The sequence below is a fragment of the Carcharhinus amblyrhynchos genome, chromosome 11, assembly GCF_965287045.1.
Source record: "Carcharhinus amblyrhynchos chromosome 11, sCarAmb.v2.hapA, whole genome shotgun sequence".
Taxonomy (NCBI): Eukaryota; Metazoa; Chordata; class Chondrichthyes; order Carcharhiniformes; family Carcharhinidae; genus Carcharhinus; species Carcharhinus amblyrhynchos.
In genome coordinates this window covers 25,302,443-25,446,621 of record NC_137334.1, presented here as the reverse complement: position 1 = coordinate 25,446,621, position 144,179 = coordinate 25,302,443, and the positions used below count along the sequence as shown (strand labels likewise).

The 144,179-nt window shown below is 45.6% G+C and overlaps 1 protein-coding gene and 1 non-coding gene across 7 annotated transcripts; both read right to left on the bottom strand.

Annotated features, from left to right (window-relative positions):
* Nucleotides 1-24,198: 24,198 nt before the first annotated feature.
* On the bottom strand, nucleotides 24,199-24,387 carry LOC145350415 (U2 spliceosomal RNA). Its single transcript, XR_013888197.1, has one exon. It is a non-coding gene; the product is annotated as a U2 spliceosomal RNA (small nuclear RNA).
* Nucleotides 24,388-61,979: 37,592 nt separating this feature from the next.
* On the bottom strand, nucleotides 61,980-133,302 carry ftcdnl1 (formiminotransferase cyclodeaminase N-terminal like 1). Of its 6 annotated transcripts, none has more exons than XM_080198768.1 (6): nucleotides 133,231-133,302; nucleotides 100,951-101,085; nucleotides 100,769-100,864; nucleotides 88,104-88,259; nucleotides 66,581-66,772; nucleotides 61,980-62,912 (listed from the first exon to the last, which is right to left on the bottom strand). In XM_080198768.1, the coding sequence occupies exons 2-6, from the start codon at nucleotides 101,063-101,065 to the stop codon at nucleotides 62,473-62,475; spliced, it is 999 nt and encodes a 332-aa protein (XP_080054894.1). In that variant the 5' UTR covers nucleotides 101,066-101,085; nucleotides 133,231-133,302; the 3' UTR covers nucleotides 61,980-62,472. The 6 variants fall into 6 exon arrangements, with proteins under 6 accessions (XP_080054894.1, XP_080054895.1, XP_080054896.1 ...); XM_080198769.1 differs by lacking the exon at nucleotides 133,231-133,302 and adding an exon at nucleotides 132,937-133,009; XM_080198770.1 differs by lacking the exon at nucleotides 133,231-133,302 and adding an exon at nucleotides 117,114-117,134.
* Nucleotides 133,303-144,179: the final 10,877 nt, after the last annotated feature.

The following is a 144,179-nucleotide window of genomic DNA, read 5'->3' as shown; positions in this document are numbered from 1 at the left end:
AGGCAAGTTGTGTGGGTTACAGATAGTGTGGATACATTGGGGAGATCATGCATAGAACATCGAACATAGAACACTACAGCACAAACAGGCCCTTCGGCCCACAAGTTGCGCCGATCACATCTATACCTACTAAGCCATAGACCTATCTGTAACCCCCAATCCCATTAGATCCTATATACTCATCCAGAAGTCTTTTAAAAGACCCCAGCGAGTTCACCTCTACCACCACCGACGGCAGCCGATTCCATTCACTCACCACCCTTTGAGTGAAAAACTCACCCCTAACATCTCCTCTGTACTTGCTTCCCTGCACCTTAAATCTGTGTCCTCTCGTAGCGACCATTTCAGCCCAGGGAAATGGCCTCTGAGAATCCACCCTATCTATTCCTCTCAATATTTTATAAACCTCTATCAGGTCGCCTCTCAACTTTCGTCTCTCCAGGGAGAGGAGTCCCAGCCCCTTCAACCTATCTTCATAAGGCATGCCTCCCAATCCAGGCAACATCCTTGTAAATCTCCTCTGCACCCTTTCAATAGCTTCCACATCCTTCCTATAGTGAGGCGACCAGAACTGCGCACAGTACTCCAAGTGGGGTCTGACAAGGGACTTATAAAGTTGCAGCATTACCTCCCGACTCCTAAACTCAATCCCTCGATTAATGAAGGCCAGTACACCATACGCCTTCTTGACCACATCCTTCACCTGCGAGGCCGATTTAAGAGTCCTATGGACCCGGACGCCAAGATCCTTCTGCTCTTCAACCCAGCTAAGATTCCTACCCTTGATATTGTTTTTTTTTCACTGACACGCTTCAGACATTTTATTAAGAAAAAGTGAACATTTTATATATTCCATTGTAAACAAAAACATTCTACAGTTCTAAGAAAGCACTCAGCTATGCATTCATTAATGAACAGAAGCCGAACAAAAATCGCACAATATAAATAGGAAAAGTGCCATTTACAAGGTAAATGCAGACGCTATGACAACAGATGAATGAACACCGCTCAACAATCACCAGGTAAGACTGTTCTCTTCCTGTTGGGGGACACTTCAGCAGTCATGGGCATTCGACCTCTGGTCTTCAGGTAAGCGCTCTCCAAGGTGGCCTTCACAACACATGACAATGCACAGTCACTAAGCAGAGGCTGATAGCCAAGTTCCGCATACATGAAGATGGCCTCAACTGGGATCTTGGGTTCATGTTACACTATCTATAACCCCCATGACTTATCTGGACTTGCAAAATCTCACTAACTGTCCTGGTTGGAGACAATACACATCTCTTTAACCTGTGCTTAACCTTCTCTCCACTTGCATTGTCTGTACCTTTAACACTTGATTACCTGTAACAACTCACATTCCAATCATTATTTTGTAAATTGAGATTGTGTCTTTATATGCCCTGTTTGTGAACAGAACTCCCACTTACCAGATGAAGGTGCAGTACTCTGAAAGTTAGTGGCTTGTGCTACCAAATAAACTTGTTGGACTTTAACCATTGCTATAAAGCCAGAGGGCTACTCAATGGTGTGACCTCTGCCTCTGGGGAGAATTGGAATTCTGTAAGGCAGCTCTTTCAGAGTTCTTCAGTTTTCTCTAGAAATTCAGTCTGCTGGTAGGACTTACCCAGGGGGGCTGGCATACTGACTGTGGAGTGTGATGGAGGGAGTGGAGTGTGGTCTGGTGGAAATTGATTCACTGCCTTCCAAGAATTTGACTGCTGGATAACTCTAACCTTATCCATCTTAAAGTTATAGCTGATGTCAACAAATTTTCCCTAAATTACGCATCCCTCAATCTGGTTATAATTCCTTTACTGTAGAGTCCAATAGGCGTAGACAAAGGTCATAGGTAGAAGAGGGCACTCACAATGTTAAAATGACGGCGTGGGCTTGTTGGGCCGAAGGGCCTGTTTCCTATGCTGTGTTGTTCTTTGATTCTTTGATGTAGTTGGTAGCCCATTGCTACACATACCTGAGCCTTACATTTCATAGAATCACCGAATCTTGACAGTGTAGAAAGAGATCATTCAGCCCAATGAACATGAACTGACAATGATCCATGATCGGTTTGATTAGTAAGTTTGCAGACGACACAAAATTTGGTGGATTTGCGGATACCGATGAGGACCATCAGAGGATACAGTAGAATATAGATCAGTTGGAGACTTGGGCAGAGAGATGGCAGATGTGAGGTAATGCATTTTGAAAGGTTTAATACCGATAGGAAATATACAGTGAATGGCAAAACCCTATGAACGTTGATAGGCAAAGGAATCTGGATGTACAGGTAAAAAATCACTGAGCGTGGTAATGCAGGTGGGGAAGGTAGCCAAGAAGGCATACGGCATGCTTGCCTTCATTGGCAGGGCATTGAGTTTAAAAATTGGCAAGTCATGTTGCAGCTTTATAGAACCTTAGATAGGCTGTACTTGGAATATAGTGTTCAATTCTGGTCGCCACATTACCAAAAGGATGTTGAGGCTTTGGAGAGGGTACAGAAACAATTTACCAGGATGTTGCCTGGTATGGAGGGCATTAGCTATGAGGAGAGGTTGGAGAAACTTGGTTTGTTCTCACTGGAATGACAAAGGTTGAGGGGCTACTTGATAGAAGTCTACAAGATTATGAGAGGCATGGACAGAGCGGATAGTCAGAAGCTTTTTCCCAGAGTGGAAGAGTCAATTACTAAGGGTTACAGCTTTAAATGTGAGGGGAAAAGTTTAAAGGAGATGTATGAGGCAGATTTTTTACACAGAGGGTGGTGGGTGTCTAGAACTCGTTGCCGGCGAAGTAGTGGAAGTGGATATGGTGGTGACTTTTAAGCGGCGTCTTGACAAATACGGGAATAAAGGGATATGGTTTTAGTTAAGTCGGGCAGCCTGGTCAGTGCAGGCTTGGAGAGCTGAAGGGCCTGTTCCTGTGCTGTAATTTTCTTTGTTATTTATTCTTTGATCCCACCCAAGCCCTATCCCCAAAACCTCACATATTTACCCTGCTAATCCCTCTGATGCTAAGGGTCAATTTAGCACGACAATCAACCTAATCCAAATGTCTTTGGAGTGTGGACGGAAACCGGAGCACCTGAAGGAAACCCACACAGACATGAGGAGAACATGCAAAGTCCACACAGGCTCACCTGAGCTGGAATTAAACCTGAGTTCCAGACACTGTGAGGCAACAGTGCCATCATACTGCCAATTTGCTCCCATTCTTCACTTTGACCTGGGAATTTTACAGATCTACTGAAGCATAAGTGGTTGGGAGGGAGGTGCGAGGGGCAGTCTAGCCCAAATGACAGCACATAGCATAAATTTGAATATCATGCTGCTCTGGGTTTTCCAATCTGTGGATAGTGAACGAGAGGCCTCTTCAGAATAACTTTTGTTCCAATACGAGTGACATAAAGTAGAACAAATAGGGTAGTAGAAATACTATTACCTTATAACTTGCAAAATATGATTAGATTTCATATTGGAATACATTATGCCTGACTGAGTGAGGCTCCAATAACAAGGCTGCACTTTCAGGATCCACCAGTGAGCCAAATTGGAAAAAATGGAGCTCTCTATTGCATGATCAAGTCTAAACTTCAGACAGGTTAGCTTGGCTGTAAGTATTGTAAGTTCTTCCTAATTGCCATGTTAGCAAGTCAACTCACCATTTAACCATAATCAAATTAAATGGCAGATGGCTCAAATGGCCTACTCATATTCATATATTCCTGTTAAATGTAGGAGTGAATTATCATTATCATTCTGACCTTGGAGGTGCAAAAATTAGGGTACAGTGAGTGTTGGAATAATGATGCTGAGAACAAGAGTTCAATCCCACACTGGTGGCTTACAATTTTTTAATTCCAGTTTAATAACCTACAAATTAAATTTAAAAGATAGGAGCAGTAAATCTGACCATAAAACTATAAGAAAAAACAAAATTGTTCATTAATGCCCTGAAAATTAAAACCTGTTTTAATTTTACTAACTCTAGCCTATATATGTCTCTAGGCCTGCTGAATTGGCCTCAGAAACCATTCTGTATTATCGAACTTCTGCAAAGATGGGTTGTAGTTATTCAAGAAAAAATTCTCACCATCAATCACTTTCTCATACAAATGTACGAATTAGAAGCAGGAGTAGGCTACTTGGCCCCTCGAGCCTGCTCCGTCATTCAATAAGACCATGGCTGATCTGATTGTAACTTCAAATCCACATTCCTGCCTATCCCCAATATTCTTTCAACACCCCTCTTTGTTAACCAGCAATCTACCAAGCTCTGCCTTAAAATTATTAAAGACTCTGCTTCCACTGCCTCTTGAGAGAGTTCCAGAGACTCACAACTGCCTGAGAGAAAGAAAATCGTTATCTCTGTCTTAAATGAGCATAGGGAAGCAATTTCCCAATGGGAGCAGCTGATTGGTGAATACATCCTGGTGGATATTGTCAAACAATATTAAGTTTTAAGTCACTGTTTAAGAAAGGTTAGGGAATTATTTGATGTATTTCCTGTTAAAAATTCTTCTGAAGATCTTAAATTTCAAAGGGATTTGTCATGGCAGAAGAGCTCAAAGTCATGGTTTGCTCCTCTTGCTCTATTTGGGAGGCCGGGCACATTTCCAATGCCTGGTGTCGGCATGTGGGCAGGAAGTGTGTCCAGCTGCAGCTCCTGGAAGCCTGGAATTTGGAGCTGGAATGGCAGCTGGGGACACTGTGGAGCATCCATGAATGTGAGAACATGTTTAGAGAGGTGGTCACCTGGCAGCTGAAGGAACTTGAGGAAGAAAGGGAATGGGAGACCACCAGGCAGTCCAAGAAGAACACGCAGGTAATTCAGAAGTCAACAACAAAGAACAAAGAACAACACAGCACGGGAAACAGGCCCTTTGGCCCAACGAGCCCGCGCTGCCATTTTAACATTGTGAGTTCCATCTTCCACCCATGACCTTTGTTTACACTTATGGCACTCCACATTGGAAACCAGATTGAGGGGAGACTAATTTAGGAACAATTTGTTACACCAATCAGCCTAATAGCACATCTTTGGGGTGTGGGAGGAAACTGGAGCACCCGGAGAAAACCCACGCAAGCATGGGGAGAATGCGCAAACTCCCACAGATACTGGCCCAAATCCATGTATCTGCACAGCAATCAGTGATAGTCACTGAGCTGTCGTGTTGCCCAGCATCTGGTCCAGTTTAAGCGTACACTAACGACGTGAAGCACTAGGCTACTCTCGAAACATCCAAGAGCAGACCTCGCACAACCCACCGCATGTATGCCTCTTGTTGGACAACAAGGCAGACCGAAGCACCTGTGGCCCCCTGCAGTCTTGCTCCCTGGCTCCTCAAGGGAGTGCAGACACTGCCAAACTTCTGGCACCAAAGAGCCATAGAAGTTTAAAGCATGCAAACAGGCTCTTCGGCCCAACTTGTCCATGCTGCCAAGTTTTTACCATAAAGCTAGTCCCAATTGCCCGTGTTTAGCCTATATCCCTCAATACCAATCTTACCCATGTAACTGTTGAAATGCTTTTTAAAAGACAAAATTGTACCTGCCTCTACAACCACCCTAAAATTATTCAAAGATTCTGCTTCCATTGCCTCTTCAGGAAGAAAGTTCCAGAGACTCACAACCCTCTGAGAGTTGTAGAGGGGCAGCACAGTGGTACAGTGGGGCGGCACGGTGGCACAGTGATTAGCACTAACTGCCTCACAGCACCAGGACCAGGTTTGATTCCCAGCTTGGATCATTGTCTGTGTGGAGTTTGCACATTCTCATTGTGTCTGCATGGGTTTCCTCCCAAAGTCCAAAGATGTGCACATTAGGTGGATTGGACAAGGTAAATTGCCCCTTATTGTCAGGGTAACTAGCTAGGGTAAGTACAGGAGGTTACGGAGATAGGGTCTGGGTGGGATTGTGATTGTTGCAGACCCGATGGGCCAAATGGCCTCCTTTTGGATTTTATGATTTGTAATTTGTTCCAGATGGAACTTCAAGGTAACTTCACAGTAACTAATGTAAGCCTTACTTGTGACTACTCACCACCCTCTATGTGAAGAAATTGCCCCTCTGGGCCCTTTTGTATCTCCCCCCTGTCACCTTAAAGTTATGCCATCCAGTTTTAGCCTTTGGGAGAAGATGTTGACTATCTAGCTGATCTGTGCCTCTCATTATTTTCTAGACCTCCATAAAATCATCTCAAAGCCTCCTACACTCCAGGGAAAAAGGTCCTAGTCAATCCAGCCTCTCCTTATAACTCAAACCATCAAATCCCGGTAGCACCCTGGTGAATCTTTCTTGCACTCTTTCTAGTTTAATAATATTTTTTCTATAATAGGGTGATCAGAACTGTACACAGTATTCCAAGTGTGGCCTGACTAATGTGAACAACTTCAACAAGATGTCCCAATTCCCGTATTCAATGTTCTGGCCAATGAAACCAAGCCTTCTTGACCACTCTGTCCACCTGTGACTCCACTTTCAAGAAACTATGAGCCAATACGCCGAGATCTCTTTGTTCTATAATTCTCCCCAGTGCCCTACCATTAACTGGGTAGGTCCTGCCCTGATTCGATCTACCAAAATGCATCACCTCACATTTGTCTAAATTAAACTCCAGCTGCCATTCATCAGCCCACTGGCCCAATTGATCAAGATCCCATTGAATCCTAGATAACCCTCTTCAATGTCCGCTATGCCACCAATTTTGGTAACATCTGCAAACTTACTAACCATGCTTCCTAAATTCCCATCCAAATCATTAATATAAATGACAAATAATAGTGCACCCAGCACCAACTGCTGAGACACACCACTGGTCACAGACCTGTAGTTTAAAAAACAACCCTCAACAACCAGCCTCTGTCATCTGTTGTCAAGAGAATTTTGCATCCAATTGGCTACCTCACCCTGGATCCTATGAGATTTAATGTGCTGCTCTCATCTACCTTCTTGGCTACCCCTTAAAAAAACTCAATCAAATTCATGAGACTTGATTTTCCACTCACAAAGCCATATTGACTGTCCCTAATCACTCCTTGCCTCTGCAACTTACCCACTGTAGATGTTAGGCTCACGGGCCTGTAGTTTCCAGACTTTTCCATGCAGCCCTTCTTAAACAAAGGCAAAACATTTGCCACCCTCCAATCCTCAGGCATCTCACTTGTGGCTGTCAATGATTCAAGTATCTCTGCTTGGGGACCCGCAATTTCCTATCTAGCTTCCCACAACGTCCTGAAATAAACTTAATCAGGTCCCGGGGATTTATCTATCTTGATGCGTTTTAAGACTTTCAGCACCTCCTTCTCTGCAATATGTACTTACGAGACAATGCTATTTACTTCCCCAAGTTCCCCCATATCCATGCCTTTCTCAACAGTTATTCCTGATGAGAAATATTAATTTAGGATCTCACCCATGTTCTGTGGATCTGTACATCGATGACTCTTGTTGATCCTTAAGAGGCCCTACTCTCTCCCTAGTTACTCTTTTGTCCTTTAAGTATATGTAGAAGCTCTTTGGATTCTCCTTTGCCTTATCGCATGTCCTCTTTTTGTCATCCTGATTTCTCTTTTAACACTACTCTGACACTGTAGTGGGGAATTCTATTTTGGTGGCCAGATTGCTTTCGAAATTTCTAAAAAGCAACTTTGATAAGTAAACTCTTGCAAAAGTAAACAAAACTCAGTCTTCAAAGCGTAATAAAATTTTATTTTTTAAAAAACTAGTTTTATTAAAACATTGAAATATTAGAATCAAAAACATTACAAATTAAAAATAAAAAAAATGACAGCCATACAATTAAGATAAGACAAATTTATTTTGGCTGAACAGAAGATCTCTGATTTCACCTACACAGCAACTGAGCTGTGAGGCATTCTCAAAAGATCTCAGATTTCATGCCAAAGGGTAGAATGGTTATAGTTTTTGTTATCAGATTATATAGCCCAGCACTTAATTAAAAGCAATTTCATTCATTCACTGTTCGTCTATGTATATGGTAAACAGTTGAGGCCCCAGCACTGATCCCTGCGGCACTCCACTAGTCACCAGCTGCCAACCAGAAAACCACCCATTGATTCCAGCTCTCTGCTTCCTGTTAGACAACCAATCCTCAATCCACGCTAACACCGTGCACCCTAACCTTCTGCAGCAACCTTTTGTGAGGCACCTTATCAAACGCCTTATGGAAATCTAAAAACACCACATCCACAGGTTCTCCTTTGTCTACCGCATTCGTCACATCTTCATAGAAATCTAATAAATTCGTTAAACACGACTTTCCCTTCACGTATCTGTGCTGCGTCTGCTTGATCAAACCATTCTTTTCCAGGTGTCCTACTATTTCTTCTTTGATGATGGATTCTAGCATTTTTCCAACTACGTTAAGCTTACCGGCCTATAGTTCCCTGCCTTTTGTCTGCTACCTTTTTTAAACAGCGGCGTAACATTAGCTGTTTTGCAGTCCGCCGGCACTTCCCCAGACTCCAGTGAATTTCGGTAAATAATTACTAAGGCATCTGCCATTTTGCCATACCTTTCAGAACGCTGGGATGCATTCCATCCGGTCCCAGGGACTTGTCTACCTTCAGTCCCGTTAGTCTACCAAGCACTACCTCTCTAGTAACAGTAATTGTATTAAGGACCTCATCTCCTACCAACCCTCTATCTTTAATATTCGGTAAGCAATTTGTGTCCTCCTCCGTGAAGACCGACACAAAAAACTTATTTAAAGCCTCAGCCATTTCCTCGTTACCCATGGTTAAGTTCCCCCTCTCATCCTCCAAGGATCCAACATTCACTCTAGCCAGTCTCTTCTTTATATATTTATAAAACCTTTTACTATCATTTTTTATATTTAAAGCTAGTTTAGCTTCATACGCTATCTTTCCTTTCTTTATCGCTTTCTTAGTCATTCTTTGTTATTTTTTAAATCTTTCCCAATCTTCTAATTCCCCACTATTTTAGCCGCTCTGCACACATCAGTTTTTAATTTAATACTCTCCTTTATTTCCTTCAATATCCACGGCTGGTTATCCTTTTTCTTACAGTCCTTCTTTACCATCGGAATATATTTCTGCTGAGTACCAAAAAAGATCTTAAAAATCCTCCACTGTTCCTCAGCTGTCCTACCAACCAATCTGCATTAGCCAATTCTGCCCTCATCTTATCATACTCCCCTCTGTTCAAGCAGAGGACACTGATCTGAGACCCTACTTTCTTACCCTCCATCTGCATCAGAAATTCAGCCATACTATGATCACTCATCCCAAGAGGATCCCTCACAAGAACATAGAACATTACAGTGCAGTACAGGCCCTTCGGCCCTCGATGTTGCGCCGACCAGTGGAACCAATCTAATGACCCTCTAACCTAAACTATTCCAATGTTATCCATATCCACTGACCATTTGAACGCCCTTAAAGTTGGCAAGAAGATCCCTAATTCTACCTGCCTCATTACACAGTACCAGATTTAAGATAACTCGCTCCCTCGTAGGTTCTGTTACATACTGTTCAAGGAAACTTTCCCAACAACATTCCAAGAACTCTTCCTCAAGCCCACCGTGTCCAACTTGAGTCAACCAATCAATATGCAGGTTAAAATCCCTCATAATTATCACCATTCCATTTCTGCACGCATCAATTATTTGTTTGTTTATAGTCTGCCCCACCTCTAAATTATTATTGGGGGGCCTATAGACCACACCCACCAGTGACTTTCCCACTTTACTATTCCTTACCTCTACCCACAATGATTCCACATTTAGCTCTTTGGACCCTATATCTTCTCTTACTACCGCCCTGATATTATCCTTTATTAACAGAGCTACCCCATTTCCTTTTTCCTCCTGTTTATCCTTCCTAAATGTCTGATACCCTGGATATTCAGTTCCCAGTCCTGGTCACCCTGCAACCACATTTCCGTAATGGCCACTAGATCATACCCATTTGTGTTGATTTGTGCCATCAGCTTATTCACTTTGTTCCGAATGCTTCGTGCATTCAGGTAAAGTGTCTTTATGCCAGCCTCTATCTGGACCCTATTTGTAGAAATGCTACTAACCTCTCCCGTGCCCCCACTCCTTTAATTAGTGGAATATCCTCAACATTAACCTGCACTCGTACCCTCTCCTTTACTTTAGATTTTGTAACTCCCCCTATAAAATTATAAGAGGCATAGATAAGGTCGATAGTCAGAGGCTTTTTCCAAGAGTCGCAGCATCAATTACAAGGAGGCACAAGTTCAAGGTAAGAGGGGGAAAGTTTAAGGGAGATGTGCAGGGGAAGTTTTTCATGCAGGGAGTGGTGGGCACCTGGAACATGCTACAGAAAAGGTGGTGGAAATAGGCCCATAGGCAACATTTAAGAGGCATCTGGATGGGAACATGAATTTGGAGGGAATAGGGGACTATGGACTGCATAAGGGCAGAAAGTTTTCTCTTCAGTTCAGTTGGAATTCCATGATTGGCACAGGCTTGGAGACCAAAGGGCCAGTTCTTATGCTGTACTTTTCTTTGTTCTTTGTTCATTGAAATGCCTGCAAATTGACTTCTCATCCATTTTGGGCACGAAGCTGTTCATGACTGAAATATTAGCTGGGAAGATACCAAGGGATGGTGGGCGCAAATCAGTTATTTGGCAATTGCCCTATTTTTGAGCCTCGGCATGCTGATCGACCAGCGCAATGCCCGACATCTTGAAGGGAACATCGAATGAAGTTTCGTGGGTAGAGCTTGGGGAAAAAAAAATGGAAGCCACATCACTAAGTGTGGGAGTGTAAAATATTGATAGGGTGAGTATAGTGGGTGATTTCAACTTTCCCAACATTAACTGGACAGACATGATGTTCAGAGCTTGGATGGAGAGGATTTCTTGAAGTGTGTATGGGAGAACGTTTTAGGCCAATATGTCGAGGGTCGAGCAAGGGAATGAACTTTGCTGAACCTAATTCTGGGGAATGAAGCTGGATAGGTGGTTGAAGTGATGGTGAGGGAGCATTTTAATGATAGCGCTCACAACATGGTAAAATTTAATCTTATTGTAGTCAAAGAAATAGACAAGTTGCAAAAAAAATTTAGATTGGGAGAGGAATTTAGCTAAATAAGGCAAGACCTGGCCAAAGTAGATTAGGAACAGCTGCAAGTGGGAAAATCTACAGAACAGCAGTGTGGGAGGGGAGACATTCAAAAAGGAAATGGGAAGGGTACAAGCAACCTCTGGGGTAATAGGAAATAGCACAAACCCAGGGAACCATAGTTGACCAGAGATATTCAGGATATGATAAAAAAGGAAAAGATAAGTTTTTAGCAGGTATAAGAGGAGCAAATCAGCAGAGGCATTAGTGAAGTATAGAAAGTGCAGGGTGGAGTAATTAGGAAAGGAAAAGAAGATATGAGAAAGCTCTGGCTGGTAAAAATAGAGAAAGAATATCAATGGGAAGAAAATAATCAGGAAAAGAGTGGGGCCTATTAGGGACCAACGGGGCAATCTGTGGGTGGAGCTGGAGGACATTGGCAGAGTGTTGAATGAATACTTCATATAATCTTCAAGAGAGAGAATAAAGGGAGTTCAGGGAGAGAGACTGGGAGGTTCTTGAGCATTTTGATGGACAAGGTCTTGGAGGTGTTGGCAGGCTTAAATGTGGACAAATTGCCAGGCCCAGATAAATTGTGACCCAAGCTGCAAGGCCTTTGACAAGGTCCCCATGGGAGACTTATAAAGAAGACAAATGCATGTGGAATACAGGGTAAATTGGTAAAGTCAATTCAAATTAGTTCAGTTGTAGGAGAGAGAAGGTGATGATAGATGGCTGCTTTAGTGAGTGGAAGACAATGTCAAGTGGCAACTGTGCTGGATTCCCTATTATTCATCATTTATATAAATGACATAGATGATTATGTGGGAGGAAGGATTAGTAATTTTGTAGATGACACAAAGATTAGGTGAGTGGTTAACAGTGAGGCTGAATACCTTGGGCTACAAAAAGATACAAAGGATGGTAAAATGGGCAGAAAAGTGGCAGATAGAATTTAACCCAGAAAAATGTGAGGTGACTACTTTGGAAGGAATAATTTGACAAGGAAGTATTCAATGATCAGCATGGCATGAAGAAGTTCTATGGAACAAGGGCCTTTGACAAAGTACTGCATGGTAGGTTGTTGAATAAGGTTGGTGTGCCTCAGGGATCTGTTTTGGGGCCACTGCTGTTTGTAATTTTTATAAATGATCTGGATGAGGGTATAGTTGGGTGGATCAGTAAATTTGCTGATGACACCAAAGTCGGAGGTGTGGTAGATAGTGAGGAGGGGTGTCATAGTTTACAAGTTGCAGAGCTGGGCCGAGAGGTGGCGGATGGAGTTTAATGTGGAAAAGTGTGAGGTAATTCACTTTGGCAGGATTAACAGATGTGTTGAGTATAGGGCTAACGGTAGGACTCTGAATAGTGTGGAGGAGCAGAGGGATCTAGGTGTATGTGTACATAGATCCCTGAAAGTTGAGAATCAAGTAGATAAGGTTGTTAGGAAGGCATACGGTGTCTTGGCGTTTATTGGTAGGGGGATTGAATTTAGGAGCCACAGCGTCATGTTGCAACTGTACAAAACTCTGGTGAGGCCGCACTTGGAGTATTGTGTGCAGTTCTGGTCCCCACATTATAGGAAGGATGTGGAGGCATTGGAGAGGGTGCAGAGGAGGTTTACCAGGATGTTGCCTGGTATGGAGGGGAGGTCCTATGAGGAGAGACTGAGGGATTTGAGGTTGTTTTCGTTAGAAAGAAGGCAGCTAAGAGGGGACCTTATTGAAACATATAAGATGATTAGGGGTTTAGATAGGGTGGACAGTGATAGCCTTTTTCCTCGGATGGAGAAAGCTAGCACGAGGGGGCATGGCTCTAAATTAAGGGGTGGTAGTTATAGGACGGATGTCAGAGGTAGGTTCTTTACCCAGAGGGTGGTGAGGGATTGGAATGCCCTGCCTGCTGCAGTTGTAAATGCGCCTAGTTTGGGGGCATTTAAGAGATCAGTGGATAGGTTTATGGATGGAAAGGGATTGGTTTAGGTTAGAGGGTCATTGCTTTTTAATTGGTCGGTGCAACATCGTGGGCCGAAGGGCCTGTTCTGCGCTGTAATGTTCTATGTTCTATGTTCTAAGGTTAAAACTCACGGATTCCAAGATGAGGTAGTTTAATGAATATAAAATTGGCCTGATGACAGAAGCCAGAGTGTGGTTGTCGAGGGTTGTTTTTCAAACTGGAGGCCTGTGACCATCAGTGTGCCTCAGGGATCGGTGCTGGGCCCACTGTTATTTGTCATTCATATTAATGACTTGGATAAGAATATAGGAGGTATGGTTAGTAAGCTTGCAGATGACACCAAGATTTGTGGCATGGTGGACAGTGAAGAAAGTTATCTCGGATTGCAATGGGAACTTGATCAATTGGGCCAGTGGGCTGACGAATGGCAGATGGAGTTTAATTTAGATGAATGGGAGGTGATGCATTTTGTTAGATTGAACCAGGACTTAGTCAGTTAATGGTAGGGCACTGGGGAGAGTTACAGAACAAAGAGATCTCAGGGTACAAGTTCATAGCTCTTTGAAAGTGGAGTCACAGGTGGACAGAGTGCCGAAGAAGGCATTCGATATGCTTGGTTTCATTGGTCAGAACATTGAATACAGGAGTTGGGACGTCTAGTTGAAGTTGTACAGGACATTGGTAAGGCCACACTTGAAATACTGTGTACAGTTCTGGTCACCCTATTACAGAAAGGATATTATTAAACTAGAAAGAATGCAGAAAAGACTTACTAGGATGCTAACAGGACTTGATGGTTTGAGTTATAAGGAGAGGCTGGATAGGCTGGTATTTTCTTCTCTGGAGTGTAGGAGGCTAAGGAGTGATCTTATTTTGGTCTATAAAATAATGAGGGGCACAGATCAGCTAGATAGTCAATTTCTTTTCCCAAAAGTAGGGGAGTCTAAAACTAGAGGGCATAGGTTTAAGGTGAGAGGGGAAAGATACGAAAGGGTCCAGAGGAGCAATTTTTTCACATAGAGGGTGGCAAGTGTCTGGAACAAGCTGCCAGAGATAGTGGTAGAGACGGGTACAATTTTGTCTTTTATAAAACAATTAGACAACTACTTGGGTAAGGTGGGTATAAAGGGATATGGGCTAAATGTGGGTAATTGAGGTTATCTTCGGGGTTTAAGAAAAGGGCGGTACAGACAAGTTGGGCCAAAGGGCCTGTTACGATGCTGTAAACCTCTATGACTCTATGACTCTAGAACAAAGGAATCTTGACGTGTTTGTCCATAGACCTCTCAAGGAGGAAAGGCATGTTACTCGCATGGTAATAAAGGCATATGGTACACTTGCCTTTATCAATCAAGGCATTGATTACAAAAGCAGAGAAGTCGTGCTGGAGTTATATAGAATGCTGGTAGGGCCACAGCTAGAGTACCCTAACCCTGACACTAACCCTAACCCTAACCTAGAGTACTGTGTGCTGTTCTGGTCACCAATTATAGGAAGGATGTGATTGCACTGGATGGGATGCTGAGGTGATTCACCAGGATGCTGACTGGGATGGAATATTTATGTTATGAAGAGAGGTTGGATCAGCTTGGTTTGTTTTGTTGGAACAGAAAAGACTGAGGGGTGACCTGATTGAGGTGTACAAGTAGTAGAGACATGTTGCCTTACATCCTTTAAAAAGTACCTGGATGAGAATTTTACATTTCATAACATTCAAGGCTATGGGCTAAGTACTGGTAAATGGGACTAGGTGGGAGGTCAGGCCAGAGTTCTCCCATCCTGCCTGCCACCGGAGTTTTAGTGGGTGGGTTGCAGAGAATGTGAAACATCACTGACGGTTGGGTGGGAATTTCCAGTTTTTAGACCAGAGTGGCTTGAGATTTTCACTCCTGGTGTTTCTCCCATGTTGGTGCAGATTTGTTGACCCAAAAGGCCTTTTCTGCATTGTATCATTCCAAGATTCAATGACCTGGATGTCAGGTGAGTAATCTGCTAATTGAGCAACAGTGGACAGGTTGAGTAAGGTGGTGATAAGGCAGAGCTAGGTGTTGTCAATGTACAGAGGTGATTCTCCCAACTTGCCGCACTAATTTTCTAGCGCAGCTGAATGGGAGTATGCGATTCACACATGCGTTCCTACCGCAAGCACATCCCACAGCGTCAGGTTTCAGGAGCTGTCAAACCTGCGCTGGAAACCAGCAGGAAGACAGGTAAGTTATTTAAATGTAATTTAATTGTAATTAGCAGGCCCAGGACTGAATTCTCCAGGCCTCTCCCACTCCATCAGAGTATTTCACTCTAGAGGGGCTTACAGCAGCTTGAATTACTCCAGTTTTCCTGCGAATTCGACACTTAGAAATTTTTGGGAGGCTCCATCCTACATGTGAAAACTGAGGCTGTGTTTTTGGATGATGTTGCCAAGGATACAGTGTGTAGATGAGAAATAGGAGGAAAGATCCTTAGTGGCCACCAGATGTAACCATGTGGGAATAGGAAGAAGCAGTTGTAGTTGATACTGTGGTTATGTTTAGGTAGATAAGAGTAGAACCAAATGCATCCAGTCCCACTTTGTTGGACAATGTTGGAGAGACTGGATAAAAGCGAATTACTGCTGAGGCTGGAATCTGAAGTCCAAGAGAGAAAACGCTGGAAAATCTCAGCAGGCCTGGCAGCATCTGTAGGGGGAGAAAAGAGCTTTCGTTTCAAGTCCAGATGAACCTTTGTCAAAGCTAAAAAGCATAGAAAGTGGAAGATATTCATCCTGCAGGGTAAGGGAATGAAAGATGGATCATAGCCATAGAAAGCAGGGGAAAAGACTGCTAATAGCTGTCTACAGAGGGTGTGAATGGCCAAACAGCAGAGAAGCTGTAAGCTGTGACAGATGAAGATGTTGGGGGAGGATGGGGCAGAGGTAGAATATAGAAAAAGGGAAGCCAGGGAAGGGAGACGAAGTTCGGGGGAAAGAGTGGGTGGGGTGGGGGGAAGAAAAATTTTAAAAACTAAATAAAATAGAATGAAAACAAAGGGGACCAAGGTGGGTAAGCATAAAAGAGGTGAAGGTTACACTTTCTGCGATTGCATGGGAAGGTGCCATGAGTGACAGGAGATGTGCTGGGTATAGTGGAGGAGTGGACTGGGTTATCCCAGAGGGAACGGTTTCTGCAGAATGCTGACAGAGGGAGTGAGGGGAGAATGTGTTGGTGGTGGCATCACACTGAAGTTGGCAAAAATGTCAGAGGAGTATGCTTTGCATGCACCAATATCTGTTACAAGCCCACTGACTTTCACAGCTATCTGGGCTACTGCTCTTCACACCCCACATCCCACAAGGACTCCATCCCTTTCTCTCAGCTCCTTCGTCTCCGTTATATTTGTTCCGATGATGCAACTTTCCAAAGTAGTGCTTCTAATATGTGCTTTCCATCATTCACGGCACCTTCCCATGCAATCGCAGAAGGTGTAACACTTGTCCCTTTACCTCTTTTACGCTTACCATCCTAGGTCCAAAACATTCATTCCAGGTTAAGCAGCATTTCACTTGCACCTCTTTCAACTTGGTGTATTGCATTAGTTGCTCCCAATGTGGTCTCATCATTTCGGAGAGACCAAGCATAGACTGGGTGATCACTTTGCTGAGTACTTCCAGTCTGTGCGCAAAATTGGAGCCTGACCGTCTGGTTGCTTGCTATTTTAACACACAATCCTGCTCCCGTACCCACATGTCTGTCCTTGGCCTGCTGCAATGTCCCAGTGAAGCTCAACGCAAACTAGAGAAACAGCATCTCATCTTCCAGCTAGACACTTTACAGCCTTCTGCTCTCAACATCGAATTCAACAACTTCTGATGATTTGCTCTACCCCATCTCGGCCCTCTTTGTTTTCATTCTATTTTGTTTAGTTTTTTTACTGTTCTCTTCCTTTTATTTCTTTATTGTCTTTCTTCAATTTTCTCTCCCCCATTCTTTCCTCCGACTTCATCCCCCACCCTTAGCTTTTTTCCCCCTGCCCCTTTTCTACATTCTACCTCTGTCCCACCTTATCCATCCGCTGCCAACATCTTCATCTGTCACAGCTTATAGCTCCTCTACTGTTTGGCCATTCACACCCTTTATTCTCTCTCTGGACAACCAGTAGCAGTCCTTTCCCCTGATTTCAATGCTATGATTCATCTTTCATTCCCTCACCCTGCAATATAAATATCTCCCAATTTCTATGCCTTTTAGCTTTGACAAAGAGTCATCTAGACTTGAAACATTAACTCCTCTCTCCCCCCTGCTTGCACCGACAGATGCAGCCAGACCTGCTCAGATTTTTCAGTGTTTTCTCTTTGGGCATTGAAAGACAATGGGCAGAATTTTACTAGCTCACTCCATCAATGAGTGGAGTGAGCTGGTAAAATCGTGCAAGAGCTGAGTTATCAGGATCACACCCAATTGCTCGCCCACCTGAATGTACGAGAGCCGGGTTTCCGGCAGGGTCAGCCTCCAGCCAGAAATGGATGAGAGGCTGAGTATTTTAATCAAATGTATTTAAATGAGGATTAACATGTGTTTAGTGAGCCCAGTGCTCAATTGTCTGGACTCTCTTGTGTTTACGGCCTCACCAGAACATGTTCTCTCCGGCAAAAAAACACCTGCTCCCCATGAACAGGGAACAGTCTTATTGGATTTGCCAGTTGAACCAAAAGCCATTGAGGTTCCCGGGGAGACCAAGGGCAAGGGGGTGCCCCTTGGGCAGTGACAGTTTGGCAGTACCACCTTAGCACTGCAAGCCTGGCATCTGGGAAATGCCCAGTGAACATCTTGGCGCTGTCCACCAGTGGGGACCAGGGCAGGGTCTACTGGGGAGGATGCGGGTCCTATGGGGGTGGGCCATGAAGGGGCAGCCTGATTTGGGGGGGAGATGTTGGAGGGGGACCCGCTGCACACTCTCAGTGGGATCAGACCGAGGGGATGGTGGGTGCTTCTGCTTCTCTGCAGTTGCAATCGGATCGGGGAAGCGGGCTCGATCGGTTTGGGCAGTAGGGTAAAGATGCCCATGTGTTGTAGGGCTAGTGATTGACCAGAGGTCCCTGCAATTGAAGGGAGAAGGGTGCTGGTTGAGGCTGCCTACAGTAGCAAGGGCCTGACAACTCTTTCTCTATCAGACCCCTGCAGTTGCTATTGAGCATGTGCAGAATCAAAAGTGTGGGATCATGCGTAGAAACTCCCTCTACAGACTGGCTCGTGAATTGAGCTCAGCCCACTGCCCGCAGCAGCTTGAAATGGTCCAGACATTTTTTCAGTGACTAAGTGCGTAAGATTGGGCATGAAAACTTGTATAAAAAACAGATCAGGAACTCTCCCATTTTCACACTAGCTGGACACTTAGAATCAATCTCATAAAATTCCACCCAATGTGTTTAACTGTGTGAAAAACTGCAAATAGATTCTAATGGATGAGGAGAGATAATTTTCTTTTGCCAATGATATAGGATGTCATTTTTGTCTTTGATTAGACTTGGTTTGGTTCTGTGAAAGGGATCTTGATTGGAAGGATTCCAAGCTGGAGTTTGCGAAAAAATGGACATGGATTTGGGAGCACTGAACATTTCATACCTCAAACAAAATCATGTTCGGCTGTCTCATAGCAACCGTTCTGAAAATGTCAATGATTATTGATAATGTCGACAATCTGTTGAGAATTCTTTACAAATACCATCTTTCTTTTTGGTAAATCAGATGAACTAATTCAAACAAACTCAGAGACAAAGCAAGAAGGGCAACCCCCAAAAAGAAGATAACCACCTGAAACAGAAAGAAAAGTGGAAAGGAAACTTAAAACATTAAATCAAAATGTGACTAAAGGGGTTGATAATACACCCCAGTCCCTGTGGTGCCAAATGGGCATAGAAGGTCTTGATTGTGCCCTCAGACACCACATGATCCCTCTCCAGGGACACCCAGCTGCAAATTTAGGGGCAGACAGTCAGGTCGGATGACCCCCTCGGTCACCTGCTGCCTGGACCTGTTCATGGAGAGTTTGGCTAAGCTTAGCAGCAAGTTCATGAGGAGGTCCTCTGCCTTCTGCGCCCCTCTCTGCACTGGGTGCCTGTAAATGAGGAGTGTGGGACTGAAGTGCAAACAGAACATCAATAAAAGCATTTTTAGATAAATGAAAAGGGAGTTCAGCCTAAAACAATGAACATAGACCTGGTTCACAAACTCAACAAATGGCAAAAGGGGTAGGTTTCTTGGGACTCCTTTATGAATACCATCCATGCTGATTGCTTTAGCATTAATTAGTTACATAAATCAGTGTGGAGTTCAGCGATTCAGAGCCTGTCTCAAGAGATAAATGGATAAGATGCCTGCAATGTCTGATAGCAGCTGCTTTGCTCAGCTGGATTCAGAAGCCAGTACCCAGTCCACATGTTCAATTCATGCTAAACCCTCAGGTGTTAAATGGCTGTGTGTGTGAAGACATTCCTTTGTTTCAGATTTTGCATGTGGAGAAATATTCAATCTGGTGAAGAAAATTCAAAGTGGAAATATAACAGAAGGCAAGAGTCAGATCATGTTATCCTTTCCTTTGAGAGATTCCGGGTGCAATTTTTCTTTTCCCGCCTAGATTATAATTGACCAGACAACTAGACAGAAAGAGCTTTCAGCAGCAGAATCCTATATTCATTCAAATATGACCATTGCTTCTATCTGCAAACTGCCTTATTACAGTACTACTTGAAGTATCATCCTTTCATAGAATTAACAGCCCACTTCTTCCAAACTTTCTTGATTTATAAGACATTTGTTTTTTACATTAAAATATGAAATTATTTGTTGTGATTATCTCAAGAGCTGAGTGAACGCACCTGAGTCCGTGCTGAGTATGAAAAGACGCCCATTGCCAAGATTTCTCCATTTTCCATCCACTTTTTCTTACTTGTTGACTCACTCTGTCACTTAAGTTTTACAGTTTATTTCATTTTAAAGGATAGGATCATTTTCACTTTGAAATAGTTTTGAATTAATTATGATGATAACATTGGGAGAAGCAAAATAAGGAATGGAAATAGATCTTTATTCAGCTGAATAAGATAATAATTAATACTATCTCAGCCTGAGATGACAGAGAGGACCTTGGTTTAATGTTTCAATGACTGAGCACTCAGTTTTGCAGTTAAGCATCAGCCTAAATTATAGTCTCAAACTCGGAACAATTAAAATTGCATTAGAGAGGGTGCAGACAGATTAATCAGGATCTTGCCTGGGCTGGAGCATTGTAGCTAAAAGAGGTTGTGTCACCTGAGTTGTTTTCCTTAGTAAGAAATCTCACAACACCAGGTTAAAGTCCAACAGGTTTATTTGGTAGCAAATGCCACCAGTTTTCGGAGCTCTACTCCTTCGTCAGGTGAATAGGAGTTCTTTTCACAAACAGGGCATAGAAAGACACCAACTCAATTTACAGAATAATGATTGAAATGCAAGTCTTTACAGCTAATCAAGTCTTAAAGGTACAGACAATGTGAGTGGAGAGAGCATTAAGCACAAGTTTAAGAGATGTGTATTGTCTCCAAACAGGACAGTTAATGAGATTTGCAAGTTCAGGCAAGTCTTTGGGGTTACAGATAGTGTGACGTGAACCCAGGATCTTGATTGAAGCCGTCCTCATGTGTGCGTAACTTGGCTATCAGTTTCTGCTCAGCGACTCAGTGCTGTCGTGTGTCGTGAAGGCCGCCTTGGAGAACGCTTACCCAAAGATCAGAGGCCGAATGCCCGTGACCGCTGAAGTGTTCGCCAGTATGAAGAGAACAGTCTTGCCTGGTGATTGTTGGGCGGTGTTCATTCATCCATTGTCATAGCGTCTGCATGGTCTCCCCAATGTACCAAGCCTTGGGACATCCTTTCCTGCAGCGTATCAGGTAAACAACATCGGCTGAGTTGCAAGAGTATGTGCCGTGTACCTGGTGGATGATTGATTTCCTTAGAGCAGAGAAGGTTGAGGGGGAACCTGATCAAGTTGTACAACATTATGAGGGACACAGGGCTGATAGGAAAGAAATTTTCCCCTCAGTAGTGGGGCCAATAGCCACAGGGCATAGATAGTTAGGGACAGGAGATTTAAAGGGGATTTGAAGAGAAACCTTTTCACCCAGAGGGGGCGGGAATCTGGAACTCATTGCCTGAAAGGATGTTGTGGGAACTTTCACAACAATTACGAGCACTTTAAACATCACTGCATACAAGGCTGTGCAATAAGGGGATAGAATAGATAGGTGCTTGGTGACAAGGACAGACATGATTGGCTGAAAGGCCTCTTTCTGTGCTGTAAATCTCTGAGAATCACAGAAATAAAGAGATACAAACAACTTTCCTAAATTCTTCGTGTTTATGGAGTTTTAGCTAAATGAGTATTTTTGATTTTAATTCAACAATGTGAAAACTGACTGCAATTAGGGTATCAACTCTGCACAATTTGCAACTTTTCATGAAATATTTTCAACTGTTGCCTTTTCACATCATGAAATGTTGAGTAGAACAGAAAGTACATGCTTAATCGCAGCATGATCGTGGCTCTTTCACACTTGTCTTTTTTTTGCATAAATATACTTTATTTATTAAATATCTGAAAGAATTTACAAACATTTCAAAGTGGCTACCACAAAGTACAATAATATTCAGGTTCTCTACATATCATGTTGCACTCTGAGTCAAAGAAACGTTGCAGACATTTCAAAATGGTCATTACAAATGGTGCAAAGGCAGTTATCTACATAAATCATGTTGCAGTCTGAGGTGCTTCAACACAATCGTGATACAGGTAGTATTCATTGTGTGCATTCAATGTGAGTCATACAGCCTGAGAGGATTCTGTACAATTCCACTCCCTTCAATTCATTATGGCTTAGTGATGTCTTAGTGACATTTTCCATTGCATCTCTGCAGCAGCTACCCCAAGCTTTAGTGCATCCTTCAAGCACATAGATCTGGACTTTGGAATGTGCCTGTCTGCAACACTCAGTCGGGGGCAACTTTTTTACTGGATCACTAACAAGTTTCGGGCAGACCAAAGAGCGTATTTCACCAAGTTGATGATCCTCCTGTCTATGGGTTTCCTGGCAACATGGGGTGGCTTCAGTAGGAAACCCCATTGACAGCAACATGACCAGAGAATCCCACCACAGTCGCCTCCCACTGTTGACAAACACACGACTGGGAGGCTGGAGAATCCCATCCTAGGTGTTTGTATACTGAAGATCTACACATTGCTTGGTGCAACCACACACAAAGGTCGACATCAGGATATGGGTGATGTTGGGCATGTTGTCCCCCTCCACCCCCCTTGGAGGTTTGTACATTGCGTGCCTATGAACACAGCCCATTTTTAACACCCGGATGAAGTGGAAAATGGCTCAGGTGATTGCACAATGCAGGAGTGAGAAATGTGCCAGACCTGCACCATATACAGCAACACTAGGGGTACCTCACATCTCATAGTCAGGTTCTTACCTTCAGTGGAGAGGGAGCTTTGCTCCCACACACCCAGTTTTGGTTCATTATACCTACCTATAGAAGTTCATAAAATTATGAGAGGTATAGATAAGGTGAACAGCTGTAAGCTTTTTCTCAGGGCAGAAATGACAATTACAAGCAGACACAAGTTCAAGATAAGGGGGAAAGGTTCAATGGAGATGTGTGGGGGAAGTATTTTTACATAGAGGGTGGTGAGGGCCTAGAATGCACTGCCAAGTGAGGTAGTTGAGGCAGTTACACTAGCCACATTTAAGACTTATCTTAATAGACATATGAACAAACGGGGAATAGAAGAATGTAAGCGGTTGGTCTAGGTAGGTAAATGTGATCAGAACATGCTGTTCCTGTGCTGTACTGTTCTTTGTTCTTACTCGCTCCCTGTAGTTTCTAACACATGCCTTGGTCCTTCCAAACCATATCCCCAGCTTCTTTCGGCCATCTGACCTGACAGTGAATGAGACAAGGGATCAAAAAGCCTCATTCACAAAGAGCATGACCTCACTGTTGTCGCAATTTACCTTGGCATCTGAAGCCAATTCGAACTGGTCACAGATGTTGAACAGTCTGTGCACCAACAGTGGATCTGAGCAGAAGATGGTGACATTTTCCATGCACAGGAAAAGAGCCACCACTGCTTGGGATCATCATTCCTCTTATGCCCAAATACTTCTTGATAGATGCAGCATAGGAGTCTATACATGCATACAGAAGAGGGAGGGCAGCCTTTCCTGGCCATAGATTTAATTTGAAAGCTAACTGATTCCCACCAATTGATTGAAACTGCGCTATTGACGTTTGTACAGAGCAGTTGGATCCAATTACGGATTCCCTCCTTGAACCCCATTTTGGACAGCACATCCATCATGTTGGTGTGCAATACTGTGTCAGAGGCCTTCTCCTGGTCCAGGATGATGAGGCAAGTACCCCTCATCTCTGTCCTGGACATAGGCAATCGTATCCCTGAGTAGTGGGAGGCTATCAGAGATCTTCCTGCCGGGTACAGAGCTGGTCTGGTCGGGATGGATCACTAACTTCAGAGCAGACCTGACCTGCTTGGTGATGACCTTGAACAGAACTTAATAGCCCACATTCAACAGTGAAATGGTTGCTCTGTTCATTCACAGATGCTGACAAACCAATTATGTGTTTGCATTCTCTGTTTTATTTAAGTTGGCATCAATTGCTTCTGTGTTTCTCTTTGACATTAGCAATTCTTATTGACATACAATATGAGTATATGCAGGGCTAATTATTTCTACGTGAACAGAGTCATTATTCTATTGTGGGATCCTCTGTATAGTTTGCCCAGTTAAAAGATTTCATTTTAAGGTATTTCTGCCTAACATAAGTAATTGAGCTACACTTTAAGCTAACTTAAACTAATTTGGCCACATCAGCTTGGAGTTCTGGGTTCAGCCTAGAATCTTAGCTGCATTTCCTGAAAGTAAGCTTGCTCAAAAGGTAAATAGTGCCACAGAAGCCAGTTGTTGATGCAGCTGTAGACTGCTTTGCCCAACATTGTAATAATATAAATATTCAGTTATATTGTAGACACAGATCAATGTTCAGCTTTTTTTTAATCCAGTTCAATCAAATCAAGTCCAATTCAGAGTCTCAATAAGCGAGACATTCCCGATCCAAGCTGACAAGACTTGATCTTCATGATCCAAGCTGATTGGAGTCGGCATAGCTCCTCCAAGGCTTGATCTCATTTGCATCTTAGCCAAAAGGCCGAGATGCCGCTTTTAAAAATTGCTTCAAATGAAGCTAACCTAATGACTTCAACCAAGTACAGCACGTTGATACTACACTTGATCTTAGCCAAAAGGCCAAGAAGCAATTGATGTTCAGTTAGTTCAATCCAGTCTATGTTCTGAGTCGTTCGATCTCAGTGCTGGCTTTGGCTGCTCTCTCTCTCTCCTTCTCGCTTAAATAATCCTTCCTTTGTTTTCTGTAAAATGCCTATAAAAGATGCTTAAATAAAGGAGTATTTACTTCGGACCAGTTGTGTTCAAGTTTATTCTGAGGAAATAAACAAACCCTTCAGTTCTGGCACCCAAACAGGAACAGCTAAAAGCCTTTGACTGAATCCAGGAAATTGACCCTACATCGCAACCCAGAGGTAAGGACTCCTCTTGTTTAAACGTCCTCGGTCAATTGTCTATGGTGTCCTCCCCTTTACGCTGTTAAATTCGGCACACTAGTTACCCTTGGCTCGACGCCCCAAATAGACATCTCGTTTCAGCAGTGTCTGTGATAAGTGACTCCAACCCGGCTAGGAAGTCTACAGCTTGAGACCTGTTAACCCTTTATAGCCATGACAGAAACCATAGAAACCATAGAAATCCTACAGTGCAGGAAGAGGCTATTCAACCCATCAAGTACTGTGTGCAGTTTTGGGCGCCGCACCTGCGCAAGGATATTTTGGCCTTGGAGGGAGTGCAGAGGAGGTTTACTAGGCTGATACCGGAGTTGAGGGGGTTGAGCTATGAGGAGAGGCTGAATAAACTAGGCTTGTACTCATTAGAGTTTAGAAGAATGAGGGGAGATCTCATTGAGACGTATAAGATGATGAATGGGATGGATAGGATAGAGGTGGAAAGACTCTTCCCGCTCAAAAAAGACAGTAGGACTAGGGGGCACAGCCTCAAGATAAAGGGGGGGCGGTTCAGAACGGAGTTGAGGAGGAACTTCTTCACTCAAAGGGTGGTGAATCTCTGGAATTCTCTGCCCGTTGAAGTGGTGGAGGCTGCCTCGCTAAATATTTTTAAGAAGCGGGTTGATGGGTTTTTGATAAGAGAGGGGATTAAGGGTTATGGGGAGAGGGCGGGAAAGTGGAACTGAGCCACGACAGATCAGCCATGATCTTATTGAATGGCGGGGCAGGCTCGAAGGGCCAGATGGCCTACTCCTGCTCCTATTTCTTATGTTCTTATGTTCTTATGTAAGTCTGCACTGACAACAATCCCACTCAGGCCCTATCCCCGTATCCCAATATATAGGGGGCAATTTAGCCAATTTGGCCAATCAATCTAACCCACACATCTTTGGACTGTGAAAGGAAACTGAGCACCCAGAGGAAACCCAAGCAGACATGTGGTGAATGTGCAAACTCCACACAGACAGTGACCCAAGCCAGGAATTGAACACAGGTCCCTGGAGTGTGAAGCAGCAGTGCTAACCACTATGCTATTGTGCCACGAAAAGTCAGACTGAAACTCCACAGAATCAGTTACAGACCACAGTTAAAAGAGTACCCACCTATTCTGTCAGAGGCTGAGATTCTGCAGCAATTAAGAGAGTATATAGAACATCAATTTGATTTGCCAAAAATCTGTACTGAGATTGAACAGAAGTATGGCACTTCCAAAGAACAATGGTCCTTGGATGAGATAATGAAGGTCTGGGGGAAACGACTCGCATGCAAGATGAGGAATGTCTACAATGGGATGAAATGGTGAAGAATTCCCAACACGGCTGGGACCTGACTAATGTAAAGAACCAATTAAAAGTGATTTACGAACAGTTGGAAAATAAAAAGCAGGAGTTAGAGAAGTTACAAACAGAATTTAAGGGATTTAAGACTGAAAACAAAACGCTTAAAGCTAAGAACAAAGATTTAAATAACCCTTTTTCAAAGAACTAGCCCTGTCTAAAGGAGTACATATCAGGTGAAGACCAGGTTACCCTAGCATGCAGCAGATAGGAAAGAAATGGTGAGATGTGCAGGAGCTCAAGGCTGCTTCAGAAGCAGACTTAGGGTCCTCTAGTGACTCTAGCAAAGACAGCGACACTGCAGAAGGGACCTTTAATGTAAGACTCGCACCCTTAAGGAGAGCCCGAGTCAAGATTAAGTCTGAGACAACCATGGCAGATGAGAAAACCATTACAGAGGGCCAGTACATTTACCACCAGTTACACAAATCAGCAGATCCGGAGAAAATTGATGAGTGGTCTAAAGAATTCCCACACCCTAAGAAAGGGGGCCTGAAGACCTGAGATCAATTAAACTGTCTCAAAGCCATCTACCAACTCCACCCATGGGATGGAGTTCAGATTATATCTGTAATGGTGCCCAGTTGAGCAGCAAAGCCACTACAACAAGAGGTGAAAACAGTGGTGAAAATGGATTGGGGAAAAATAGCGACTGGTGAACAGAAAGGTACTGGGAATATGACGAACGGTTTAGAGCTATGTGGACGGAATACTCGGGAATAGACAATGGTGGACCCGAAGAAATGGAACGCCAGTACTTTTGCTCCTATGAAAGCATTTGTCGCCAGCCTAAAGCCAGAGTTGGCGAAGATGGTAAAGTTACACAACCATGGGACAAAATCGGAACAACACCCGGAGTGTTGGTGGAGCAGTGTAACCAATAGATCTTGTCATGGGAGCTAAAGTCCGTAACCTGCAAGCAGGAAAGAGACCCAAGAATCCAGAAGGTCCCCGTAAAGGGAGGTTTCTGAGAAATGCCACTACTGCAAAAAGGTCACTGACGCAAGCTGATGGACATCAGGGACATCATCTGTCTCAGGATCGGTCTGAAGAGAAGTTTAGGCAGCACACTGCAGAGCAACAGGGTGTGTTGCTAGCCACAGCAAAAAACTAGAAGAGTCCTCACAGACCCCCTTCTTGTGCTGGTGGAACTGTGGGGAAAGGGATATATGCAACAATGAGGGTGGGCGATAGCGATCAAGATACAGACTGTCCCTTGGACACCAAAGCAGAATTAACCTGTTTAACCACTGAAATACAGAAGACATTTCTCCATGCGCGCAGATGATTAACAGCAACTGGGGCAAGTGGAGGTAAAGTGAAACTCCAGTGGACTAAACCCACTAGAATCCACCTCGATCCTCATGATGTGATTACTCAAACTTGGGTGGGACCGGTACAACAGGCCTTACTTGGAATGGTCATTCTGATTCAGCTAACCTCCTCTTTGGATTTTAAAGAGAGTAAAGTGATGTGGCCTATCAATCCTTTGAAAAACCTGAATTTTAAATGTCAGAATAAGAAATGAGAATTCCCATTCCAATGAGAAATATTCTGTTTTACAAGCAGATTATAAAAGATTGTGGCCTGTGCAGACTCGCACCTAATATTGAAAGGGAAGTTGGACAAGTTTCTAACGGCAGCTGAGATAACCAGATATTGGCCCGATATAAAAATGATTGCGGTCTGCTCCAGATGGAGCCAGCCTCATTTACCAGAAAACTACCACCCTGTACCAGACAGTACCTATCAGCCCGACATCTATCACCGGCATCCTACCAGTTACAGAACAACTGGAGATTCAAGGCATGTTAATCAAGACACATAGCATGTCTAACAGCCCTGTGTGGCCAGTAAAGAAATCAAATGGAACTTGGCATTTGACCGGTCAACTACAGAAAGGCTATTCACTATATTGATCAAAAAGCTCCTCTAGTCGCAGATCCCTCCTCCATCTTTAATAGCTTAACCCCAGAACATAAGTACTTTTCAGTCATCGACATGGCTAATGGATTTTGGTCAGTGCCATTTGCACCTGCTGTCCAAATATGGTTTGCCTTTACAATCCAGCAGCAACAGCATACTGATGTCAGGGGTAGGTTCTTTACCCAGAGGGTGGTGAGGGACTGGAATTCCCTGCCAGCTGCAGTTGTAAATGCGCCTAGTTTGGGGGCGTTTAAGAGATCTGTGGATAGGTTTATGGACGAAATGGGATTGGTTTAGATTAGTGAGTTAGTGTTTTTTTTTAAAAGCTGGTCGGCGCAACATCGTGGGCCGAAGGGCCTGTTCTGCGCTGTAATGTTCTATGTTCTATGTTCATACCTGGACCCGGCTAGCATAGGGGTTTCACAATAGCCCTATGTTATTTCGTATGGCCTTACAAAGTCATTTATGAGAACTACCTACATTGGCCTCCAAGGTTATTCAATATGTAGATGATATTCTGTGGCTTTAAATTAAGGGGGGGTAGTTATAGGACAGATGTCAGGGGTAGGTTCTTTACCCAGAGGGTGGTGAGGGATTGGAATGCCCTGCCTGCTGCAGTTGTAAATGCACCTAGTTTGGGGGCGTTTAAGAGATCCGTGGATAGGTTTATGGACGAAAAGGGATTGGTTTAGGTTAGTGGGTCATTGTTTTTTTTAACTGGTCGGCGCAACATCGTGGGCCGAAGGGCCTGGCCTGCGCTGTAGTGTTCTATGTTCTATGTTCTAACCTCTGACATGGAAGAACAACACACACAGGACTTATGCATCCTGCTGGATCACCTTCACCTGAAAAGACACAAGGCTAGCAATCACAAAGCACAGATAGTCCAAAGAAGATGGGACAGAACGTGGGGCAGAAGATTTCAGAGACAAAAAGAGAACTTACCCCCAGACAGGGCCATAGCCATTTGGACCACCAAAGCTCACTATGGTCCAAGAATTGAGATCCTTTTTGAGTCTATGCAACTTTAACGGAAGTTGGGTGGCCTCTTACACAAAGCTTACCCAACTGCTGACTGACCTTTTAAAAGGCAAACGGGACTCAAAGAAAACTATTACCCTCACAGAAGAGCAGAGGGAGGCTATCAGGAGCCTCAAAGATGCTTTGTGCACTGCACCAGCATTAAGGATCCCCAGAATGGAAAACCTTTCACCTTGTTGGTCCATGAAAAGGATGGATTTATGCCAGCTCTACTGAAACAGGAACATAGGGACCTGCAAAGACCTATTGGCTACTATTCAGCAAAATTGGATACAGTAGCCCTCGGATGGGGAAGTTGCCAAAGGGCCATGGATGCCACCTGTCGAGCCGTAATGGCCACTGCACCTGTTGTTCTGGATCAGAAGCTAGCTGTCAAGTACCCTCATACAGTCCATGCTTTGTTGTCAATGAACAGAGAGTATCGCAGGTCACAACAGCCCAGTGCACTCAGTAGACAGCGTTTCTGGAGGCCACAAGCTCCATTTTGTCTGGGCTGGTCCTGTTAACCCTACTTGTATGAGTATAAAGAAGGCCATGATTGTGTGAAACTTCTAAAGGAAACAGATGAAGCTGCTCTAGCAACGGAGGACCCTCTGTCCAACCCAGATCTCATTCTTTTTATGATGGCTCTTCCTATGTTGACAATGGTGTCAGAAAAGCCGGATGGGCAGTTGCTACTATACATGATGTTGTGGCAAAAGACTGTCTACACTCAGGAAAGTCAGCTTAGCAAGCTGAACTGCGAGCCTTGGCAGAAACCTGCCAGCTAGCGGAGGGACAACGGCCAATAATTATACAGACTCATGGTACACCTTTGGAGACGCCACAACTTTCGACAGTTATGGTGGAAATGGGGTTTCATCACTGCAGTAGGTACACTGCTGGGAGGGAAGTCTGAGACTTGCTGGAGGCCATACAGTTGCCCGGGAGGTATCCATTTTGAAATGCAAAGCCCATATGAGGGAAAACAAGTCAGCTATATATCTCTCCCTCCATATCAAAGATAGAAAAACGTTTTGGTCATTATGGATCCCAGTGAGGCAGTCCACTGCCAAACACACAGCCAAGGTTTTGCGTAAGAACTACATTTCCAGATGGGGAATCATGAACAATATTGACTCCGATCAGGAAACCCACTCCACAGGTGCTGTCTGTAAGGAGGTCTGTAGACTGTTAAACATCACCTGGAATTTACATTGTCCTTACCATCCACAATCAACTGGACAAGTGGAGTGAATGAACGGAGCTCTGAAAGATCGACTTGTTAAATACCACTAAGAAGGGACACCATGGCCCCAGGCACTACCAATAATCTTATGTAGTATTAAAGCAACCGTAAATAGGACCACAGGCCTGAGTCCATTTGAAGTAATATCCGGAAGACCAATGTCATTGGTCTTTTGCGAAAAGGCGATTGCCATTTGGCGACTGACACTTTGTTGGACTATTGTAAAAATCTGACAAATGTTATCAATTCTGTTTCCCAACAGATGGCCGCAGAATGGAGAGTTCACTAGTTTACTATCAAATAAATCGGTTGGACTAAAACCTGGTATCGTCAGACTTTTTACTGTGTTTACCCCAGTCCAACGCCGGCACATCCACATCATGACAAATGACATAGGCAGAAAGAGCAGGGAGGTCCTGCAAGAACAATTTAGGGAGTTAGGTAGTAGGCTAAAAAACCTCTAGGGTAGCAATCTCTGGATTGCTCCCCATGCCATGTGCTAGTGAGGCTAGGAACAGGGAGATAGTGCAGCTGAACATGTGGCTAAAGAACTAGTGCAGGAAGATTTCAGGTTCATGGATAACTTAGAAAGGACGGAATCTGTATAAGGAGGTCGGGTTACACCTCAACTGGAGGGGCATCAATATTCTGGCTGGGACATTTGCTAGCATGGTTCAGGTGGGTTTAAACTAATGTGGCAGGGGAGTGGAATCAGAACAGGTCAACAAGTGTAGAGACTGGGGATGAGCATGGGGCTACAGCAGGACAACCTAAGAGGAAGAGCAATCTCAGGGAGGATGAACTCAGTGGGCCCGGAGGTCTGGAGTGCATCTGCTTAAATGCAAGGAGCGTAACAGGCAAGACAGATGAACTTAGAACCTTAATACATGCACAGAACTTGGGTGTGGTTGCAGTGATAGAAACTTGGTTAAAAAAAGGACAGGTCTGGCAGCTGAATATTCCAGGGTATAAGTGTTTTTGGCAAGACAGAGGTGGGGGAATAGCAATACTGGTTAGTGAGCCTATTGCGGCGGTACAGAGGGTGGACAATTTGGAAGGATCATGTAACGAGACACTCTGGGTAGAGCTCAGAAACAGGAAGGGCGCAGGCCTCCTTTTGAAGAAGTTGAAGAACAGATATGTAAGGAGATTCTGGATAGGTGTAGAAAAAATAGGGTTGTTGTAATGGGAGACTTTAATTTCCCTCATATAGACTGGAAATCCCTTAGGGCTGGGGGTCTGGATGGAGAGGAATTTGTAAAATGTGTCCAGGAAGGTTCTTTGGAACAATATGTTGACATTCCTACTAGAGAGGGAGCTGTACTGGATCTAGTACTGGAAAATGAACCCAGTCAGTTCATCAAAGTTTCAGTGGGGGAACATGTGGTGAACAGTGACCACAATTCTGTAAACTTTCGGATAGTCATGGAAAAGGATGAGTGTTGTCCTATGGGTAAGGTGCTGAATTGGGAAAAGGCTAACTACAGTTGGATTAGACAGGATTTGGTGGCTGTTGACTGGGAGAGGCTGCTCGAGGGTAAATCCACATCTGGCATGTGGGAGTCTTTTAAGAAGCAGTTGATAGGAGTGCAAGACAGTCATGTGCCTGTAAGAAGGAAGGACAGGAAAGGTAGGGCTCGAGAGCCTTGGATAACCAGAGAAATTGTGAGTCTAATCAAAAAGAGGAGAGAGGCATACATATGGTCCAGGCAGCTAAAAACAGAGGAAGCACTGAAGGACTACAGAGAAAGTAGAAAAGAACTCAACAGGGAGTTAGAAAGGCAAAAAGTAGTTACAAAATGTCCTTGGCAGACAGGATTAAGGACAATCCCAAGGCATTTTATAATAGGTTAGGAACAAGAGGGTTGTCAGAGAAAGAGTCGGGCCTCTCAAGAACAAAGGAAGGGAATTATGCTTAGAACCCAAGAAGTAGGTGAGATCCTAAATGAATAATTTCTATCAGTATTCACAAAGGAGGGGAACACATTGGTAGTGTCTCATAGGGATGTGTAGACCTGTTAGAATAAATCACAATTACAAGGAAAGATGTGTTAGGTGTTTTAGAAAGCATTAAGACAGACAAATCCCCAGGGCCAGATGGCATCTGCCCTAGATTACTGAGAGAGACAAGAGATGAAATTGCTGGGTCTCTAAAAGAAATCTTTGTTTCTTCATTGGACACAGATGAGGTCCAAGAGGATTGAAGGAGAGCAAATGTGGTCCCGTTACTTAAGAAAGGTAGCAAGGATAACCTGGATAATTATTTATTGGCCAGTGAACTTGATGTCTGTGGTAGGGAAATTGTTGAAGATTCTTAGAGATAGGATCTATGCACATTTAGAACAGAATAGTCTCATTAGCGATAAACAACATGGTTTTGTACAAGGGAGGCCGTGCCTCACAAATTTGGTTGAGTTTTTTGAGGAGGTGACAAAAACAATTGACAAGGGAAGGGCCGTGGATGTCCTCTACATGGATCTTGGTAAAGCATTTGACAAGGTCCCTCATGGCAGGCTGGTGCAAAAGGTTAAATCACATGGGATCAAGTGTGAATTAGCTAGATGGGTGGAGAACTGGCTTGGCCATAGAAGACAGAAGACAGTAGTGGAGGGGTCTTTTTCTGATTGGAGGTCTGTGACTAGTGGTGTTCCGCAGGTACTAGCACCTCTGCTGTTTGTGATATATATAAATGGTTTGGAAGAAGATGTAGCTGGTTAGTAAGTTTGTGGACAACACAAAGATTGTGGATAGTGATGAACATTGTCAGAGAATACAGCAGGATATAAATAGACTGAAAAATTGGGCAGAGAAATGGCAGATGGAGTTTAATCCAGATAAATGCGAAGTGATGCATTTTCGTAGATCTAATGCAGGGGGGAGCCAAACAATAAGACAGAACCATCAGGAGTATAGACACACAGAGGGATCTGGGTGCGCAAGTCCATAGATCCTTAAAGATGGCAACTTAAGTGGAAAAGGCGGTGAGGAAGGTATATGGCATGCTTGCCTTCATTGGACACAACATAGAATATAAAAGTTGGCATATGATGTTGCAGTTATATAGAACGTTGGTTAGGCCACATTTGGAATACTGCGTCCAGTTCTGGTTGCCACACTACCAGCAGGATGTGGAGGCTTTGGAGAGAGTGCAGAAAAGGTTTACCAGGATGTTGCCTGTTATGGAGGGCCTTAGGTATGAGGTGAGATTGAGTAAACTAGGGTTGTTTTCCCTGGAAAGACAGAGGTTGAGGGGCAACCTAATAGAAGTTTATAAAATTATGCAGGGTATAGATAGGGTGAACAGCCGGAAGCTTTTTCCCAGATCGGAAATGACAAACACAAAGGGTCACAAGTTCAAGGTAAGGGGGGCAAGGTTCAACATAGATATGCGGGGGGACATATTTTACACAGAGGGTGGCAGCGGCCTGGAATGTATTACCAAGCAAGGTGGTTGAGAGGCAAACACGCTTGGATCATTTACCTAGATAGCCACATGAGCAGACTGGGAATAGAGGGATACAAACGGATGGTCTAGTTAGGAATACATGATTGGTGCAGGCTTGGAGGGCTGAAGAGCCTGTTCCTGTGCTGTATTGTTCTTTGTTATTTGCCACCTGCACATATTAAATATAATTAACAGTCGCATTCTCCAATGGAGCCATTTTCCAAGTATTAGGGGCAATCTTATGACATCATTGCGCACATTTTTTGGAGACATGAGGCCATAAAATCAGGAGTGAGTGGACGAATGGGAATGGCACCCATTTTTGCAGATATTCCCATCGTACCCAAAAAAAGACACACTGTGGAAGTTGCCCAAGTGAGCGAGACATCAATTTGTATGTTTTTGTATACATCTCTATATAATTAATGCAGTTCACTCACAATCGTCCCTTGTCACCTTCCTTAACAACCTCATTCTGGGCAACTGAAACTGGAGAATAAAACAGCTACCCTATAAAAGTCTACTGAAGGTGCAGCACTGAGGGTGTGCGAGGAGGTAGCTTTCTCGGTCCACAGGGCCCCATGCTGTGGGGAGATATTCGGGGGTGTCTAGGGGGAGGGAAGCAGCAGCATAGTGGCAGTGCTGAACCTCTTGGGGTCTGTGAGGCAACGCTGGCTGGGGCCAGTACTGCTGAGGTTCTAGGGGTATTGGAAGGAGTGCGGGGGATTGGAGCAGGAATGGGGGGTAGCTGGTTAGAGACCCTAATAATCTATTCTCTGTATGTCTTCCCCAACCAAACCCAATCCCCATCTCCAGATTATAGAATAAGGTTTGCAATGGAATCAATAGATGTTGCGGTTCTTTTTGTGGCTGGTGCTGCTACTGCTGAGAAGGAGGAATTACAGGCATTGCAAAGGCAACCAGATTACAGCCTGCAGCAGGAGAATGGGAGATGGCCACCAATCAGCCCAAGGGGTGGGGGCCAAGTGAGTGAGAATACAAATACGCCGGTAGTTATGGACGTGAGTATCCTTGAACAATTGTTGGATAATGTGTGCTGCCACAGGCTTCAGCTCCTTGAGGAGACAATGCGGCACCTGTGCCACGTCCTGCAGGACTTGGCATCTCGGGGTTCAGGAGGACACCTATTCCTGGTGGTAGTGAAGGTCACGGCACCTGGTTCTTCCAGGGCACCAGCGAGGACCTCTGTGGGATCTCTCAATCCTCCATCCACAAGTATGCACAAGTAGTGAAGGAGGCCACGTTTGCCCAGGCTGGGCAGTACATGTCAACCTGGGCAAGGCCCAGCAGGAAGCCACGGCTGCAGGATTTGTCACCATTGCAGGAATGCCCAATGTGCATGTCTGCACACACATCACCTTAAGTCCCCTGACCAGGACTCAGAATGGATTAACAGGCATGGGTTCCACTCGCTGATAATGTAGCTAGTGTGCAACCACCAGGTGCAGATCATGTACTTGGTGAAGTACATGAAAGCTTCATACCGAGGAGCTCAGACATCCCCAAAGGATTAGAGGAACAATCCAGGCTTCAGGGATGGCTCATGGGGCGCGTGGGATACCCATTCAGGATTTGGTTGATGATGCCAGTGTGGAGGCCAATGACTGAGGTGGGGACCCACATTGAGGCCCACATTGCCACCCAGTCAATCATTGAGAGGTATGTTATAGGAGAGGAGAGGTCACCCTGTTGGGAGTCTTTTATAGACCTCCTAAAAGTTCTAGAGAGGTTGAGGAAAGGATTGCGGAGACGATCCTGGTTAGGAGTGAAAGTAATAGGGTAATTGTTATGGGGGATTTTAACTTTACTAATATTGATTGGAATTGTTATAGCTCTAGCTCGTTAGAGGGGTCAGTTTTTGTACAAAGCGTGCAGGAGGGTTTTTTGAGTCAGTATGTAGATAGGCCAACTAGAGGTGAGGCTATATTGGATTTGGTGCTGGGAAATGAGCCAGACCAGGTGCTAGACTTGGAAGTTGGTGTGCATTTTGGTGATAGTGACCACAATTCGGTTACGTTCACCTTAGTGATGGAAAGGGATAGGAATGAACCTCGGGCTAGTGGTTTTAGCTGGGGGAAGGGTAATTATGAGGCTATTAGGAGAGAATTAGGAAGCATAGGTTGGACTAGGAGATTACAGGGACTGGGAACGTCTGAAATGTGGAGTTTTTTCAAGGAGCAGCTACTGCGAGTCCGTGATAGGTATGTCCCTGTCAGGCAAGGAGGAATTGGTAGGGCTAGGGAACCGTGGTGCACCAAAAAAGTTTTTTCGTTGGTTAAGAGGAAAAAGGAGGCTTATGTTCGGATGAGACGTGAGGGCTCGGGTAGTGCACTAGAAAACTTTAGATTGGCTAGGAGGGAGTTGAAGAGTGAGCTAAGAAGGGCTAAAAGAGGACATGAGAAGACTTTGGCTGATAGGGTTAATGAGAATCCTAAGGCGTTCTATAGGTATGTTAAGAACAGAAGGTTGGTTAGGGCAAGATTAGGGCCAGTTATAGACAGCAGAGGGAAGTTATGTGTGGAACCGGAGAAGATTGGAGAGGCATTGAACCAATATTTCTCTTCGGTGTTCACGCAAGGGGACATGGATATAGCTGAGGAGGACACTGGATTGCAGGGGAGTAGAATAGACAGTGTTGCAGTTGATAAGGAGGATGTGCTAGATATTCTGGAGGGTCTGAAAATAGATAAGTCCCCTGGTCCAGATGGGATTTACCCCAGGATTCTCTGGGAGGCAAGAGAAGCGATTGCAGAGCCTTTGGCTCTGATCTTCAGGTCGTCGTTGGCCTCTGGTATAGTACCGGAAGATTGGAGGTTAGCGAATGTTGTCCCATTGTTTAAGAAGGGGAACAGAGACTTCCCCGGGAATTATAGACCGGTGAGTCTCACTTCTGTTGTGGGCAAGGTTTTAGAAAAAATTATTCGGGATAGGATTTATAGTTATTTGGAGAGTAAAGAATTGATTGGAGATAGTCAGCATGGTTTTGTGGCGGGTAGGTCATGCCTTACTAACCTTATTGAGTTTTTTGAGAAAGTGACCAAAGAGGTGGATGGGGGTAAGGCAGTGGATGTGGTGTATATGGATTTTAGTAAGGCGTTTGATAAGGTTCACCATGGTAGGCTTCTGCAGAAAATGCAGATGTATGGGATTGGGGGTGATCTAGGGAATTGGATCAGGAATTGGCTAGCGGATAGGAGACAGAGGGTGGTGGTTGATGGTAAATATTCATCATGGAGTTCGGTTTCGAGTGGTGTGCCTCAGGGATCTGTTTTGGGGCCACTGCTGTTTGTAATTTTTATTAATGATCTGGATGAGGGTATAGTTGGGTGGATTAGTAAGTTTGCTGATGACACCAAAGTCGGAGGTGTGGTAGATAGTGATGAAGGGTGTCATAGTTTGCAGGAAGACTTAGACAGGTTGCAGAGCTGGGCCGAGAGGTGGCGGATGGAGTTTAATGCGGAGAAGTGTGAGGTAATTCACTTTGGTAGGAATAACAGATGTGTTGAGTATAGGGCTAACGGGAGAACTTTGAATAGTGTGGATGAGCAGAGGGATCTAGGTGTATGTGTACATAGATCCCTGAAAGTTGGGAGTCAAGTAGATAAGGTTGTTAAGAAGGCATACGGTGTCTTGGCGTTTATTGGTAGGGGGATTGAATTTAGGAGTCGCAGCGTCATGTTGCAACTGTACACAACTCTGGTGCGGCCGCAGTTGGAGTACTGTGTGCAGTTCTGGTCCCCACGTTATAGGAAGGATGTGGAGGCTTTGGAGAGGGTGCAGAGGAGGTTTACCAGGATGTTGCCTGGTATGGAGGGGAGGTCCTATGAGGACAGGCTGAGGGATTTGGGGTTGTTTTCGCTGGAAAGAAGGCGGCTAAGAGGGGATCTTATTGAAACATATAAGATGATTAGAGGTTTAGATAGGGTGGATAGTAATAGCCTTTTTCCTCTGATAGAGAAATCTAGCACGAGGGGGCATGGCTTTAAATTAAGGGGTGGTAGTTATAGGACGGATGTCAGGGGTAGGTTCTTTACCCAGAGGGTGGTGAGGGATTGGAATGCCCTGCCTGCTGCAGTTGTAAATGAGCCTAGTTTGGGGGCGTTTAAGAGATCCGTGGATAGGTTTATGGATGAAAAGGGATTGGTTTAGGTTAGAGGGTCATTGTTTTGTAACTGGTCGGCGCAACATCGTGGGCCGAAGGGCCTGTTCTGCGCTGTAATGTTCTATGTTCTATGTTCTATGTTCTATGTTAGGCTCCTCAAGATGCGCATTTGGTGTCTGGACCACTTTGGCAGGGCCCTCCAGTACAGCCCTGTTAAAGTGTTCCACATGATGGTGTCTGCTGTGTGCTCCACAACTTGGCACAGCAGCAGGGGGACTTTCTGGAAGTGGAGGGGGAGGGTGACCTACTGGGCATCGCTGCGGAGGAGACAGCCCAGGAGGATGTGGAGGAGGACGATAACAATGACAGCAATGACCAACCATGCAATGGAGGACAGGGGACGGGCGGCAAGGGTTCAGTATGCCAGGACAGCGAGGGAGGCCCTCATTGCTTCCAAGTTCGCCAACAAGGGAACGTGTGGTACAACAGCTGGAAACCAATCCCCCCCAATAACACTAGCCATTCTCTCACACCATGGTAACACCAGGGTGATGGGCCTGGGTAGGCCATGTTGCAGGCAGGAGTGTGATGACGGACTCACTATGCAGAGCACTGAGATGGTGCCCTGTTGCAAACAAGTCTGAAATCTGCATGCATACTGGCACCTGGGCCCACATCTGGTCAGCAGGGGGAGGTTGGGGAACACGCGCTACCACTGTAGGGCTTTGGGATGGGTGGGGGGAGGTAGTATCTAGTGTCTGTTTGGTTGTGGGGATGCCATGGCAGCTTCAGTGACTCAGTGGCCCTGCATGGCACTGGGAACTGGCATTGATGGTTTCGAGCCCCTGTATTGTAAATGCAGTGATGGATAAGCAACATGTGCCTGAAGTTGGGGATCGCAGTAGCGGGGCGCTGAGCGCCCACCCCCATGTACATCGACGTTTAGATCCCCTCTGGCTAAGGTCAGGGTACGGTCATCCCTGATGGAGGATAACCAGAGACAGATTAGTCACAGCTGTGGGGTGCAATTACATTTATTTTTGTCATTAATTACAATAACTCCAAGTGCTCATACTTAACAACTGCTCGTGAAACCTAACTGTGCCTAATTCCCTTAACCCAGATGTACACACCTTCGCCTGTGCTCTCTTAGTGACCCGACAACTTCTTAACCTTCGTGGCCTACCACTACGTCTATGTCCCCATTAGAGATGAAAGCGGTCAGTTGTGATGCTCATGGCCTGTGATGCTCATGGTGGGCATCCCCTGGAGGGCCCAGACAAGGAGAGTCACGGTCGGCTTTCTGGTCAGGAACATATCCATGCCACTCTCTTCACCCTGCAGTCCTTGAGATGCACGAGAGTCGGGGGTGAGGTTGTGGTGGGAAAGAGAAGGCATAGGGACAGCCACAGTCTCTCGGGTGGAAGACTCTGGCATGGGCTGCAGCCCTTCCTCCTTCTTTGGGGTGCTAATGGGTCCCTGGGTCAATCCATGGGATGGTAGAGCTTCTGGACTGAGTTCCAAAAGCTCCAGCATCACCTGGTCCTGCCAGTCCTGGAAGTCCAACTGCCTTTGCCCCATGGTGTGTGAGTCCTCGCTGTTGGCTCTCTAAGTCTGGGGCACCTGTCAATGGTAGCAGCAAGTATCCTCTGAGGCTGGGCCACGCTCCGCAGCTGCTCAGTCATGACCTGCTGTGAATGGGCCATGCTCTCAAGAGCTGCAGCCATAGCCCACTGTGTCTTCACACTGTCTCCCTGGGTTTCCTGCAAGCTCTCAGCCATGGACTGCAGAATCTCAATAAGACTGTGTGCTTGTACTGTGGCCCACTGTGACTCAGCCGTGGCCCTCAGGGAGTCCGCCATAGCCTGCTGTGACTTGGCAATGGCCTGCTCTGACTCAACAATGGCTTGAACCCTACCTCTCAGTGATAATTTCCTGCTCCAGGCTTTCCACTATGGACGCCACCTTTGCAGTGTTGGCCTGGGAACCTCGCAGGACATTCGGACTTCTCCCAACAATCTCACAGTTGCTGCTGCATGATTGGCATCCCCTCCTGCATTCCTTCGCTCTGTTGTTGCATCTCCAGCAGCTAAGGAAGAAGTAATTGCAGTAGCCCAACATCTGGCATGGGGACAGCTGAGTCCTTGCCTCCGGCAGGCTTTGCATGCCAGAGTTCCCTCCTCCACCCAATGTACATCAACAGATGTGTTGTGCACATCACAGAATGACCCAGAAGCCTCACAACTAATTTAGTTCATCAAGGTGATAGTCTCTGGGGTGGTGAACTGTGATGTTGAAGCCTGTCTCGAGAAGTAAGAGGCAGAAGCACATATTAACAAACACACCTAAATCATACCTTAATGGTAGAGCATTGGGGAAAGTTATAGAACAAAGAGATCTTGAGGTACAGGTTCATAGTTCCTTGAAAGTGAAGTCACACATGGAAGAGTGGTGAAGAAGGCATTCAACATGCTTGGTTTCATTGGTTAGAACATTGAATACAGAAGTCTTGTTGAAGTTGTACAAGACATTAGTAAGGTCATACTTGGAATATTGTGTGCAGTTCTGGTTGCCCTATTATAGAAAGGATATTATTAAACTAGAAAGAGTGCAGAAAGATTTACTAGGATGCTACTGGGACCTGATGGTTTGAGTTATGAGGAGAGGCTGGATAGACTGGGGCTTTTTTTCCCTGGAGCATAGGAGGCTTAGGGGTGGTCTTATAGATGTCTACAAAATAATGAGGGATATAGATCAGCAAGATTTTCTTAAAGGTAGGGGAGCCTAATACGAGAGGGATAGGTGAGAGGGGAGAGATACAAAAGGGTCCAGAAGGGCAATTTCTTCACTCAGAGGGTGGTGAGTGTCTGGAACAAGCTGCCAGAGATAGTAATAGAGACAGATACAAGGCATTTAGACATCTACATGGACAAGATGGGTATACAGGGATATGGGCCAAATGTGTGCAATTGGGACTAGCTTAGTGGTTAAAAAAAGGACAATGGACAAGTTGGGCCAAAGGGCCTGTTTCCATGCTGTAAATCTCTATGACTCTAATCAGAATGAAAATTATAACCATGAAAAATAAAAATATATTTTATTGACCAAGTTGTCATAATAGGCTGCGGTCGTGCCTCTAAGGAAAATTATTTTAAAAATTTAAAGAATATTAACTGACAAAAACCGACCCTTTGATTATGCACTAAGGGTGTTAACCTTTCCTTGTTAACCAAACATTTAACTGATAGTTCAGTAGATGGTTGAACTAACCTGTTCATCAATACAACCAAAACAAAAATCAATCTGGATATGCAAATCTGAAATTAAAACTCAGAATACTGGAAATTCTGCAACAGTGGAGAGTGAAATCGAGTTAATGTTTCACCATGAAGTCAGGCATAAAGATACCACTGGGGCAAAGAGACCTTCCAACAGCTTCACCTTTCATCTCCTCTCCCAGGCTCCTGCATTTTCTTTAATTATTCAATAATTTAACAATGCAACCATCTTGGTATACTGCTATAATAAAAACTGAACATGTTGGAAAAGCTCAACAGAGTCCAACTGACTCGTAACATTAACTGTGGCCAGGATTCTCCAATCTTGTTCAGCCTGCCACCACTGCCAGTGACAACAAAGAATTTGGCACTCAACCAAAACTCCATACACTGCTGTAGGATCAGAGAGTCCCAGCCATGGGCAAGGTCAGAGAATTCTGTCCTCTGTTTCTCTTTCCAGATGCTGGCAGACATGTTGAGTTTATCCAGCATTTTCTGTGCAGGTCTCATGTAACAATCATGCCTGGGGTGAGATATTCCTGTCCTTCCCACTGGCAGGATCTTCTGGTACTGATGATGGCGCACATTGCTGCAGGTGTCCCACGGCATGAGGTGCCGTGAAACATATTGTGGGGAGGAGGGGCTGGTGGGGCAGTGAATCCCGTCCATTAACTCTGTTCCTTTCCACAGGTGCTGCCAGGACTGCCGAGTTTTTCAGCATTTTCTGCTTTTTTATTTCAGACTTCCAGCAGCATTTGGCTTTTATTTTGATACACTACCATTTCTGTGTTGAGGTGGGATATATCTAGTTGCACATCAACTCAATAGTAAACCTTTGGACTTGGGATGATGGCCTAACTCTATTCGAGGTAATAGATGTGTGACCAAACCCAAGAGATAAATTAACACTGCCCTGAGGTACACAACGAGCTGTTTTATGGTGCAGCCAATTCGCACATAGCAAGGTCCCACAAAGAGTTATGAATAAATGATCTGAAATGTTTAAGTGAAAAGAAAATGCTGGAAATACTCAGCAGATTAGAAGATATTCTGAGAGACAGGATCTACAGACATTTAGAGAGGCAAAGACTAATTAGGGACTAATTGGCATGATTTTGTGAGTGGAGGATCATGTCTCACAAATTTGACACAGTTTTTTGAAGGAGGAACCAAGAAGGTAGGTGAGGGAAGTACAGTTGATGTTGTTTACATGGACTTAAGCAAGGCCTCTGACAAGGTACCACATGGTAGGTTGCTACATAAAGTTAAATCTCATGGGATCCCCCAAGCTGAGATAGATAATTAGATTTAAAAATTTGCTCAATGATAGAAGGCGAAGGATGGTTGTAGAGGGTTGTTTTTCAAACTGGAGGCCTGTGACTGGAGGAATGCCTCAGGGCTCAGTACTGGATCTATAATTCCTTGAAAGTGGAATCAAAGGTGGATAGGGTGGTGAAGAAGGCATGCTTCATTTCATTGCTCAGAGCACTGAATGCAGGAGTTGGGATGTCTTGTTGAAGTTGTACAAGACATTGGTAAGACAACATTGGAACACTGTGTGTACATTCTGGTCACCCTATTGTAAAAAGGAAATTATTAAACTAGATTTGATGGTTTGAGTTATAAGGAAAGGCTGGATAGACTGGGACTTTTTTCCCTGTAGCATTGGGGTGATCTTACAGAGATCTACAAAATAGATTAGCTAGATAGTCACAGATTACCTAGATAGTCAATATCTTTTCCCAAAGATAGGGGAGTTTAAAACGAGACGGCATAGGTTTAAGGTGAGAGGGGAGGGATACGAAAGTGTCCAGAGGGGCAGTTTTTTCACACAGAGGGTGGTGAGTGTTTGGAACAAGCTGCCAGAGGTAGTAGTAGAGACAACTATTCTATGAGCTCTTGGAGGTTGAGCAACAGAGGGATGGAAAGCAGGAGGGGCTGACAGCAACGCTTGTCTGACTGTGAGGCTGTTGGGAGGAGTCTCAAAGCTTTCAGGTGGAGCAGGTATTGCTGGTCTTGTGTGGTTCCCAGGCCAATACTGTGGAAAGCCTGGGCCAGGAAATCATCACCATGACTGGCAGGGTCTAAGCGATGGCTGAGTCACAGGCCATGACCGAGTCCCAGAGGGCCACAGCTGAATCACAGCAGGCCTCAGCTGAGGGCCTCAACAGGCTTATCGAGATTCTGCAGCCCATGACTGACAGCTCGAGAGCTTGCAGGAGACCCAGAGGGACAGCTCTGAGCCACAGAGGGCTATGGCTGCAGCCCATGAGAGCATGGCTCACTCACAGAGTCACGGCTGAGGGGCTGCAGACCATGACCTAGTCTTAGAGGGCATTTTCTGCTGCCATTCAGACTCAGTGGGCCATCAGCAAGGAATTGCACACCATTGAGAGAATGCATTTGGGCCTACAGGACTGGCAGAGCCAGGTGATGCCAGAGCTTCTGAAGCTCACTGCAGCAGCACCATTGTCCTATGGAGTCCATAACATGCCAGGACCTTCTACCCAGGAGACTGCAGCTGGGGCCACATCTTCTGGTTTCCCCCCTTCCTGACATCAGGTTTCTCAGGGGCAGTGGGATGAATTGGGTGGCATGGATACATCCATCACACCTGGAAGCCGGCCAGAGCCTTCAAGGTCCAGGCCCTACACCGGACGATTGCCAAGGACAACACGGGCTACAGGGTGCAGTAGGCAGCTGGCAGCCTTCATCTACGATGTACATCCTGGGGAGAAACCAAGACACAATGCTAGACCATGTAGAATTAAGAAGTTGTAGTGTCACCAAGATAGCACAGGTGAAGGAGTGCACAAGTTAGATTGAGGAATTAGGCACCATTCAGTTTATCTTGCACTTTTAACGTACGAGCACTGAGTTTGATGGCACATTTATTGCCGCTCATAAATGTTATGCACCCCACAGTTATGACTAAATTGCCTTGGATTAGCCTCCAACAGGAATATCTGCTGTGCATTCCACAACCTGGCACAACAGCAGGGAGACTTTCTGATGTCCAGACAGGCGTTGCTGAGGAGGTGTGTCCATGGTCCCATCATTGACAGCATTGTCACACCCCTCCCTCCACACATCAGCATGAGTTGCCAGCATCAGGACCCTCCCAATGAGTCCCCTGGTGGACCCCTGACATTTTTCCCTCACCCCTATCATAAAAGGGATCTAGGTGTATGTGTACATAGATCCCTGAAAGTTGGGAATCAAGTAGATAAGGTTGTTAAGAAGGCATACGGTGTCTTGGCGTTTATTGGTAGGGGGATTGAATTTAGGAGTCGCAGCGTCATGATGCAACTGTACACAACTCTGGTGCGGCCGCACTTGGAGTATTGTGTGCAGTTCTGGTCCCCACATTACAGGAAGGATGTGGAGGCTTTGGAGAGGGTGCAGAGGAGGTTTACCAGGATGTTGCCTGGTATGGAGGGGAGATCCTATGAGGAGAGACTGAGAGATTTGGGGTTGTTTTCGCTGGAAAGAAGGCGGCTAAGAGGGGACCTTATTGAAACATATAAGATGATTAGAGGTTTAGACAGGGTAGATAGTGATAGCCTTTTTCCTAGGATGGAGAAAGCTAGCACGAGGGGGCACGGCTTTAAATTAAGGGGGGGTAGTTATAGGACTGATGTCAGGGGTAGGTTCTTTACCCAGAGGGTGGTGAGGGACTGGAATGCCCTGCCAGCTGCAGTTGTAAGTGCGCCTAGTTTGGGGGCGTTTAAGAGATCTGTGGATAGGTTTATGGACGAAATGGGATTGGTTTAGATTAGTGGGTTAGTGTTGTTTTTTTTTAAAAGCTGGTCGGCGCAACATCGTGGGCCGAAGGGCCTGTTCTGCGCTGTAATGTTCTATGTTCTAAAATCCCGCACTTGCACAGTCCCCCTGCACACCCCTCCTGCACCACCCTCCTGCACAACTATCCCCCTTACAGAACTACCTCTGCCGAGCTCCCTTCTGTCAACGACCATCCTTGAAGAGCTCCCCTTCCTCACCACCCCCCTGCATAAGCCCCCCATCACTGTGTATAGTCCCATAAAAGCACCACTCCCTTGGCACTGTCTCTGGCACACTTATCATTTCCAACCAAGCACTGCCAGGCTGGCAGTGGGCATTGCAAGGCTGGCATTGCCCGGTGGGTACTGCCCCCTACAACTCAGATGCTTCAATGGCCTCTGATTCCCCCAGCCTGTCAGTATGCCTGGTCCCTGCTATTGCAGAGTGGTAGTGATTCTGGCAGGTGTGATGTCATGCTACTCAGGGTGGAAGCATCCAGGAGGGCAGAAGGAACCATGTCAAATCAGTTAAGTTCTTTTAAATTTCATCATTTTTATGTTAATAGGAGGGTACAAAGCCACTCTCGCCAGTAAAGAGTGGCTGGGAGGTTAGTGATAGTTTTAACTTTCCAGGTTATCATCCCGGCTCACCACCCTGACCAAACCAACGTGGTGAGCTGGTAAGATTGCGCCTGTTATCTTTCAGATAATAACAAGATGCCTATTTGATTTCACAGATGGACATAAGAGAATTCTACACCATATTCTGGGCAATAAGAACATAAGAACATAAGAAATAGGAGCAGGAGTAGGCCATCTGGCCCTTCGAGCCTGCCCCGCCATTCAATAAGATCATGGCTGATCTGAAGTGGATCAGTTCCACTTTCCCGCTTTCTCCCCATAACCCTTAATTCCCTTGTCTATCAAAAACCTATCTACCTGTGACTTAAATATATTTGGCGAGGTAGCCTCCACCACTTCAACGGGCAGAGAATTCCAGAGATTCACCACCCTTTGAGTGAAGAAGTTCCTCCTCATTTCTGATCTAAACTGCACCCCCCTTATATTGAGGCTGTGTCCTCTAGTCCTGCTATCCTTTCTAAGTGGGAAGAATCTCTCTACCTCTACCCTATCCATCCCTTTCATTATCTTATACGTGTCTACAAGATCCCCCCTTATCCTTCTAAACTCCAACGAGTACAGACCAAGTCTATTTAGTCTCTCTTCAACCCCCTCATCTCCGGTATCAGCCTAGTGAACCTCCTCTGCACTCCCTCCAAGGCCAAAATATCCTTGCGCAAGTGCGGCGACCAAAACTGCACACAGTACTCCAGCTGCGGCCTCACCAGAGCCCTGTACAGTTGCAGCAAGACCTCCCTGTTTTTATATTCTATCCCCCTCGCTATAAAGGCCAGCATCCCATTCACCTTCTTGATCACCTGCTGCACCTGCAGACTGGGTTTTTGCAACTCATGCACAAGGACCCCCAGCTCCCTCTGCACCGTAGCATGCTGCAGCTTTTCGCCCTTTAAATAGTAATCCCTCCTACTATTATTTCTGCCAAAGTGGATAACCTCACACTTGCTAACATTATACTCCATCTGCCAGGTCCTCACCCACTCGCTTAGCCTATCCAGATCCCTCTGCAGACTTTCCACATCCTCCACGCAATTTGCTTTTCCATTCATCTTCACGTCATCAGCAAATTTCGTCACCTTACCCTCAGCCCCCTCCTCCAGATCATTTATATAAATGGTAAATAGCTGAGGCCCCAGCACCGATCCCTGCGGCACTCCACTAGTCACCAACCGCCAATCAGAATAGCACCCATTGATACCAACTCTCTGCTTCCTATTAGACAACCGATCCTCTATCCATGCTAACACCTTACCCCCAACTCCATGCACCCTAACCTTCTGAAGCAACCTTTTGTGAGGCACCTTATCAAATGCCTTTTGGAAATCTAAAAACACCACATCCACCAGTTCCCCTCTGTCTACCGCACTAGTCACATCCTCATAGAAATCCAATAAATTCGCCAAACATGACTTCCCCTTAATGAATCTGTGCTGAGTATGCTCGATCAAACCATTCTTTTCTAGGTGCCTCGCTATTTCTTCTTTGATGACGGAGTCAAGCATTTTTCCAACTTCAGACATTAAACTAACAGGCTTATAATTCCCTGCCTTTTGTCTGCTACCTTTTTTAAACAGTGGCGTAATATTAGCCGTTTTCCAATCTTCCGGCACTTCCCCGGAATCCAGCGAATTTTGATAAATAATCACTAAGGCATCCACTATCACCTCTGCCATTTCTTTCAGAACCCTGGGATGCATTCCATCCGGTCCTGGGGACTTGTCCACCATCAGTCCCGCTAGTCGATCAAGCACTACCTCTCTAGTGACAGTAATCGCATTCAGGCCCTCAACTCCTACCATCCCTCTATCTTTAAGATCTGGCAAACTATTCGTGTCCTCCTCCATGAAGACAGAGGCAAAAAACTTATTTAAAGCCTTAGCCATTTCTTCATCTCCCACCGCTAAATCCCCCCTCTCATCCTCTAAGGGTCCAACATTCACTCTAGCCAGCCTCCTCTTCTTTATATATTTGTAAAAGCTTTTACTGTCCTTTTTTATATTTAGTGCTAGTTTAGCTTCATAGTCTATCTTTCCTTTCTTTATCACCTTCTTAGTCATTCTTTGTTGATTTTTAAATTTTTCCCAATCCTCTAATCACCCACTACTTTTAGCCACTCTGAATGCATCAGCTTTTAATTTAATAATCTCCTTTATTTCCTTAGATAACCATGGCTGTTATCCCTTCTCCTACATTCCTTCTTTACCATCGGAATATATTTCTGCTGAGTACCAAAAAAGATCTCCTTAAAGATCCTCCACTGTTCCTCAGCAGTCCTACCAACCAATCTGCACCCCCAATCTACATTTGCCAATTCCTTTCTCATCCTATCGTACTCCCCTCTGTTCAAACAGAGGACACGGGTTCCAGACCCTACTTTCTCATCCTCCATCTGCATCAAAAACTCAACCATACAATGATTGCTCGTCCCAAGAGGATCCCTCACAATAAGATCCCTAATTCTAACCTGCCTCATTACACAACACCAGATCTAAGATCGCTCGCTCCCTCGTAGGTTCCATCACACACTGTTCAAGGAAACTATCCCGGCAGTATTCCAAGAACTCTTCCTCAAGCCCACCGTGTCCGACGTGGGTCAACCAATCAATATGCAGATTAAAATCCCCCATAATTATCACCGTTCCGTTTCTGCACGCATCAATTATTTGTTTGTTTATAGCCCGCCCCACCTCAAAGTTATTACCTGGGGGCCTATAGACCACACCCACCAGCGTCTTCCTCCCCTTACTATTCCTTATCTCCACCCACAACGATTCCACGTTTTGCTCTTTGGAGCCTATATCTTCTCTTACTACCACCCTGATATTATCCTTTATTAACAGAGCTACCCCACCTCCTTTTTCCTCCTGTCTATCCTTCTTAAACACCTGATACCCCTGGATATTCAGCTCCCAGTCCCAGTCACCCTCCATACTTATCCCTCAACAAATATCATTAAAAACGTTGGCTAAACAATGACTAAGAACACTGAGAAAAAGTCATCAAGCTAAAATCTAACTCTTCACATATGTTGCCTAATAGAGTCATAGCAGTTTACAGCATGAAAACAGACCCTACAGCGCAACTTGGCCATGCCACCCACTTTTTACTATTACTTGCCCCCACTATTTGCCTTCAAACAACCGCGCAACAGATCATTGTTCGCAGCAACCTACCCAGCCTTCAGCAGAACAGCGACCACAACACACACAACCCTGCCACAGCGACCTCTGCAACACGTGCCAGATCATCAACATGGACACCACCATCAATGTGAGAACACCACCCACCAGGTACACAATACATACTTATGTGACTTGGCCAATGTTATCTACCTCATACGCTGCAGGAAAGGATGTCCAGTGGCATGGTACACCGGTAAGACTATGTAGAACATAACAGCGCAGTACAGGCCCTTCGGCCCTCGATGTTGTGCCGACCAGTGGAACCAATCTAATGACCCTCTAACCTAAACTATTCCAATGTTATCCATATGCCTATCCACTGACCATTTGAACACCCTTAAAGTTGGCAAGTCCACAACTGCTGCAGGCAGGGCATTCCACGACCTTACTACCCTCTGAGTAAAGAACCTACCTCTGACATCCATCCTATAACTATCACCCCTTAATTTAAAGCTATGCACCCTTGTGTTAGCCATCACCATCCGAGGTAAAAGGCTCTCACTGTCCACCCTATCCAATCCTTTGATCATCTTGTATGCCTCAATCAGGTCACCTCGTAACCTTCTTCTCTCCAATGAAAATAACCTCAAGTCCCCCAGCCTTTCCTCATAAGACCTTCCCACCATTCCAGGCAACATCCTAGTAAACCTCCTCTGCACCCTTTCCAATGCCTCCACATCTTTCTTATAATCCAGCGACCAGAACTGTACGCAATACTCCAAGTGCAGCCGCACCAGAGTTTTGTACGGTTGTAACATGACCTCATGGCTCCGAAATTCAATCCCTCTACCAATAAAAGCTAACACACCGTACGCCTTCTTAACAACCTTATCAACCTGGGTGCCAACTTTCAGGGAGCTATGCACATGTACCCCGAGATCTCTCTGCTCGTCAACACTACTAAGAGTCCTTCCATTAGCCCTATATTCTGTGCTCCTGTTACTCTCACCAAAGTGAATAACCTTACACTTTTCCGTATTAAACTCCATCTGCCACCTCTCGGCCCAGCTGCAGCTTATCTATGTCCCTCTGCAAACTGTAACATCCATCCTCACTGTCTACAACTCCTCCAACTTTAGTGTCGTCAGCAAATTTACTAATCCATCCTTCTACACCCTCATCTAGGTCATTTATAAAAATGACAAACAGCAGTGGCCCCAAAACAGATCCTTGAGGTACACCACTTGTAACTGCACTCCAGGTTGAATATTTCCCATCAACCACCACCCTCTGTCTTCTATCAGCTAGCCAATTCCTGATCCAAACTGCTAAATCACCCTCAATTCCATGCATCTGCATTTTCTGCAGTAGCCTACCACAGGGAACCTTATCAAACGCTTTGCTAAAATCCATATACACCACATCAACTGCCTTACCCTTATCCACCTCTTTGGTCACCTTTTCAAAGAACTCAATAAGGTTTGTGAGGCACGACCTACCCTTCACAAAACTGTGTTGACTATTCCTAATCAATTTATTTCCCTCTAGATGATTATAAATCCTATCCCTTATAATTCTTTCCAAAACTTTGTCCACAACAGAAGTAAGGCTCACTGGTGTATAATTCCCAGGATGGTCTCTACTCCCCTTCTTGAACAAGGGGACAACATTTGCTACCCTCCAGTCTTCTGGCACTATACCTGTAGCCAATGACGACATGAAGATCAAAGCCAAAGGCTCTGCAATCTCCTTCCTAGCCTCCCAGAGAATCCTAGAGTAAATCCCATCCGGCCCAGGTGACTTATCTATTTTCACACTCTCAAGAATTGCCAACACCTCCTCCTTATGTACCTCAATCCCGTCTAGTCTACTACCTGGTATCGCAGTATTCTCCACGACTACACTGACTTTTTCCTGCGTGAATACTGACGAAAAATACTCATTCAGTGCCTCTCCTATCTCTTCAGGCTCCACACACAACTTCCCACTGCTGTCTCTGACTGGTCCTAATCTTGCCCTAACCAATCTTTTATTCTTGACATACCTGTAGAAAGCTTTAGGATTCTCCTTGATCCTATCCGCCAAAGTCTTCTCATGTCCTCTTCTAGCTCTTCTTAACTCTCTCTTTAGCTCCTTCCTGGCTAATTTATTACTCTCCAGTGCCCTAACTGAGCCTTCACGTCTCATCTTTACATAAGCCTCCTTCTTCCTCTTCACCAGAGATTCAACTTCCTTCGTACACCACGGTTCCCTTGTTCGACCACTTCCTCCCTGCCTGACAGGTACATATTTATCAAGGACTCGCAGTAGCTGCTCCTTGAATAAGCTCCACATTTCAGATGTTCCCAGCCCCTGCAATTTCCTACTCCACCCTATATATCCTAAATCTCGCCTAATAGCCTCACATAATTACCTTTCCCCCAGCTATAACTTCTGCCCTTCGGTATATGCCTATCCCTTTCCATCACTAAGGTAAACGTAACCGAATTGTGGTCACTATCACTAAAGTGCTCACCTACCTTCAAGTCTAACACCTGGTCTGGTTCATTACCCAGCACTAAATCCAATGTAGCCTCACCTCTTGTTGGCCTATCTACATACTGTGTCATGAAACCTTCCTGCACACATTGGACAAAAACTGATCCCACTAATGTGCTTGAACTATAGCTTTTCCGATCGATATTTGTAAAGTTAAAATCCCCCATAACAACTACCCTGTTACTTTTGTACCTATCCAGGATCATCTTTGCAATCTTTTCCTCTACATCTCTGGAACTTTTTGGAGGCCTATAAAAAAACTCCCAACAGTGTGATCTCTCCTTTCCTGTTTCTAATCTCAGCCCATACTACCTCAGTAGACAAGTCCACATCAAACGTCCTTTCTGCCACTGTAATACTGTCCTTGACTAACAATACCACACCTCCCCCTCTTCTACCACTGCTCTGACTGAAACATCTGAACCCCGGAACCTGCAACAACCATTCCTGTCCCTGCTCTATGCATGTCTCTGTAATGGCCACAACATTGAAGTCCCAGGCACCAATCCAGGCTGCAAGTTCGTCCACCTTATTGTGTATGCTCCTCGCATTAAAGTATACACACTTCAAACCACCCTCCTGCCTGCCAATACACTGCTGTGACCTAGAAACCTTATCCATGTCCTCCCTATTCTCATCCTCCTGTACATTGGAGCTACAGTTCAGGTGTAGATGCTACGACAACGGATGAATGGACACCATGCGACAATCACCAAGTAGGACTGTTGCCTTCCAGTCAGGAACACTTCAGCCGTTAAGGGCATTAAGCCTTCAATCTTCGGATAAGCGTTCTCCAAGGCAGCCTTCAAGACATATGACAATGCAGAATCGCTGGGCAGAAACTGATAGCCAAGTTCCGCATACATGAGGATGGCCTCAATCAGGATCTTGGGTTCATGTCACACCACCATCTGGCTTGGACTTGCAAAATTCTACTAACTGTTCTGACTTGAGACAATTCACACCTCTTTAACTTGTGATTATCCCTGTCTCCACACACACTGCCTGTACTTGCAAAGATTTGATTTCCTGAAAAGACTTGCATCCCAACCATTATCTTGCAATTGTGTCTGTCTATATATACTGTGTTTGTTAAACCTACCTCTCCACACCTGATGAAGGAGTAGCTCTCCAAAAGCTTGTGATTCCAAATGAATCTGTTGGACTTTAGTCTGGTGTTGTGAAACTTCTTACTTTCTATAATAATGTGATCAGAACTGTACACAGTCTTCAAGTGTGAGGAAGAACTGTTCGCAGAGGCCCAGCATGTAGCCTGGGCCAGCTAAGTGCTCGTCTCTGGCAGGCCCCTATGTGCCAAAGGCTTTGGACATTCCCTCCTCCACCAGCAGATGTGTGGGCATCAGAGAGTGATCCAGATACCTCACCACTAACTTGACCCACTGATGTAATGAACTGCGAGGTGGAAGCTGACATGAGACTGATGCTGGCCTCAGGAGTCCCATCATCTGAGCAGTTTTCCAAACTGTCAATGGGAAGATAGGTGGGAACACCAGGGTGGGGGTGGGTGAAGTGGCAGTCACAAAAGGGAAGTGTGTTAGGTCAGGTTTAACACTAACCCTTACTGCTCAGATTAGGTCGTTGAGTTTTTTCTAGCACTGGTTTCCTGTTCTCTGTGCCAGTTACCTCATACTGACAGCTACTGCTACCACCTCCCAGGCTACTTTACCGTCCTTCCCCTGGGGCAGAGTCCCTCTGGGGGAGGGAGTGGGAAATTGAGTGTCCATTCTATCCTCCACTGCCTCCAGCAACTTCTCTCCATCAGAGAAAAGGTGGTGGGGGTTGGGGGGGGGCATTCTTGAAGTCATTTTCCTGCACTGCTTGCCTGTCTGTCTATCCTTGGAGCTTTTTTGAAGCTCTCCCTTGTTAGGACAGACCAGCTGCAGGCAGTTTGGGTGAGTCACCGGAAAATCCTGCCTAAGGTCAATGGACCATTGCATGGTCCAACACCCCATCCATTCTACATAAATGGGGACGATATAAGGTCGAGAGCTTCAAGCTTTTAGGTGTCTAGATCACCAACAACCTGTCCTGATCCCCCCATGCTGACACTATAGTTACGAAAGCCCACCAGTGCCTCGACTTTCTTGGAAGACTAAGGAAATTTGGCATGTTTTCTATGACTCTTATCAACTTTTACAGATGCACCATAGAAGGCATTCTTTCTGGTTGTATCACAGCTTGGTATGACTCTTGCTTTGCCCAAGACTGCAAGGAACAACAAGAGGTCATGAATGTAGCCCAATCCATCATGCAAACAAGTCTCCCAGCCATTGATTCTGTCTACACTTCCTGCTGCCTCAGCAAAGCAGCCAGCATAATTAAGGATGCAATGCACCCCGGACATTCTCTTTTCCACCTTCTTCCTTCGGGAAAAATATACAAAAGTCTGAGGTCACATACCAACTGACACAAGAATAGCTTCTTTCCTGCTGCTGTCCGACTTTTGAATGGATTTACCTTGCGTTAAGTTGATCTTTCTCTACATCCTCGCTACGACTGTAATACTATATTCTGCAGTCTCTCACTCCCTTCTCAACGAATGGTATGTTTTGTCTTTTTAGCATGCAAGAAACAACACTGTATGTTAATATGTGACAATAATAAATCAAAATTGTAGTGTTGTGCCATTTGGAGGCATGAAAATTTATTTTTAAAGAAGGGTGACACCAGCATCTCAATGGTGATATCCTTATTTCATTGAGTGAATGTCTACAACTCTAAAACGTCATATCTAGCCAAAGGACTAGATATGATTGATTTACTAATCCAAAGAGGTAGATTTTCATAGTAACTTCTTTGCAGTTTGAATATAAGCCTACTTGTGACATAAATAAACTTTAGAAGAGAGTGAATACCACAACTACAAGACACAGAGTGTGAAAGTAAAACCAAGCAAATTGTAACCAGCATCAGATTCATTGCCAATCAAGTGTTGTGGGTGACATCCAGCAAAAATATGAAATGGAATTAAAACAAAGCAAGATGGATAAGTTTCTTTTAAAGATTAAGTCCTTCATGCAAGGTTATAGATTGGAGTTAGATATGAAGTCACATGATGGTTCACACACCGTAAAGTCAGTTAATTATTATAAACTTCAGGAAGTACTGTTAACCTTGCTTTAATCCGAAGTGTGCCTTATGCATCTTTTAATGAGTTCAAGGGATAATCTATTTTGTAGGTCACAATAGTACAATAGTGTTTAATTTTACAGCTAAGAAATATGCAATAGAATTCCATTAAATAACCTTGAACATTTACAGACGTAAGGAGTCAATTTACTTCAGTAATTGGGGTCCCTGCTGATTATGGAACAGGATTGTTAGACCTGATGTATATTGTTAACCTTTCGTCACTGGCCAGGCAGAAACATGGAGCTAGTTGCAGACATGCTGCAAAGAGGTATAGTGCGCCAATTTTCAAAATCAAAATTTTCAAATCAGCTATTATATGCTAATTCTTTTCTAACGTTAAAAAGATTAAACACTAAGGGTGCAATCTTACGACCTTGACTGACTCAATTCTTGACAAGATAAGATGGTAAGATCGGGTGGAACATGAAAAATCAGGATTGTGCCTGATTTTTCACCTAGATCAATTATACTGGCACTGTTTTGCCAGCAAAGCTGATTTAAATATTGATGGCATCAGTAGAATGAGACCCATATGCTGTCATCTGGGCTCACTTTCCTGTATGCCTCATCAGCTGAGGTTTCCTCAATGAGAATCATGTATGATCCCCACTAATGGGACCATATGTAATGGTCTTACAGGGGGGTTTGAAGATCATTGAAGCCTTCCTGTGGGTAGTCAGGGGCAGAGCCTGGCAGGAACAGCCTGGCAGTGTTTGTCTAACACCCTGGTACTGCCCACCAGGTTCCATAACTACAATAGGCAGTGCCAAGGGAACGGAGCCAAAGTGGGACGTGGAGCCAGAGTGGGGGTGGAGCCATGGCAGAGAGGGAGACAAGTGGGGGAACTCTGCTAGTGTAGGAGGGAAGGGGGCAGCTCTGCCATGGGGGTGATCGGCAGAGGTGGGTAAGGGTGAACTCTGTGAGGGATGATCAGGGAAAGAAGGAAGAACTCAGCAGCCGGGGCTATTGGGAAGAGAGGGATATTTGCGAGGGGACAATGAGGGAGGGAGAAATGGCTGAGCAACTGAATACATGCTTTGGTTCTGTCTTCACAAAAGAAGACACAAATCAAATGCCAGACATGTTGGAGAATGCAGTATTTAGTGAGAGGGAAGAATGCTATAAATTCCTTGATAATGGATTTGAGAATTTTCCCCACTACCAATATTAAGCTTAGTAGTCTAAAATAGCCTGTTTTCTCTCTACCTTAGTTTTTGAATATTGGAATGATATTATCTACCCTCCAATCTGCAGGGACTATTCCAGAATCTATAGAATCCTGGAAGATGGTCACCACTATTTCTGTGCATCCACTATTTCTACAGCCACTTCCTTAAGCACTCTGGAATGTAGATTATCAGACCCTGGGTTTTATCTGCCTTCAATCCCATCAGTTTTCCCAGCACCATTTCTCTACTAATATTGACTTCCCTCAGTTCATCCCTCTCACTAAATACTGCATTCTCCAACATGTCTGGCATTTGATTTGTGTCTTCTTTTGTGAAGACAGAACCAAAGCATGTATTCAGTTGCTCCGCCATTTCTTTGTCCCGTATTATACAGTCCACCATTTCTGCCAATAGGGTACCCACATTTGTCTTCACCAACCTCTTCCTCTTCACTTATCTATAGAAACTCATAGTGTCAGTCTTTATGTTTCCTGCAAGCTTACTTTCGTACTGTATTTTCCCCTTCTTAATCAATCCCTTGATCCTTCTTTGCTGAATTTTAAACTCCTCCCAATCCTCAGACTTATGTTGGCCAATCTATATGTTTCTTCCTTAGATCGGATACCCTCTCTAATTTCCTTTGTGAGCTATGGATTGGCCCTCTTACCCATTTTGCTTTCACCTGACAGAAATAGACAACGGTAGCACAGTGGTTAGCGCTGCTGCTGCTTCATCGCTCCAGGGTTCTGGGTTCGATTCCTGGCTTGGGTCACTGTCTGTGTGGAGTTTGCACATTCTCCCCATGTCTGCATGGGTTTCCTCTGGGTACGCCAGTTTCCTCCCACAGTCCAAAGATGTGCTGGTTAGGTTGGTCGGCCATGCTAAGAAATTGCCCCTTATTATCCAGGAATGCATAGGTTAGAGGGATTAGTGGGTATAATATGTAGGGATATGGGGGTAGGGGTTGGGTAGGATTGTGTTCAGTGCAGACTCGATGGGCCAAAGGGCCTCCTTCTGCACTGTAGGGTTCTATGATTCTATGCTGCAGTTACCCCATGTGTTCTTGAATGGTTGCCATTGCCTAGCCACTGTCATCCCTTTAACTAACTCTCCCCAATTTATCAAGGACAACTCAGGCCTCTTAGAGTTTGACAACATGGAAACATGCCCTTCGGTCCAATCTATCCATGCCGCCCCTTTTTTTAACCCCTAAGTTAATCCCAATTGTTGGTGTTTGGCCCATATCCTTCTACATCCATCTTACCCATGGGACTATCTAAACATTTTTTAAAAGACAAAGTTGTACCCGCCTCTATTACAACCTCTGGCAGCTTGTTACAGACACTCACCACCCTCCTTGTGAAAAAATTACCCCTCTGGACATTTTTGTATCTTTTTCCTCTCATCTTAAATCTATGCACTCTAGTTATAGACTCTTCTACCTTTAGGAAAAGATACTGACGATTTAGCTGATCTACACCCCACATTATTTTATAGACCTCTATAAGATCACTTCTAAGCCTCCTATGCTCCAAAGAAAAATGTCCCAGTCTATCCAGCTTCTCCTTATAACTCAAACCACCAAGTCCCAGTAACATCCTAGTAAATCTTCTCTGCACTCTTTCTAGTTTAACAATATCCTCTCTATAATAAGCTGACCATGTGGCCTCATCAATATCTTGTACAACTTCAACAAGACATCCCAACTCCTGTATTCAATGTTCTGACCAATGAAACCAAGCATATCGAATGCCTTCTTCACCACTCTGTCCACCTGTGAATCCATTCTCAAGAAGCTATGAACTTCTCCCCCTAGATCTCTTTGTTCTAGAACTCTCCCCAACACTCTACTATTAACTGAGCAAGTCCTGCCCTGGTTCGATCAACCAAAATGTATCACCTCACATTTATCCAAGTTAAACTCCAGCTGCCATTCATCAGCCTATTGGCCCAATTGATCAAGATCCCATTACAATCCTAGATCACCTTCTTCACCGTCCACTATGCCACCAATCTTGGTGTCATCTGCTAACTTACTGACTAACTTCTAAATGCCGACTAAATTCTAAATGCCAACTAAATTCTCATCCAAACCATTAATACAAATGACAAATATCAGTGGACCCAACACCAATATCTGAGGGACACCACTGATCACAAGCCTCCAGTTTGAAAAACAACCCTCTACAACCATCCTCTGGCTTCTGTCATCAAGCCAATTTTGTATTGATTTGGCTACCTCACCCTGGATCTCATGAGATTTAACTTTATGCAACAACTTACCATGTGAAACCTCGCTAAAGTTCATGTAGACAACATCAACTGCACTCTCCTCATCTACCTTCTTGGCTACCCCTTCAAAAAACTCAAGCAAATTTGTGAGAATTTCCACTCACAAAGCCATGCTGACTGTCCCTTATCAGTCCTTGCATCTCGAAATGCCTGTAGATCCTATTTCTCAAAATACCTTCAAACAACTTACCCACTACAGATATGAAACTCACTGGCTTGTAGTTCCCAGGCTTTTCACTGCAGCCCTTCCTAAACAAAGGCACAATATTTGCCACCCTCCAATTTAAGGCACTTCACCTGTGACTATCGATGATTCAAATATCTCTGCTGGGGGACGTGCAATTTCCTCCCACGCCTTCCATAGTGTCCTGGGATACATTTCATCAGGTCATGGGGATTTATTTACCTTGATTCATAGAACATAGAACGCTACAGAACAAACAGGCTCTTCGGCCCACAAGTTGCACCGATCATATCCATACCTACCAGGCCTATCTATAACTGTCAATCCCATTAAGTTCCATGTACTCATCCAGAAGTCTCTTAAAAGACCCCAGCGAGTTCGCCTCCACCACCACCAACAGCAGCTGATTCCACTCACTCACCACCCTCTGAGTGAAAATCTTACCCGACATCTCCTCTGTACTTGCTCCCCAGCACCTTAAACCTGTGTCCTCTCGTAGCGACCATTTCAGCCCTGGGAAATAGCTTCCGAAAATCCACCTTATCTATCCCTCTCAACATCTTATAAACCTCTATCAGGTCGCCCCTCAACCTTCGTCTCTCCAGGGAGAAGAGACCTAGCTCCCTCAACCTACCTTCATAAGGCATGCCTCCCAATCCAGGCAACATCCTTGTAAATCTCCTCTGCACCCTCTCAATAGCTTCCACATCCTTCATGTAGTGAGGTGACCAGAACTGCGCACAGTACTCCAAGTGGGGTCTGACAAGGGTCTTATAAAGTTGCAGCATGACCTCCCAACTCATAAACTCAATCCCTCGATTAATGAAGGCTAGCACACCATACGTCTTGTTGACCACATCCTCCACCTGTGAGGCCGGTTTAAGAATCCTATGGACCCGGACCCCAAGGTCTTTCTGCTCCTCAACACTGCTAAGACTCCTACCCTTGATATTGTACTCCTTCATCCCATTGGACCAGCCAAAATGGACCACTACACATTTATCTGCGTTGAAGTCCATCTGCCACTTCTCTGCCCAGTCTTACATCCTACCTGTGTCTCGCTGCAACTTCTGACATCCCTCCAGACTATCCACAACACCACCAACCTTCATATCGTCAGCAAACTTACTAACCCATCCCTCCACTTCCTCATCCAGGTCATTTATGAAAATGACAAACAGCCAGGGTCCTAGAACAGATCCCTGGGGCACTCCACTGGTGACTGAACTCCATGCAGAAAAAGACCCAACCACAACCACTCTCTGCCTTCTGCAGGCAAGCCAGTTCTGGATCCAACAAGGCAACAGCCCCTTGGATCCCATGCCCTCTCACCTTTTCAAGAAGTCTTGCATGGGTGACCTTATCAAATGCCTTGCTGAAGTCCATGTAAACCACATCCACCGCTCTTCCTTCATCAATGTGTTCAGTCACATTTTCAAAGAATTCAACTAGGCTCATAAGGCACAACCTGCCTTTAACAAAGCCGTGCTATTTCTCATCATTCTAAACTTCTCTAAATGTTCATAAATTCTGTCCCTCAGTATCCTCCCCATCAACTTACTAACCACTGAGGTCAGACTCACCGGTCAGTAATTTCCCGGGCTATCCCTGTTCCCTTTCCTGAAAATAGGAACCACATCCGCAAACCTCCAATCTTCTGGAACCTCTCCCATCTCCATTGACGATGCAAAGATCATCGCCAGGGGCTCTGCAATCTCTTCCCTCACCTCCCACAGTAACCTGGTGTACATCCCATCTGGTCCTGGCGACTTATCTATCTTGATAGAATTTAAAAGTTCCAACACATCCTCTTTCTTAACGTCAATCTTTTCAGTCTGCTTTAAGACTTCCAGCACCTCCTTCTCTGTAATATGTACACTCCTCAAGACATCATTATATACTTTCTCAACAGTAAATACTGATGAGAAATATTCACTTAGGATTTCACCCATCTTTTGTGGATCTGCACATTAAGAGGTCCTATTCTCTCCCTAGTTATTCTTTTGCCCTTTATGTATTGGTGGAAGCTCTCTGGATTTTCCTTTGCCTTATCTACCAAAACAATCTCGTGTCCCCTTTTTGCCTCCTGATTCTCTCTTAACTCTACTCCTGCACCCTTAATACTCTTCAAGGGATCCTGTTGATCCCAGCTGCCTATGCATGTCATGTGCTCCTTCTTCTTGACCAGGACCTCAATATCCCAAATTATCCAGGGTTCCCTTCTTCAAACAGCCTTGCCCTTCACTCTAAGAGGAATGTGTTTATCCTGAATCCTTAACATATTTTTGAAAGCTTCCCACTTACCAGACGTCCCTTTGGCTTCTCACAGACTCTTCCAAATAACTTTTGAAAGTTCCTGCCTGATACCATCAAAATTGGCCTTGCCTTAATTTAGAATTTTAACTTTTGGGCCAGACTGATCATTCTCCATAACTATCTTAAAACTAACGTCACTGGTCCATAAGTGATCCCTCACTGATATTTCTGTCATCTGCCCTTCATTATTTCCCAAGAGGTCAAATTTTGCCCCCTCTCTCGTTGGGCCATCCACATACTGAATGAGAAATTCCTCCTGAATACACTCAACAAATTTCTCCCCATTCAAGCCTCTAATACTATGGCTGTCCCAGTCAATGTTCGGAAAGTTAAAATCCCCCACTATTACCACTCTATTTTTCTTGGAGCTATCTGTAATCTTATATATTTGCTCCTCAATTTCCCACTGACTATTTGGGGGCCAATAGTACAACTCTATCAAAGTGATTTCCCTCTTCTTATTTCTCAGTTGAATCCATATCGACTCAGTGGGCAAACCCTGGGATATATCCCCTCAGTGCTGCCGTGATGTCTTCCTTAATCAAAAGTGCAACTCCCCTTCCTCTCTTACCTCCTGTTCTATCTTTCCTATAGCATCTGTACCTTGAACATTGAGCTACCAGTCCTGTCTTTCTCTTAACAATGTTTCAGTAATTGCTATAATATCCCAGTCCTGTATACCCATCCATACCCTGAGTTCATCTGCCTTGCCTGTCAGGCCTTTTGCATTGAAATAAATGAAGTTTAATTTAGACTTCCCTTGCTCTCTGCCCTGTTTTTGCCTGATCTGTCTAGCACTAGGATTACTGATACTACCATTACTATTTAATGTGTTCTCTTCAACTTCTGTGCTGACTTCAACCTTCTCTTCTGTCTCCCCACTGCTTTGGGTCCCACCCCCGAGCAACCTAGTTAAAACATTCCCAAGTGGCTCTAGCAAGTCTCCCCACCAGGATATTAGTCCCCCTTCAGTTCAGGTGTAACCCGTCCCTCTTGAGCAGGTCAACCCTTTCCCAGCAGAGATCCCAATGATCCACATGTCTAAATCTCTTCCTCCTGCACCAGCCCTCAAGCCACGCATTCATCTGCATAATCTTCTTATTCAGACTCTCACTAGCACACAGCAGCGGTAGTAGTCCAGAAATTACTACTTTGGAGGTCTTGCACTTTAGCCTTCTGCCTAATTCCCTATATTCACATTTCAGGATCTCATCCCTTGTCCTACTTACGTCATTGGTACCAATGTATACAATGACTTCTGGCTGCTTACCCTCCCCCTTAAGAATGTCCTGCAACCTCTCGGTGATGTCCTTGACCCTGGCACCAGGGAGGCAACATACCATCCTGGAGTCTTGATTGCGACCACAGAAATGCCTGTCATATCCTCATAGTTTCCTGTATTAAGATTCAGCACCTGAGTCTCTGAATCAACTATTTCATTCTCCAACTTGACAAACAATTCTATCATATTATGGTCACTCATCCCCAAGACGTCTCATACAGCTAGAGTGGCAATGATTCCCATCTCATTATACAATATCCAGTCTAAAATGGTCTGTTCTCTTGTTGGTTCTTCCACATATTGATCAAGAAAACCATCCCATATACACTCCAGGAATTCCTCCTCCACGGCATTATGTCTAATTTGATTTGCCCTACCTATGTGCAAATTAAAATCAGAAAGAAGTCTCACAACACCAGCTTAAAGTCCAACAGGTTTATTTGTATGATGGATTAAAATCACCCATGATCAGCCAAGATCATATTGAATGACTGTGTAGGCTCGAAATGCCGAATGGCCTACTCCTACACCTATTTTCTACGTTTTCTGTGTAACTAAGCATTGACCATTGTCTTCAGTAATAGAAAGATTACGTCTAGAAAAGAAAATGAATGAATAAAACAGTCCAGGACCACTTTCATCCTTTCTCATGAGTCATGTCAACAGTGGCATTGGCAAAATCTTGGAAAACAACTGCCTGTCTACCAACTCAAAAGAACTTGCTCCTATTTCAAATAATTTCTATGATATACCTAATTTCCTGTCATACGTATATTGTAATCACTTCCCATATATTTTCCAGGAATAATAAGACACAAAAAAATTCATCTGTGTATTGAGATTTGTCTAGTGAGAGATATGGTTAGTTTGAACATGATTGCTTCGTGGCATTAATCACACACCTCTGCCTCTCTTACATAGTAATGGTCTTACGCTTCCTCCAGAACGCTCCATACCCTTCCCTTATTGCCTGTTCTGCCAAGCATTTACAGTGTTCTGGAGTGAACCCAACTAATGCAGTACCAACTGTTTTAACACCATAGCTAGCAGCCAACTTTTTAATCTGCCTCTCTATGGATATTGGAGCAAAGTAAAAGTGTTCTTCCCCCTCAATATAATAAGAAATATATTTTGTGCTTTCTTCTGTCATTGGCATGGGAGGTTTGTCTTTAAAGCTCTCCACATTACAGGCTATCTCCACGGTGCCCTCATGAGGAAAGGCCATTGCTTGAATGCCTCGAAGGCCACCAGGGTTCGCTCCTCGTACGGCACTGGCAATTAGCTGACCAATGTTCAGATCCTGCGTATCTACAGTCACATTGCAGTTCATAACATACGGACTAGCACCAATTCCTAAAAAAAACAAAGAAAATGACATTTTAAATGAATGGCCCTATTCAGAAGCTGTAATCAATTTGATTTCAAAATTATTTCAGTTTTCAAAACTATAATTTTTATCTTTTCATTCATCACCTGTATGGCAAACTTATGAGTCAAAGCAAACAGGGCTAAATACAAGCTGGCATTACAGATACATGGGGTGAGGCAGAAGACAGGGTCCAATGGAGGAATATTGTTGTGGCCCTGTGTCCCACCCGTGACTTGGAGGATAACTAACTAAATAATTACAGATAGCCTGCGTAAATATAAGATATATTCAAATTCCAGTCAAAATCACTGTTCTGCAGGAACTAGAAGTGAAAATGAATGCAAAATCTGTTTTCACAAGCTGGTTTTCTAACATCAACAACTTGCAAGAATTTGGCACACTTGGTGAGAAACATTGCAAAATTCATTACAGGAACATTGTCAAATTTTGGTTCCTGGCAGAATGATATATTTGGATAAAAGATTCACCAAAGAGGTAGGTTAAAGGGGAAAAGGAGAGAGGCAGTGAGGTTAGGAAGAGAATTCCAGCGTTTGTGACCTTGACACAGATATTCAGTCTTTTGAGAAACACAATGGGACAATTAGTGGAGAGTATGCAGTTTTCACTCATTTCAATCAATTGGAAGGTCCTTCTAATGAAGCACTTCATTTAATTTGGAAGCTTCTGTTTTCAAAGACACTTAAATGTAAGATGGGTTTGCATCTCACATTCAGCTTCTTACAGTACCTAAGCTTGTGTGTTCCCGATGCCCCCAGTGCAGTGCAACGCATTCCAGAGGTCTGGTGCAGTGCAGTGTGTTCCCAAGGCCCAGTGCAGTGGAGCGTGTTCCCAAAGCCCAGTGCAGTGAAGTGTGTTCTGAGGCTGTCAGTACAGTGCAGCATGTTCCAGATGTCCAGTGCTGTACAGTATGTTCCCAATCTCAGTGCAGCACAGTATATTTCCAAGACCCAGTGTATCGTGTACCCAAGGCCCAGTGCAGTGGAGTATGTTCCCAAAGCCCTCAGTGCAGTGCAGCATGTTCTTAATAACCAGTGCAGTGCAGCATGTTCCCAGTGGCCAGTGCAGTGCAGTATGTCCCCACAACCTAGTGCAACTTGTTTCCAAAATCCACAGTGCAGTGCAAGGTGATACCGAGGCACTCAGTGCAGTACGTGTTCCCGAGCCCTCAGTGCAGCACAGTTGTTCCCAAGGCCTCAGTGCAGTATAATGTGTTCCAGATGCCCTCACAGTGCAGTGCAGTGTGTTCCCGAGGCCTTCAGTGCAGTGTTCCTGAGGCCCTCAGGGCAGTGTGTTCCTGAGGCCCTCAGCGCAGTGTGTTCCTGAGGCCCTCAGTGCAGTATGTTCCCAAGGTCCTCAGTGTAGTGTGTTCCCAAGGCCCTCAGTGCAGTGTATTCCCAAGGTCCTCAGTACAGTATGTTCCCAAGGACCTCAGTGCAGTGCAGTGTGATCCCGAGGTTTTCGTGCAGTGCAATGTGTTCCCAAGGCCCTCAGTGCAGTGTGTTCCCAATGTCCTCAGCGCAGTGTGTTCCCGAGGCCCTCAGCGCAGTGTGTTCCCGAGGCCCTCAGCGCAGTGTGTTCCCGAGGCCCTCAGCGCAGTGTGTTCCCAAGGCCCTCAGCACAGTGTGTTCCCGAGGCCCTCAGTGCAATGTGTTCCCGAGGCCCTCAGCACAGTGTGTTCCCGAGGCCCTCAGTGCAGTGTGTTCCCGAGGCCCTCAGTGCAGTGTGTTCCCGAGGCCCTCAGTGCAGTGTGCTCTCGAGGCCCTCAGTGCAGTGTATTTCCAAGCCCCTCAGTGCAATGCAGTGTGTTCCAGAGGCCCTCAGTGCAACGCAGTGTGTTCCCACGGCCCTCGGTGCAGTGTGTTCCTGAGGCCCTCAGTGCAGAGTATTTCCAAGGCCCTCAGTGCAGTGCAGTGTGTTCCAGAGGCCCCCAGTGCAATGCAAGTGTGGTCCCAAGGCCCTTGGTGCAGTGTGTTCCTGAGGCCCTCAGTGCAGTGCAGTGTGTTCCAGAGGCCCTCAGTGCAATGCAGTGTGGTCCCAAGGCCCTTGGTGCAGTGTATTTTCAATGCCCTCAGTGCAGTGTGTTCCAGAGGCCCTCAGTGCAGTGCAGTGTGTTCCCAAGACCCTGAGTGCAGCGTGTTCCCGAGGCCCTCAGTCTTGCGTGTTCTGAGGCCCTGAGTGCAGTGTGTTCCCAAGGCCGTCAGTGCATTGTGTTCCTAAGGCCCTCAGTGTAGTGTGTCCCAAAGCCCTCAGTGCAGTGTGTTCCAGAGGCCCTCAGTGCAGTCTAGTGTGTTCCTGATGTCTTCAGTGCAGTGCAGTGTGTCCTAAAGCCCTCAGTGCAGTGCAGCATGTTCCTGAAGCCCGCAGTGGAGCGTGTTCCCAAGACCCAGTGCAGTGAAGCGTGTTCCCAATCTTAGTGCAGCGCAGCAGATTCCAAGACCCAGTGCATCATGTACCCAAAGGCCCAGTGCAGTGCAACATGATCCCAAAGCCCTCAGTGCAATGCAGTATGTTCTTAATAACCAGTGCAGTATGGTCCCAGTGGCCAGTGCAGCGCTGCATGTCCCCACAGCCTACTGCAACTTGTTCCTAAGATCCACAGTGCAGTGCAAGGTGATACCGAGGCCCTCACAATGCAGTGCAGTGTGTTCCCAAGGCACTCAGTGCAGTGCAGTTGTTCCCGAGGCACTCACAGTGCAGTGCAGTGTGTTCCTGAGGCCCTCACAGTGTAGTGCAGTGTGTACCTGAGGCCCTCACAATGCAGTGCAGTGTGTACCTGAGGCCCTCACAATGCAGTGCAGTGTGTTCCTGAGGCCTTCACAGTGTAGTGCACTGTGTTCCCAAGGCACCCAGTGCAGTCCAGTGTGTACCTGAGGGCCTCACAATGCAGTGCAGTGTGTTCCCAAGGCACTCAGTGCACTGCAGTGTGTTCCGAAGGCTCTCTGCATTGCACTGAGTGTTCCTGAGGTTGTCAGTGCAGTGTGTTCCCAAGGCCCTCAGTGCATTGTGCTCCTGAGGCCTTCAGCGCAGTGGTGTGTTCCTGAGACCTTCAGTGCAGCGTGTTCCTGAGACCTTCAGTGCAGTGTGTTCCTGAGACCTTCAGTGCAGTGCAGTGTGTTCCCAAGGCCCTCAGTGCAGTGTGTTCCTGAGACCTTCAGTGCAGTGCAGTGTGTTCCTGAGACCTTCAGTGCAGTGCAGTGTTCCCGAGGCCCAGTGTAGTACGGCATGTTGCCGAGATTGTCAGTGCACAGGTAATCAGGGGGTTAGTCAGTGGGTTCGCATGTGTAATCAGTTGGGCAAGCATGAAGCAGAAGGAGAGTTAATGGGGGGGTAGTTAGGGGATAGTCAGAGATTAGGGGATTATCGGAGTTTGGGGACTAGTCATTGGTGTTGGTGGGTACTACGAGTGTCAGGAAGACTTTGAGAATCTAGGGTGAAGGTAAATGTGTAAGATAAATAGGTAGGATGGTGGTGTGTAGAAACAATTGCATTGAAGTAACTGATCCCAATTAAGATGTAATTGATGTGATGTGAGTAAGTAGAGAAATAATATTGATGGTTACACAAAGGTGAACTGACTTTGAGAGGCTTGATTTTTCACTTCCACCATACAATTTTAGGTGCTATTACCAACCTGTTAAACCATATCTAGGAGACACTGTAGTTCCTACATCTGGTTTTATGTCATTCACATTCAAATTGCTCCTCTTATACCAGTTTAACTCTTTTCTGCGTTGGACCAGACTTCGTTTGTGAGGTTGATCAGCGTATCCAAAATAAAACATACTGCAATCTGGTACATCATGGGATAAACTTTCTGCAATATCTATAGAGAGAAATAAAAGGGAATAAATAAGAAATCCTCAGGTTATAGGACCTAACTTTATTTGTAATTTGTTTAGTTAAAAGAGATCAATTCCTGCACTGATTCAAAAATAGAGGCAATGGGCAGGAGTCTCCCATCCTGCCCACAGCAGATTTAGCGACAGGTGGAAGTGGAGAAACCAGCGCAAGCCAAAAAAAGGAAACACACTGATGTAAAAACAGTTTGCAATCTCCTCATGGCAGATTAATGGTGGATTGGTTCTCCCACTTCCTGCTGAGGTGAATGCAATTTACATTCATTTGCACCTCATGAATACTCATTAAAACAACAGCACTCCATAATCCAATATGCCAGCGGGAAATCACATCAGCCTTAAACCAGTTTGCAATTGAGTGGTATGCACAAGTCAGACCTCAGTGTGCGCATGACTTTGAGGTGAGTACAACATACATAGCCCACCTGCCATTGTGGTGCGCCGCTCCAGTGAGCACTCAACACCACACTGCTGGGGCAGACTGGTTCATGCCCTCCAGCTCTGTGCTGAGTTTCTCCTATGGGGAACCTTGTACTGCTGGACTCAGGGATCCTTCCCTTTCATCGGCTCAGATCTCCACTATACCTGGGGCTGTGGAGTGCAGCGGTCTGCTGCTGTCAGTGCCTGACACAGTTTTCTGTCTGGACAGTACTGTGCTGTAGAACTCATGCACCTTCTACACTAACAGACTGAAGTTTGACAGTGGGGGGAGCTGTGCAAGTGTAGGGGAGGCAACTGCAAGAGTACACAATGGAAGGCAGAGGAAAGGAAGTGGATGAGAGAGACAAACAATAGAAAGCAAAGGGAAGACCAAGGACTTGAAAGATGTACTTCAACAAGGATGCTTTTAGCGCTGACAAACAAAAGGGTCGAAAGGATACCACATCATTTACTGGAAGGGAATGCATGCAGACTCCAGTATATGGGTTGGGGCTCATAAATGTAGCACTCTGTAAATGCCAAGTCCTATGAAGGAACAACAGTGACCCTTTTGACGCCATCTAACGGTGGAAATATTGCCACAAGTGAGATGTGGACCAGCTTAGGACTCATCCGAAAGTACATGACTTGGGTTTGGATGCTAATAGTGAGGAGACACAGATGCTGATGAGCTGCCCTCAACCACAGCAGTTCATTAAACGATAAAAATTCAAAACTTCCCAATCATACACTCCTAATAAAGACTTAAATGACACAAGGTGTCCGGACAGTAATTGCAATGAGATTGAAATCAAATGATTGTTAATCTTATAATGAGACACTTTCGCAGAGTGAGAGGACGGCTAGACCTTGAGATAAGAGGATTGCAAAGTACAAAATCAAAACACCTTCAGTTGGTATTCATACACTCATCCAACAAATGTCAATAAGAGCAATTTATTTACAATGATAGCATTCCTGTGAACCAGAGATGATACTGATTCATTTCACTCTCCTAACCTTACCATTATGACTTTGTGCTGCATTAAAAGCCACAGCAGGGGCAGAGGCAGCCTGCTGACTGCTATGTTCTAATGCTTGTGATGACTCTGGTGAATGTTCCCTGGTGGTCTGAGGCCCAGGGACCACAGTCTGACAAGAGTCTCCTGCTCAAGGCAGAAATGTCCTCAACAGCAGAGTTGGTGAGGACACAGGCAGAGGGAACTCTGCGCAGCTACACACCTTGGAGTGACATGTGTGGATGCTGCTGGGTATCTGGCTTACACTCACTCTCCCTGTGGATACCAGATGGGATGTGGAGATGCCGGCGTTGGACTGGGATACACACAATAAGAAGTTTCACAACATCAGGTTAAAGTCCAACAGGTTTATTTGATAGCAAACATCACTACTTTCGGAGCGCTGCTCCTTCGTCAGGTGAGTGGGAGCTTTGTTCACAAACAGGGCATAAAAAGACACAAACTCAATTTTACAAAATACTGTTTAGAATGCGAGTGTTTGCAGCTAATCAAGTCTTAAAGGTACAGACAATGTGAGTGGACAGAGCATTAAGTACAGCTTAAAGAGATGTGTACTGTCTCCAGACAGAACAGTTAGTTAGATTTTGCAAGTCCAGACAAGTCATGGGGGTTACAGATAGTGTGACATGAACACAAGATGCCGGTTGAGGCCGTCCTCATGTGTGCAGAACTTGGCTATTAGTCTCTGCTCAGCGACTCTGTGCTGTTGTGAGTTGTGAAGGCCGCCTTGGAGAACGCTTACTCAAAGATCAGAGAGCAAACGTCTGTGACTGCTGAAGTGTTCCCAACAGGAAGAGAACAGTCTTGCCTGGTGATTGTCGAGCAGTGTCATTCATCCGCTGTCGTAGAGTCTGCCTGGTCTCCCCAATGTACGATGCCTCAGAACATCCTTTCCTGCAGCATATCAGGTAGACAACATTGGCCGATTTGCTAGAGTATGTACCACGTACCTGGTGGATGCTGTTCTCATGTGAGATGGTGGCATCCATGTCGATGATCTGGCATGTCTTGCACAGGTTGTGTGGTGTCATGGTCATTGTTCTCCTGAAGACTGGGTAGTTTGCTGCGGACAATAGTCTGTTTGAGGTTGTGCGGTTGTTTGAAGGTAAGAAGTGGGGGTGTGGGGATGGCCCTGGCGAGATGTTCATCTTCATCAATGACATGTTGAAGGCTCCGGAGAAGATGTCATAGCTTCTCCGCTCCAAGAAAGTACTGGACGACGAAGGGTACTCTGTCCACCATGTCCCGTGTTTGTCTTCTGAGGAGGTCAGTGCGGTTTTTTGCTGTGGCGCGTCGGAACAGTTGATCGATGAGTGGAGGACCATTTCCTGTTCTTATGAGAGCATCTTTCAGCATATGGAGGTGTCTGTTGTGATCCTCCTCATCTGAGCAGATCCTGTGCATATGGAGGGCTTGTCCATAGGGGATGGCTTCTTTAACATGTTTAGGGTGGAAGCTGGAGAAGTGGAGCATCGTGAGGTTATCCATGGGCTTGTGGTACAGTGAGGTGCTGAGGTGACCATGCTTAATGGAGATGCATGTATCCAAGAATGCAACCAGTTCCAGAGTGTAGTCCATGGTGAGTCTGATGGTGGGACAGAACTTGTTGATGTCATCATATAGTTGTTTCAGTGAGTGTTCACCATGAGTCCAAAGGATACCAGTCGGCCCAGCCTGACTCCTGCAGATGATGGATTGATTGATTCATTTCACTCTCCTAACCTTACCATTATAACTTTGTGCAGCACCAAAAGCTGCAGCAGGGACAGAGGCAGCCTGTTGACTGCTATGTTCTGATGCTTGTGATGATTTTGGTGGATATCCTCTGGTGGCCTGAGGCCCAGAGGCCGCAGCCTAAGAAGAGCTTCCTGCTCAAGACAGAAATATCCTCAGCAGCGGAGTTGGTGAGGGTACAAGCAGAGGAAACTCTGTGCAGCTACACATCCTTGGAGTTACATGAGTGAATGCCCCTGGGTATCTGGCTTACACTCATTCTTCCTGTGGATATCAGGAAGCCCAGCCTGATTCCTGCAGGTGATGGATGGGGAGGTGAAGGTGTCTGGTCTCCATGTGGCTTATACCCTGATGGTGCCCACCAAAGTGTGTGGTCATAGAGTGCAGGGCCAAGCATAAATCTGGCAGGATCTGATGGAAGAAGATCTTCATGTATTCTGGGTATTCGCAGACATCTTCAACCTCTCTTTACAACACTCTGAAGTCCCTATCTGCTTCAAAAAGATGACGATCATCCCGGTACCTAAGAAAAACCAAGCAGAGTGCTTTAATGACTATTGTCTGGTGACTCTGACATCCATCATTATGAAGTGCTTTGAAAGGCTAGTCACGGCACGAATCAATTCCAGCCTTCCAGATTACCCAGATCCACTACAGTTTGCCTACTGCTGCAACAGGTCCACAGCGGATGCCATCGCCCTGGCCCTGGAGCACCTAGATAACAAGGACACCTATGTCAGATTCCTATTTATTGACTACAACTCAGCCTTCAATACCATTGTTTCTACGAAACTCATCTCCAAACTCCGTGGCCTGGGCTTCCGCTCCTCCTTCTGTGACTGGATCCTGAACTTGCTAACTCACAGACCACAATCAGTAAGGATAGGCAACAATACCTCCGCCATGATCATCTTCAACACTGGTGCCCCACAAGGCTTTGTTCTCAGCCCCCTATTACACTCCTTATACACCTGTGACTGTGTGGCCAAATTCCCCTCCAACTCGATTTTCAAGTTTGCTGATAACACAAACAGTGATGACACAGAGTACAGGAATGAGATACAGAATCTGGTGAACTGGGGCAGCAACAATAATCTCTCCCTCAATGTCAACAAAGAAGATTGTCATTGACTTCAGGAAGAGGAGAATATGCCTCATCTACATCAGTGGGGACAAAGTAGAAAGGGTCAAGAGCTTCAAGTTTTTAGGTGTCCAGGTCGCCAACAACCTGTTGTGGTCCCCCCATGCCAACACCATAGATAAGAAAGCCCACCAGCACCTCTGTTTTCTCAGAAGACTAAGGAAATTTGGCATATTAGCTACAACTCTCACCAACTTTTACAGATGCACCATAGAAAGCATTCTTTCTAGCTGTATCACAGCTTGATATGGCTCCTGCTCTACCCAAGACTGCAAGAAACTACAAAAGGTCATGAATGTAGCCCAATCCATCACGCAAACCAGTCTCTCATCCATTGAATCTGTCTACACTTCCCACTGCCTTGGCAAAGCAGACAGCATAATTAAGGACCCCTCACACCCTGGACATTCTCTCTTCCACCTTCTTCTGTCAGGAAAACGATGCAAAAGTCTAAGGTCACGTACCAACTGACTCAAGAACTGCTTCTTCCCGGTTGCCATCAAATTTTTGAATGGACCTACCTTGTATTAAGTTGGTCTTCCTCTACACCTGAGCTATGACTGTAACACTACATTCTGTACTTTCTCGTTTCCTTCTCTATGAACGGTATGCTTTGTCTGTATAGCACACAATAAACAATACTTTTCACTGTATATCAATACATGTGTCAATATCAAATCAAATCAAATGATGGTTGCCTACCTTCACATGATGGCCTTGAGGCGATCAAATGTTGGAGCCACAACAGACAGAATGTGGAGATATTCCTTCATCATTCACTCTAGTCTGATAAATGACTCTCAAAACTCTGCCCAATGTTCCACTGCTTGCCACTGTATCATCACCACTGAATTGACAGCTACTACTGGAGGCTCACTGTATGCCTGGGACTGAGCAGGTGGCTGATCTCCAGTAGCCCTCAGACTGCCAGAGACCTGGGCTGTCACTGCCTCTGAATTTGATGGGAATTTGTCAGTGAGGTGTTCTCCAGAATGTGATCCCAAGTCTAACCTTGAACTACTCTCCACTGAGGTGTGTCTCTCTGCCTTGGTGGATGGTACGGTGAGTGCTGTGTCAATTCTTTCTGAGTCCCCTCATCCTCAGACATGCTTTAAAGTTTTAGCTACTGCTTAGGCGCCTGGCTAGCAATGATCTGCTTGTGCATGCAAGTTAGAAACAGCAGGTATGGCGGATAAGCTGAAGCTATTTCAGAGTACATGTAATTGTCAGGATTTGATGAAGCGATGAGGCTGTGATCTGTACTAGGTTGTTGAAAGAGGCCAAACTCCCCTTCCTCATAGAAATGATCCCTATCCTCCCCAGCCTGATAGGATTCAAGGAAGTTACAGCCAATGAGGGTAAAGATCTCTGCCATCTGTCCGCTGGTTTGCTCCCTCTTGTTGTGTGCCAATTTGGTCCGTATGAAGATGAAAGAACAGCATGTGATCAGAGGGGATGGAACAGAGACTGGGTGAAATGCATGTCACCTGTATTTGTGGTGAGCTCAGAAAAGACAGGATGGAATGTGAATGAGATGATAAATCGGTGGTGATGTGAAAGTGTCTATGAGAGAGTGTGTGATGATATGTCTCCCACAAATGGAGGCGTGAGATCCATGAAGAGAGTAGTCACTTTAGTACATGATGCCTTGCTGAGAGTTTGATAGTGGAGGGAGCTGAGAGATGCCATATCGTCATGGAGCAATTGAGACCATTCATCTGCTTCCTACACTATGTAGCTCATCAGACCCAGTTCCCAGCTGATACCCTGGGCCTTGGCTTCCCAGGCTGGACAGATGACTTTGGGGAGCTTCTTGGAGTCATCCCTGGGAGAGAAGACATGCCTCTGTGCCGAGACTCCTGTGATCAAGGCCTCGAGGGAGACTGAATTGGTTTGCAGACTTTTTTTGAGGCTAGTAGCATTTTGTTTCTAAGTTCCAGGCATCGCGCATGGTCTGATGAAGACAGATGGGCTGGAGAGAGCGAGATGTTTGTGTTGAACTGTTTTTTTAATATAGTGCTGGGACTTTCGAATTTACCAGCTGACTGCTGGCTGAGAAATCAGCTTCCAGCCTGCAAGGTAATCCAGAGAGATACACGCTCGTGCATAATTAATAAGCTTCAAAGGCAGAATCACGCACGAGTTTCTGCTATTCTAGCCAGTGGGAAGGGCACCACCAGGACCATCTGCCATCCCACTAAGACAAAGAGATATTCTGCCCAATAAATCAGTTGCTGAAGAAAATTAAGGGAGCAAGATGATGTTACAAAAATGTCTACATTCTCAAACTTTGAAGCTGGTAAAAAGAAATTTCATCAACATTCACAAAAGGATCGATTTGAATGGTTAACTTTGGTTTCTCTTTCCACAAATGCTGTCTGAGTTTCTGAGTACAAAAAACAAAGTACAGAACAGGAACAAGCCCATCAGCCCTCCAATCCTGTGCCGATCATGATGCCCTAACTAAACTAAAAAAAACCTTCTGCCCTTACTCAGTCCGTATCTCTCTATTCCCTCCCTATTCATGTACCCAGACAGATGTCTCTTAAATGTTGCTAATGTGTCTGTTTTCACCACCTCCTCTGGCATCCACCACTCTCTGCGTGAAATACTTCCTCCGCACATCTCCCTTAAACTTTCCTCCTCTCACCTTGAACATGTGCCCCCTTGTAATTGATGCTTCCATTCTAGTAAAAAGCTTCTGAGTATCCACCCTGTCTATGCTTCTCATAATTTTGTAGACCACTATCAAGTCCCCCCTCAACCTCTGTCTTTCCAGCGAAAACAATCCTAGTTCATTCAACCTCTCCTCATATCAACACCTTCAAGACTAGGCAACATTCTGGTGAACCTTCTCTGCACTGTCCCCAAAGTTTCCATGTCCTTGTGGTAGTGTGGTGACCAAAACTGCACGCACTACTTCAAATGCAGCCCAACCAAAGTTTTATATAGCTGCAACATGATTTCCCAGCTCTTGTACTCACTGCCCTGGCCAATGAAGGCAAGCATGCCAAATGTCTTCTTAGTCACCTTGGTCACCTGTGTTGCCACTTTTGGGGAACTATGGACCTGAACACCCAGATCCCTCAGTACTTTAATATTCCTTATGGTTCTGCCATTTACCATGTAATTCACACACCTAAATTTGATCCTCCAAATTGCATCCCCTTGCATTTGTCTGGAATAAACTCCATCTGCCATTTCTATGCCCAAGTCTCCAATATATCTATATCCAGTTGTATCCTCTGACAATCCCTGGAACTATCAGCAACTCCACCAATCTTCATGACGGACGAACTTAAGGCCTTAATGCTTACACGGAATTTGGATGTGGTTGCAGTGACAGAGACATGGTTAAAAGAGGGGCAGGACTGGCAGCTAAATATTCCAGGGTATAAGTGTTTCAGGCATGACAGGGGAGGGTCAAAAAGAGGTGGAGGAGTAGCGTTGTTAGTTAGGGAGCACATTACAGCGGTGCAGAGGGTGGACAATTTAGAGGAGTCAGGCAATGAGTCGCTGTGGGTGGAGCAATCACTATGCTGGGGGTATACTATGGGCCACCCAATAGCTCGTGAGAAGTGGAAGAACGTATTTATAAGGAAATTCTGGATAGGTGCAGAAAAAATAAGGTTGTTGTAGTGGGAGACTTTAATTTCCCTGGGGTGGATTGGAAGGTGCCTAGGGCTGGGGGTCTGGACGGGAAGAAATTTGAAACACGTGTACTGGAAGGTTCTTTGGAGCAGTATGTAGCTAGCCCGCCTCGAGAGGGGGCTTTATTGGATCTAGTTCTGGGAAAGAGCCTGGTCAGGTGATCAAGGTTTCAGTAGGGGAACATGTGGCAAATAGTGACCACAATTCTGTCTACTTCAGGATACTAATGAAAAAGGATGAGTGTTGTCCAAAGGGTAGGGTGCTAAACTGGGGGAAGGCTAGCTATAGCCAGATAAGGCAGGAATTGTTAGCCATTGATTGGGAGAGGATGTTTGAGGGTAAGTCCACATCTGGTATGTGGGAGTCTTTTAAGGGACATCTGATAAAGCTGCAGGACAGGCATATACCTGTAAAGAGGAAGGATAGGAAAGGTAGGATTAGAGAGCCATGGATTACTAGGGATATTGAGGACTTGATCAGAAAGAAGAGAGGCGTACGTTAGGTCCAGGCAACTGAGAACGGAGAGGGCTTTGGAGGAATACAGAGAGAGTAGGAGGGAACTCAAATGGGGAGTTAGAAGGGTGAAAAGGGGTCACGAAATGGTCTTGGCAGACAAGATTAAGGATAATCCAAAGGCATTTTATTCATATGTTAGGAACGAAAGAGTTGTTAGAGAAAAAAGCAGTCCTCTTAGGGACAAAGGAGGGGAATTATGTTTAGAGCCCGAGGGAATGGGGGAGATCCTGATTGAATACTTTGCATCAGTATTCATAAAGGAGAGGGATTTGTTGTCTGGAAGTGTCTTGGAGGGAGTTGTTGACCCATTGGAGAAAATCTCCATTTCAAGGGAGGAAGTGTTAGGGTTTTTAGGTAACATTAAAACTGACAAATCTCCAGGGCCTGATGGCATTTATCCTAGGCTACTCAGGGAGACAAGAGATGAAATTGCTGGACCTCTGACAGAAATCTTTGTCTCTTCTTTGGACACAGGTGAAGTTCCAGAGGACTGGAGGATAGCAAATGTGGTACCGTTGTTTAAAAAGGGTAGTAGGGATAACCCAGGTAATTATAGGGCGGTGAGATTGACATCAGTGGTAGGGAAGTTGTTAGAGAGGATTCTTAGAGACAGGATGTATGCGCATTTAGAACATAGCAATCTCATTAGTGACAGGCAACATGGCTTTGTGAACGGGAGGTCGTGCCTTACAAATCTGGTAGAATTTTTTGAGGAGGTGACAAAAACGGTTGACGAAGGAAGAGCCGTGGATGTCGTCTATGTGGATTTCAGTAAGGCATTTGACAAAGTCCCTCACGGCAAGTTGGTGAAAAAGGTTAAGGCTCATGGGATACAAGGACAGGGGGCTAGATGAGTAGAGAACTGGCTTGGTAACAGGAGACAGAGGGTAGCAGTGGAAGGGTCTTTTTCTAGCTGGAGGTCTGTGACTAGTGGTGTGCCGCAGGGCTCAGTACTGGGACCTCTGCTACTTGTGATATATATAAATGATTTGGAAGAGGGAGTAACTGGTGTGATCAGCAAGTTTGCAGGTGACACGAAGATGGCTGGACTTGCTGATAGTGATGAACAGTGTCAGACAATACAGCAGGATATAGATAGGCTGGTAAATTGGGCAGAGAAATGGCAGATGGAATTTAATCCAGATAAATGCGAGGTGATGCATTTTTGAAGAAATAATGTAGGGGGGAGTTATACAATAAATGGTAGGACCATTAAGAGTATAGAAACACGGAGGGATCTAGGTGTGCAAGTTCACAAGTCCTTGAAGGTGGCAGAACAGGTGGAGAAGGTGGTAAAGAACGCATATGGTATGCTTGCCTTTATAGGAAGGGGTATAGAGTATAAAAGCTGGCGTCTAATTTTGCAGTTGTATAGAACGTTGGTTAGACCACATTTAGAGTACTGTGTCCAGTTCTGGTCGCCGCACTACCGGAAGGACCTGGAGGCCTTGGACAGAGTGCAGAGGAGGTTTACCAGGATGCTGCCTGGTATGAGGAGAGATTGGGCAAATTGGATCTGTTCTCCCTGGAAAGACGGAGAATGCGGGGAGATCTAATAGAGGTGTAGAAGATTATGAAGGGTATAGATAGAGTGAACAGTGGGAAGTTTTTTTCCAGGTTGGATGCGAATATCACAAAGGGTCACGGGCTTAAGGTGAGAGGGGCGAGGTATAATTCAGACGTTAGAGGGAGGTTTTTCACACAGAAGGTTGTGGGGGCCTGGAATGCACTGCCAAGTAGGGTGGTGGAGGCAGACACGCTAGAGTTGTTTAAGGCTTACCTAGATAGGCACATGAGCAGACTAGAGACGGACGGATACAAAAGAATATTCTAGTTGAGGATCAAGAGCCTCAGGATGTTCCTGGGAATTAATAGATTCCTATGGGCTGTCCAACATATTTTATGGCTCACCTGTCTCTTACGGTGGAGCTACTGGGGATCTTCCGTGAATGTCTGTATAGGCTATGTATGTTTATTGATGTCTCTTTTTACATCCACAGGTGATTCGGTCCGCCTTGTTGGCCAAGGGGCGGACACACGGTGGGCCGTGCGAGGGCTGCTCTTGGATGTTGCTTCGAGAGTTGCCTAGTGCTTCATGTCGTTAGTGTATGCTTAAACTGGACCATCTGACGGGCAACATGACAGCTCAGTGACTATCACTGTTTGCTGTGCAGTTACAGGGACCCGGGTCGGATCTCCGGCTTGGGCCAGTGTCTGTGGGAGTTTGCACATTCTCCCCATGCTTGCGTGGGTTTTCTCCGGGTGCTCCGGTTTCCTCCCACACTCCAAAAACATGCTTTTAGGCTGATTGGTGTTAATAAATTGTCCTAAATTGGAACTCCCTTAATCTGGCGCACGTATAATTCTCTGAGTGTTAAAATGGGTGGCGCGGGCTTGTAGGGCGAAGGGCCTGTTTCCTGTGCTGTGTTGTTCTTTGTTCTTTATCTGCAAACTTACTAATCAGACCACCCACATTTTCCTCCAGATCATTTGTATACATTACGAACAACAGAGGATCCAGCACTGATCCCTGCTACAGATCTACTACAAGCTACAGATCTCCATTCTGAAAAATACCCACTGCTACTCTGTCTTCTATAACCAAACCACCTTTGTATCCACCTACCCAGCACACCCTGAATCCCGCGTGATTTTAGTTTTTATACCAGTCTTCCATGTGTCAAATTCCTTATTAAGTTCATATAAACTACATCCACAGTCCTTCCCTCACCAATTATCTTCGTCACCTCTTCAAAAACCTTTAAAAAATTGGTGAGACATGATCTTCCCCATACAAAACCATGTTGCCTGTTAGTAACTAGTTTATTTTCTTTCAAATGTGCCTATATCCTGTCCCTCAGTATCTTCCCCAAAAGTCTCTCCACCACTGATATCAGCTTATAATGTCCTGGATTATATCTGCTTCCTTTCTTAAACAAAGGAACAACATTGACTATTCTCCAGTCCTCTGGACGTTGCCTGTGGTCAAAGAATGTGAAGGTATCTGTTAAGGCCCCGGCTATTTCTCCTTTTACCTCCTGCAACAACCAGGGATAGGAATCAGGAGAGTAAAAAGGGGACACGAGATTGCTTTGGCAGATAAGGCAAAGGAGAGTCCAAAGAGCTTCTACAAATACATAAAGGGCAAAAGAGTGATGAGGGATCAACAAGGTAATCTACATCCGGATCTGCAAGAGATGGGTAGGATCCTAAATGAATATTTCTCATCAGTATTCATTATTGAAAAAGGCATGTTAGGGAACTTGGGAAATAAATAGGAAATAAATTTCTTGAGAAATATACATATTACAGAGAAGGTGGTGCTGGAAGCCTCAAAGCGCATCAAGGTAGATAAATGCCTGGGACCTGATGAAGTCTATCCCAAGACATTGTGGGAGGCTAGGGAGGGAATTACGAGTCCCCTACCAAAGATATTTGAATCATCAACAGCCACAGGTGATGTGCCTGAAGACTGGAGGGTGGCAAACGTTGTGCCTTTGTTTAAGAAGGGCTAGAGGGAAGAGCCTGGGAACCACAGGCTGGTGAGTCTAACATCTGTAGTGGGTAAGTTGTTAGAAGGTATTCTGACATACAGGATCTACAGGCATTTAGAGGGGCAAGGATTGATTAGGGATAATCAGCATTGTTTTGTGAGTGGAAAATCATGTCTCACAAATTTGATTGAGTATTTTGAAGGGGTAACCAAGAAGATAGATGATGATAATGAAGTTGATGTTGTCTCTGTGGACTTTAGCAAGGTCTTTGACAAGGTACTGTATGGTAGATTCTTGCATAAGGTTAAACCTTACAGGACCCAAGGTGAAGTAGCCAAATGGATACAAAATTGGTTTGACAGAAGGTGGTTGTAGAGATTGTTTTCCAAACTGGAGGCCTGTGACCAGGGATGTGCCTCAGGGATCGGTGCTGGGTCCACTGTTATTTGCCTTTTATATTAATGATTTGGATGGGAATTTGGGAAGCATGGCTAGTAAGTTTGCAGATGACACCAAGATTGGTGACAAAACTAGGAGCAGGAGTAGGCCATCTGGCCCCTTGAGCCTGCTCCTCCATTCAATAAGATCATGGCTGATCTTCTCGTGGACTCAGCTCCACTTATCTGCCCGCTCACCAAAACCCTTAATTCCTTTACTGTTCAAAAATTTATCTATCCTTGCCTTAAAGACACTCAATGAGGTAGCCTCAACTGCTTCACTGGCGAGGGAATTCCACAGATTCGCAAGTCTTTGTGTGATGAAATTCCTCCTCAACTCAGTCCTAAATTTGCTTCCCCTTATTTTGAGGCTATGCCCCCTAGTTCTAGTTTCACCCGCCACTGGAAACAACTTCCCTGCTTCTATCTTATCTATTCCCTTCATAATCTTATATGTTTCTATAAGATCTCCCATCATTCTTCTGAATTCCAATGAGTATAGCCCCAGTCTACTCAGTCTCTCCTCATAAGCCAATCCTCTCAACCCCGGAATCAACCTAGTGAATCTCCTCTGCACCCCCTCCAGTGCCAGTATATCCTTTTTCAAGTAAGGAGGCCAAAACTGTACACAGTACTCCAGGTGTGGCCTCACCAGCACCTTACACAGCTGTAACACAAACCTTGCTGTTTTTAAACTCCATCCCTCTGGCAATGAAGGACAAAATTCCATTTGCTTTCTTAATTACCTGCTGCACCTGCAATCCAACTCCTGTGAAGGCCGATACAAATTACCTGTTCAATGCCTCAGCCATTTTCTCATTTCCAAGTTTACATTCCCCTTCTCGTCCACTAAAGGACCAATGTTTACTTTTGTCACTCTTTTTCGTTTTATATATTCGTAAAAACATTTGCTATCTGTTTTTATATTCTGAGTTAGTTTACTCTCACAATCCATCTTACCTTCCTTTATAGCTTTTTCGTGGCTTTCTGCTGACCTTTAAAGATTTCCCAATCCTCTAGGTTCCCACTAATCTTTGCCATTTTATATGCATTTTCTTTCACGGGCGGCATGGTAGCACAGTGGTTAACACTGTTGCTTCGCAGCTCCAGGGACCCAGGTTCGATACCCGGCTTAGGTCACTGTCTGTGTGGAGTTTGCACATTCTCCTTATGTCTGCATGGGTTTCTTCCCACAGTCCAAAGATATGCAGGTTAGGTTGATTGGCCATGCTAAAATTGCCCCTTAGTGTCCTGAGATGCACAGGTTAGAGGGATTAGTGGGTAAATATGTAGGGATATGAGGGTAGGATTGTGGTCAATGCAGATTCAATGGGCCAAATTGCCTCTTTCTGCACTGTAGGGTTTCTATTTGTATTTCCATGATACCCTCCTTTATTTCCTCAGATATCCAGAGCCGATTATCTCTTTTTCTACAGTCCTTCCTTATCACTGGTATATAGTGGACAGTGAACAATGGACAGTGGCATAGTGGACAGTGAAGAAGGTCATTTCGGATTGCAATTGGATCTTGATCAATTGGGCCAGTGGGCTGACAAATGGCAGATGCAGTTTAATGTAGATAAATGCGATGTGATGTATTTTGGTATATCGAAACCCAAGGCAGTGCTTACTCAGTTAATGCTCGGGTGTTGGGGAGAGTTATAGATCAAAGAGATCTTGGGGTATAGATTCATAGCTCCTTGAAATTGGAGTCAAAGGTGGACAGAGTGGTGAAGAAGGCATTCGGTATGCTTGGTTTAATTGGTCATAGATTCATAGAATCATACAGTACAGAAAGAGGCCCTTTGGCCCATCGAGTCTGCACCAACCACCATTCCACCTAGGCCCCACCCCCATATCCCTACATATATTACCCATTAATCCCTCTAACCCACACATCCCAGGACACTAAGGAGCAATTTTAGCATGGCCAATCAACCTAATCCCGCACACTTTGGACTGTGGGAGGAAACCGGAGCACCCAGAGGAAACCCACGCAAACACAAAGAGAATGTGCAAACTCCATACAGACAGTGACCCGAGCCAGGAATTGAACCCAGGTCCCTGGAGCTGTGAAGCAGCAGTGCTAACCACTGTGCTACCATGCCACCCCAATGGTCAGAACATTGAATACAGGAAGTTGAGACATCCTGTTGAAGTTGTACAAGACATTGGTAAGGCCATAATTGGAATACCGTGTACAGTACTGGTCACCCTGTTATAGAAAGGATATTATTAAACTAGAAAGATTTACAAGAATGCCACAGGGACTTGGTGATTTGTGTTATAAGGTGAGGCTGGATAGACTGAGACATTTTTCCCTGGAGTGCAGGAGATTTAGGGGTGATCTTATGGAGGTCTATACAATAATGAGGGGCACTGATCAGCTAGATGGTCAACATCTCTTCCCAAAGGTAGGGGAGCCGAAAACTAGACAGCATAGGTCAAAGGTGAGAGGATGGAGGTACAAAAGGGTCCAGAGGGGCAATTTTCACACAAAGAGTGCTGAGTGCATGGAACAAGCTGCCAGAGGTAGTAGTAGAGTTGGGTACAATTTTATCTTTTATAAAGCATTTAGACGGTTACATGGGTAAGGTGGGTTTAGAGGGATATAGGCCAAATGTAGTCAATTGGGACTAGCTTAGTGGTTAAAACAAAGGGTGGCATTGGCAAGTTAGGCTGAAGGGCCATGTTTCCATGCTGTAAACCTCTATGACTCTATGAGATCCCATCCAGCCCAAGGGACCTGTCTACCCTCATGCAATTCAGAATACCTAACACTTCCTCCTTTGATATATTGACATTCTCTGGAGCATTCACACACCTATCCCTGACCTCAACATCCATAATGTTCTTCTCATTGGCGAATACCAATTCAAAGTAATGATACTCATGAGATAAGCATAACACAGAGTAAGAGCAGGCAAAGGGAAACCATGGGTGTCAACTAGGCTGGGGATCTGGAGTGCATTTGCTTCAATGCAAGACAGATGAACTGAGAGCCTGGATTATTGCATGAAATTATGATGTTATTGCAATTATAGAGACAAGGTTAAAGGAGAGACCGGACTTGCAGCTTAGCATTCCGTGATATTGTTGTTTTAGACGGGAAAGGAGGGGAAACAGAGGGAGTATTGCTCCCTTGTTGTATTGCTGATTAAGGAGTACATCACAGCTGTGTTGAAGGAGTACCTTTTGGAGGGGTCATGCATTATGGGTGGAGCTCAGGAATAGCAAGGGTGAAATCACAATGTTGAGAACATACTATAGACCTTCCAACAGCCCACAGGAGTCAGAGGAGCAGTTGTATAGTCAGATCCTGAAAAGGTGTGAAAAAAGTAGGATAGTTGTGGTGGGTGACTTTAACTCCCTCCCAATATCGACTGGGATTTCTGCAGAGCCAGGGGCTTGGGATGGACAGCAATTCATCAGATGTGTCCAGGAGGCCTTTTTGACACAAAGTATGTTGACAATCCAACCAGGGAGGGAGCCATACTAGACTTGGTATTGGGGAATGAGTCAGGCCAGGTGATCGGTGACTTCAGTGGGGGAGCATTTTGGGCTTAGCGACCATAATTTCTTAAGATTTGAGGTAGCCATGGATAAGGACAAGTGAGGTCCTTGGGTATTTAGCTTAATTGGGCGAGGCTAAATACATCCAAGTTAGACAAGGACTGGGAAATGTGGATTGGGAGCAGCTACTTGAGGGCAAATCCACATCTGGCAGTTGATTGAAGTGCAGGATAGGCATGTCTTCCCAAAAATGAAGGATAGAAATGACAGGATGACAAGGGAAATTGTAAGCTTAGTCAAAAGGGAAAAGAAAACATATGAAAGGTCTCGGCAACTAAAAACTGATGAAACCCTTGAGTATAGTGAAAGTAGGAAGGAACTTAAATGTGAAATTAGGAGGGCTAAAATAGGCCATGAAATTTCTTTAGCAAACGGGGTCAAGGAGAATCCCAAGGCTTTTTTATGCATATATTAGGAGCAAGAGGGTAGCAACAGAAAAGAGTAGGCCCATTCAAAGACAATGGAGGGAAGTTATGCATGGAGCCACAAGAAGTGGGTGACATCCTTAATGAGAGTATTTTCAGCATTTTCAGTTTTTGTTTCAGACTTTCAGTATCCATAGTGTTTTTGTTTTTATATTAGAACTAATCAACTCCTGTGGACCTTCGAGACCAGTAATTTCTCCCAGGCAAATTGATCAACAATATTACAAATGCGAGGTTTAATAATATGGTTATATTTTACAATGTGTTGTGGTTAAGTGGACAAGGCCTAAAAACAAAGCTGGACATTTTAAATTAATACAGCTAAAAACTGCTTCTATGAGGTTACCACAGGTCAAAAGCTAACAAGGACAAATAACAGAACGGCCTTGCATACTTCACATGCAACAGACATGTCATCATAGCCTGAAACCAGCAGAATCCAGACTTCTTACATGTTCAATAGAAAGGCTCAAGGTTTACAACGAAAGAGTCACTACAGCCCAAAACCCATCAAGAGGTACTCAGCCTGAAGACATTATGATTGTGTATTTCATAGTTTCAGCCGGACTCTCAAAGAAATAAGTGCAACTAGGCTGACCTGGCCTAACCTCATTTTGTGTCATAACCTGCCCACCCTGTTACCACATTGGCTGAAAACAAGCAAACAAGGGATTGAATTTCGGAGCCGTGAGATCATGTTGCAACTGTACAAAACTCTGGTGCGGCTGCACTTGGAGTATTGCGTACAGTTCTGGTCGCTGCATTATAAGAAAGACATGGAAGCATTGAAAAGGGTGCAGAGGAGGTTTACCAGGATGTTGCCTGGTATGGTGGGAAGGTCTTATGAGGAAAGGCTGAGGGATTTGAGGTTATTTTCATTAGAGAGAAGGTTAAAGAGGTGACCTAATTGAGGCATACGAGATGATCAGAGGATTACAAAGGGTGGACAGTGAGAGCCTTTTTTCTCAGATGGTGATGGCTAACACGAGGGGGCATAGCTTTAAATTGAGGGGTGATAATTATAGGATGGATGTCAGAGGTAGGTTCTTTACTCAGAGGGTAGTAAGGGCGTGGAATGCCCTGCCTGCAGCAGTTGTGGACTCGCCAACTTTAAGGGCATTCAAATGGTCATTGGATAGGCATTTGGATAATATTGGAATAGTTTAGGATAGCAGGTCATTAGATTGGTTCCACTGGTCGGCACAACATCAAGGGCCGAAGGGCCTGTACTGCGCTGTTATGTTCTATGTTCTATGAGGCGACCAGAACTGCGCACAGTGGGGTCTGACAAGGGTCTTATAAAGTTGCAGCATTACCTCCCAACTCCTAAACTCAATCCCTCGATTAACGAAGGCCGGTACACCATATGCCTTCTTGACCACATCCTCCACCTGCGAGGCCGATTTAAGAGTCCTATGGACCCAGACCCCAAGGTCCTTCTGATCTTCAACACAGCTAAGACTCCTACCCTTGATATTGTACTCCTGCATCCCATTGGACCTGCCAAAATGGACCACTACACATTTATCCGCGTTGAAGTCCATCTGCCACTTCTCCACCCAGTCTTGCATCCTATCAATGTCACGCTGCAACTTCTGACATCCCTTCAGACTATCCACAACACCACCAACCTTCATGTCGTCAGCGAACTTACTAACCCATCCCTCCACTTCCTCATCCAGGTCATTTATGAAAATGACGAACAGCAAGGGTCCTAGAACAGATCCCTGGGGCACTCCACTGGTGACTGACCTCCATGCAGAAAAAGGCCCATCCACAACCACTTTCTGCCTTTTGCAGGCAAGCCAGTTCTGGATCCACAAGGCCAAAGCCCCTTGGATACCATGCCCTCTCACCTTCTCAAGAAGTCTTGTACGGGGGACTTTATCAAACGCCTTGCTGAAGAAGTCCATGTAAACCACGTCCACCGCTCTTCCTTCGTCAATGTGTTCAGTCACATTTTCAAAGAACTCAACTAAAGCTCGTAAGGCACGACCTGCCCTTGACAAAGCCGTGCTGACTATTCCTGATCATTCTAAACTTCTCTAAATGCTTATAAATCTTGTCCCTCAGAATCCTCTCCATCAACTTACCAACCACTGAGGTCAGACTCACCAATTGGTAATTTTCTGGGCTATCCCTCTTCCCTTTCTTGAAAATAGGAACTACATCCGCAATCCTCCGGAGCCTCTCCCGTCTCCATCGACAATGCAAAGATCATCGCCAGGGGCTCTGCGATCACTTCCCTCACCTCCCACAGTAATTTGGGGTACATCCCATCTGGTCCCAGCAACTTATCTATCTTGATAGAATTTAAAAGTTCCAACACATCCTCTTTCTTAACATCCACATACTCAATCTTTTCAGTCTGCCGCAAACCTGTAGTACAACCTCCCAGATCACTTTCCACCGTGAATACCGAGGCAAAGTACTCATTAAGCACCTCTGCCATTTCTTCCGGTTCCACACAGACTTTTCCCCCTTCACCTTTTATAGGTCCTATCCCTTCTTTTCTCATCCTTTCATTCTTCACATATTTATAGAAGGCCTTGGGATTCTCCTTAATCTTACCCGCCAAGGCCTTCTCATGTCCCCTTCAGGCTCTCCTAATTTCCTTTTTAAGCTCCTTTCTACAAGCCTTATACTCCTCTAGATCCTTAACATCTCTTAGCTCTGTGAACCTTTTATACGCGTTTCTTTTTTTCCTGACTAGGTTCACCACAACCTTCGTGCACCACGGCTCCTGTGACCTACCAAAACCTCCTTGTCTCATCGGAACGTTGTTGCGCAGAGCTCCAGTCAAACATTCCTTGAAAATTCGCCACCTTCCTTCAGTACTTTTCCCCAAGAACACCTCCTTCCAGTTTACTCATCCAATTATCTGCCTGATGTCTTCATATTTCCCCTTACTCCAGACAAACACCTTCCTAGCCTGCCTGATCCTATCTCTTTCCAATGCTATTGTGAAGGAGATAGAATTATGATCTCCATCCCCAAGATGCTCTCCCACCGAGAGATCCAACACCTGTCCTGGTTCATTAGCAGCACCAGATCAAGTACAGCCTCTCCTCTCGTAGGCTTATCCACGTGCTGTGTCAGGAAACCTTCCTGAACACACCTAACAAACTCGTCCCCATTCAAACCCCTTACCCTAGGGATACTTCAGTTGATGTTTGACCTTTGTTAAAGCTATTCAATTTCCACTCTAACTATACGCAAGCTGGGAATCGAACTGGGAATCAGGTCCCTGGCATTGTGAGGCAGCAGTGCCATCGTGCCGCCCCAAAGAGCAAAAGAAGTATTTGTCTGTGTAGCGTGCAGGAAACAATACTTTTCACTGTATACTAATATATGTGACAATAATAAATCAAATTTGTAGAAGTAGATGGGCAATTGTGAAAATCATTCAGATGTTTTTACAGTTATTCCATATTTTAAAGGAAAGCCACTTACAAAACAAAGCAAAGCATTTTGTACAGTACAATAGAATGCATTAAATACCTGTGCTGAATAAGTGTTAATGTTGAATACACTAAGCTCAATCATTGTACCTTTTTTGTAGCGTTTTATAGCAGCAGGTCAAATCAGCTTTAACTATAACTATACCTTTATCACTTTAACTATAGCCATTACTAAAATCACCTGTAGAAATGCATCCCAGGACATTGTGGGAGGCTAGGGAGGAAATTGCAGGTCCCCTAGCAGAGATATTTGAATAATCAACAGCCACAAATGAAGATTGGAGGGTGGCAAATGTGCTTTTGTTTAATAAGAGATGCATAAAATTCACTTCACAAATTAGCCTGTATCCCATGTGTATTTGCTTTCTTACTAAGTCTTTGACCTTGTCAAAGGCTTTACTGAAATCCATATAAACTACATCATATCTACATAACTGATGACCTCTTCAAAAAATTCAACCAAATTTGTTAGGAATGACCTCACTCTGACAAAGCCATGCTGACTATCCCTGATAATGAGCCTTGCTTCTCCATGTGGAGCTGGATACTCTCCTTCAAAATTTACTCCAATAGTTTCCCTACCAATAACATGAGACTCAGAGGTCTGTAGTTCCCTGGTTTATCTCCCCATTAACCTCCCCATTTCCTTTTTGAACCTTCACTGTTCTTCTGCAGATTTCCCCACTAGTGGCTGAATTCTTCCTTGTCAATCCCTATCTCTGTAATCCCCTCCAACCCCACAACCCTCTGAGATATCTGTGTTCATCTAATTCTGACCTCTTGGACACAACATCATAGAATCCCTAGAGTGCAGAAAGAAGCCATATGGTCCATCGAGTCTGCACCAACCACAATCCCATCCAGGCTCTATCCCCATAACTCCATGCATTTACCCTAGCTGGTCCCCCTGATACAAAGGGACAATTTAGCATGCCCAATGCACCTAACCCACGAATCTTTGGGCTGTGGGAGGAAGCCAGAGCACCTGGAGGAAACCCACGCAGACATGGGGAGAATGTGCAAACTCCACACATATAGTGACCCAAGCCGAGAATTGATACTTGGTCCCTGGTGCTGTGAGGCAGCTGTGCTAACCACTGTGACACCATGCCTATTTTAATTGCTCTACCATTGGTAGCCATGCCTTCAACTGTCAAGGCCCAATGTTCCAGATTTCCTTCCTTTTATCTCTCCGCCTTTCTTTCTCTCTTTGAGATGCTCCTTAAAACCTGTCTTTGACCATGCCCTAATATCTCTTTATCTCACTTAGTGCTAAATTTTTCTTCCAGAAGTTGCTGTGAAGTGTCTTAGACCACTTTATTATGTTAGAGGAGTTATTTTATTGTTATCAACTTGTTGTTGCTCAGCTGCAACTGAAATGAAATGAATGCTGCAGTTAACCTACCATGAGCCACTTTGCCACATTCTTCCAAACTGACGCACTCTGACAGGGGGTAAATAGGGACAAGATCCACACTCCCAAGACAAGGATGAATGCCATCATGCTGTTCCATGTCAATCAAATTATAGGCTTCAGTGCATGCTGCTACAACGGAATGACCTGAAAAAGGAAAGCTGATTTGACCTGCTGCTATAAAACGCTACAAAAAAGGTACAATGATTGAGCTTAGTGTATTCAACATTAACATGTAACTTATTCAGCACAGGTATTTAATGCATTCTATTGTATTGTATAAAATGCTTTGCTTTGTTTTGTAAGTGGCTTTCCTTTAAAATATGGAATAATTGTAAAAACATCTGAATGAATGATTTTCACAATTGCCCACCTACTTCTACAAATTTGATTTATTATTGTCACATACATTAGTATACAGTGAAAAGTATTGTTTCCTGCACGCTACACAGACAAAGCTTCAAACACTTCTTTTGCTCTTTGGGGCGGCACGATGGCACTGCTGCCTCACAATGCCAGGGACCTGATTCCCAGTTCGATTCCCAGCTTGTGTCACTGTCTGTGGAGTTTGCACGTTCCCCCCATGTCTGCGTGGTTTTCCTCCGGGTGTTCTGGTTTCCATCACAGTCCAAAGATGTGCTGATTAGGTGGATTGGCCATACTAAATTAATCCTTACTGTCGGGGGACTAACTAGGGTAAATGCATGAGGCATAAGGATAAGGTTTGACGGAATTATGGTTGGTGCAGACCCGATGGGCCAAATGGCCTCCTTCTGTACTGTAGGATTCTATGGCATAACATTCACAGAGAAGGAATGGAGAGAGTGCAGAATGTAGTGTTATAGTCATAGCTACTGTGTAGAGAAAGATCAATCTAATGTGAGGTAGGTCCATTCATGGCGGCAAGGAAGATGATGTTTTTGAGTTGGTTGGTACATGTCCTCAGACTTTTGTATCTTTTTCCTGATGGAAGAAGGTGGAAGAGAGAATGTCTGGGGAGCATGTGGTCTTTAATTATGCTGGCTTCTTTTGCAGAGCAGCGGGAAGTGTAGACAGTGTGAATGGGTGAGAGGCTGGTTTGAGTGATGGACTGGGCTTCATTCACGACCATTTGTAGTTTTTTGCAGTCTTGGACAGAGCAGGAGCTATACCAAGCTGTGATACAACCAGAAAGAATGCTTTCTATGGTGCATCTGTGAAAGATGGTGCAAGTCGTAGTGGAGATGCCAAATTTCCTTAGTCTTCTGAGAAAATAGAGGCGTTGCTGGGCTTTTGTAACTATGGTGTCGGCATGGAGGGACAAGGGCAGATTACATGGAAACATAGAAGACTGGAGCAGGAGGAATTCATTTGGCCCTTCGAACCTGTTCTGCCATTCATTACGATCATGGTTGATCATCCAACTCAACGGCTTAATCCTGCCTTCTCTCCATCATCTTTGATCTCATTTGCCCCAAGGGGTATATCTAGCCGCCTCTCGAATACATTCAATGTTTTGGCATCAATTACTTCCTGTGGAAATAAATTACACAGGCTCACCTCTCTTTGGATAAAGAAATTTCTCCTCACCCCCATTTTAAATGGTCTAGCCTGAATCCCTGGTTCTGGACTCCTCTACTATCAGGAACATCCTGACTGCATCTACCCTGTCTAGGCCTGTTACAACTTTATAAGTCTCTATGAGATCCCCCTCATTCTGCTCAACTCCAGCAAAAAAACAATCCTAACCTAGTCAATCTCTCCTCATACATCAGTCCTGCCAGCTCCAGAATCAGCCTAGTAAACTGCTGCTACACTGCTTCAAGAGCAAGAACATTCCTCCTCAGAAAAGGAGACCAAAACCGCATACAATAGACCAAAACTGCACACAGATTGTTGGTGATCTCGACAGCTAAAACTTGAAACTCTCAATCCTTTTTACTTCATCCCCATTGACATAGACAGCGACATATTCTCCACTACCCTTCCTGAAGTCAATGACTGTCTCCTTCATTTTGTTGACCTTCACGGACAGATTATTGTCACCGCACCAATTCACCAGATTCTCCATCTCATTCTTGTACTCTGTCTTGTCATTGTTTGAGATCCGATCCACTATGATGGTGTCATCAGCAAACTTGAAAATTGAATTGGAGGGGAATTTGGCCACAATCATAGGTGTATAAGGAGTATAGTAGGCTGAGAACACAGTCTTATGGGGCACTGGTGTTGAGGATGATCATGGAGGAGGTGTTGTTGCCTATCCTTACTGATTGCAGTTTGTGGGTTAGGAAATTCAGGATCAGTTGCAAAGGGAGAAGCCACTGAGCTTGGAGATGAATTTTGTAGGAATAATGGTAAATTTTGCGTGCAACCTTCCTCCTTCTTCCCTCCCTTTACTGGTTACATGTCAGTTAAGGTTTCTTGATATTGCTGTATTAACATGTATTGACAAAACAATCAAGTGGGCCATATTTTGTTGATGTAAGTAAAGTACATGGGCTCTCACCCATTGGGAGGCTTAGGCTCCAGAAATGACTGACCCCTCCCTCCAACCACCACCACCCTGGAGCGAGTTTTCCAGTCCTTCCAGCTCCCCCCAACCACCTTGGGGCAGATTTTGCAGTCCGGCCAAAGCAATGGAATTTTCCATAGCTTGCTGGCCACACCTTCGGGAAACCAGTCAATGTTGGGCCGCCTTCACTACCAGAAAACCTGGCGTATATCTGCAACAAAGAAACTTAACTTTATCTACCTTGAATGAAGTTACTCTTATAATGAGAAATGGCAGACTGCCTTTTATTTCTCCATTATTACCAATTAGCCAATTAAATTGCAGGAACATGGGGCTATTATTAGTTTGGTCCTGTTGTTTTCTGAACTGTTTCTATCTCTGACTGATTTGACATTACGTTCTTCCTGTACCTTAGCTGACCTCAGATATCTTTCCCTCAGCAAATCGAAGACTATGTGATCTGTTGTCAACAGTGCTCTACGACGATTAAGTAATATTTGCTCCCCATGAATGTGAGGCAATGACAATCACCAAAACAGAGTATCTAACCAACTCTCATATCATTCACTGGCATGATCATCATAGTCAACTCCATCATCAACATCCTGCCAGTCCCTGTTGTACCAGCTGTTCACGGAATTATAGAATCTCTATGGGACTGATTTTACCATTGCAACATGCTTGTTTTCGGGCGCGAAAACATGGTAAAGTCAGGCATGAGGCCATTAACACAACCCCACCTCCATGCCTGCAAATGCCCACTTTACCAAGGCTCAAAAATGGCTGTGATCCACTTCACGCCCAAAACAGATGCAACAGCGATTTAAATGCATTTGCACGCATTTAAATTGAATTAATAGGCTGCCCGGCCAACTTTATCAGCATTTCCCCCTTTACCTACGTGTTTGCATGTCCAGATTTGGTGCAAAACAGATATCCTGGACAAAGATCTGTTTTGGGCGCTCCAGCTTCTGAAGAGGTAAGTTTCAGAGCTTCTAGGGTCTCTCTGACTCAGATCAGGAGGGGGAGGGAGGTGGGTCAGATCATTCTCTGGTTAGGTGAGGGGGAGGGGGGCAGCCTGATCATATTCTGGTGGAGGGGCAGGAGGGTGGGGGGAGGGAGGGGAGGAAGCAGATCAGATGTATCTCTGATGGGGGGGTGGAGAGAAGGAGGAAGGTCATTCTCTGGTGGATGGGGGGGGGGGGGGGGGAGAGGGAGGCCAAATCGCTGTCTGGTGGAGAGTGGGGGAGGAGCAGGAAAGCAGAGGGAGGCCAGATTGTGGGCTGGTTGGAAATGGGGGGCGGTGGGGAGGGCAGAGGGAAACCAGATTGTTGTCTGGTGGGGAGGGGGGGGGGGTCGGGGGGTCTGTTGCCATCCTGCAAGCGATCAGTGGGGAGAAAGGGGGCAAGGGGTTGCGATCGTTCTGGGTAGCGGAGGGGGGTGAGGGGGGACAGTTATGTTGTGGGGGTGAGGTGATGTCTGTGGGGGCAATCATTCACGTTTTTTTGCTCCTGGGAGTGATGTGACAGCAGCGCAGTTTTCAATTTTTTTTCTCACTGCACATGAGCAGTTCAGAGCTCTGGTCATTTCAAGTGCACTAAGCCCCGTCCATAGCATGATTCAGACTGGCGATTTTTTTTTTCAAGTTAAGTGCGAATGGGAGCGCCTGAGAGCAGATTTCCAAGTCGGATCTGAATTGCGCTCAGACTCAGCACTAAGAATGGAAATGATAAAATCAGGCCCTATGACTTTTATTTAGTCTGCACCGACCCACTGACACCCAGTGTATTTACATAGAACATAGAACATAGAACATTACAGCGCGGAACAGGCCCTTCGGCCCACAATGTTGCGCCGACCAGTCTTATTTTTAAAAAAAAAACATTGACCCACTAATCTAAACCACTCCTTTTTCGTCCATAAACCTATCCACCAATCTCTTAAACGCCCCCAAACTAGGCGCATTTACAACTGCAGCAGGCAGGGCATTCCAGTCCCTCACCACCCTCTGGGTAAAGAACCTGCCCCTGACATCCGTCCTATAACTACCCCCCCTTAATTTAAAGCCATGCCCCCTCGTGCTAGATTTCTCCATCCGAGGAAACAGGCTATCACCATCCACCCTATCTAAACCTCTAATCATCTTATATGTTTCTATAAGATCCCCTCTTAGCCGCCTTCTTTCCAGTGAAAACAACCCCAAATCCCTCAGTCTCTCCTCATAGGACCTCCCCTGCATACCAGGCAACATCCTGGTAAACCTCCTCTGCACCCTCTCCAAAGCCTCCACATCCTTCCTGTAATGTGGGGACCAGAACTGCACACAGTACTCCAAGTGCGGCCGCACCAGAGTTGTGTACAGTTGCAACATGACGCTGCGACTCCTAAATTCAATCCCCCTACCAATAAACGCCAAGACACCGTATGCCTTCTTAACAACCTTATCTACTTGATTCCCAACTTTCAGGGATCTATGTACACATACACCTAGATCCCTCTGTTCCTCCACTCTATTCAAAGTCCTCCCGTTAGCCCTATACTCAACACATCTGTTATTCCTACCGAAATGGATTACCTCACACTTCTCCGCATTAAACTCCATCCGCCACCTCGCGGCCCAGCTAGTCTTCCTAACCTTCACATCTTGGGACACTAAGAGGCAATTTAGCATGGCCAATCCATCTAACCTGCACATCTTTGGATTGTGGCCATAGTGCTGCTCCTGATACACTATTCATCATCCTGCCAGAGCAGACCAATTCCCTGCCCTCCATCTCCATTCCAGGCCGATCTTCATGGATAGTGCTGCTGAGCCCACAAACCCTCATGTGACACTGAGTTGGATCAGTACTGTGCCTGGGTTGGGGAGCACAATTGTCTCTGTCCCCCCGGTGCCACATATCAGTGTCCATCTGGACAACTCTGTGCTGCAGGATTCATGCAGCCACTGCAATAAAGATCTGAGGTTCCACGGGGGGTGGGGTCTGAGGTGAGGAGGGTTGGGCAGGGAACGAGGGGGTTAAGCCTGACAAAGACAAGGGTGGCAATATGGAAGGAAGGCTGTGAGTGTATGTTTGGGAGGGGAGAGGAGGGGGGGGTGCGGGGGAGGTGATTGGGTGAGCACTCATAATGGCTGGCAGAAAGGCAAGAAAGTGGATGAAGATGAGCATAGGAAGGCAGATGGAGTTGGAGGGGAGGGAAGGAAAGCTAGACCCTGACAAGGCTGTATGAAATGTAGATGAACAAAGGTGTTAAGGCATACCACATGGTTTACTGGTCAAGGATGGACCTACCTCATGTTAAAATAATCTTTCTCTGCACTCTAGTTATGGCTGTAACACTGCATTCTGCACTCTCTCCTTTCCTTCTCCCCTATATACTCCATGAATGATATACTTTGTCTGTATACCACACAAGGAACAATCATTTTCACTGCATACCAATACATATAATAACAATTAATCAAATAAAAATGAACGCTCCAGAGGAAGTGATTAGAGTTGGCGCATGTATGGATGGGCATGTGATGAACTCGGGGGAAGATGGTCTTAATGATGAACAGACTTCTTCTTGAGGCTGTTAGTTTTTTTCCTCTGGGTTGCTAACATCTTGAAAGTAAACTCTTATGCTTTCAGGGTTTGCCCCTTCATCAGGTGAATGGAGATTTCTGGCCTTAGACAGAGCATATAACAGCATAGACAGTTTACAGATTACTGATTAGAATGCAAGTCTTTACAACTAACCTGCTATTCAAGTCTTAAAGATGCCGACAATGTGAGTGGAAAGAGGTGATCACAGATAAGAGCTTCAGGGATTTGGAAACTCCAGAAAATGAAAATAGATGGGTGACAGAGAGAGGGGCTGGGAGGAAGCAGCCAGTGCAGGGATCCCCTGCGGTTGTTCCCCTCAGCAACAAGTATTCTGTGTTGGATTCTGTTGAGGGGATGATCTACCAGTGGTAAGCCAGAGTGACCGGAGTTTGAGCACTGAGTCCGTCCCTGTGCCTCAGAAGGGAAAGGAGGAGAGCAGGAGAGCAATAGTAATTGGGGACGCAATGGTTAGAGGGACAGATAGGAGGTTCCACAGCAGCAAAAGAGACTCACGGATGATATGCTGCCTCCCGGTGCAAGAGTCCGTGACGTCTCAGACCGTGTTTTCAAGATCCTTAAGGGGGAGGAGGATCAGTTGCAGGTCGTGGTGCACACTGGTACCAACGATGTAGGTAGAAAGAGGGATGGGGATTTAAAACAGGAATTTAGGGAGCTAGGCTGGAAGCTGAAAGCTAGGACAAAGCTTGTTGTCATCTCTGGTCATTGCCGGTGTCACATGCTAGTAAGTTGAGGAACAGGGAGAGAGTGCAGATTAACATGTGGCTGCAGGAATGGTGTAGGAGAGAAGGTTTCATTTACTTGGATAATTGGGAGCACATTCTGGGGAAGGTGGGAGTTGTACAAACAGGACGGTTTGCACCTGAATCAGAGGGGCACTAATATCCTGGGGGGGAAATTTGCATGGGCTCTTGGCGGGGGGGTTCAAACTAATTTGTCGGGGGGGGGGGGGGTTCAAAATAATTTGTCAGGGGGTTGGGAAAATGAGATGTAGTCTAAAAGCCAGTGTTGAGGATCATGGGGTACTGAGGAAGGCACTAAGGTCGCAGGAGTGTACAGGCAGACAGGATGATGGATTGAAGTATATCTACTTCAATGCAAGGAGCATCAGGAATAAGGTAGGTGAACCTGGAGCATGGGTTGGTACTTGGGACCATGATGTTGTGACCATTACAGAGACATGGTTAGAACAGGGACAAGAATGGTTGTTGGCAGTTCTGGGGTATAGATGTTTCAGTAAGAGTAGGGAAGGCGGTAAAAGAGGTGGAGGAGTAACATTGTTAATCAAGGATCGTTTAACAGCTGCCAAAAGGCACTTCGAGGGTGCTCTGCCTACTGAGGTAATATAGGCTGAAGTTAGAAATAGGAAAGGAGCGGTCACATTGTTAGGAGTTTACTATAGGCCCCCAAATAGTAATAGAGATGCGGAGGAGAAAATGGCAAAGCAGATTATGGATAGGTGTGGAGGTCACAGGGTCATTATCATGGGTGACTTTAATTTTCCAAATATTGATTGGAGCCTTTATAGGACGAATAGTTCAGACGGGACACTTTTTGTACAGTTGTGCAGGAGGGTTTCCTGACACAATATGTGGACAAACTGACAAGAGGTGGGGCCACATTGGACTTGGTACTGGGTAATGAACCAGGCCAAGTGTTAGATTTGTTTGTGGGAGAGCACTTTGGAGATAGTGACCACAATTCGGTGTCCTTCATTATTGCAATGGAGGGGGATAGGGACACATGACAGGGCAAGGTTTATAATTGGGGCAGAGGTACTTATGATGCAATTAGGCAAGAATTAGGGAGTATAAGATGGGAGCAGCAACTGTCGGTATGGGCACAAACGAAAAGTGGAGCTTTTTCAAGGAACAAATAGTGTGTGTTCTTGATAGGTATGTCCCTTGCAGGCAGGGAGGAAATGGCCGAGTGACAGAACCATGGTTCACAAAGGAGCTTGAATGTTCTGTTAAGAGGAAAAAGGAAGCGTATGTAAGGATGAAAAAACAAGGTTCAGCTGGGTCGCTTGAGGGTTACAAGGTAGCTAGGAATGAGGTAAAGAAAGGGCTTAGGAGAGTTAGGAGGGGACATGAGAAGTCCTTGGCAGGTTGGATAAAAGAAAACCAAGGCTTTTTACTCTTATGTGAGAAATAAAAGAATGACCAGGGGTGAGGTTAGGGCCAGTCAAGGATAGTCGTGGGGAATTTGTGCTTGGAGTCAGAAGAGTTAAGTGAGGCGTTGAATGAATACTTTTCTTCAGTGTTCACAAAGGATAGGGGCTGTGTTTTTGAGGAGGGGCCATGATACAGGCTAATAGGATGGAGAAGGTAGGTGTTCTGAGGGAAGATGTATTCGTAATTTTGAAAAACCTGAGGGTGGATAAGTCCCCTGGACCTGATGGGATACATCCTAGGATACTTTGGGAGGCAAGGGATGAGATTGCCTTTAGCTTTGATCTTTGTGTCCTCACTGTCCACAGGGATAGTGCCTAAGGACTGGAGAGTGGCAAAGGTTGTTCCTCTTTCAAGAAAGGAAATAGGAATGACCCTGGTAATTATAGGCCAGTTAGTCTTACTTTAGTGGTCGGTAAGTTAATGGAAAGGGGTCCTGAGAGATAGGATTTATGACCATTTGGAAAGATTCAGTTTAATCAGGGATAGTCAGCACGGTTTTGTGAGGAGTAAGTCCTGCCTCACAAATTTGATTGAATTCTTTAAGTGTGTGGACGAAGGTAGAGCAATTGATGTCATATACATGGATTTTAGTAAGGCGTTTGATAAGGTTCCCCACGGTAGGCTCATGAAGATAAGGAGATGTGAGATAGAAGGAAATTTGGCCAACTGGATAAGTAACTGGCTGTCTCATAGAGAACAGAGGGTGGTGGTGAAGGAAAAGTTTTCAGACTGGAGGCCAGTTACTAGCGGTGTACCACAGGGATCAGTGCTGGGTCCTCTGCTATTGTGATTTTTATCAATGTCTTGAAAGAAGGGGCTGAAGGGTGGATTAGTAAATTTGCTGATGACACCAAGATTGGTGGAGTAGTGGATGAGGTGGAGGACTCTTGCAGGCTGCAAAGAGACATTGATAGGATGCAGAGCTGGGCCGAAAAGTGGCAGATGGACTTTAAACCTGATAAGTGCGAGGTGATTTATTTTGGTAGGACAAACTTGAATGAAGATTACAGGATCAACGGCAGGGTTCTGAGGAATGTGGAGGAACAGAGAGATCTTGGGGTTCATATCAACAGATCTCTGAAGGTTGCCACTCAAGAGGATAGAGCCGTGAAGGAGGCTTATAGCGTGTTAGCGTTTATTAACAGGGGGTTTGAGTTTAAGAGCCATGGGGTTATGCTGCAACTATACTGGGCATTGATGAGACCACATTTGGAATATTGTGTTCAGTTCTGGTCACCTCATTATAAGGAGGATGTGGAAGCATTGGAGAGAGTGCAGAGGAGATTTACCAGGATGCTGCCTGGTTTGGAGGATAGGTCTTATGAGGAAAGGTTGAGGGAGCTGGGGCCTTTCTCTTTGGAGCAGAGGAGGATGAGAGGCGAGTTAATAGAGGTTTATAAGATGATGAGAGGGATTGAGAGTGGACGTGCAGAGACTATTTCCTCGGGTGGATGTAGTTGTTACTAGGGGGCATAACTATAAGGTTCATGGTGGGAGATATAGGAGGGATGTCCGAGGTAGATTCTTTACTTAGAGAGTGGTTGGTGTGTGGAATAGACTGCCTGCTGTGATAGTGGAGTCGGACACTTTAGGAACTTTCAAGCGGTTATTGGATAGGCACATGGAGCACACCAGAATTATAGGGAGGGGATAGCTTGATCTTGGGATTGGACATAGCTCAGCACAACATTGAGGGCCGAAGGGCCTGTACTGTGCTGAATGTTCTATGTTTCTATAGCTCATGGCAACATCACCACCTGCAGTTTCCATCCAGGCCACACACCATCTGGAAAAATTTGAATTTTTTACAATTGGCATATGTTGATGGCGTATAAGATTGGATTTAAGAGGAAATCATTTCCCTCGCTTAATGCTCTGCTTTATGTTTTACCAATGGAGAGCAGGTTACTTAGGCACACGAGCAGGATGGAGGTGGAGGGATATAGGAGACTGTTTTAAATAAGGTTCAGGAGCCTTGGGACGTCCCTGGGAATCAACTGATTCCTATGGACCTTCCAACATATTTTCTGGCTCACTTGTTTCACTTGGGGATTCCCTTGAACGTGTGTATAAGGATGTGGATGATACTGAGGTTTTTCTCTTTTAATCCACAGGTGCTTTGGTCCGCCTTGTTGTCCAACAAGGGGCATACACGCGATGGGTCGTACGAGGGCTGCTCTTGGTTGTTTCGAGAGTAGCCTAGGGCTTCATGTCGTTAGTGTACGCTTAAACTGGACCAGATGCTGGGCAACACGACAGGTCAGTGACTATCAATGCTTGCTGTGCAGATACATGGATTTGGGCCAGTGTCTGTGGGAGTTTGCACATTCTCCCCGTGCTTGCGTGGGTTTTTTCCGGGTGCTCCAGTTTCCTCCCACACCCCAAAGATGTGCTATTAGGCTGATTGGTGTAACAAATTGTCCCTAAATTAGTCTTCCCTCAATGTGGAATGCCATAAGCATAGACAAAGGTCATGGGTGGAGGGGGGGACTCATAATGTTAAAATGGCGGGGCAGGCTCGTTGGGCTGAAGGGCCTGTTTCCCAGGCTGTTTTGTTCTTTGTTCTTGGTCATGTCTTACTAATTTGATTGATGTTTTTGAGGAGGTGATGAAGATGATTGATGAGGGTAGAGCAGTGGGTAATGTCTACATGGATTTTAGTAAGGCTTTCAACAAGGTCCCTCATGACAGGCTCAGCCAGATGATTAAGATGCATGGTGACTTGGCTGCTTGGATTCAGAATTAGGTTTCCCATAGAAGTCAGAGAGTAGTGGTGGAAGGGTGTTTTTCTGGCTGGTGGTCCATGAACTAGTGGTGTTCCACAGGGATCCATACTGGAACCTCTGTTGTTTGTGGCATATATAAATGACTTTGCTGAAAACACACATGGGTGGGTAAGTAAGTTTGCAGACAACACAAAGATAGATGGTGTTGTAGAAAGTGTAGAAGGTTGTCAAAGGATACAGCAGGATATAGATCAGTTACAGACATGGGCGGAGAAATGGCAGATGGAGTTTAATCTCGGTAAGTGTGAGATGCTGCATTTTGGGAGATCAAATGTTCAGGGTAAGTAAACAGTTAATGGCAGGACCCTGAACAGCAGTGATGTACAGAGGGATCTTGGAGTTCAAGTCCATAGCTCCCTGAAAGTGTCCACTCAAGTAGATAGGGTGGTAAAGAAGGCGTATGGCATCCTTGCCTTTATTTGTCAGGGTATTGAGGACAAGAGTCAGGATGTCATGTTGCAGCTTTATAAAACTTTGGTGAGACCCCATTGAGAGTATTGCATTCAATTCTTTACAGGAAGATTGTGGATGCTTTTGGAGCAGGTGCAAAAGAAGTTTACAAGGATGCTGCTTGAATTAGTGGCTATAAGCTATAAGGAGACGTTGGACAAACTATGGTTGTTTTCTCTGGAGTGGTGGAGGCTGAGACAAGACCCGATAGAAGTCCATAAATTACGAAAGGCATAGATAGAGTTGACAGTCAGAATCTTTTTCCCAGAGTTGAAATGTGTAATGCTAGAGGTCAAGCACTTGAAGTGAGAGGAGGAAAGTCCAAATGAGATGTGAGGGGCAAATTTTTTTTGATACAGATTGTGGTAGGTGCCCGGAACGTGCTGCCAGAGATGATGGTGCAGGCAGATGCAAAAAGGGCATTTAGATAAGTAGATGCATATGCAAGGAATAGAAGGATATGGACCTCGGACAGGCAAAAGGGATTAATTTACTTTGGTGTCATGATCGGCACAACAACATTATGGGCCAAAGGGCCTGCTCCTCTGCTGTTCAGTTCTATATTCTAAATGTTCTTCATTAACATGACAAAGGTTTTTCAATTAATTTTCATTATGACTGAAGCAATGATTGCAGCCACAATCGAACCTGATTCTTTCTCATGCACTGTCCACTTCTGCAAAAAGCTAAATGTGATGACCCTAATAGTAAATGGTATCTGAGATTGATTTGTCAGTGAATTTTCTTCCCTTTCTCCCTTACCTTCCTTCAGAAATGGCCCGAGGAGATAGGGAATTTACTATGTGGGAATGCTAATGAGACTTAGAGTCAGTTTGGCAGGGTCATACTTCTGCAAGGCAGCTGTACAACCAATTTTTCTTCCTTTCATTCTAACAGCATGACTAGAAATTTCAGGGCCCAATTATTGTTCTATGTTGTAAAATTTCATGGCCCAAATTTTGGCCTATCTTGTAAAAACCAAACTCATGGAGGAAGAGAACCTGACTCAAGCCTGACAATTGAACCTGGGGCCTTATTATGGAGTCAAACATTTGTCTTTGAGCAGAGTATTATTTAGTTACTTCTGGAGTTGATAATAAAAATGGTACTTTTAAGAGCAAACATGTCTACTGTGAATTCTTACCTAATGTCTCAATAGGACCAGCAAGAGTTAAGACAGATCTGTTATAGTCATAATCTGAAAATATATTCAGCACAGTTGTCTGTGTTTTCTTCTGGCCTGCAATCAAGGCACAAAAATGTCTTACAAATATTTCAGGAGTTATACTTTGCTCATAGTTTTAGCAATAAAAAATCTAAATGTACCTGGCTTATCACAGAGAGCAGCTTTAGCAATCGTTTCCACAACATCTTGCTTTCTAGCTTCAGAAACATTCAGCAAACAGACAGCCAGACGGAAACCCAGTCTTGGGGATGCCATATTTTGGTCTGACCAGAAAACTAAAAACAGTAGAATATGAAAATTATTTTGTTTTGATCTCATTTTTGAAATAAATCCATTATTAATGAATTTCTCTTTGTGGTGCTTATAACTGCCCAATCAAGAGACAGACCTAAAATCAGCTCCCTTCAAATGCTGCTACGTAACAGAGATGCACACAGGGAATTTCAAAAATTACTTGGCAATATTTTCTGACTGTGGAAAATTGCCTTGTCTTCACTTTGCACTCTCCTTTCATTAAATAGAGAATAGCACAAATGAACCTACATCGTCTGCCACCACATTTACTTAAAGCAGAGTTTAGGATACACAAGTTAACAATGTGAGCATGAATTGGTGCAGCCGTACTGCAAGAAAGCTGACAATAATGAGCACTGAGGATCTAAAATGAAAGAATGCTGGAAACATTCAGCATATCAAGCAGAATTTGTGGAAAGGGAAACAATCAGGTCAATGACCTTTCATCAGAACAGATGGATATAAAAATCACTGGCATTTGCAATAGCTGAACCTGCCAAAATTGCAATTACCTGTACTACCTAGTAACACCAAACCTACATTGTAGAAGAAAATGTGAAGTCTTCACACTTCAAAGCTTTTATGATCACGCAATATTGTAAAAGGCAGTTGTACTTTTTACAGAAATAATATTTCTGCTCTACTCTGTTCACAAACACACAAAATAAATGACTCTTTAAGACGATAAAAGCCATGGCTATAAATTAAATGATTAGCTTTCATCTTGAACACATAGGGTTGTTACATTTTATGAGCATGCAATGGTTTCACCTTGATTAACAGGGGCTTAAGTACAACCTTTGGAAAAGGAAAACTGGTACTTTAGCAGTTCAGTCATTAAACAGGCTCTTTATTATCTGTTTTCTTGCTTTCATGTGAGTTAATAAACAGTTGAATGCAATAATAATGCAATCAGAGAAAACTGCTATGGTCATTTGTAACTAAGGTTTGAAATGCAACTGAAACTTCAGCAAGTGTTAAGAGTCCATCTCCCATACTATTGCTTATGAATGTTGCAAGGTCTAAGAACATTACAGCGCAGTACAGGCCCTTTGGCCCTCGGTGTTGCGCCGACCAGTGGAACCAATCTAATGACCCTCTAACCTAAACTATTCCAATGTTATCCATATGCCTATCCACTGACCATTTGAACGCCCTTAAAGTTGGCGAGTCCACAACTGCTGCAGGCAGGGCATTCCACAACCTTCCTACCCTCTGAGTAAAGAACCTCCGTCTGACATCCATCCTATAACTACCACCCCTTAATTTAAAGCTATGTCCCCTCATGTTAGCCATCACCATCCGAGGAAAAAGGCTCTCACTGTCCACCCTATCCAATCCTTTGATCATCTTGTATGCCTCAATTAGGTCACCTCGTAACCTTCTTCTCTCTAATGAAAATAACCTCAAATCCCTCAGCCTTTCCTCATAAGACCTTCCCACCATACCAGGCAACATCCTGGTAAACCTCCTCTGCACCCTTTCCAATGCCTCCACATCTTTCTTATAATGCAGCAACCAGAACTGTACGCAATACTCCAAGTGCGGCCGCACCAGAGTTTTGTACAGTTGTAACATGACCTCACGGCTCTGAAATTCAATTCCTCTACCAGTAAAAGCTAACATACCGTACGCCTTCTTAACAACCTTATCAACCTGTGTGCCAACTTTCAGGGAGCTATGCACACGTACCCCGAGATCTCTCTGCTTGTCAACACTACTAAGAGTCCTTCCATTAGCCCTATATTCTGTGCTCCTGTTACTCTTACCAAAGTGAATCACCTCACACTTTTAAAACCCCTAAGGTAATCCCTAGGGTAAGGGGTTTGGATGGGGAGGAGTTTGTTAGGTGTGTTCAGGAAGGTTTCCTGACACAGTATGTGGATAAGCCTACGAGGGGAGAGGCTGTACTTGACCTGGTACTGGCGAATGAACCAGGGCAGGTGATGGATCTCTCGGCAGGAGAGCATCTTGGGAATGGTGACCATAATTCTATCTCCTTCACAATTGCATTGGAACGAGATAGGATCAGGCAGGCTAGGAAGGTGTTTGTCTGGAGTAAGGGGAGATACGAAGAAGTCAGGAAGTTACTTGGACAAATTAACTGGAAAGAGGCGTTCTTAGGGAAAAGTACCGAAGGAAGGTGGCGGATATTCAAGGAATGTTTGTCTGGAGCTATGCATGACAACGTTCCGAAGAGACAAGGGGGTTTTGGTAGGTCGCAGGAACCGTGGTGCACGAAGGCTGTGTTGAACCTAGTCAGGAGGAAAGGGAAGGTGTACAAAAGGTTCAGGGAACTAGAAGAGGTTAAGGATCTTGAGGAGCATAAGGACTGTAGAAAGGAGCTTAAAAGGGAAATTAGGAGAGCCAGAAGGGGTCATGAGAAGACCTTGGGGGGTAAGATTAAGGAGAATCCCAAGGCCTTCTATAAATATGTGCAAGATAAAAGGATGAGAAGAGATAGGACCTATAGAAGGTGAAGGGGGAAAGGTCTGTGTGGAACCAGAAGAAATGGCAGAGGTGCTTAATGAGTACTTTGCCTCAGTATTCACGGTGGAAGCTGATCTGGGAGATTTTGCTACGGATTTGCAGCAGATGGAAAAGATTGAGTTTGTGGATATTAAGGTGGAGGATGTGTTAGAACTTTTGAATTCTATCAAGATAGATAAGTCGCCGGGACCAGATGGGATGTACCCCAGGATACTGTGGGAGGCGAGGGAAGTGATTGCAGAGCCCCTGGCGATGATCTTTGCGTCGTCAATGGAGACGGGAGAGGTTCCGGAAGATTGGAGGATTGCGGATGTAGCCCCTATTTTCAAGAAAGGGAACAGAGATAGCCCGGGAAATTACCAACCGGTGAGTCTGACCTCAGTGGTTGGTAAGCTGATGGAGAGGCTTCTGAGGGAAAAGATTTACGAGCATTTGGAGAGGTTTGACATGATCAGGAATAGTCAGCATGGATTTGTCAAGGGCAGGTCGTGCCTTACGAGCCTAGTTGAGTTCTTCGACAATGTGACTGAACACATTGACGAAGGAAGTGCCGTGGACGTGGTGTACATGGACTTCAGCAAGGCGTTTGATAAGGTCCCCCATGCAAGACTTCTTGAGAAGGTGAGAGGGCATGGGATCCAAGGGCCTTTGGCCTTGTGGATCCAGAACTGGCTTGCCTGCAGAAGGCAGAGAGTGGTTGTGGATGGGTCTTTTTCTGAATGGAGGTCAGTCACCAGTGGAGTGCCCCAGGGATCTGTTCTAGGACCCTTGCTGTTTGTCATTTTCATAAGTGACCTGGATGAGGAAGTGGAGGGATGGGTAAGTAAGTTCGCTGATGACACGAAGGTCGGTGGTGTTGTGGATGGTCTGGAAGGATGTCAAAAGTTGCAGCAGGACATAAATAGGATGCAGGACTGGGCGGAGAAGTGGCAGATGGACTTCAATGCGGATAAACGCGTAGTCATCCATTTTGGCAGAACCAAAGGGATGAACGAGTACACTATCAAGGGTAGGAGTCTTAGTAGTGTTGAAGAGCAGAAGGATCTTGGGGTCCGGGTCCACAGGACTCTTAAATCGGCCTCGCAGGTGGAAGAGGTGGTCAAGAAGGCGTATGGTGTACTGGCCTTCATTAATCGAGGGATTGAGTTTAGGAGTCGGGAGGTAATGCTGCAACTTTATAAGACCCTTGTCAGGCCTCATTTGGAGTACTGTGCGCAGTTCTGGTCGCCTCACTATAGGAAAGACGTAGAAGCTATTGAAAGGGTACAGAGGAGATTTACAAGGATGTTGCCTGGACTGGGAGGCATGCCTTATGAAGTTAGGTTGAGGGAGCTGGGTCTCTTTTCCCTGGAGAGACGAAGGTTGAGAGGCGACCTGGTAGAAGTTTATAAAATGTCGAGAGGAATAGATAGGGTGGATTCTCAGAGGCTATTTCCCCGGGTTGAAATGGTCGCTACGAGAGGACACAGATTTAAGGTGCGGGGAGGCAAGTACAGAAGTGATGTTAGGGGTAAGTTTTTCACTCAGAGGGTGGTGAGTGAATGGAATCGGCTGCCGTCAGTGGTGGTGGAGGCGAACTCGCTGGGGTCTTTTAAAAGACTTCTGGATGAGTATATGGGGTTTTATGGGATTGGGGGTTATAGATAGGTCTATAGATTGGTAGGTATAGATGTGATCGGCACAACTTGTAGGCCGAAGGGCCTGTTTGTGCTGTAGTGTTCTATGTTCTATAATCCCAATTGCCTGCATTTGGCCCATATCTCTCCATATCCATTTTACCCATGTAAATGTCTAATAGCTTTTTAAAAGACAAAATTGTACCTGCCTCTACTATCATCTCTGGCAGCTTCTTTCAGATACTCACCACCCTGTGTGTGAAAAAATTGCCCCTCTGGACACTTCTGTATCTCTCCTGACTCACCTTAAAACCAATACCCTCTAGTTTTAGGCTCCCCTAACTTTGAGAAAATATATTGACTATCAAGCTGATCTGCACCCTCGTTATTTTATATTTTATTTTATTTCACCAAGTGATGTTGGTGACAGGAAACCAAGCTTGTGACATGAAGATAACCAAAGCCAGCCTCAACATCAATGGCGGCAAACAGACACAACGTAAGTTCCAGAACTTCTTGGTCCTCTGAGATGGGAAGTATGCCCTGGGTGTCTGGCGCTGTGAGACAGAAGTGCTAACCACTGTGCCACCGTACCATCCAATATAGGTAAAGCTCAGAAATAGGAAGGGTGTAGTCACAATGTTGGGAGTTTATTATAGGCCTCCCAACAGCCAGCAAGAGATAGAGGAACAGATATGTAGCAGATTTTAGCAAGGTGTAAAAGTAATGCAGTTGTTGCGGCAGGTGATTTTAACTTCCCCTATTTTAACTGGGACTCACTTAGTGCTAGGGGCATGGATGGGGCAGAGTTTGTAAGGAGCATCCAGGAGGACTTCTTGAAACAATATGTAGATAGACCAACCAGGGAAGGAGCTGAACTGGATCTGGCATTGAGGAATAAGACCAGCCAGGTGGTTGACATTTCAGTTGAGGAGCAGTTCGGGAACAGTGACCACAATTCAGTAAGCTTTAAGGTATTGATGGATAAAGGTAAGTGTAGTCCTCAAGTGAAGATGTTACATTGGGAGAAGGCTAATTACAACAGTATGAACGTTGGACCCTTAGAGGATGAGAGGGGGGACTTAGTGGTAGGGGATGGGGAAATGGCTGAGGCCCTGAATAACTTTTTTGTTTCAGTCTTCACGGAGGAGGACGTGAATAATTTGCCAGATGTTAGCGATGGAAAGATGGTAGGAGGGGAGGGCCTGAATGACATTATTGTTACTACAGAGGCGGTGCTCGACAGACTGGAGGGACTGATTGTGGACAAGTCCCCAGGACCGGATGGAATGCATCCAAGGGTTCTGAAGGAAATGGCAGAGGTGATAGTGGATGCCTTGGTGATTATTTTCCAAACGTCGCTGGGTTCCGGGGAAGTGCCGGAAGATTGGAAAACGGCAAATGTTACGCCGTTGTTTAAGAAGCGTGGCAGGCAAAAGGCGGGGAATTATAGGCTGGTTAGTTTAACGTCTGTTGTAGGAAAAATGTTAGAATCCGTGATCAAGGAGAAAATAGCGAAGCATCTTGAGGAGAATTGTTTAGTAGAGCAGATGCAGCATGGTTTCGTTAAGGGGAAGTCGTGTCTGACGAATTTATTGGAGTTCTATGAGGATGTGTCTAGGGCGGTGGATAGAGGAGAGCCAGTGGATGTGGTCTTTCTTGATTTTCAGAAGGCGTTTGACAAGGTGCCTCACAAGAGGTTATTGCAGAAGGTCAGGGGGCATGGAGTTGGGGGTAGGGTGTTAGCGTGGATAGAGGATTGGCTGTCAAATAGCAGGCAGAGAGTGGGGGTTAATGGGTGCTATTCGGATTGGCGGTTGGTGACTAGTGGAGTGCCCCAGGGGTCGGTGCTGGGGCCTCAGCTATTTACCATTTATATAGATGATCTGGAGGAGGGAACCGAGTGTATGGTGTCGAAATTTGCTGATGACACCAAGATTGGTGGAACGGCAAATTGCGCGGAGGATGTGGAGAGTCTGCAGAAGGATCTAGATAGGCTGGGCGAATGGGCCAGGAAATGGCAAATGGAATTTAATGTTGGCAAATGTGAGGTGGTCCACTTTGGTAGGAATAATGGTAGGAAGGACTATTACTTACATGGCGAAAAACTGCAGCAGGCGACGGTGCAGAGGGACCTCGGGGTCCGTGTGCATGAGTCGCAAAAACCCAGCCTGCAGGTGCAGCAGGTGGTCAGGAAGGCGAATGGGATGCTGGCCTTCATAGCGAGGGGGATTGAATATAAAAGTAGGGAGGTCTTGCTACAGCTGTATAGGGCGCTGGTGAGGCCGCAGCTGGAGTACTGTGTGCAGTTTTGGTCGCCGCACTTACGCAAGGATATTTTGGCCTTGGAGGGAGTGCAGAGGAGGTTTACTAGGCTGATACCGGAGTTGAGGGGCTTGAGCTATGAAGAGAGGTTGAATAAACTAGGCTTGTACTCATTAGAGTTTAGAAGAATGAGGGGAGATCTCATTGAGACGTATAAGATGATGAATGGGATGGATAGGATAGAGGTGGAGAGACTCTTCCCGCTCAGAAAGGACAGTAGGACTAGAGGGCACAGCCTCAGGATAAAGGGGGGGCGGTTTAGAACGGAGTTGAGGAGGAACTTCTTCACTCAAAGGGTGGTGAATCTCTGGAATTCTCTGCCCATTGAAGTGGTGGAGGTTGCTTCGCTCAATATTTTTAATACGCGGGTTGATAGGTTTTTGACAGGCAAGGGGATTAAGGGTTATGGGGAGATGGCAGGAATGTGGAACTGAGCCACGACAGATCAGCCATGATCTTACTGAATGGCGGGGCAGGCTCGAGGGGCTAGATGGCCTACTCCTGCTCCTATTTCTTATGTTCTTATATTAGGCAGGAACTGAAGAATGTAAATTAGGGACAGATGTTTGAGGGCAAATCAACATCTGGGATGTGAGAGGCTTTCAACTGCAAGTTGCCAGGAATTCAGGACTGGCACGTTATTGTAAAATGATGGACAAGCGTAGCAAGTTTCAGGAATCTTAGATAACGACAGGTATTGTGAGCCTAGTCAAAAAGAAAAATCATTTGTCAAGGCTTGGAGGCTGGGAACACACAAAGCAAATGCAAGGAAAGAAACTTAAGCAAGGAGGCAGGAGAGTTAAAAGGGGTCACAAAGTCATTGGCCAGCAGGGTTAGGGAAATTCTCAAGAGTAAAGAGCAAGAGGGTAGCCAGGAAGAAGGTTGGCCCACTCAAGGACAGGGGAGGGAATCTATGTATGGAGCCAAAGGAAATAGATGAGGTATTAAAAGAGTACTTTAGTTAGTATTCACCAAAAGAGAAGGACTTGCTGAATAATGAGTCTGGGAAGGGTGTGTAGATAGTTTGGGTCACGTTGAGATCAAAAAGGGGGCCCTCAGCTGGTGTACAAACAGAAGACGAGTGCACTGCAGGACCTGCAATTTGTTGGGTCCTGTGGCGTGTACGCAAGGTCACAGATCAACATCTGTACAGACCTGGACCATGGCTCTCTCTCCTTCTACTCACTTAAAAATAAAGATGTGGGATCCACCAGCAGTTCCTTATGCTGTCTCGGATCCATACAGCATCCAGAGAGCATCAGTGCCATTGTCCGAAATTGCTACACTTCCCTTTTCTCTCCGAATCCATCCAGCAAGGATGCCTTTAGAGTTTTGTGGGAGAACAGGCTGCAGGTCAGCTTGAGGGTGCCGGTAGTTTTGACATTCCTATCAGCCTGGAAGAGCTGACCTGTGCCCTCGACAGCCTCTCATGCGGAAGAGCCTGGGACTGGATGAGCTGATGGAGTTCTTCAGGGCATTCGGGGACGTCCTGGGAATGACGACATTCGGTGCTGGGGGTGAGTATTGCAACTGGGGAGATGCCCCTCTTGTGGTGCAGGACCATTATTGCCTGCTGCCAAAGGTTTCTTCGCCACCCTGAGGGCTGGCACTCAGTCTTCATCCTCAGCACGGACTCTAAATTCTTTGCCAAGGCACTTTCTTCATACCTTGGCACTGTGTTGGATGACATGATCCACCTTGACCAGTCCTACACGGTCCTGCGCTACACAATCCATGACAGTCTCCATCTGGTCTGGGACCTAATCCTTCACTCAGTGGGCTGGTTTGTTGAAACGCCTTCCTGTCCCTTGTCCAGAAGAAGGCATTTGACAGTGTGGTTCATGAGTAACTATTGGGGGACTCTGCAGGCATTCGGGTTCGTGGCGCATTTTGTTGCTCAGATCAAATTATTGTATGCTGCCGCAAGTGTCTTGTTCAGGTTAATCAGCTGGTTAATGCACTCGGAGCAGTCTTGTACAGCCATTCAGGCGAGCAGTGACCTTGGCCTCCAGCTCTTGCCAGTTCACCTGCCAGGATTCCTCAGGTGGGCTACGATGGCTTTGGGAGAGGAGTGTGGCTGAGCTGCCCCTTGTCTGGCCCACTGTGTTCCATTTGCATGGGGCTATATTCCTGCATCTTTTGCGAAGAACGTTGTCATTTTTGATCCTGTACGGGCCAGATATCGGAATCGTCCTGTTAGCTTATGCTGATGCCATGCTCCTCACGTTCACAGACCTGGCTGACCTGCAGAGGATGCGCGAGTGCCTACCATGTCCTTTGGCAGGATCAACTGGACCAAATATTCTGGACTCCTGGTGGTTCTGTGGCAAATGGAGCCATCCCGGAGGAGCTCAGCCTTTCTCCTAGAGCAGGACCAGCCTCTACTTGGGAGTCCACATTTGCCCAGCTGAGGAACCCTGGCTGGCGGATTGGCAAGAGCTGGTAAGGTTCAAGACTGCACAGGGTCACTGCTGTGGATCTGAATCTCCTGCTTGGGAGGGCAGTCAGGCTCTTGTGTGCCTTCACACCCAGGTGGTGATCTTCCACCTTTGGACCCTCCAGCGATACCTTTACATTGAGTCCCCTCCTCAATGTTGTGCCCTGGCAACGTATTTCTTCTGTCAAGTGCACAGCCTGAACTGTGATGTGAACTTCCCGTTCACACAACTGAGCGGCCTTCGTGGCTCCTTGCAGGCACTGTCCCTCTTTTACCTTCTGAAAGTCTGGGACACGATCATCGCATGCTGCAGCTCTCCCCCACCTGAAGTGGCGACTGTCGTTCAGAAGACACTGCTCAGAAATCGGCTCCTCCACCAATACCAATTCAGGTGGCTGGTGGAGAGGAGGGTGGTGGCTGCTGGGTGACCAGGTTAGGGATGTGTTGGACGGCAGAGGGGTGGGCTGGGTGACACCCCACAGGCTAGCCGAGCATGACCAATGCTATTCATGACCTTAGAGCAGTCACGCTTGGATCTGATGTCACACACGGGTCTTAAGGAGGCTCAACTGTGCAGTGGGATCCCATCTGAACATATCCCTGCTCAGACAGAATTTCACATGGCCACCCCCTTCCTGAGTCAGGCGCCCCACAGTTTGAGCCATCTCATGGAAATGCCCTCAGTGCCCTTTGTCACTGCACGGAAGGGTTTCCTGTATTGGCTCCTACTGCACACCTTCCAATACTGTATCCTTGCCTGTCACCTGGAAACGTCCAACAATGGACATCTCCAATGGAGGTCCCTCTACGGAGGGATCCTCCCCCAGTACATCGGTTAGTGAACACCTTAGTTCCATTCAACAATAAATAGTACCAGTTCACGGGCTCCCAAGAAACCTGCTCTTTTTGCAGTCTTGTGGAGTCTGTGGACTATGTTATTATTCCCTGTTTTAGACTGCATTCCCTTTTTTGTTACCTGTAAAATCTTGTATTGATATTCTGTCTGCACTACAGGAAGGTATCAGGAAAGGGGGGATTCAGAAGGTGTAGCCACAGCCACAGACTCTGGGTGGGCAGCCCCGATACGGGCTTGAGCCCTTCTTCTGCGGGATCCCTGGATCACTTGATAGAACATTGCTTCTGCAGTGAGCTCCAGAAACTCTGCAGGCTCTCAGCCATGTCCCTGTGACTGGACCCCATTCTCAAGGGCTGCAGCCACAGCCCGCTGTGTCTCAGCACTGACCCGCTCAGTCTGCTGCAAGCTCTCGGCCCACTCAGCATGGGCCACAGAATTTCACGAAACTTGTTCAGGCCCAAGGCCATGCCCCCTGGGGCTCTGCGTGATCCCCTGGGGCTGTGTCATGGCCCTCTGGGGCTCCTCCATGGCCTCCTGGGGTTGGCCATTGCTTGGACCCTAGCACTTACGGTGAAGATTCCCTGGCCCAGGCTCTCCACCGCAGACACCTGTCACCCTTGCAATGTTGGCCTGGGAACCATGCAAGACAGGCAATTGCTGGTTCGCCTGAAGGCTTTGGGACTCCTCCCAACAGCCTTGCAGTCGGTCCAGTGTTGCTGTTAGTCCCTTCCCCATTTCCTACGTTGCAGCATCTCCAGCAGCTGAGGGAGAAGCGATTGCAGAGGCACAGCATATAGCCTGATGCCAACTGAGTCCTCGCCTCCAGCAGGCCCCGCATGCCAAAGGCCTCAGACATTCCTTCCACCACCTGATGTACATCATCAGATATGTTGTGCACACCAGGGTGTGAACCTGATGCCTCGCCACTAACTTGACTCGTCGATGTGAGTCTCTGGAATGGTGAACTATGAGGTGGAAACTGACACAAAACTGGTGCCGGCCTCAGATGTCCCTTCATCAGCTTCCTCCGAGGAGTGTTCCGAGCTGTCAGGGGCAGGATGGGTGGGAGCAACAGAGAGGGCCGCAACACCATATGACCCAGGTGCATCGGGGTCCCTTCCTACAACACAGGACACAAAGTGCAAGGGAGAGGAATCTGGGCTTCATGCAACTTACCTGAGATATCTCCAACAAATGGAGGACTGGCAGGTGCTCACTTCCACGCTCCAGCCCGATCATGCTGTCGCTAAGGGTCTGCATTCCCTCATCTCCCACAAGTAGCAGTGTCCACTTTTCAAAGGGGGTAAAGACCAGATCTCAAGTGCACCGCCTGGTCTTCACCCTCTCCCAGCAATTGTGGACATTCTTCTCATGTGGGGACACAGAGATCACCACAGAAGACAGTGGGTAGAAGTGGAATGGTGTTTTTCTGAATAGAGGTCTGTAATTAGTAGTGTTCCACAGGGAGAAAACGTAGCTGGTCTGATTAGCAAGTTTGCAGATGATACTAGATTGTTGGAATTGTGGATGAAGATTGTCAGAGAATACAGGAGGATATTGATAGACTGGAAAATTGGGTGGAGAAATGGCAGACAGAATTAATCCGGATAAAGGCGAGGTGATGCATTTTGGTAGATCCAATTCAGTTGGGAGCTATAAAAGTAATGGCAGAATTATCAGGGGCATAGACTCACAGAGAGATCACGGACGCTTGTGGCAGCACAGGTGGAAAAGGTGGTGAAGAAAGCATATGGCATGCTTGCCTTCAACAGCTGGGCTATCGAGTATAAAAGTTGCAAATTATGTCGCAGTTATATAAAATGTTGGTTAGGCCACATTTGGACTACTGTGTCCAATTCTGGCCACCACACTACCAGAAGGACATAGTGGCTTTGGAGGATGTACAGGAAAGGTTTACCAGGATATTGCCTGTTATGGAGTGTATTAGCAATGAGGAGAGGTTGAACAAACTGGGATTGTGCCCCCTGGAAAGACAGAGGCCGAGGGGCAACCTGGTAGAAATTTATAAAATTATGAATTATGAATAGGGAGCTTGGTTAGTAATTTTGCAGATGACACTAAGATTGGTGGCATAGTGGACAGCGAAGAAAGTTATCTACAATTGCAACTCGATCTTGATTAATTGGGCCAGTGGGCTGATGAATGGCAGATGGAGTTTAAATTTAGACAAACGTGAGGTGATGCATTTGGTAGATTGAATCAGGGCAGGACTTACTCAGTTAATGGTAGGGCATTGGGGAGAGTTACAGAACAAAGAGATCTAGTGGTACATGTTCATAGCTTCTTGAAAGTGGAGTCACAGGTAGACGGAGTGGTGAAGAAGGCATTCGGCATACTTGGTTTTATCAGTCAGAACATTGAGTACAGGAGTTGGAATGTCTTGTTGAACTTGTACAAGACATTGATAAGGCCACACTGTGTGCAATTCTGGTCACCCTATATTACAGAAAGGATATTATTAAACTAGAAAGAGTGCAGAAAAGATTTACTAGGATGCTACTGGGACTTGATGGATTGAGTTATAAGGAGAGGCTGGATGGACTGGGACTTTTTTCTCTGCAGCTTAGGAGGATGCGGGGTAATCGTATAGAGGTCTGGAAAATAATGAGGGGCACAGATCAGCTAGATAGTCAATATCTTTTCCCAAAGATGAGAGAGTCTAAAACTAGACAGCATAGGTTTAAGGTGAGAGAGGAGAGATACAAAAGTGTTCAGAGGGGCAATTTTTTCACACAGAGGGTGATGAGTGTCTGGAACAAACTGCCAGAGGTGGCAGAAGAGGCGGGTACAATTTTGTCTTTTAAAAATCATTTAGTTACGTGAGTACAATGGGTATAGAGAGATATGGACCAAAGGCGGGCAATTGGGATTGGCTTAGGGGTTTAAAAAAAGGATGGCATGGACAAGTTGGGCCAAAGGACCTGTTTCCATGCTGTAAACCTCTATGAATCAATGACTATGACTCCATGAGGAGCAAAGATAAGGAAGTTGGAAGCTTTTTCCCAGGGCAGAAATTATAATCACCAGGTGGCACAAGTTCAAGGTCAGGGGGGAAAAGGTTCAATAGAGATGCGCAGAGGGTGGTGAGTCCTGGAATGCACTGCCAAGTGAGATGGTTGAGGCAGATACATTAGCAACATTTAAGACTTATCTGGATACGCACATGAACATGCAAGGTATAGAGGGGTACAGGCGGTTGGTATAGATAGGGCAATGTGATCGGCGCAGGCTGGTGGGCCAAAGGGCCTGTTTTTGTGTTGATTGTTGAGAAGGAGCCACGTAAAATCTGATGGCACGAATCCTGCAGGGTATAAGGTTACAGTCCTCAGAGGGCAAGGTTTGTGATACTCTTGGGAGGCGGGGGGAAGGCGGGCGGGGAAGTGGAGGAGTGGGGAGGACAGGGAAGAGGGAAGTGCTTGGCAATCAGGGGCTGGAATCATGCACGGTGCTGGGTGTGGGGGGATCTGGGGGTCATTTCACAGGAAATCCTTGCTGCCAGGATTAAGAACAAAGAACAATACAGCACAGAAAACAGGCCCTTCAGCCCTCCAAGCCTGCGCCGCTCATGCATCCAATTAGACTATTCGTTTGTATCCCTCCATTCCCAGTCTGTTCATGTGACTATCCAGATAAGTCTTAAATGATCCCAGCGTGTCCGCCTCTACCACCTTGCCTGGCAGTGCATTCCAGGCCCCCACCACCCTCTGTGTAAAATATGTCCCCCTGACATCTGTGTTAAACCTCGCCCCCTCACCTTGAACCTGTGACCCCTTGTGTTCGTCACCTCCGACCTGGGAAAAAGTTTCCCACTGTTCACCCTATCTATGCCCTTCATAATTTTATACACCTCTATCAGGTCACCCCTCATCCTCCGTCTTTCCAGGGAGAACAGCCCCAGTTTACCCAATCTCTCCTCATAGCTAAGACCCTCCTCTCCAAAGCCTCTACGTCCTTCTGGCAGTGTGGTGACCAGAACTGGATGCAGTATTCCAAATGTGGCTTAACCAACGTTCTATATAGCTGCAACATCATACGCCAACTTTTACACACAATGCCATGTCCTATAAAGGCAAGCATGCCATATGCCATCTTCACCACCTTTTCTACCTGTGCTGCCACCTTTAAGGATCTATGGACCTGCACACCCAGGGCCCTCTGTGTGTCTATACTCCTGACTGTTCTGCCATTTATTGTATAACTCCCCCCTATATTAGTTCTACCAAAATGCATCACTTTACATTTATCTGGATTAAATTCCATCGGGCATTTCTCTGCCCAATTTTCCAGCCTATTTATAACCTGCTGTATTCTCTGACAATGTTCATCGCTATCTACAAGTCCAGCCATCTTTGTGTCATCAGAAAACTTACTGATCACACCAGTTACACCTTCTTCCAAATCATTTATATATATCACAAGTAGCAGAGGTCCCAAGAACACCACTAGTCACAGACCTCCAGCCAGAAAAAGACCCTTCCACTGCTACCCTCTGATTAAGTCATTCAGTTTCTTGTAGCGCTGCTTTCCGGTCCTCCTGGCCAGTGTCCTGTCGCGAATGCCTGCTGCCAACACCTCCCAGCTACATTTCCAGCCCTTCCACATGGGGGGGGGGGGGGGGGGGGGGAGAAAAGCGGGGGGGGGGGAGAAAAGGGGGGGGGGGGAGAAAGGGGGGGGGAGAAAGGGGGGGGGAGAAAGGGGGGGGGAGAAAGGGGGGGGGGGAGAAAGGGGGGGGGAGAAAGGGGGGGGGAGAAAGGGGGGGGAGAAAGGGGGGGGAGAAAAGGGGGGGGAGAAAAGGGGGGGGAGAAAAGGGGGGGGGGAGAAAAGGGGGGGGGGAGAAAAGGGGGGGAAGAAAGGGGGGGCTGTATCTGGCCTAGGGGCGTTCTGTTAGGAGAGGTGCTTTTTCTGTGCATGCGCAGTTTGACTCTTCGATCTGAGGTGCAGGCTGTCTGACAAATTAGGCCCTGCTCACTGCTTCTAGGGGCTAGAAATTGTCTTGCCCATATTTTCAATGACTAAATGCATAAGATTGGGGGAGAAAACTTGCCTAAAAAATGGATCAGACGCTCCCCTGTTTTCATGCTAGCTGGGCACTTAGAAAAAAATCTCGTAAAATTCCATCCATAGACTATAAATTTTTGGTCAGAATTAAATGTTGGCCAAGATTCAGCCACAAAGCAAATACAAAATACAATGGATGCCAGAAATCTGAAATAAAATAGGAAATGCTGGAAATACTCTGTAATTGTGGAAACATCTGTGGAGAGAGAAACAGAGTTAACATTTTGGGTGATGTCTTTTCATCAAAGCTATGAAAAGTTAGTTTTATTCAAGTGAAAGGGACAAGGGTGAAGAAAGCACAAAAGAGAAGACCTGTGATTAGGCAGAGAAAGGAGTGATTAAGTGACAAACAAGTTGGTGGTGGGACATGCAAAGAAACAAAAGATATCCAAGAGGATCAGTAACTGCCGTCCAACAGCAAAAAGAGCAGGACTGAAACCAGCAAAGAAAACAGAAACAAAATGAGGACAAAGGGCATGATTTTACCATCACGTTGTACCCAGTTTTAGGTACAAAAACTTGGTAAAGTCGGATGTGAGGCAAGTAGCGTGATCTGCGCCCACCTCCGCACCAGTTCCCCCTTTACCAAGGCCCAAAAATGGACCGTGCCCAAAATGGTCGTGATGGTCATTTAAATAAATTTGCATAAATTTCAATCGACTTAATGGGCTGCATATCCAACCTTACCAGCACTTCCCCATTTACCACCGTGTTCGCCAATCTGGAATCGGTGTGAAACAGACACGCTCAGTCAGGCAAATGAGGTTGACCTGCTAGAGTATGAACTCTACAGCAAAAAATGTCCCTGATTGAATCCTAATTGATGGTCCAAACAGGGAGCCTCATGTTCCCGATTTAAAGCAGGTGTGTCAGTCTCTCTGCCCGCTGACACAGGAAGCCCAGAGAGAGCACTCTGTTGTATAGTATGTCTAATAAATAAAGGAACTCTAGTGACGAGTTCTTCACCTGCGTGGATTTACTACATCCATAAGAGTCAAATTCAGATGCTCCATCAGTGAGGGTTTGTGAGGAGGTAATTACCTAGCATCCGATGGCTCTCTGCTGCTTACAGGAGTCATCTCACCGCAGACATTTTGTTCCTCTGGTTGAGGAGGGGCCCTGTGAGTATTTGCAGGAGTGGGGGCTGTTGCTCAGCAGGATGACTGATGTCCAATTTCCTGCACAGACCCAGATCTCAGCACTGACCTTTGGTGTTGTGGATGCTGCTGGGTCCTGGTGCACTCAGCACTCTTCCAGTTGAAGGATGTGCAAAAAGCCCTTGCAAACTGCACTGCTGCAGCCCCTGAACTTTTTAAGCTGTAATTCTGGGAAGCATGTGACTGGGGGGGGGGTGGAATCTGTGATCTGGAAGCATATAGGTGGGGGAAAGGGCATTATAGACAGTGACTACTGCTAGGCTAGGAACAAGCAGCATTCTTTAAACTCTACATGTATTCCTCTCCATCTCCAACATCCCCCCCCAACACCGTTGCCCACCGGCCCCCCCACCCGACCCCCACGAGCCCCCACCCAACCCCCTGACCCCCCCACCAGCCCCCGACCCCCCCCCCACCCCCCGAGGGAGGCTCTGATCACCAGGCAGTTCAGTTGTTAGGGGCCGGTGGCTGTGGGTTCCATTCCACCGCACCACCCCCCCCCCCCCACCTCCCCACAAAACCTTCAATCTACTGCAACATCAACACATCAACATCATCACGCCAGAGTAGTGGGGGCTTGGGTGCACTTGTTAGCGAGTTTCTTTGACAGGCAGGAGGGTGATGATGACTCGCTAAGCACCATTATGTTGATGTCTTGGTGCAAACTAGTCTGACTCCTATCTCAGCTCTGCATGCATGCCAACAGCTGGACCCACGTGTGTAGTTGTTAAGGAATCTGAAACCCCCATACAGGTAGGGTGGGGGAGGGGAGGGAATCACTCGTGATTTCTGGGGAACCAATAGTTTGATTTTCACAGTGACACAGCATTGTGTGGCCTCCCCAACTGACATCAACATGAAGCGTCTCTCCGGTGATTGTCAATGTGTTTTAATAAAAAGTTCTAACATAAAAACATGTGAACGTAAATCATTAAGGTGCTTAAAGATCTAGCTAACTAATGTAGTTCTTCACCCGTGCCATCTCAGTGCAACTACAACTTCCTAACCTTACATGCCCACCATTACATCTCAGTGTCTCCCCAGAATGTACAACGAGCTGGAGGCGGCCAGCTGCCTACCTCACCCCAATGCTTGTGATGCACTTGATGGGCATCCTCTGAGGGCCCTGGCTGGCTTCCTGAATTGTTTGATAGAGCAGACGCAGCATGGTTTCGTTAAGGGGAAGTCGTGTCTGACGAATTTATTGGAGTTCTATGAGGATGTGTCTAGTGCGGTGGATAGAGGAGAGCCGGTGGATGTGGTGTTTCTCGATTTTCAGAAGGCATTTGATAAGGTGCCGCACAAAAGGTTATTACAGAAGGTCAGGGGGCATGGAGTTGGGGTTAGGGTGTTAGCGTGGATAGGGGATTGGCTGTCAAATAGGAGGCAGAGAGTGGGTGTCAATGGGTGCTATTCGGATTGGCGGTTGGTGTCTAGTGGAGTGCCGCAGGGGTCGGTGCTGGGGCCTCAGCTGTTTACCATTTATATAGATGATCTGGAGGAGGGAGCCAAGTGTAAGGTGTTGAAATTTGCTGAAGGCACAAAGTTAAGTGGAACAGCAAATTGTGCGGCGAGTGTGGAAAGTCTGCAGAGGGATCCAGATAGGCTGAGCGAGTGGGCGAGGACCTGGCAGATGGAATACAATGTTGACAAGTGTGAGGTTATCCACTTTGGTAGGAATAATAGTAGGAAGGACTACTACTTACAGGGCGAAAAGCTGCAGCATGTTACGGTGCAGAGGGACCTGGGGGTCCTTGTGCATGAGTCACAAACACCAAGCCTACAGGTGCAGCAGGTGGTCAGGAAGGCAAATGGGATGCTGGCCTTCATAGTGAGGGGGATTGAATATAAAAGTAGGGAGGTCTTGCTGCAACTGTACAGGGCACTGGTGAGGCCACAGCTGGAGTACTGTGTGCAGTTTTGGTCGCCGCACTTGCGCAAGGATATTTTGGCCTTGGAGGGAGTGCAGAGGAGGTTTACTAGGCTGATACCGGAATTGAGGGGGTTGAGCTATGAGGAGAGGCTGAATAGACTGGGCTTGTACTCGTTAGAGCTTAGAAGGATGAGGGGAGATCTCATTGAGACGTTTAAGATGATGAAAGGGATGGATAGGGTAGAGGTGGAGAGGTTCTTCCCGCTCAGAAAGGACAGCAGGACTAGAGGGCACAGCCTCAAGATAAAGGGGGGGGCAGTTTGGAACAGAGTTGAGGAGGAACTTCTTCACTCAAAGGGTGGTGAATCTCTGGAATTCTCTGCCCATTGAAGTGGTGGAGGCTGCCTCGCTAAATATATTTAAGATGCGGGTAGATAGGTTTTTGGTAGGCAAGGGAATTAAGGGTTATGGGGAGAAAGCGGGAAAGTGGAACTGATCCACTTCAGATCAGCCATGATCTTATTGAATGGCGGGGCAGGCTCGAAGGGCTAGATGGCCTACTCCTGCTCCCATTTCTTATGTTCTTATGTTCCAGGTGCCAGGGACATTTTCATGACACCCTCTTCATTCCGCTGCCCTGGAGATGCTTCAGTGTCAGGAAAGGGGTGTGTGGGGAGCAGTCAGAAGGTGTAGCCACAGCCACAGTCTCATGGCTGGAATGCCCCGGCATGGGCTCAAATCTTTCCTCCTCCTTGAGGTTCTTGTGGGCCCCTGGGTCACTCCATGAGACAGTGGTGCTTCTGCAGTGAGGTCCAGAAGCTCCAGCATCACCTGGCCCTGCTAGCCCTGGACTACCTGTGTCCTAGAGATGGCCACCTCTGTCGGGGGCAACCTGTCATTGGCCGCAGAAAGTGTCCTCTGAGACTGGGCCACGTTCTGCAGCCCCTTAGCCATGACCCTTTATGATTGGACCATGTTCTCAAGGGATGCTGTCCCGCTGGGTCTCCTGCGAACCCTCGAGCCTCTCAGCCATGGGCTGCAAAACTTCAAATCCTGCTCAGTCCCTCAGCAGAGGCCCATTGTGCCGCAGCCTCTCCGCTGTGTCTCGGCCATCGCTTGGAGCCTGCTGCTCAGGGTGATGATTCTGTGCGTCACACTTTCCACTGCTGATGCCACCCTTGCAGTGTTGCCTGGGAGCCATGCAAGACAGGCTTTAGCTGGTCCATCTAAAAACTTGGAATCTCCTCCCAACAGCCAATTGGTCCAGTGTGGCCGACAGCCTCTCCTGCATTCCCTGGCTCTTTCGTTCCAGTGACTGAGGGAGAAATGATCTCAGAGACCCAATATGTAGCATGGGGCCAGCTGAGTCCTCACCTCCGGCAAGCTCCTCATGCCAGAGGCCTCGGACATTCCCTCCTCCACCAATATACATCAGTAGATGTGTCACGCTCACCAGAGAGTGACCCAGAGGCCTCACCACTAACTGGACACACTGGGATGATGAACTGTGAGATGGAAGCTAACGCCAAAACAGTTCTACCCTTGGAGATCCGTTCACCCATATCCTCTGAGGACTCATCCAAGCACAAATGGGTGGGAGCTGCAGTGGGGGCCACGATGGCAGAAGGCCCCAGGGCCTCTGGATTTGTTCCTGCAACACCACAGAATCCCTAGAGTACGGAAGGAGGTCATTCGGCCCATCGAACCTGTATCGACCACAATCTCATCCAGGCCCTATTCCCATAACCCTCATTTATCCTGCTAATCTCATGACACTAGGGTCAATTCATCATTGCCAATCCATCTGCACATCTTTGGAAAGCACAGGACTCAAGGTTCAGTGCAAGGCAGGGAGAGGAATCTAGATGCCAAAAAGTTATTTGACATTTCTCCATTGAACATAGAACAAAGCACAAAGAAGATTACATCATCAGGACAGGCCCTTTGGCCCTCCAAGCCTGCAGCCACGAGGCTCCCCATCTGAATTATAACCCCCTACCTTTCCGGGGACCACATGAACATAGAACACTGCAGCACAAACAGACCCTTCGGCCCACAAGTTGCGCCGATCACATCTATACCTACCAAGCCATAGAACTATCTGTAACTTCCAATGCCATTAGATCCCATATACTCATCCAGAAGTCTTTTAAAAGACCCCAGCGAGTTCGCCTCTACCACCACCGACAACAGTCGATTCCACTCACTCACCACCCTTTGAGTGAAAAACTTTCCCCTACCATCTCCTCTGTACTTGCTTCCCAGCACCTTAAACCTGTGTCCTCTCATAGCGACCATTTCAGCCCTGGGAAACAGCCTCCGAGAATCCACCCTATCTATTCCTCTCAACATTTTATAAACCTCTATCAGGTCGCCTCTTAACCTTCGTCTCTCCAGGGAGAAGAGACTTAGCTCCCTCAACCTATCTTCATAAGGCATGCCTCCCATGAGGCATGAAAGAAATGGCGGAGGTGATAGTGGATGCCTTGGTGGTTATTTTCCAGACGTCGCTAGATTCCGGGGAAGTGCCGGATGATTGGAAAACGGCTAATGTTACGCCGTTGTTTAAGAAGGGTGCCAGGCAAAAGGCGGGGAATTATAGGCCGGTTAGTTTAACGTCTGTGGTAGGTAAAATGTTAGAATCTGTCATTAAGGAGGAAATTGCGAGGCATCTTGAAGGGAATTGCTTGATAGAGCAGACGCAGCACGGTTTCATTAAAGGGAAGTCGTGTCTGACAAATTTACTGGAGTTCTATGAGGATGTGTCTAGGGCGGTGGATAGAGGAGAGCCGGTGGATGTGGTCTTTCTAGATTTTCAGAAGGCGTTTGACAAAGTACCTCACAAGAGGTTATTGCAGAAGGTCGAGGGACATGGAGTTGGGGGTAGGGTGTTAGCGTGGATAGAGGATTGGTTGTCAAATAGGAGGCAGAGAGTGGGGGTCAACGGGTGCTATTCGGATTGGCGGATGGTGACTAGTGGAGTGCCCCAGGGGTCGGTGCTGGGGCCTCAACTTTTTACCATTTATATAGATGATCTGGAGGAGGGAACCGAGTGTAGAGTGTCAAAATTTGCTGATGACACCAAGATTGGGGGAACGGCAAATTGTGCGGAGGGTGTGGAGAGTCTACACAAGGATCTAGATAGGCTGGGCGAATGGGCCAGGAAATGGCAAATGGAATTTAATGTTGGCAAGTGTGAGGTGGTCCACTTTGGTAGGAAGAATGGTAGGAAGGACTATTACTTACGTGGCGAAAAACTGCAGCGAGCGACGGTGCAGAGGGACCTCGGGGTCCTTGTGCATGAGTCGCAAACACCAAGCCTACAGGTGCAGCAGGTGGTCAGGAAGGCGAATGGGATGCTGGCCTTCATAGCGAGGGGGATTGAATATAAAAGTAGGGAGGTCTTGCTGCAGCTGTATAGGGCATTGGTGAGGCCGCAGCTGGAGTACTGTGTGCAGTTTTGGGCGCCGCACCTGCGCAAGGATATTTTGGCCTTGGAGGGAGTGCAGAGGAGGTTTACTAGGCTCATACCGGAGTTGAGGGGCTTGAGCTATGAGGAGAGGCTGAATAAACTGGGCTTGTACTCGTTAGAGTTTAGAAGAATGAGGGGAGATCTCATTGAGACATATAAGATGATGAAAGGGATGGATAGGGTAGAGGTGGAGAGACTCTTCCCGCTCAAAAAAGACAGTAGGACTAGGGGGCACAGCCTCAAGATAAAAGGGGGGCGGTTTAGAACGGAGTTGAGGAGGAACTTCTTCACTCAAAGGGTGGTGAATCTCGGGAATTCTCTGCCCGTTGAAGTGGTGGAGGCTACCTCGCTAAATATTTTTAAGACGCAGGTTGATGGGTTTTTGATAGGAGAGGGGATTAAGGGTTATGGGGAGAGGGCGGGAATGTGGAACTGAGCAGCGACAGATCAGCCATGATCTTATTGAATGGCGGGGCAGGCTCGAAGGGCTGGATGGCCTACTCCTGCTCCTATTTCTTATGTTCTTATGTTCTCCCAATCCAGACAACATCCTTGTAAATCTCCTCTGCACCCTTAATAGCTTCCACATCCTTCCTGTAGTGAGGTGACCAGAACTGCGCACAGTACTCCAAGTGGGGTCTGACAAGGGTCCTATAAAGTTGCAGCATTACCTCCCGACTCCTAAACTCAATCCCTCGATTAATGAAGGCCAGTACACCATACGCCTTCTTGACCACATCCTCCACCTGCGAGGCCGATTTAAGAGTCCTATGGACCTGGACCCCAAGATCCTTCTGCTCTTCAACCCAGCTAAGACTCCTACCCTTGATATTGTACTCCTGCGTCCCATGTGGTCCATTTTGGCAGGACCATACACATTTATCCGCGTTGAAATCCATCTGCTACTTCTCCGCCCAGTCTTACATCCTATCAATGTCACGCTGCAACTTCTGACATCCCTCCAGACTATCCACAACACCACCAACCTTCGTATCAACGGCGAACTTACTAACCCATCCCTCCACTTCCTCATCCAGGTCATTTATGAAAATGACAAACAGCAAGGGTCCTAGAACCCTGGGGCACTCCACTGGTGACCAACTTCCATGCAGAAAAAGACTCATCCACAACCACTCTCTGCCTTCCCCAGGCAAGCCAGTTCTGGATCCACAAGGCCAAAGCCCCTTGGATCCCATGCCCTCTCACCTTCTCAAGAAGTCTTGCATGGGGAACCTTATCAAACGCCTTGCTGAAGTCCATGTAAACCACGTCCACCGCTCTTCCTTCGTCAATGTGTTCAGTCACATTTTCAAAGAACTCAACTAGGCTCGGAGGGCACGACCTGCCCTTGATAAAGCCGTGCTGACTATTCCTGATCATTCTAAACTTCTCTAAATGCTCATAAATCTTGTCCCTCAGAATCCTCTCCCATCAGCTTACCAACCACTGAGGTCAGACTCACCGGTCGGTAATTTCCCGGGCTATCCCTGTTCCCTTTCTTGAAAATAGGAACTACATCCGCAATCCTCCAGAACCTCTCCCGTCTCCATCGACGATGCAAAGATCATCGCCAGGGGCTCTGCAATCACTTCCCTCACCTCCCACAGTAACTTGGGGTACATCCCATCCGCTCCCGGCGACTTGACAGAATTTAAAAGTTCCAACACATCCTCTTTCTTAACATCCACATACTCAATCTTTTCAGTCTGCCGCAAACCTGTAGTACAACCTCCCAGATCACTTTCCACCGTGAATACCAAGGCAAAGTACTCATTAAGCACCTCTGCCATTTCTTCCGGTTCCACACAGACTTTCCCCCCTTCACCTTTTATAGGTCCTATCCCTTCTCTTCTCATCCTTTTACTCTTCACATATTTGTAGGACGCTTTGGGATTCTCCTTAATCTTACCCGCCAAGGCCTTCTCATGTCCCCTTCTGGCCCTCTAATTTCCTTTTTAAGCTCCTTTCTACAAGCCTTATTCTTGTCTAGATCCTTAACATCTCTTAGCTCTCTGAACCTTTTATACATCTTTCTTTTCTTCCTGACCAGGTTCACCATAACCTTCATGCACCACAGCTCCCACAACCTACCAAAACCTCCTTATCTCATCGGAATGTTGTTGTGTAGAACTCCAGTCAAACATTCCTTGAAAATACGCCACCTTCCTTCCGTACTTTTCCCTAAGAACACCTCCTTCCAGTTAACTTGTCCAATTGTCTGCCTGATGTCATCATATTTCCCCTTACTCCCCTGCCTCTATTCCCATCCCATTCACATAGCTGTAAAGACGCCCCTTGAAGGTCACTCTTGTATCTGCCTCCTCTACCTCCCCGGCAACAAGTTCCAAGCATCCATCACTCTCACCCACCAACATGCCTTGTACATCTCCTTTAAACCTTGCCCCTCGCACCCAAAATCCATGCCCTCTCGAAGTTGCCTCAAATTGAGTGGAGGATTGGCAAGTGCTCACTTCTTGACTCCAGCCCGACAATGCTGTTGCTAACAGTCCAATCTCCCCTTCCCTGGACAGCTCCACCGCCCGCTCTTCAAAGGGGGTGAGGACCTGGAGGTCTGGCTCATCACCCTGTCTTCACCCTCTCTCTGGTGTTATGGTGGACCACAAAAGAAATGATAGTGTGACTTCTGCACAGTATCAAGCAGTGGCCCTTGGATGGCAAATAGGGGGATCTGCTGTCACTCTGCCTAAGATCAGTGGGGGGAGGGGTGTCCACTGCCACTCTGCCTGAGATCAGTCTTGCTCACATCCCACCAGAGCCTCAAGGAGGGCAGGTCTCCTGCTTCCTTCTTCATCTGACCCAGAAACAACATGGATGCTAGCGGGACTTGGTTTGAATTATAAGGAGGCTGGACAGAGTGGGTCTTTTTCCCTGGAGGTTAGTAGGCTCAGGGGTGATCTTATAGAGGTCTAAAGTAATGAGGGGCAATAGAAAGTCAACATCTTTTCCCACAGATAGAGGAGTCTAAAACTAGAGGGCATAGTGTTCAAGGTGAGAGATACAAAAGGGTACAGAGGGGCAATTTTCTTCACTTGGAGGAAGGTGAGTATCTGGAACGAACTGCCAGAGGCGGTAGGAGGGGTGGGTACAATTTTGTCTTTCAAAAAATATTTAGGCATGGGTAAGATGCGTATAGATATGAGCCAAATGCAGGCAAATGAAACTAGCTTAGTGGTAAGAACTGAGCGGCATGGACAAGTTGGGCTGAAGGGCCTGTTTGCACTCTGGAAACCTCTACGACTCTCTGCCAATATATCCTTTCTCAACTAAGGAGACCAAAACATTTGCCTCCTTAGTGGCCTGTTGCTCCTGCAAACCAACATTTTACGATTCATGCACAAGGGCATCCAGGTCCCTCTACATAGCAGCATGCTGCAATTTTTATTAATTAATAGTCCATTTTGCTGTTATTCCTACCAAAATGGATGGTTTCACATTTACCAACATTGTACTCCATTTGCCTGACCCTTGCCCAATTACTTAAACTATCTATTTCCCTCTGCCCACTTTCAGTGTCCTCTGCACACTTTGCTCTATCACTCATTTTGTGTCATTTGTGAACTTTGACACACTACAACTGGTCCTCAAGTCCAAATCATCTACGTAAATTGTAAACGTTGTGGTCTCAACATTGATCCCTGAGGCATACCACTCATCACTTGGAAGGAATGTTTGGAGCCATGGACGTTAAGGAGAGAAGAGATAAGTGGACCGTGCTCCATCTCCTGTGCCTACATGGGGAAGTATGTCAGACGGCAAGTTATTGGAAAGTGGATCAATATGTCATGGGGGAAGTTTCTTTGGAACACTACAGAAGGGAAGATGTGCTTAGCATCGCAATAGAGGTTGTGGAAATGGCAAAGGATGAACACTGAGGTTGGTGGGGTGAAAGGTGAAAACCTTAAGGGGGAAAAAAAATAAAAACAAAGACATGTCAGAAGCTTTGGTGTGAAGGAGGCATCACCAGATCAGATGCAACAGAGAATGAATGGTATCCTTAGAGGAACAGTAGCGTCAGGAATGTAACCAAAATTTCTATGGATATCAATGGCTCATTGTGAATATTTCGTTGATAGCCTAACCACAGAGAAGTCAAGGAAGAGAAGGGATAGACCATGTGAAGAAATAACAGGATCACAGAGTCCCCACAGTGCAGAAGGAGGCTGTTCAGCCCATCAAGCCTACACCGACAACAACAATCCTACCCAGGCCCTATCCTTGTAACCCCATGTATTTATCCTGCTAATCTCCCTGACACTAAGGGTCAATCTATCTAACCCACACATCTTTAGACTGGGATGAATAACGAATGAGCAATAATAACTGGCCTTGCTAGCAACATTCATTTCCCTTGAAAGACTAAAAAGTCTCTCAAGACAGTCCAGTTTGTTAATCTTGGGAACATGCGCTGTTTGGAGTTAGGAACTAGGAGGTTGGGAAATCTCTAGAGGGATGAGGCCAATGACAGTCCTGTAAATAATAGTTTTATGTTCTGTGATGGGGTCATGTTCCCATGGAAAATAGGAAGGTTAGCATTCAACCTCTGCTCGGTACACTAAGTAACAACCATACCAAATCACTCAAAGCAGGTTTGGTAAGAATTCTAGAGCTGAACCTGACAGAATGGGATGTATCAAGTTCAGAAGGAGAACCCAGAACCAGAATTGGGGGCCCTTGTCCTCACTTTTCACTTTACCAGCCTTCATATTCAAAGGATCATCCTCTGTCATTTCCACCAACTCCAACCTGATGCCACCACTCAACACATCTTCCCTTCACTTTCCACAGGGACCAAACCCTCTGGGACACCCTGGCCCACTCCTCCATCACACTTAACACCTCACCCATCTCCAACGGCACCTTCCCATGCAATTGTAGGAGGTGCAACACCTGCTGCTTTACCTCCTCCCTGCTCACCATCCCAGCGCCCAAACATTCTTTTCAGGTGAAGCAGTGCTTCATGTACACATACTTTAATCTGGTCTATTGCATTCACTGCTCTCAATGCAGTCAGAGAAACAAACGCAGACTGGGTGACCACTGTGCATAACACCTTCAGTCTTGTCCACAAGCAGAACCCAGACCTTCCTGTCACTTGCCATTTCACCACACCACCCTGCTCTCCTAGCCACGTGTCTATCCTTGGGCAATATTCCAGCAAAGCCCAACATAAACTGAAGGAATAGCACCTCAGCTTCTGATTTGGCACTTTGCAGTCTTTCAGACAGAATAATGAGTTTAACAACTTCACAGCATGAACTCTCTCTTTCATCTCCACTACCTCCACTCTAATTGTTTTATTTAATTTCCTTTCGTTTTATTGACCCATTTTTATTACTTTATATTATTTTTATTTTCCCACTTCTCAAATCACACTTTCCACCTTGTTTCAACAAACTCCCATCCCCACCCCACTAGGACCATCTGCCAGATTCCGACACCCTGCACCTTTGATCTGCCACTTACACATTCCAATCTCTTAATGGATGTTATAAACACCATTCTTAGCCTTTAACGTCACCATTATGTGTGGGTTAGGTCAACTAGCCATGCTAACCACCCTAATGTCAGGGGGTTAGCAGAGTAAATATGTAGGGTTATGGGAACAGGGCCTGCTTGGGATTGTGGTCAGTGCAGACTCGATTTGGAATTGATTTGATTTATTACTGTCACATATTAACATACAGTGAAAAGTATTGTTTCTTGCATGCTATACAAAGCATACCATTCATAGAGAAGGAAACAAGCAACTGCAGAATGTAGTGTTATAGTCATAGCTAGGGTGTGGAGAAAGATCAACTTAATGCAAGGTTAGTACATTCAGAAGTCTTACAGCAGCAGGGAAGAAGCTATTCTTGACTCGGTTGGTACGTGACCTCAGACTTCTGTATCTTTTCCCCAACAGAAGAAGGTGGAAGAGAGAATGTCAAGGGTACATGGGGTCCTTAATTACGCTGGCTGCTTTGCCGAGTCAGCAGGAAGTATAGACAGAGTCAATAGATGGGAGGAAGGTTTGCATGATGGTTTGAGCTACATTCACGACCTTTTGTAGTTCCTTGTCGTCTTCAGCAGAGCAGGAGCCAGATCAAGCTGTGACATAACCAGAAAAAATGCTTTCTATGGTGCATCTGTAAAGGTTGGTGAGAGTCATAGCTGACACGCCAAATTTCCTTAGTCTTCTGAGAAAGTAGAGGCTTTGGTGGGCTTTCTTAACTATAGTATCAGCAAGGAGCCACCAGGACAGATTGTTCATGATCTGGATACCTAAAAACTTGAAGCTCTCGACCCTTTTTACTTCATCCCTATTGACGTAGATTGGGGCGTGTTCTCCTTTATGCTTCCTGAAGTCGACGACAATCTCCTTCATTTTGCTGACATTGAGGGAGAGAGTATTGTTGCCACACCAGTTCACCAGATTCTTTATCCCATTCTTGTACTCTGTCTCGTCATTGTTTGAGAGCTGATCCACTATGGTGGTGTCGACAGCAAACTTGAAAATCGAATTGGAGGGGAATTGGACCACAGTCATAGGTGTATAAGGAGTATAATAGGGGCTGAAAACACAGCCTTGTGAGGCATCGATGTTGAGGATTATCATGGAGGTGGTATTGTTGCCTATCTTTACTGATTGTGGTCTGTGAGTTAGGAAGTTCAGGATCCAGTCGCACAGGGAGGTGCCAAGGCCCAGGCCACGGAATTTGGATGTGTGTTTCATGGGAATAATGGTGTTGAAGGCTGAGCTGTAGTCAATAAATAAGAGCCTGACATAGGTGTCCTTTTTATTTAGGTGTTCCAGGATTGAGTGCAGAGCCAGGGAGATAGTGTCTGCAAATGGGCCTATTGTGGCGGTAGGCAAACTGCAGTGGATCCATATAGTCTGGGATGCTTGATTTGATTCATGCCATGACTAGCCTTTCAAAGCACTTCATAATGATGGATGCCAGAGCCATCACCCGATAGTCATTAAGACACTTGGTTTTTAAGAACTAGGAACAGGAGTAGGTCATCTGGTCCCTCACACCTGCTCCGCCATTCCATAAAATCATGGCTGGTCTTTTGGTGGACTCAGCTCCACTTACCTGCCCGCTCACCATAACTCTTAATTCCTTTACTGTTCAAAAATTTATCTATCCTTGCCTTAAAAACATTCAATGAGGTAGCCTCAACTGCTTCACTGGGCAGGGAATTCCACAGATTCACAACCCTTTGTGTGAAGAAGTTCCTCCTCAACTCAGTCCTAAATCTGCTTCCCTTTATTTTGAGGCTATGCTCCCTAGTTCTAGCTTCACCCGCCAGTGGAAACAACTTCCCTGCTTCTATCTTATCTTCATAATCTTATATGTTTCTATAAGATCTCCCATCATTCTTCTGAATTCCAATGAGTGTAGCCCCAGTCTACTCAGTCTCTCCTCATAAACCAATCCTCTCAACCCCGGAATCAACCTAGTGAATCTCCTCCTCACCCCCCTCCAGTGCCAGTATATTCCTTCTCAAGTGAGGAGGCCAAAACTATATACAGTACTCCAGGTGTGGCTTTACTAGCACCTTATACAGCTGCAAAATAATCTCACTGTTTTTAAACTCCATCCCTCTAGCAATGAAGGACAAAATTCCATTTGCCTTCTTAATTACCTGCTGCACCTGCAAACCAACTCCCTGATATTCCTGCACGAGGACACCCAGGTCCCTCCGTAAAGCAGCATGCTGCAATTTTTTACCATTTAAATAATAGACCATTTTGCTGCTATTCCTACCAAAATGGATGACCTCACATTTACCAACATTGTACTCCAAGTGCCAGACCCTCACCCACTCACTTAGATTATCTATATCCCTCTGCAGACTTTCAGCGTTCTCTGCACACTTTGCTCTGCCACTCATCTTAGTGTCATCTGTGAATTTTGACACACTACACTTGATCCCCAACTCCAAATCATCTATGCAAATCGTAAACAATTGCAGTCCCAATACTGATCCCTAAGGCACACCACTAGTCACTGATCACTAACCAGAAAAACACCCATTTACCCCCACTCTTTGCTTTCTGTTATTTAACCAATCCTCTATGCATGCTGATACATTACCCGTAACACTGTGCACCTTTATCTTATGTAGCAGTCTTTGGTGCGGCACCTTGTCAAATGCATTCTGGAAATCCAGATACACCACATCCACAGGTTCCCCACTGTCCACTGCGCATGTAATGTTCTCAAAAAATTCCACCAAATTAGTCAAACATGACCTGCCCTTCATGAATCCAACTGCTTCTTACCGATCGGCCAATTTATATCCAGAATGACTAGCTATTTCTTCCTTGATGATAGATTCAAGCATTTTCCCTACTACAGAAGTTAAGCTAACCGACCTATAGTTACCTGCCTTTTGTCTACCTCCTTTTTTAAACAGTGGTGTCACATTTGGTGTTTTCCAATCTGTGGGAACCACCCCAGAGCCAGTGAATTTTGGTAAATTACCACTAGTGCATTTGCTATTTCCCCCGCCATCTCTTTTAGTACCCTGAGACGCATTCCATCAGGCCAGGAGACTTGTCTACCTTTAGCCCCATTAACTTGCCCAACACCACCTCTTTGTGATAATGATAGTTTCTAGGTTCTCACCTGCCATAGCCTTCCTGTCATCAATTTTTGGCATGTTATTTGTGTCTTCCACTAAGAAGACCAACATAAAATACCTGTCAACCCATTTCCAGTTATTATATCCCCCTTCTTGTCCTCTAAAGGACTAATGTTTACTTTAGCCAATCTTTTTCATTTTATATATTTGTAGAAACTTTTGCTTTTTGTTTTTATATTCTGAACTAGTTTACTCTCATAATCTATCTTACCTTTCTTTATAGCTTTTTTGTGGCTTTCTACTGACCTTTAAGGATTTCCCAATCCTCTAGGTTCCCACCAATCTTCGCCACTGCATATGCATTTTCTTTCAATTTGATTATCCTCCTTTATTTCCTTAGATATCCATGGCAGATTATCTCTTTTTCTACAGTCCTTCTTTATCACTGGTATATACTTTTGCTGAGCACTGTGAAAGATTGCTTTGAAAGTCCTCCACTCTTCTTCAGCTGTCCCACCATAAAGCTTTTGCTCCCAGTCCACCTTAGCCAACTCCTCCTCATCTCTTTATAGTCCCCTTTGTTTAAGCACAAGACATTGGTATTGGATTTTACTTCTCACACTCCATCTGTATTCTAAATTCAACCATACTGTGATCGCTTCTTCCAAGAGGATCTCTAACTGCAAGATCATTAATTATTCCCGTGTCATTACACATGACCAGATCTAGGATAGCTTGCTCCCTTGTCAGTTCTATTACATACTGTTCAAGGAAGTTTTTCTTAGGTACCAGAATGATGGTGATCTTCTTGAAGCAGACAGGGACTCAGATTGTTGTAAAAAGAGGATGAATGGCACTGTAGGAATTCTATGATTCACATTCCCTTTATCTTTTTGTTTGTCTGTGCCATCCCTATCAATTACAGCTTCCCCCACTCCCCCCCAATATTATAAATCTTGTTCCTTGTCGTCAGTTCATATAAAGGGTGATCCTGACTCCAAATGTTGACTCTGTTCTCTCCAGATGGATGCTATTAGACCTCTGAGATGTTCGCATTTTCTGTTTTGTTTCAAAAGGAAACAAGTTTGAGTGAATGGAGGACAGAAATTGATGTAGCCAATGTCACACCAGTCCTTCTCTTAATGTTAAAAGACTGAGAGAGTAAAAAGCCAGATGAAGGGAGAATACAGATAAGGATCCAGGCAGGTTGTCACCTGACCAAAGAAGTGGGCACAGAGGGGGTCAACATCATGGTTAGATGAAAGCCTATTGAAGTAGGGGTGTAAGGAAATAAAGCAGAGCCCTTTGCGAAGGACAGACATCTCGGCACTCTGCCTAATATAGTGTTCCAATGAAGCCCAACACAAGTTTGAGGAACAGAATACATCTCCTGGATAGGCACTTTCCTTCTGGACTAGCCACTGAGTTCAAGAATCAAAACCTCTTCCCCCCCTTTGGTTTCCTTGCTTTCCACATTTCAGTTTTACTCCTGTTTTTTCTCATTTTTGTTTTCCAAAGACAGTCAATCATTAATCTGCCATTGACACATGGTCTCAACACACCTCTTGATTCTAAAATTCTTTGGCCAGGTTGGCCTCCAAACTGGAGAATCCTGTCCGAAATCAATGGACCTTTACATGTTCGCCCCGCGCCCGGTACAATTCCCGCGGTGGGCGGGGTGGGAGAATTGCGACCTCAGTGTCCCAGTGATACTCCCTCGAGCCTCACACCTACTCTTTAATCTCTGTCTGTCCGCCCCCGCCGTTATAGGCCTTCCCTTTTGTTGTTTTGCGCCCTCCCCTTGCTTAAAAATCTATTAATCAAATCTTTTTCCATTTCTGATGAAGGGTCATCCGCCTGAAACATTAACTTAACCTTAAAGGCCTAGCTTTCCACTTCTGAGCAAAGCCGCGAAGGGTCTTTTGAACGATATACTTTTTGCAGCTCCTCCACCGGCGAAAACTGGTCCCGATCCACTTGGAACGGTTCACAAATGGAGCAGAGCTCTGAGCACATCCAGCTCTCAATCAAACCGAGCTGTCTGTCACACGCTTTCCACAATTGCTCTTCGTTTACTCGGATATTTCACTCTAACTTTCTGCTGTGCTGCGTTCCTGTTGATTTTAGAAGGACCTGGCATTTTGTTCAAGACAGGTGATTGCAGCACAGAAATATTACAAATATAAGAACTTGCTGCCAGCCACGTTCCGGTTCACTTCATACTCTTACCTTTCAACGCAGAAGGGCCCGCTCAGCTGTTGTAAATATCACTGGACTTTTGAACATACGGCTGCACTCCGGATACGGTGAGCCACACAGTCCAAAATTTATCATACAGTGCCCTCAGCTGGCATTGATAGAGCATTGCCTCTCGACATTCCAGATCCAAGCATGACATGTTTTCTCATGATTTATTTTCTTAGTATTGGCCATGTCATACATTCGTAGAACCCTACAGTGCAGAAAGAGGCCCTTCGGCCCATCGAGTCTGCACCAAACACAATCCCACCCAGGTTCTACCCCTATATCCCTACATATTATACCCACAAATCCCTCTAACCTGCGCATCCCTGGATGTCATAATGAGACCCAAACTAGCAAAGCCAGAAACAATACTTTACTGTAAGCTACTCAAGAACTAAAAATAGAAAATGCTGGAAACGCCCAGCAGGCTGTGACCTGGGCTCAACCACCTTCAGCTGTTTCTTTGATAACTTCTTCCCTTCAACCATAAGCTCAGAAATGGGAATGTTTGCAGATGATTGCACATCATTCAGTGTCTTTCATAACTGCAAGATCAGGACAACATTCAGGCTTGGGCTGATAAGTGACAAGGAACATTCATACCCCACAAGTATCAGGCAATGCCCATCTCCAATGAGAGAAAACCCAAGCCCTTTTCCCATGACATTCAATGGCATTATCATTACTGAATTCACCACCACCAACTAATCAGGGGCACCATTGGTCAGAAACTTAAATGGGTCAGCCATATAAATACTGTTACTACAAGAGTAAATCAGAGGCTGGGAATAGTGCAGCAAGTAATTTATCTCTTGACTCCCCAAACCTATCACTTTCTACAAGACACAAGTCAGGAATATGGTGGAATAATCCCCGCTTGCCTGGATGAGTGCAGCTCCAACCACACCCAAGAAACTTCACACCATTCCAGACAAAACAGCCGGCTTGATTGGCACACCTTAAGACAATCACTCCCTCCCTCACTGATGCACAGTGGCAGCAATGTGTACCACCTACAAGATGCACAACACCAACTCACCAAGGTTCCTTTCAGGGCTGCAAATTCTAACACCAAGAGGCAATAGGTGCATAGGAACACCACATCTGCAAGTACCCGTCCTAAGTCATACAGCACCCTGACTCAGAGCAACTGTTCTTTCATTGTATTGGGTCAAAAAGCTGCAACTTAACAGCACTGTGGACTGCAGTTTTTTAAAGAGGCAGCTAACCACCACTTTCTCAAGGGCAATCAGGGATGGACAATAAATGCTAACCTTGCCAGCAATACTTATCTTTCTTAAACAAATAAAAACAAAGCTCTGGCAGCATCTGTGGACAGAAAAACAGCACAGTGGCACAGTAGTTAACACTGCTGCCTCACAGCACCAGGGACTCAGGTTCGATTCCCGGCTTGGGTTACTGTCTGCGTGGAGTTTGCACATTCCCCCTGGATCTGGGTGGGTTTCCTCCCACAGTTCAAAGATATATGGGTTAGGTGAATTGGCCATTCTAAATTGCCCCTCAGTGTCAGGGGGACTAGCTAGAATAAATGCATGGGGTTGTGGGGGTAGGGCCTAGGTGGCATTGTGGTTGGTGCAGACTCAATGGGCTGAAGGGCACTGTGGGATCCTATGATTCTTAATGTTTCAGATTGATGACCTTTGATCAGCACATCAGAACAGTATTTCAGATTTCCAATACTGCATTTTGCTTTTGCCTAAGTAAAATTGCCAGATTGTTGTTATCATCTCTGGATAATGGAGGTATTGCAGCCAAGTTACTGACTGACAGAAGAGTGGATGTCTGTACATCATGACACATTTACAAAAGCAGTTTCCTTTGTAAATGTGAGTGGAAAAATTGACTAGCAAGACATATAGACATAAGATTTTTAATATATGACATGTTGTGACAGGTTACTTTTATGACTTTTTTACATCCAAACCAAGTCAATGAGGGTACAAGTAATTGTACTGTGATTGCCAAGTACTCAAATTTGCTTGTTGCTTTGACTGATTTTGTTTCATTTGCTATTGAGGCTTCCCAGCATCTTCCCATCTTAATAATCATTTTATCCTTGCTTTAAAAGAAAACAAGGGTAAAAATAAAAGAAGGGTAAACATATGATAAGAACAAGTTTATTGAAAAATGATGTATCCATGCTCATTGTACTTAGAAAAGAATCACCATTGTTCCCAACTTCAAGTAAATGTACTGATATTCATTTTCTGAAATAGTATTTTTAGTAATATCCATGATCAGCTCAGTATCTAAAATGTAGAGTGCTAGTATCTTGAATGGGAAATCTAAATCCAAGTTTTGGATGACAATTGCACAGCACTTAGTTTGAAAAAAATACCTGTGGCTAAGTTGTCTGGGAGAAAAATCTGTTCATTGCAAGGTCTCCTCTTACGTCATCCATTCTGTCAATGAATTGCAAGAATACAATGTAATCAACAAATACAGGGCACGCAAGAGAAATAAATGGCTCTGAACACAACAGTTGATAACTGAAGGTACCTTTATTTATTTTTATGATATATGTGTATGTTGAGTGTTTGAGGTGCATACTGCCCTGTAGGAGGGCAGGGCATGTGACCCCTGAGGTGGGATAGCCTGTCCCAGGGTGGAACTTGGTTAAGTAGTCTAGGATCCGACTATGGGACAATGCACACCCATAATTGACTTTCCTAGTGTTTAAGTTACGAGGCCTACTTTGTGGTTCTCCTTGCGCCTTACTTCAATAGGTAACAACTTGTCACAAGGCTGTTTGATGGCCTATGCGTTTTGCTGGAATTCCATTCTGGTGAAGGGAGAAGGGATCGAGCTCCACTCTGGACTTCATTGGACAGTGCTGGAAAGGACCCGAAGTACGGTAACCCCGCAAAGAACGAGTAAGAGTATTCTGACCACTGTTGTTTTGTGTGGATGGTCCATTCAGGGAAGGTAGTACTTGCCTGGGAACTGGCTGAAAAAGTCTCAGGAAGCAGTCGCCAAAGGGACTCAGGCTGCAGTCGCTAGCTGAGAAAGAGTACTAACTACAGGTGTAAAGGCCATAATGGGGGGTGGTATCCAAGGGTCGGGCCTGTGGGAGGCTGCTGGTAATAGCAGGAGAAGGTATTGTTCCTCAACTTGTATGGTGGAATGTAATCGCTGCCAGCGGCAAAAAATGCAGCCCAATTTGGTGTGATAGATCCCTTCGACCAGGAGGCAGAGAACAGGATACCTTATTTGTTCTCCGGAGCAGTATACTTGGTGGCTGGTGAGTCTTTGAATTTGCAATTTAGTTTTTTTCTTCTCCCTATTGCCGGTTCGCGGGGTTTTTGTTTGTTTTCGCTTTCTGTAGCGGGAGCTAGGCGCAGGGGCAGTCGGGAAGGGAGCGCGGGAGTACAAAAAGAAGGCCACAGTAGACAGCAGGCAGCGTCGGGAGCGGGCAGTGGAGTGAGGTGGGTGCAGAGTGAGTGCTGTAAGGGCTTTGGCTCACAGGGCTTAGGTGAGAGCAGGCTTAGGCACAGTGAGTTATTCCCTGTTTCCCTGTTTTTCCATTTCTGTGTCCATAACTCTAAGGGTGGTCAGGTAAATGGCAGGGACCTTGGGGAGACACATCAGCTGCATCAGATGCAATATGTGGGAGTTCCTGGAGACAATGCGTCTCCCAAAAATCCACATCTGCACCAAATGTCTGGAGTTGCAGCATTTGAGGGCCCGGGTTAGGCAATTAGAGCTGAGACTGGAAGATTTATTTTCAGTCAGGGAGAATGAGGCAATAATGGATAGGAACCACAGTCATGTGGAGATCCCAGTGTCGAGGCGGGGGGATGGGTGGGTTACTGTTAGGAAGAGGAAAAAGATGAGAAGTCATGGTCCAAAGATCACCCCAGAGGTAGTCTCCCAAAATATCAAAGGTAAGACAACAACTGGAGTGGAAAGGGCAAGAGAGGAAGACCAGAATGCCTCGGAAGGAAGGAAGGGGGCTGGATGTGAGATAGTGGTGGGGGATGGGAGGGTTAAAGGAATTGATAGGCAGTTCTGTGGGCAAAAGCGGGACTCCAGGATGGTAGTCTGCCTCCCTGGAGCGGGGGTACAGGATGTGTCGGAGGGGTTAGAGGGAATTTTGAAGGGCAAAGGGACCCAGGCTGATGTAATTATACACATAGGAGAGAAGGACGTAGGAAGGAAGAGCAGGGGAGATATACGTAGGCAGTTCAGGGAGTTGGGTGCTGAGGGGAGGGTGCTAAATTGGGGGAAGGCTAGATACAGCCGGATTAGATAGGAGCTTAGGGATACAGACTGGGATAGGCTGTTGGAGGGCAAGTCCTCGTTAGGCATGTGTTAAGAGGAAGGATGGGAAAGGTAGGATTAGAGAGCCGTGGATGACTAGAGATATTGAGGACTTGGTCAGGAAGAAACGAAAGGCGTATGTTAGGTCTAAGCAACTGGGAACAGAGAGCGGTGGAGGAGTACAGAGCGAGTAGGAGGGATCTCAAGAGGGGAGTTAGGAGGGCAAAAAGGGGGCATGAAATGGCTTTGGCAGGTAGGATTAAGGAAAATCCAAAGGTGTTTTACTCCTATGTCAGGAACAAAAGGGTGGCTAGGGAAAAAAAAAAATCGGTCCTCTCAGGGACAGAGGAGGGGAATTGTGCTTCGAGTCCGAGGGAATGGGGAGATCCTGAATGAATACTTTGCATCGGTATTCACGAAGGAGAGGGGCTTGATGTCTGATACAATCTTCGAGGGAGCTGTAGACCATTTGAAGGAACTATCCATTATGAGGGAGGAAGTGTTAGGGCTTTTAGGTAGCATTAAAACTAATAAATCTCCGGGGCCCGATGGCATTTATCCTAGACTGCTTAGGAAGGCGAGAGATGAAATTGCTGGGCCTCAGTCGCAAATCTTTGTCTCTTCTTTGGACACAGGTGAGGTCCCAGAGGACTGGAGGATAGCAAACGTGGTACCGTTGTTTAAAAAGGGTAGGTGGGATAGCCTGGGTAACTATAGGCCGGTGAGCTTAACGTCAGTGGTAGGCAAGTTGATGGAGAGGATTCTTAGGGATAGGATGTATGTGCACTTAGAGCGTTGCAATCTGATTAAGGATACACAGCATGGCTTTGTAAAGGGGAAGTCTTGCCTTATGAATCTGGTAGAATTTTTTGAGGAGGTGACAAAAACAGTCGACAAAGGACAAGCCGTTGATGTCGTCTATATGGATTTCAGTAAGGCGTTTGACGAAGTCCCTCATGGTAGGTTAGTTGAAAAGATAAAGGCTCATGGGATACAAAGCCAGGTATCTAGATGGGTTGAGAACTGGCTTGCTAAGAGGAGACAGAGAGTAGTAGTGGATGGGTCCTTTTTCTAGCTGGAGGTCTGTCAATAGTGGTGTGCTGCAGGGCTCAGTACTGGGACCTCTTCTCTTTGTAGTGTATACAAATGACTTGGAAGAGGGAGTAAGTGGTGTGATCAGCAAATTTGCAGATGACACCAAGATGGCTGGATTGGCGGGCAGTGAGGAGCAGTGTCTGGCAATACAACAGGATATATATGGCAAATGGAGTTTAATCCTGATAAATGTGAGCTGATGCATTTTGGCCGGAATAATGTAGGGGGGAGTTATATGATAAAGGGTAAGCCTATAAAGAGTATAGAAGCGCAGTGGGACCTGGGGGTGCAAGTGCACAAGTCTTTGAAGGTGGCAGTACAAGTAGAGAAGGTTGTGAAGAAAGCTTACGGTATGTTAGCCTTTCTTGGAAGGGGTATAGAGTATAAGAGCTGGAGTCTAATGTTGCAGTTGTATAGAACGTTGGTTAGGCCGCAGCTGGAGTACTGTGTCCAGTTCTGGTCGCCTCACTACTGGAAGGACGTGGAGACTGTGGAGAGAGTGCAGAGGAGGTTTACCAGGATGGTGCCTGGTATGGAAGGACTGGGTTATGAGGAAAGATTGAACAAATTGGGGCTGTTTTCCCTTGAAAGATGGTGACTGAGGTGGGGGATCTAATAGAGGTATATAAGATTATGAAGGGTATAGATAGAGTAAACAGTGGTAAGCTATTTCCTATGTTAGAAACGCACAGTACGAGGGGCCACGGGCTTAGGGTGAGAAGGGAGAGGTATAACACGGATATTAGAGGGAGGTTTCTCACACAGAGGGTAGTGGGGGTATGGAATGCTCTGCCAAGCAAGGTGGTGGAGGCAGGCACGCTGGAGTTGTTTAAGAGTTCCATGCAGAATGCTGACAGGGGCTGTGAGGGGAAGATATGTTGAATGGTGGCATCAGGCTGGAGTTGGCAGAAATGGTGAAAGATGATACTCTGGATACAGAAGTTGGTGGGGTGAAAAGTGAGGACAAGGAGGACCCTATCCTGTTGTGGAAGGGAGGGGAGAGGGTGACAGTCATGGCATGGGAGATGGGTGAGACACAGGAGAGCCCTGTCAAACACAGTGTGTAGGAAACTATGATTAAGGAAGTAGGAAGACATGTCAGCAGTGCCCTTAAGGAGAATGGCATCATTGAAACAGATGGGACAGAGATGAAGAAGCTGAGAGAATGGAATGGAGTCCGTACAGGATGTAGGGCATGAAGAGCTGTAATCAAGGTAGCTGTGGGACTTGATGGACTTGTAATGGACATTGTTGGATAGCCTATCACCAGAAATGGAGAGAGATCGATCAAAGGAGGGAGGAGAGGTGTCAGAGATGGACTATGTGAAGGTGATGAAGGGGTGGAAATTAGAAGCAAAATTGGTAATATTTTCCAGGTCCAGATGAGAGCATGGAGAAGCACCAAAATTGTTGTTGATGAACCGATGAAAGATTTGTGACAGGGGGCCAGAGTAGGACTGGAACAAGCAATGCTCCACATACCCCATAAAGAGACAGGCATAGCGGAGACCCATGGGGATACCCACAGTCATACTTTTTATTCAGAGGAAGTTAAAAGAGAAATAGTTGAGTGAGAGAACAAGTTCAGCCAGACAGAGGAGAGTGGGGATGGATAGAGTCATAGGTTTACAGCATGGAAACAGGCCCTTCAGCCCAACTTGTCCATGCTGCCCCTTTTTTTAAACCCCTAAGCTAATCCCAATTGCCCACATTTGGCCCATATCCCTCTATACCCATTGTACCCATGTAACTATCTAAATGCTTTTTAAAAAATAAAATTGTACCCGCCTCTACTACTACCTCTGGCAGCTTGTTCCAGACACTCAACACCTTCTGTGTGAAAAAATTGCCCCTCTGGACACTTTTGTATCTCTCCCCCTCACCTTACCTCTAGTTTTAGACTCCCTTACCTTTGGTAAAAGGTATTAACTATCTACCTTGTGTATGCCCCTCATTATTTTAAAGACCTCTACAAGGTCATCCCTCAGCCTCCTACGCTGCAGAGAAAAAAGACCCAGTCTATTCTGGACATTGTTGGATAGTCTATCACCTCTCCGGAACGGAGGATTGGAGGATTGAGGATGTGGTTCCTATTTTCAAGAGAGGAAACAGGGATAGCCCAGGAAGTTACCAACCGGTGAGTCTGACCTCAGTGGTTGGTAAGTTGATGGAGAGGATTCTGAGGGACAAGATTTATGAGCATTTAGAGAAGTTTAGAATGATCAGGAATAGTCAGCACGGCTTTGTCAAGGGCAGGTCGTGTCTTACGAGCCTAGTTGAGTTCTTTGAAAATGTGACCGAACACATTGACGAAGGAAGAGCGGTGGACATGGTTTACATGGGACTTCTTCAGCAAGGCGTTTGATAAGGTCCCCCATGCAAGACTTCTTGAGAAGGTGAGAGGGCATGGTATCCAAGGAGCTTTGGCCTTGTGGATCCAGAACTGGCTTGTCTGCAGAAGGCAGAGAGTGGTTGTGGATGGGTCTTTTTCTGCATGGAGGTCGGTCACCAGTGGAGTGCCCCAGGGATCTGTTCTAGGACCCTTGCTGTTTGTCATTTTCATAAATGGCCTAGATGAGGAAGTGGAGGGATGGGTTGTAAGTTTGCCAATGATATGAAGGTTGGTGGTGTTGTGGATAGTCTGGAGGGATGTCAGAAGTTGCAGCGTGACATAGATAGGATGCAAGACTGGGCAGAGAAGTGGCAGATGGACTTCAACGCAGATAAATGTGTAGTGGTCCATTTTGGCAGGACCAACGGGATGCAGGAGTACAATATCAAAGGTAGGAGTCTTAGCTGTGTTGAAGAGTAGAAGGATCTTGGGGTCCAGGTCCATAGGACTCTTAAATCGGCCTCGCAGGTGGAGGATGTGGTCAAGAAGGCGTATGATGTACTGGCCTTCATTAATCGAGGGATTGAGTTTAGGAGTTGGGAGGTAATGCTGCAACTTTATAGGACCCTTGTCAGACCCCACTTGGAGTACTGTGCGCAGTTCTGGTCACCTCACTACAGGAAGGATGTGGAAGCTATTGAGAGGGTGCAGAGGAGATTTACAAGAATGTTATCTGGATTGGGAGGCATGCCTTATGAAGATAGGTTGAGGGAGCTAGGTCTCTTCTCCCTGGAGAGACGAAGGTTGAGAGGCGACCAGATAGAGGTTTATAAAATGTTGAGAGGAATAGATAGGGTGGATTCTTGGAGGCTATTTCCCAGGGCTGAAATGTTCGCTATGAGAGGACACAGGTTTAAGGTGCTGGGAAGCAAGTACAGAGGAGATGTTAGGGGAAAGTTTTTCACTCAGAGGGTGGTGAGTGAGTGGAATCGGCTGCCGTCGGTGGTGGTAGAGGCGAACTCGCTGGGGTCTTTTAAAAGACTTCTGGATGAGTATATGGGATCTAATGGCATTGGAAGTTACAGATAGTTCTATGGTTTGGTAGGTATAGATGTGATCGGCGCAACTTGTGGGCCGAAGGGCCTGTTTATGCTGTAGTGTTCTATGTTCTATGTTCTAGTCAGTCTCTCCTTATAACTCAATCCATCAAGTCCCAGTAGCATCCTAGTAAATCTTTTCTGCACTCTTTCTAGATTAATAATATCCTTTCTATTATAGGGTGACCAGAATTGCACACAGTATTCCAAGTGTGGCCTTACCAATGTCTCGTACAACTTCAACAAGACATCCCAACTCCTGTATTCAATGTTCTGACTGATCAAGCCAAGCATGCTGAATGCCGTCTTCACCACTCTGTCTACCTGTGACTTCACTTTCAAGGAGCTATGAACATGTACCACTAGATCTCTTTGTTCTGTAACTCTCTACCAATGCCCTGGTTCAATCTACCAAAATGCATCACCTCGCATTTGTCTAAATTAAACTCCATCTGCCGTTCGTCAGTCCACTGGCCCATTTGATCAAGATCCCATTGCAATTGGAGATAACTTTCTTCACTGTCCACTATGCCACCAATCTTGGTGTGATCTGCAAATTTACTAACCATGCCCCCTATATTTTTATCCCAATCATTAATATAAATGACAAATAACAGTGTACCCAGCACTGATCCCCAAGGCGCACCACTGGTCACAGGCCTCCAGTTTGAAAAACAACTCTCTACAACCACCCTCTGGATTCTGTCAAGAAGCCAATTTTGTATCCATTTAGATACCTCACCCTGGGTCCCGTGAGATTTAACTTTATGCAACAACCTACACACGGTAGCTTATCAAAGGCCTTGCTAAAGTCCATGTAGACAACATCAACTGTACTGCCTCATCTACCTTCTTGGTTACCCTTTCAAAAAACTCAATTAAATTTGTGAAACATTATTTTCCACTCACAAAACCATGCTGACTGTCCCTAATCAGTCCTTGCATCTCTAAATGCCTGTGATCCTGTCTCTCAAAATACCTTCCAACAATAGAATGAGGATTGTTCAGGCCTCTGTTCGAGAAAGAAGCAAAGAGCTCTCAGGTCATTCTGGTGGAGAACGGACGTGTAAAGGAATTGGACATCCATGGTAAAAAGGAAGCCAGGGAACTAGAACTTGCTGAAATGGCAAAGGGCATCAGAGGGAAGGTTTGTGGGAAGGAATTGGACAAAAGGAGAGAGAATGGAGTCAAGATTGGAAAAAAGAGATTCTTTCACCCCCCCCCCTTCAGCATTCTCCCTCCACTGGAACATGCTTCTAATTTCCATCCCTCTATCACCTTTGGCATTTTACAGCCTCCTGGACTGAACCTTGAATTCAACAAATTCACAGCATGAACTTTCTGCTCCATCTCCACTTAATTTCCATTTATTTTATTTCATTTATTTTTATCTTATTATTTTAACTTCATACTATTAGTTTTAATTTTAATTTCTTCCATTGTTTCATTTGCCCATTTCTAAATCTCACTTTCCATCTTGTTCTCTCTCCTCCCCCCACCCCATTAGGGCCATCTGTCACATTCCTCACGTTGTCCTTTGACATGCTACGTCTTTGTTCAGCCATTTACATGTTCTAATCTCTTAATGGACACTTACTCATTCTCAGTCTCTAATACCACCATTTAAATTCCCTTAGTCTCTTTGTCTATGGTATAGAACATAGAACAGTACAGCACAGTACAGGTCCTTCGGCCCTCGATGTTATGCCAAGCTATGTCTGAACCCAAGATCAAGCTATCGCACTCCCTATAATTCTGATGTGCTCCATGTGCCTATCCAATAACCGCTTGAAAGTTCCTAAAGTGTCCGACTCCACTATCACAGCAGGCAGTGCATTCCACACCCCAACCACTCTGAGTGAAGAATCTACCTCGGACATCCCTCCTATATCTCCCGCCATGAACCTTGTAGTTATACGCCCTACAACAGCTACATCCACCCGAGGAAATGGTCTCCGCACCTCCACTCTATCGATCCCCTTCATCATCTGAGAAACTTCTATTTAGTCACCCCTCATCCTCCTCCACTCTAAAGAGAAAAGCCCCAACTCCCTCAACCTTTCCTCATAAGACCTACCCTCCAAACCAGGCAGCATCCTGGTAAATCTCCTCTGCACTCTCTCCAATGC

Coding starts and splice junctions, on each gene's coding strand:
- ftcdnl1 (XM_080198768.1), bottom strand. CDS start 101,065: ATGGCATCCCCAAGACTGGGTTTCCGTCTGGCTGTCTGTTTGCTGAAT. Junction 88,260..100,768: donor TGGTCCTATTGAGACATTAG/GTAAGAATTCAC, acceptor TTCCTTTTTCAG/GTCATTCCGTTGTAGCAGCA. Junction 66,773..88,103: donor ATGTGGCAAAGTGGCTCATG/GTAGGTTAACTG, acceptor TTCTCTCTATAG/ATATTGCAGAAAGTTTATCC.